At 48.7% G+C, this 144179-nt stretch overlaps 2 protein-coding genes across 2 annotated transcripts; one reads left to right on the top strand and one right to left on the bottom strand.

Annotated features, from left to right (window-relative positions):
* Positions 1-31985: 31985 nt before the first annotated feature.
* Positions 31986-127175, bottom strand: KRTCAP3 (keratinocyte associated protein 3). The gene is made up of 7 exons (XM_086928170.1): positions 127027-127175; positions 85202-85386; positions 73580-73639; positions 39415-39615; positions 37362-37496; positions 36824-36924; positions 31986-34430 (listed from the first exon to the last, which is right to left on the bottom strand). Exons 1-6 carry the CDS (start codon positions 127046-127048, stop codon positions 36832-36834), a joined length of 696 nt encoding a protein of 231 aa, XP_086784296.1. The 5' UTR covers positions 127049-127175; the 3' UTR covers positions 31986-34430; positions 36824-36831.
* A 9598-nt stretch (positions 127176-136773) lies between these two features.
* Positions 136774-137757, top strand: LOC147709649 (uncharacterized). The gene has a single exon (XM_086926062.1). The coding sequence runs from the start codon at positions 136774-136776 to the stop codon at positions 137755-137757; it is 984 nt and encodes a 327-aa protein (XP_086782188.1).
* The last annotated feature ends 6422 nt before the right edge of the window (positions 137758-144179 follow it).

Genomic DNA, 144179 nt, shown 5'->3' with positions numbered 1-144179 from the left:
GTCGCGTACCCACCCCTTTCTTTAGGATAAAGGCAGGAGCGGGGACCCTTCCAAATTAGATCATCTTTGAATCCTGAAACTACTTTCCACGAAAGGAACTCAAGACTTCTTATCAAGATTTCTATCTTGTGACTAAGGAGTAGTCACCCTGCACCCGCAGGCACCATCCAAGAACACTGCGGTTTGCTGCACGTCCTTCCTCCGGAATCCGACTGACCAGCACGACGAGACCCGGCTTCCCTGGCAACTCCGACCTCTACTCACCTCTACAGCTAAGCTGAGAACCGTGGGTGCGACGAGACCTCGAGGGACCGGCCATCTTCACGACTGCACGACTTCTTTCCAGCACGACCGCCGAGGGATCCTCTGGTGAGTGCTTTGGGGTCCGAGAAGCCCCGACCCTGAGCAGCTCCAGTACCGAAGTCCAGCCTCCCAGCATCTCCACGATCTGCGTGGGGCCCTTCTGCTTTTTGCTGCTCACCGCGTTGTTTGGCTACTAGCCCGCTGGCTTGTGGCCTTCCTAACGACGCCCGACGACATCACTGCTGCTGGTCTGGTTGCTCCAGACTGGCCCTTGCTCCCTTCCAAAAGAGGAGCACCCCGGACCCTCCTGGTCCACTCCAGACGCCATTTTGAGTCCACTGCGTGGGCTTGAATTTGCCAAGACTTGTTGCCCCAATCCTGGGTCCAGCGACGTTGACAGCTTCATCCATCGTGGGACAGCTCGCACCTCCATCCTGGTCGCCGACAACGCCTCCTGGTCCGTGAGATCTGCAGAGCACAGCGTCGCCCACTCACCTAGTCGAGGTGACTACCATCCGGTGCCCTCCTGGTGCCACCTGACTACTGGCTAGTAGTCACGAACTTGGTCCCCTCTGCTTTCAGGTGTCATCCATCTTCGATCCAGGCTTGGATCACTCGAACAATCTTCACTCGTCGCCTGCCAGCAACTTCTTTCTTCAGGCTCCTGGTTCGTCTACGAGGATTCCCGACGTCTTTTGAGACCTATGCAGCTGCAGCCCCTGGGCTAGGTAACTTCGGCATTTCGGTGCCCCAGCATAGCCTCACTATCCAAGGGTCAGGATCCACTGTCGTTTTCGATCTACCTAGTCGGGTTCGCCCGAGAACACTAACTTTGTGAGATCTAGCTACCATAGACTTTGTCCCGCATCCCGCGTGAGAGTGCACACTCTGCACCCGAGTCCCCTAGGCCTCCTACTAGTAATCTGAAGGTTCAGTAGCATAGTCCTAGCGATTCCAAAGCCTATTAGTATAGTACTTACCTGCTAGTAATTTCGCATTCCACTTCCATAGTATATGGTTTTTCGTGCCCCTCGGGCATTTGTGTTAATTGTGCAACTTGAAGTATTTTTATAAGAGTTTTGTTGTGTGCTTAGTACCCTGTCCTCATAAAGAGTACAGGGCTGTTGTGATCTAAATAAATACACTGTTTATTTTCATAACACTTGTGTGGTGTCCTTTCACTTGGTGTTCAAGGGGTATATGTGTGGTAAACAGCTGGCTTAACAAGCCCTCTAGAGTTTAGCCCGAAGACTGCTCGTATCCACGCTACTAGGATAGCTGGTCTATAAGGTTGACTTACAACCAATCATCAATAAGGGTTGTTGGACTGATACATAGTGATCACTAGAATAGTGAGCACTGCATATCAGGCCACCTTCTCACACCGCCCTCAATATTCGCCGGGTCCATAATGTCCTGGGTACGCAGCCCTATCTGCAAGAAGATGCGGTAATCCTGTCCTTAGTCGCCACTATGGTGTTCAACTCAATTGAGTGGCCCTATCTTTTGGAGGTCTTAGCGAGGTTTGGCTTTGGCCCACGCTTTCGACAATGGGTGGCTTTGCTCTATACAGACTTGTTAGGCCAAGTTAGGGTGAATAATCACACTTCCTGAACATTTACCTTGCAAAGAGGAACAAGTCAAGGTTGTCCCCTGTCCCCCTTATTATTTGCGTTGACCTTCGAACCACTAGCCCATTGAATACGACGAGATGTGTCTATCAGATGACTGAAATGGAGCGAAGATGTAGAAGACAAAATATCATTCTACGCAGACGATATCGTCCCCTCGGGCCTCCATCAACAGTTTACTTAACGTTTTCACTAACTTTGGCAAATAAGCAGGATACACGATCAACTGGTCCAAATCAGTACTATATGTACTAATCCCCCCCCCCCCTCGTTTGCCCTGAGGGTAAACAACAGAACTAGCTACAACAGGTTTTCAATATCTGGGCGTTTTTATTACCCCCGATCCCAAGGTGTTCTATGGACAAAATCTTTTGTGCCCTCTTAAGCAGCTACAGGATGTCAAACATTGGAGGTCGCTGCCCCTGTCCCTCTTGGGTAGGGCGGCTCTTTTTAAAATGCTAGCATTGCCCCGATTTATATACGTGCTCCAAAACTGCCCATTTGTCGTTGCCAACTATTTTACCACCATAGAGGGGGAACTTCGTATCTTGCTATGGGATGGGAGGGCACCCCGTATTGCCCCACAGAAGCTTACTAAGGGGTAGTATGACGGAGGTATTGCCCTTCCGGACCTATGCCTCTACTACTGGGCCTCACATTTAGTAGCAGTCCACTCCTGGATCTATGGGTCCCCGACAAACCCGGCATTCCACCTAGAAAAGTACCAAACCGGACGGGAGGGATATTTGGGGGCCCTCTACAGTAAGGCTCGTAAGGGCCGATACCTCGATACCTGGGACCTACGTCACAAACAGTAGATATATGGCATAAGGCCAACAAACGTCTGGGTTGGCTGAACACACTCACAAAAGCTACACCATTGTGGTCATCGCAAAAAGTGGGGTCCCTTTGCTTCCAAGCAGGGTTTGATAGATGGGATACCATTGAGATCTCTAACAGGAGACTTGGTCAACAAAGGGAAGATCCTCACCTTCAAGGAGTTACAAACTAAATACACTCTCGCACAAGGAGAGGTCTTCTGATACTTGCAGGTCCAACACGCCATCCTCGCAAACATCCCTGATCTCCCCTCCCTGCCGGACACTGCCCCCACCCCCCCAGAAGACCGATTACTCACCAAACCATTCTTGACCAAAGCAATCAGTCAGTCAGTCAGTCAAAACTCTTTATTTCGATTAATTAAAATCATAAAAGAAACAGCAATACATACATACAAAATAGATAAAAATATATATACAATTAAAATAAACAGGCATATATTTACAGACATTCATGTATATACACTATTTATATTACATAATTCATGGAAAAACAGTTAATACAAAATGTCTCCAAATGGCCTAAAAACTACTATTAAAATACAATTAAAATGAAATTAAAATTTATGATGACCAAAGCAATCTCTTTTTCCGCAGTAACCTAGCCGTCTCCTTTCAGGCCCTTCAGGACCGATGGCAAACAAACCTGGGTTTATTGGAAGATGAGGACTGGCAGACAGCACTAATGTCCCCCAGGGAGACAGTTGTATAAGGCGAAAGCGGTGGTGTAGAGCCATTGGTCCTACATCTCGGGAGTACTCCTGGCCAGGATAGGCAGCCGAAGTGACGCTCTATGTCTCAGGGGATGCGGCCACGACAGTACCTTCTACTATATCCTCTGGGACTGTCCCCTCATAGGCCCTTTATGGGATAAAATTACATAGAAAATGACCGACACACTAGGTAAACACATCTAGTTAACACCGCGAATGAGGATTTTAAATATATGGGACCCTACTGACTTGATAGAGGTAGAACAATAATGGGTGGCACTTGGATACTTATTGGTGAAAAGGATCATAGCGATACATTGGAGATCCAATCGATTGCTGCTAATAATGGGGTGGGTAGCTGAGATGGACAGTTGTATGATCACGGAGAAGGAGGTTTACAAACACAGAGGCTGCCCTAAATAGTGGGATAAAAAATGGGGAGCTTGGAATGCCTACAGAGGGGAAATTTGTACCTCTCCTACAGTAGATATGGCAATGCAACGGACAGATCGTGGTGACCCCTTACATCCTCAGTAACTGTAGTAACAGACAAAATTATGTCCTGTGTAACATTTGATTCACAATGTGATGTAATGGTGATTCTATGCTTTATGTTTAATAAAATATAAAAACATAAAAAATATATACAGCTCTAATCGGTACCAGGGCGCTATATTTGGAACCTGTCAAACAGTAATTCGCTGGAAGATAGATACACGTCTGTTATTTTATAGCGCTTACATGCAGCAAAAATGTAGATATGCGCTGTATGAAATAGAGGCTCCTAATATACAGTTTGCACGTTTCATACCGAGGCTTCTCTTAGGGCAGTTTCTGAAAACACATGTTTGCGGCAAATGATCCGTTCATAAGGATTTTGGGACAGACAATGTTGCAAATTACAGATCTCTACAGAATGCCAAAGGCGGAGCAAACAGGCGCGTGAACAGAAGGCGCTAGCTTTTCCTTACGAGTGAGTCTTCAGATCGGCGTGCTTGCCCTCGGTGTTCTAACCCGAGGGAACCAGTGTACAGTGACCAGACTGCGTCCGAAGCACAGTGGGCTCCAAATAAGGGCGGCAGAGAACCGAGGTGTGTATGCCTGTGGAGGTGGGCATATAATTTTACTGAATTGTAGGGTCTTACAAACTTTGTGTAGCGCACACCTAACTGCATAGAGCTGTGAAGTATTTTATGGTGAACATTTTATTGTAACCGGACCATTTACCGAGCTGGGTTTGCCCAGCTGCCGTCTTTTTTGCTTTTGTATTTTACACTTAGTTCCAACACCTGGAAAACTGGCAGGATCGGCGCTTGGAAAACCAATGAACCTTGTTCAACGCCGCAGTCACGGGGCACAAAGGGTGCGTGCCTTCTGTGTCCCCTGTTCACACTCTGGAGTGCGTGCCCATGCCCGGCTATGTGACCCCCTGGTAGCACAGTGCTACACAGCGTTTCCACAAGAAGGTCTATTAAGAAAATAAAGATCTGCTCTTCCGCTGGCAGAATCACTGCGACGGACATCTGTAAACCATGCTGAAATGGTTTAGAAGCATGCGCTCGCATGTTCCCAGGGAAGCCTCCGGAGTGAAAAAAGCAGGTGGGGGTCAGGGATGAGGAGCGGCTTTCCAAGAATGAAACCTGACCTAAAACAGATGGCAGCCTGCGCGCCGCTGCTGGCTCCCGAGAGCAAAACGTTCTGGGAGTAAACATTTTCCAAAAAGCTGGGACATCCACACGCCTTTGGCCAATTGCATGCTAAAGCCAGACGCAAAGGCCAATAGCGAGTGAGCACCATGCGCACAAGCTTGTTGAAAGGCTGAAGTGATTCCAAAGGCCAATTTCCTAGAGCGGCGCATTTGCGCTGCGCTAGGCACAACCTAAAAAAACATTACCATGTGCTCCTAAACCTTAACCTTTATGGTTATGTGAATGAAAAAAGAAAATGAATTACAATCAGTAATTACAATGAGAAAAATACGTTCTAGTTGTTCTATTGATTTGAGAGTCTAAGACCATCATTGTAAGTGCATTGTCATAAGACAGAGGATACCTTTTCGCTTGATACATAAATATTTAGAGGTCATGTTTCTGTATTCCGGATAGTGTAAATGGAAGAGGAGAACGAGAATAAAGATCAATGATCAAGAGATAACAGAGTAAAATACAGCTTGCATCGTGGTAAAAAACATAAGTCCCGCACCAAGTCAATTACTCAAGTAATATTACACCAGTCCAAGAACCCTACTTTCCTCTGAAATTAATAATCCAAAGATCAGTCAAATTTCTGAAAGAGGTGCAAGTTTGAGTGGAGGAATACATAAGAGTTCCACATTAAACTTACCAGTCAGGGGTACAAATTTCACTCATGAGCAGAAAAGTCTGTTTTTATGCAATGACGAGTCATCCCTGCAGTCTTCTCCAAGTGTATCTGTCAGTGTCTAAGTCATCCGCCATGTTATTTTACAGCATGAGGAGCTGATTCCTAGGTCGCTGTCAAGGGAAGTCAGTAGCAATCGGGTAACATCTTAAGCTAATTCATTATCAAAGGATTAATATAGAGATCCCATATTTAATGTCACATAAGTATTGTATTTTTTTTTTTTTAATCTTTACTTTCCGTTTTCCTACACGGTAATCCAGAAACAATGTTAAGGTGGTACATTGTCAGGCATAGGGACGCATGTCAAATATATTTTACGACATCTGAATCGCAGCATTTGGCAACAGCAGGGCAAAAATCTGGTCAGAGGACATGCTTAAAAATACATTCAATCCGCAATGCATTGACGTGATTTAACTTTGTATATCGTGACATTGACAGCAACGGTACCATATTATATATAATGCAATAAGGGTAATACAAAAGTGCAGTCATAGAATACACCCAGAAATCAGAATCACACGTTCATATTTCAGTCGACCCCTTCCGGCACAATGCCGATTTCTACCTGTGTCTCAGTGTCCCTGCATCTCTCGGCGATATACGCCCTATATGGGCCCCATATGTCTTTAGGGCATGAGGAGCTTGACATTAGCGAAGCTTAGACTTCGCTATTTACGTTACAGTAAGCAAGGCTGCGCAGCCATGCCTTTAATGTTGGAGCTGTTCTAGTAAAAAAACAAGAGCCGCAAACCTTATCTTTTTTTGGAAAGTTGGCCATGAAACCCATGAGTGTGATCTCTGGAGTGGGGATAAGCCACAGGGAGGTCATTTCACCTAATGTAGCATGTACCGGTTCCCAATACAGCTGTAGTTTTGGACACATCCATGTTAAATGGGTGAAGTCTGCTTGGGGGGCGAAGCACTTCAAACAGTGGTGTGGCCTAGAAGGATCTATTTTGTGAGACCAGGCAGGCATGTGATACATTCTGCGTAGGAATTTAAAATGAACGAGTTAAAAGCTTTTTTCCAGTCAGGACGTCTCCAGGGCTACAACTCATCAACGGAAGGAATTTTTAGATTTCCGACCTATGTTGCGATCCATGAATGCTCGCTACGGTCTTATTCTCCAGCCTTTTTGGGGCTCCAATTTAAGAATTTCAATATAAAATATACAGCATATGCGGGTGATATTCTCTTTATATATCCAGGCCTAATACATCTCTACCAGAGTTTTTTTCTCACTATTACATACATATTCTGCAGTTTCAGGATACAAACTTAATATAGATAAATCAGAGGTCCTACCCCATAATAAATATTGCCTTCCAGACATATTTAAAGAATCCGGGTACACTTGGAATTCAAAATGTATTAAATGTTTAGGCATCCTCTACTCCAACAATATTAAAGAATTTATAAAAATGTACCTTAAGGAGATTATGACACAATCACTAGGCTGACAGAGGGTTGGTCCCCTTTATTTCTGTCTTAATGGGGTAGGCTAGTTAAATTATAATGATGTTGCTACCAATTGTACATTTGTGTCTATACTTCCAGTTTCTCTTCCACATACATTTTTGAAAACTATTAATCGTTCTGTGATCCAATTTCTATGGAACAAACGCAAACCTAGAATCTCTTTGGCCCGGCTTCAGCAATCCAAAGATACTGGTGGGGTTAAGTTTCCCAACTTTAGATTATATCATTCGGCCTTCACATTGAAACATATCTGGACTTCCTTTAAGAAACCCATGCAGATCCATCAACAGTTTGGGGGCAACTAGAACATGCACATTTCACACCATTTGCTTTCAAAGAGATGGTTCGCATCACTCAACCCCAAAAGGTGTTTCTTTCTCCAATACTTACTCATTCTATAGCTATTGTTAAACCTTTAATTATCTATTCCAATTCCTTCTCCAAAAATATTTAACAAACCCCAATTTGGTATAATAAAATTAAACAACAGTACTTTTGTGTAAAGAATTGATTAAAAAGGGAATTGTATTACCCCGACTCAAGATAGAGACCGGCAGCACAGGGCGCACCTCCTGAGTAAGGAGATACAAGATGTTCTAACGGATCAGGTGAGGTCACATGCACTCGCCACCCAGCGGGGGGTGTATGACTTGGGTGACCAGGCCAACAAAATGATTGCCTGGTTGGAAAAGAAGGACCGGGACCGTAGCTGGGTGCAGAGGATAGAGCATCCGGATGGGTCGGTTAGCACCACGAGCGTGGCAATAGCGGAGGATTGCGCGAGTTATTACGAGGAGGTCTACCGATCTCACACAACTAGAGGCGCGCAGGAGTGCTGCGACTTCCTGGCCCCCTTACAGCTACCCATACTGGACTCCACAGACAGAGATGCACTAGAAGTGGCTATAACGGTTGGGGAGATAGAGGAGGCCATGGGGGACCTGCAGACGGGAAAGGCTCCAGGACCTAATGGGTTCTCGGCTGAGGCATTTGGGTGTGTGGCTAGCCGCACATGTGTAACATGTTCCTAGAAGCGCGGGAGACGGGGGACTACCGAGAGAATTGCGGGTAGCAACCATTGTTGTGGTCCACAAGCCCGGGAAACCGCAGGAGATATGTAGTTCCTACAGACCTATCTCCCTCCTCAACTATGAAACGAAGGTATTGGGGAAGATCCTGGTCACGCGCCTAGGTGCAGTGATACAGTTGCTGGTCCGCCCGGATCAGTCTGGCTTCATGCCCCATAGAAGCACCCGTCTCAATCTCCGGCGCCTGTTTAGGGTTCTACAGGCGATGGCCACGCGCAACGACATGCCAGCGACGCTGCTCTCTCTCGACGCCCACATGGCCTTTGATATTATTCAATGGTGATACATTTATGCAGTCTTGGAGAAATTGGGCTTTGGAAACAACTTCTGCACCTGGGTGAAACTGCTCTATGCAAAACATTTGGCTAGAGTACTGGTCAATGGAGCTCTCTCGCGTGAATTCAGTTTGGGGCGCAGCACAAGGCAAGGCTGCCCCCTCTCCCCAACCCTCTTTGCCCTTGCGCTGGAACCACTGGTGCATTGGGTACGGGTAGACCCTGAGGTGTGGGGCATAGACCTAGGAGGCGGGTGGGAGGAGCGCATATCTTTATATGCTGATGACATTTTGCTATATACCCAGCGGCCGACTGACTCTATACAAAGACTGATGGTCATGTTGCGTGTGTTCGGGGACTACTCAGGGTACCGCATCAACTGGAGCAAATCCTTGGGCTATGTCCTGGCGGGACCCCAACCACACACGGTGAATGGCTGCGAAGGCCTGGTCTGGCATACTGTCTTCCGATATTTGGCGATATGGGTCTCGCCGTCTGAATCTGAATTCCTCCGCCTCAATGTCTAGGCGCAACTGGACCGCCTCCACAGCGATGTATTGCACTGGAGAACCCTCCCGGTCTCCTTAATGGGCCGGGCTGTTTTATTTAAAATGATGGCCTGCCTCGCCTGCTCTATATCCTGCAGAGCTCCCCCTTCCCGATCCTGGAGGCTGTTTTCAAAACGGTGGAGCCTGAGCAACGTTCCCGGTTATGGGTGGTGGGTGTCCGAGGATTGCCCTTCCAAAAATTGCAGCACGGCCCCTATGAAGGGGGACTGGCGCTTCCAGATATTCGCCTATATTACAGGGCCACTCAGTTAATCAATGTGAATGATTGGGTGTTTGCGCCACAGGATGAACCCGCTTACCGGGTGGATCGTTTGGCCCTGGGTGCGGACACCTATCGGGCGGCTCTGTACTCTAGGACCAGGCATGGACAGTCCTTACCACCGCTAACCGCGGCGGTGGTAGGGGTGTGGAGACGGGCAATGAAGTTGCTTGGGTGGGAGGCGAAGCTAACTGAGCAAACGCCTCTTTGGAAAGGGGACTTTCTCCGAGAGGTTGTGAAACTCCGAGACCTGCGCCAATGGAGCCTAATCGGTAAAGACACACTGGGAGACGTATGGAAGAGGGGGCAATTGGTGGATTTTGTGACCTTGCAGAAGGACTTCCAAATGGGAGATGGTGAATTCTTGCATTACCAACAGTCTAAACACGCCCTACTTACACACATGACACCTGGGGCTCAGCCCCCGGAATACCCCCCGCTAGAGGACAGGCTTCTGTTGGATCCTATGATCGATAAAGCCATCTCACTTACTTACAAGAAACTTATTAATAACATCCCGGACATACTGGGTCCACTGAGGGAAAAGTGGGAGTCGGACCTTGGCTTATTAGAAGACGACGACTGGAGTGAGGCCCTACAGTGTCCTCGTGAGGTGGCAATTCGGGCTAGATTCCGGTTGGTCCAGCTGCGCATCCTCCACAGGTCCTACACCCCGCGAACGGTTCAGTATAGGATGGGGTTTGCGGCCTCACGATTCTGCTTGAGAGGCTGTGGAGAAGAAGGCACCGTCTTCCACATTCTGTGGTACTGCCCTAGAATCAGACCATACTGGATTAGTTTGGTGGACATTATGGTGGAGGTGCTAGTGGAGGTGCCGCTGGAGGCTCGCTGGCATGTTCTGAGAGTGACTGGTGACATAACATGGCCTAAAGGTGACAAAACATGGTTGGCATTGGCAAGCATGGTGGCCAAAAGGAATATTGTTCGCCTTTGGGGAGTGATCTAACACCGACTGTGGAGGAATGGATACGTGATATTGATTGGTGCCAGAGGGCGAGAAGGTGATTTACAGTAGTAGGCGCTGCCCCAAGAAATGGGAAAAGATCTGGCAGGCATGGCGGCGGTATAGAGGAGAATGGATGGACTCCCCGGAGGCCTCCCCAACGGGTTGAGGGTGTTCATTGGCGGGCTCTCCCCATTACATGACGTGTCTTGTATGCCTACGAGTGCTCCCCTTGGTTTTCTGGTCACTGGCCTATGACAATCAGAAACATCTACTGCATGGGGGAGGGGTGGGAGTTGAAGTGTGACGGAGGGTGGGATGGGACTTGGGTCGGGGAGGGGGGATTGGTCAGGTGGTAAGGATGCTTTTGGCACAATTGATTCTTCCAGTTGGGACCGGATCGGGGGACTGACCACTATTGTACAAAGTGCTGAGGGGTTTTAATTGTTTATATCTGTGTAACATGTGACTACCATTGCACTTCCGCTGCTGCTTTGCTTTGTCTTAATGGAGCAGTATTGTTCTAATAAAAAGATTTTTTTTTTAAAAAGGGAATTGCAGTCACAGGACGTTTGCTGTCTAATGGTTGTCTTCCAGGAAAAATACAATATATCCACTTATTATGCCTCTTATTTCCAGTGCCTTAAACCTCTTCTTCTCCTTTATATTTGACAACCACCTGAATGTGCTTTAAGCACACAGCGTCCTTCTTCCCAGTTAGATTTTTCTGCCCAAATGAAGGCCTCTGGCATATATAGATTATTGATTGGTTCTTCTAAGTTTGACACCGTCAAAAACAGAACGAATATGGAAACACATCTTCAGCATGCACTTCCAGCTCATACCTGGAAATTAGGGTAGGCCAAGATCTACCCCTTTTCGTTCAGCAAGCACAACCCAAACATTATATTATTTCTATAACAGATGATATGTAACCCCTATGAGTTTATGTAAATTCAAACTTTCTAATAATCCTAAATGTTGGTCTTGTGCTCATGATAATAGTGATCTCATTCATATGTTTTTGAATGCCCTTTAGTTAATAAGCTTTGGCTTATTGAAATTTGGTCTACAAGAAATCCTTCTGATATCCTACAAGTTTTTTCTGGGGGGCTCATTTTCCCTTTGGAGTTTACAACGTATGGTTGCGAAATGTATTGACTTGATGGTTGCCCTGGCTTTACAAATAATCAGAACTAATTGGAAGGATACTACTAAAATTACTTCTATCCAATGGTGGAATCTGTTATGTCATCATCATAGACTGGATCGACCTCAGGCTACTTCTCTTCCTTTAATGATCAAAAAAAGATTATGGTCACCCCTTACCTCATTCTTTTCCATGCAATCGGCTCAATCCATGTCTAGGGGTTTTAATTAGCACCCCCGCCCCTTAAAGATTAGAATGTTTACTACATTTTCTTTTTTATTACTGCATAGTCGTTACCTGTTCACTCTACAATTTAAATATTGCATTATATCTGGTTTTTCCCCTCCCCCTCTTTTCTCCTCTCTTCCTCTTCTTCTCACCTTTCTATCTTTACTGATTTATTCTTTCTTTCCTTTTAAAAATGATCAAAATGCAGTTTGTTCTCAGCATTATAGGTATATATTTCAATTGAAGTTTTGAGGCTCATCGTTTATTATATGCTATGTTTACTTCTCATGGTTTTTATAAGTTTGATTTTCTCTCTATTTATAAAATGTGTGCATTAGCCCATATTATATTTTTCAATATTTGCATCTATTGACTTAATGATGTTTCTTTTCATTTGTTGTAATTGCTTTTTGTTCTTTAATAAAGCATTTTTTAAACTAAAAATTAGAGAATGAGAAATGTACTGAAAGTAAAAACTGTGGGACTCTATATTTCCAAAGACAACAAGGCAAAAAACAGGCTTGAGACGGCAAACATGCACACACCATTCCAGATTGTAACAGTTTATTCTTTGGTCTAGGTAACTTCATGATGAGAGCAGTATGTGTTTAAACTTTACAGGTGCTGTCCTTTCTTTCCAAGTTTTATAAAGCTGTTTTAGAACATTGCTTCAAAAGGTCTTTGTCCTGTCTTTCCTGGACATTAGTATAGTTTGTGTGCTTGACAATTTTATCTCAAAGATATGCATTAAAGTAAAAACAAGCATTTGCAATGCAATAGGTCTCGCATTATGAAAGCATTATGTTGGTTTTGAAAATAGCTAAATTAATAGCTTTGTCATTTACAATGCCAATAGTTACAACTTTCGCAAATGTGACACCTATAGCATTTGAAATGCAACATGTTTTGTATTTACGTGATTTAGATGTATTGATATTACAAATAACAATGGCTTCTAATTTTTTTTTAATAATATTTAAATAAAAGTGGTTGTAATTTATAATGGCAATAGCTTAAACTTTTGTAAATAACTTGTGAAGATTATGTTCAGTGTATTTTATTGTGATGAAAATCCAAGAAGAGAAGTGAAATATTAACATCATTTTGTGACATTTGTAATAAAGCTTGAAACACTGAGAGAACATATTTAAACCAGTTGTTGAATGGTTGCACAGATTGATGCTGTGGTGGCGCTGAGTGATGCTGCTGTGGCGCTGAGTGATGCAGGGGTGGCGCTGAGTGGCGCTGGGGTGGCGCCGAGTGATAATGTGGTGGTGCTGAGTGATAATGTGGTGGTGCTGAGTGATAATGTGGTGGCCCAAAGTTGAAAAGTAATTCAACTGACTTTAGCCCTAAACTATTACGAGAATGAAGAGGCAAACGAACAACTTCAAAGAAGTGTGCCCCAGCGCAAAAAGGAAAATAACTGACCACAGCCCGATAATTTCAAACGGATATAAGCGGCAGATAAACACGCAAGTCAAGCCAGTGCGCCTAAGCTTAGGGGCATTAATGGAATATAGCCAATAAGATTTCACACGGCACACGCAAACACATAACCAAAAGTGTCATCGTAACAAAAGAAGATTAATTCACTACCCTGAAATCCCCAATCGTGAATCTTTATCGTATTTCATAAAAATGAGTAAACGCATGAGCGCTAACATCGGCGAGAACATTTTCAATTAAGGAATCAAAAAAATGATGAAAGGGAAATTCAGAAAGATATTCTAACTAACTACCGGATAAGTGAACTGAAAAGAAGAGAGTAAAGTACCTTTCTGATGCGGTAAGGAAGTGTAGTCTACGATTAACTACAGCGCAACAAGCTGTTTTATAACGGGAAATCTGAGAGATTATAAAGTGCGATCACACAGTTGTCCAAAAGAGATTAAAGTACATTATATAAGGCAAACCAAGAAGATCAAAATACCTGATCTGTTCCAATACGCTCCAAAATGTGCAGGTAAATGGAATAAATGGAGGGACTTTGAGAGCCGATTAATGAGGCAAAGGGGCTGTAATATATAAACGAGGCCATGTGAACACTTTCATTACCTGTGTTGCGACAGATCAATGGGAATCCCAGGTCCTGAGTGTATTGTCGGTTATTTATTTTTATAAGAAAAGAACTCCGAGGCACCTACATATGATGGTCTGCAATGAAATAACAGAGAAGACTAAGTTATAACTACATTGCCAACGAATGACAATGTTAAAATAAGCGTAGAGAAAGGCGGTTGTTATTGCTCGCCTAATGCCACAAAAAACCTGAAAAGTCGGAAAGCCAACTACACAGTGAGTACGATACAATCGAATGTCGGAATACCCAAAGCGTGTACTACGAATAAAGACCTACATAAGACTCGGTTAAATAAATGGATGATATCAAATTAAACCACAACGGCTGGCAGTTAAAGCCATGTTTAAATATAATTACGGGCCAAGTTACATACTACAGTGACCAAAGCAACAAATGCACTTACAGGGAGCCCTGCGTTGATGGACCTGCCTGGGATCAGCAGCTGAAGATAAACACCAGAGAATGGCAAGTGCGCGATATTTGAACCCGCTCGTATCTCGCGACGTCAGGAAGTAAAACACGCGGAAATCGCGTAACGTAATAAAAACAAGCAGGGGGTGGATGCGGACTTGAAAAGGCTGATGCGCCGACTTACCCTGAGTGGTGGTCCATGTGTCTAATAGAAAGCGAAAAGGGCATGAGCTAAACAAGCAATGGCACCGCGCGGCTGTAAAAGTGAAGCTGCGGGGCAATAAAACATGCTCTTGGCATTGCTGTGGGGGGCGGGGGGGAAGGAGGGGGGCGGGAGCGCATTGGCAAGGGAGCAGCAGCCTTTGATGTGCGAGCAATTGGTAGGGAATGCATGCGAGGTACTCAAGCGCGCGCTGGGGAATCGTCGCGCTTGAGTACCTCACATGCATTGGGGACTATCCTCGCTGGTTTCAAGAGCTGTTTTGCCCACTATAATCTCGCAGAACAACGCATGGGCGTTGGTTCAGTGAGACCTAAAAATGTAAACGAAATATCAACCTTTTCCTAATTGACACATAATCTTTGTTTTCCTCGAAACGTTAGGGAGAAGAGAAATTCCTTTACTCAGAGTAGAAAAGTAGATTGTTGCAGCGGAAATAACTTCGCACAATAGTTCTTGAAAAGTAAAAAATGGATTTCGCAGCAAAGGGAGCATCCTAAAAGTTGAGGAGGCCAGTTAGGCTGCAGAGAGCAACGGTTGGTAGCTCAGGCTAGCTGGGGCTCTTGAGTCTTCCTACTCTCCATTCTGTAGAGTATGAGGCCAAAACAACTGGTAGTGTCTTGGAGTAATCCTGCAATGTCAATATTTGCCAGAAGATTGGTGAACCCAGCTTATCCATTATTAGGGTATCTTTCATAGATTCACATGCCTGAATCATTCCCCGTCGCTGAGGCGGGAGTCCCACAGTATATAAAAAAGCAGTGCCAAAAACAAATTACAGTAGTAGGCCCTATGAGAAAGGCCTGAGGCCTAGATTGTAGTAGCCTATCTACCTCATTATGCTAAAAAGACCAAAGTCTTTATTCCAACCAATCAGCTCACAGCACCCTCTAGAACCCTCTGCAGAGCCAGTTCTCCTCAGATTTTCACTGCACGTCGTGTGAAAGGGAGTCTTCCTATGCCTCTACTCAGTTTTTTCTGTACTTTAGGATGTCTGACAAGAAGGCCCTGTTTAGCCCTTGCAGAACATGCTAATAGAAAAGGGTCCATGTTGATGACCAACAGAAGGACTGCATTTATTGCCTTTATCCAAAACATGAGGCAAAAAATTGTAAGATTTGCTGCACCTTACAGCAGAGTCCTTTTATTGCTCAAATCCTCTTCTACTGATGAAGAGCGAGCTTCGACCTCCAGTAAAAGAGCAAGATCGCAAGAGGATTATCCAAGTGAGGGGGGGGAAACATGTCTAAACCTCCCAATCCACTTCGGGCTCTTCAGAGATCTCCAACTTCTCTCTCTGATGCCCCACCTCTCAAGGAATCTAAAAAGAAAAACGGAGTAAAAGCTGATCTGAAAGAGACACGTTAGTGATAGATTCCTTACCTTAGAATATCCCCAGGCGTCAGACTGGATCCGGAAACTTTTGCGTAGCAGTACCCTTGCACGTCGGTAGACGTAGTCTGCGGCTCCGCTTCAGTCGTGGGCGCCGTGTTGACGTCGGAGTACTTAGACGCCACCTCTGCGTGCTAACGTCCGTTCTTTTTTCCGCGCCAGCAAGCGCAGATCTGGAAAAAGCAGTAACCCTTAGTCAATTTTTGACTAACTTTTTTGGATAATTTTTGATCATTTCTCGAAGTCTTAGGACTCCGATCGGTGCCGTAGGGATGCCTGGTTTCAAGCACCGAGAGGATTGCGACCGCACGATGCCGGTCACGGATCCTCACCACCTGTGCCTAACTTGTCTAGGCATCGACCACGACGACAAGGCCTGCTCCGACTGCCGGGCCCTTTTCGAAAACCAGGCGGGAGCGGGCAGGTTGCGGGCTCAGAGCCACCATAGTTCCGAGAGTCGGCACCACTCCTCCGGGTCGAAGTCGTCGTCAGGTAAGAAGCACAAGAAGTCGAAGAGGCGTCATTGCTCTTCTGACTCCCCCCCGACGCTCACGCGATGCGGCCGGGGGTTCGGGTGACACTGTCCACGCGGCTCCTTCGGAGTCGCGGGCGTCGCGTCCCGCTCCACACCCTCCGGTCCCTGGGCAAGACGCGACGCCGGAGATCGAGCGCTTCCTCATGGCCATGAGGTCTCTCTCCTCCGACGGGCTCTGCGGCACCTTCGGGCCCAGCGGACCCGTCTGGGGCCCCTAGCGGGTCGGGGGCTTCGGCCCCGACGCTGTCGGGTGCTTCGGACCCGGCTCAATGGGGCCCCACAGTCCAGACACCGCCGGCGCCGCAGGGTCAAGCAGTCCCGACGCCACCGGCGCCTTTGGGCCCGGTGGCGCAGGACCCCACAGGACCTGCTTCGGGATCTGGATCGTCGCCGGTGGACCTTACGACCCCCCCGGCGTCGGTCCCTCAGGTGTCGCCTCCGGCGCCGTCCTCGGGCGGCGCCGCCTCCGATGCCTCCTTCGCTCCGGCGCCGCTTTCGACGGCGTTTGGAGATTTTCACTTCTATGAACCGGCTCCATTGATTGAAAATCCTGAGTATCAGGAGATGGGTGATTAGGAGGATTGGGAAGGGTCTGAGGACCCTCTGACCAAAGAGTGTCAGTCTCAAGAGGACTGGACAGGGGAACTTAGGGAGGCCAGTGGCCTGGACACCTCTCCAGACACTGGTTTTGTCTTCCCTCCCACCGTGGCTTCGGAGGAGGGGGCAACCTATAGTGTGGTGTTGGTGAGGGCTGCCAAGGCCTTGAGCGCCCCGCCGCGAGGACTAACCTCCTCACTGAGGTCCTTAAACCGCAGTCAAACTTGGCCGAGCCTATGCTGCCCTTTAATGAGGCCTTGACCGACGTTCTTTTGGGCACTTGGTCCAGGCATGCTACGGGTTCGCCCGTAGATCGGAACGTGGCCAGACGCCACCGCCTGGCCCCGGACGACCGATGTTTCCTGTCCACCCACCCCACCCCGAGAGTCTGGTCATCCAGGCCTCCAATTCTCAGACCGCATTCCCGTCGGCTCCCCCGGACAGGGAATCCAAGAGGTACGAGCAGTACGGAAAGAAGATCCTTTCCTCCCTTAGTCTGGGACTGTGGTCTTCCAACACCGCATGCCTCTTGGGCCGCGACACCCACTCTCTGTGGGAGACTGTTGCGGAAGTGCTGCTAGAGTGTCCGTTGGAGTTATGGGCCAAACTTGGCCAAGCCCTTGTGGAGGGTCGGGATGCAGCCAAATATTCCATCCGGTGTGGGCTGGATACCACCCACTCACTAGGTAGAGCGATGGCAACGACGGTGGCGGTTAGACGCCATGCCTGGTTGAGGTCCGCCAACTTTTCGGCAGATGGCCAAAACACTCTGATGGACATGCAGTTTGATGGCAGTCACCTTTATGGCGACAAGGCAGACCATGCGCTTCAGCGCTTTAAGGACTCCAGGGCTACGGCCAAGTCCTTGGGCCTCTCGGCCACGGGCCAGCAATCGGGTGCCTTTCGCTCCTTTCGTGGCCAAGGAAGGGGCGTCCCCACACGTGCTGCCAGCCACACGCCGCAGACTAACATCCAGCGCGGTGGCGGCCGTGGAAATCGCCGTGGACAACGGCGAGGTCAGTCCACACCTTCCCCCGCAGCATCCGCCTCTAAACCCTCATAGTCTGTGCTTCTCGCCCATGTGACGCCAGTGGGGGGCAGGGTTCGCCATCACCACTCTCACTGGCGCACTGTCACTTCGGACAGGTGGGTGCTGCAGATCGTCCAGAGGGGCTACTCCCTCCCCTTCGAGACGACCCCTCAAACCATGCCACCGCAACACCACCGGGTATCGTGGGATCACTTGCGGCTTCTGCAGGAGGAAGTTTCGGCCCTCTTAGCCAAGGGGGCCATCGAGTGCATTCCTGGCCAAGAAGTAGGACGTGGTTGCTACTCCCACTACTTTCTGGTACCCAAGAAGGGCAAAGGGGGCCTACGCCCTATCTTGGACCTACGGAACGACTGGATGGTAGCGTTGGACTTGCAGGACACTTCTTTCCACATCCCCGTCCTGCCGGCCCACCGGCGTTACCTGCGGTTCACGGTAGGCCACGAGCACTTTCAGTTTACCGTGCTCCCCTTCGGCCTTACCAGCGCCCCACGGGTGTTCACGAAGGTGATGGCGGTGGTCGCAGCTCATCTGCGCAGGTTAGGGGTTTCAGTCTTCCCCTACCTCGACGACTGGTTGTTGAAGGCGGGCTCGCCCCAGACAGTCGACAACCACCTCCAGACGGCAGACCTCTTGCACCAGCTGGGGTTCTCCATCAATGTGCCGAAGTCACACCTGTGTCCTTCTCAGAAGCTCCTTTTCATCAGAGCAGTTCTTGACTTGGCGCAGTTTCGGGTTTACCCACCCGAACAGCGGGTTCGGGATATACAGGCTCCGATTCCAATCTTCCAGCCTTTATCCCGAGTTTCGGTCAGGTTGACGCTGCGGCTTCTGGGGCTGATTGCTTCCTGCATCCTTCTGGTGCATCACGCCCGGTGGCGGATGCAGGCTCTGCAGTGGGACCTGAAGTTTCAGTGGGCCCAGCATCAGGGCAACCTGTCCGACCATGTCCTGATCTCGGAGGGGAATGCGAGACAGCTGCAGTGGTGGCTCACGGACCACGATTGGGTCAGCGGCAGATCCCTCTCCCTTCCCCAACCGGAGCACGTAGTTGTGACTGGGGAGGCCACATGGGAGAGGCGGAGATCAGAGGCCTCTTGTCTCCGGCGGAGTCCCGGCTCCATATCAACCTTTTGGAGCTGCGGGCGACTTGTCTAGCACTGAAGGCATTCCTCCCCTCTGTCCGAGGGAGTGTAGTGCAGGTGTTCACGGACAACACCACCGCCATGTGGTACTGCAACAAACAGGGCGGGGTGGGGTCGTGGACCCTTTGCCAGAAGGCTCTGCGCCTCTGGCAATGGCTGGAACATCAGGGCGTGACTCTGGTGGTTCAACACCTGGCACGTTCTCTGAACGCCAGGGTGGACAAACTCAGCCGCCGGTGCATGATGAATCACGAGTGGCGTCTGAACTCTGACGTGGCACAAGGTCACTTTCTGCAGTGGGGAGAGCCTTGGTTAGATCTATTCGCCACCGAAGAGAACTCGCAATGTCATCAGTTCTGCGTAGTGGAATTTCCAAGGCGGCACTCGCTCGGAGACGCTTTTTGTCACGAGTGGAGTTGCGGTCTGTTGTACGCCTTTCTGCCTATACCACTTCTGCCCAGAGTGCTGAAGAAGATCAGGCGCGACCGGGCACAAGTCATCTTTGTGGCTCCGGACTGGGCACGAAGGTACTGGTATTCCGAGCTACTCAGTAAGTCAGTCAATCCCCCGGTTCGTCTGCCTCTTCAGGAGGACCTTCTGTCGCAGCAGCAGGGGACGGTCCTCCACCCGAACCTGTCCAGTCTCCACCTCCATGCTTGGAGATTGAACGGTGACAGTTGAGGCCATTTGACTTGCCTCCTGAAGTCTGTAACATCATTCTGGCAGCCAGGCATCCCTCCACAAAGTTGGTATACGCCTGCAGGTGGAACAGATTTGTGGCATGGTGCACAGCAAAGGCTGTGGATCCTCTTTCTGCCCCTCTTTCTGAGGTTCTTCTCTTTCTTCTTTCTCTTGCCCAGCAGGGCTCTGCTCTGGGCACTATCAAGGGCTACCTTTCTGCTCTTTCGGCCTTTTTGAGGCTGCCTGATCAACCTTCTTTGTTCAAGTCCCCTATTGTTAATCGATTCCTGAAAGGCATCACGCATACGTACCCTCCTGTGCCCTTTGTGATGCCTCAGTGGGACTTGAACTTGGTTCTTACATTTCTAATGTGCGCTCCCTTAGAGCCGCTTCACAACTGTCCTCTTCGCCTTCTTACTTTGAAGACTGCCTTCCTGGTAGCCACCACCTCTGCCAGGAGAGTGAGTGAGCTCCAGCTCTATCCTGTAAACCTCCTTTCCTTTCAGTCCATCCGGAAAGGTTGTGTTGCGGACAAGGCCCTCTTTCCTACCCAAGGTAGTCACGGCCTTCCACATTGGGCAATCCATCACCTTGCCCACCTTCTTTCCGCCTCCGCATCCCTCGAGAGAGAGGAAGAGAGGCTCCACTGTCTGGACCCAAAACGTGAGCTCTCGTTCTATCTGGACCGCACACGCCAGTTCCGGGTGGATGACCAACTCTTTGTTGGTTACGTGGGCGCTAAGAAGGGGAAAGCGGTGCACAAGCGGACCATCTCGCGGTGGATCATCTTGTGTATCCAGGCGTGTTACTCCTTAGCAAAGAAGGAACCCCCTGTTGGGCTGAGGGCTCATTCCACTCGAGCCACAGCGACTACAACTGCCTTGGGCCGAGGTGTGCCATTGCAGGACATTTGCCAGGCGGCTACGTGGGCCTCGCTGCACACGTTTGCAAGATACTACTGCCTGGACAGTCAAGTCTGGAGGGACGGCTACTTTGGCCGTTCCGTCCTCCAGGACTTTCTGGTGTGATTATTGGTTCGCAGACCCACCACCACGGGGATTGTCTTGCTGGGGTATCTATTCTAAGGTAAGGAATCTATCACTAACGTGTCTCTTTCAGATGCACAAGTTACTACTTGTGTAACGATATATCTGTAAGAGACATTAGTTAGTGATAGATCCCTTACCGACCCACCCATCCTCCCCGTTCTGCGAACCGATATCTAGGGTTAAGTTCATCCCCTTTCAGGGCCCTAGTTTCAAGGCACCAGTGTTGGTTTTTAGCATAGCTCTGAGTTTCTGGCGCAGAAAAGCTGTGTCTAAGAACTGACGTCAGCACGCGGAGGCGGCGTCTAAGTACTCTGACGACGTCATCACGGCGCCGACGACTGACGCGGAGCTGCAGACGACGCCTACCGACGCATAAGGGTACTGCTACGCAAAAGTTTCCGGATCCAGTCTGACGCCTGGGGATATTCTAAGGTAAGGAATCTATCACTACCTAATGTCTCTTACAGATATATTGTTACACAAGTAGTAACTTGTGCTTCTGTCTCCTAAGCTTTTGCTGTGACTACCATCTCGGTTACATCTTCTGCTCCTTCGTCGACAGTGACAATGTCTACCACAGCTATCACCTCTCCTATCCGGTCTACTAGGATCTCTATTGTGGCAAAAAGAACCATCGTCAACAGCCTTGTCATCGAAGAAGCACTCGTCGACGAAGATACCATCGAAAGCCCTGTCGACGAAGAAGCAAAGTCAGTCGACTGTGGTCCCGTCTAGTCCGCCGACGGTGGTTGTCGACGTAGAGTCCATCGGCGGTGGTTATGTCGACGACTAATCAGTCGAGGTCGATTCCGTTGACAATGGTCCAGAAGTCGACGCTTACAACAATCCAGATAACTGCTTCAGCAAAGCCTCCAGCCATATAGACATTTTCTACGCCACTTTCTTCAAACACTTTCCAGTTAATATCGTACCAGAGGCAAGAAGATTCTTATATCTCGCCACTTACGCCCTCTCATCTCTTGGAGACTTATACTCCTGAAGAGGAGGATGATGAGGGAGCTTTTGGGGTGGCTCACCATCCTTCGGAATTGAACATTAAGTGTCAGGATGATGAGGAGGATGATGACTATGCGGAGCATTACTATCAAGAGGACATTATAATGCCTCATCGTACAGAATACCAGAGGCGATCTCGGACTTCAGAGTCCAGCCATCTGCCACCGAGCCTCATTCAGGATTTACAGGCCATGCTGGCAGACTATAGACAACGCTTTCCACCACAGCAGGTCGTTCCTCCACCCCAACCTGCAGTCCCTGCTCCTCAACCTGAAATTCTACCACCTACGTCTCCGGTCACGAAAACTCAACAACCTGATTTGCCTGCACACACCCCGGACACTTCTTCGGATGAAGAAGTAGAGGAAGGAGAGTTACCAGATCCGGATCCGTGGGATGATTATGTTATTCCCATGCCGTCTCCACCAACCCCACAACCTTCAGACTCACCAAATGAAGACATAGGTGGGTTTCATAATCTCATACAGCGAGCTGCGAGTAGATTTCAACTGCCAGTAACAGTGGAACAGACAGAATGTTTTCTTCATAATTTTACGGTATCTAGAGCCATTCCTATTATAGATATCTGGAAGGAAGGCATCAAAGTGATGAGAAGTCCGGCTTCTGTACCTGCTGTGTTACCACGGATTGACAAAAAATATCGAGCTCCTCTCAGTAGCCTTTCATGCCTTACGGGACCCCAGCGGCCGGATTCGATCATTTCACAGGCCGCACAACAGAGATCGAAAAACCCAGCCACCTCCATCACAACACCACCATATAAGGATGGGCGTTGTTTGGACCCTATTGGTAAAAAAATGTCAACCATGGCTGCTGCCTCAATCAGGGCTGCAAATTCTTTGGCGATTATAGGGCGCTATGATTGCCAAATGTGGTCTGACATGGCTGGTCTGATTGACCAAATCCCGGAAGATAAAAGACAGGAGGCTCGCAAGATCTTGATGGATGGGGAACGTGCAGCTGCAGAAACCATTGACTGCGCTTTGGATATTGCAAATACAAACTTTAGACAACTGGCAGGAGCCGCAGTTCTCAGACGTCAGGGCTGGCCAAAGGCTACCACCTTTCGACAAAAAAATCCTGAAGGTCTATGACTCCTTCACCCCCTCCGAGCCAACAATTATGGCAGACCACGATATCATTGTGATGCCTACCCCTCCCTTAACTCGGTTCCTCCCAATCACCCACGAGGATGCATTGAAAGAACTACACAAATGCAAATCAGGTGCTCCTGATGACCCCTGCCCCCCCAAACTGTGGAAAATGATGTCGGATGCCACGGTAGGGCCACTCCTTCACATCTGGAACATGTCCATCGAGACTGGCACGTTCCCCGACCGCTGGAAACATGCCACTCTTCTCCCATTGAAAAAAAAACCCAATGGCGCCCCCGATGATCTGAGCAATCTCCGCCCCATCTCCCTACTAGCAGCCCCAGGAAAAATGCTGGAAAAACTTATCCAACGCCAACTCAATGGTTTCATCGAAAAAAGTGGCATACTACATGAAACACAGTCTGGTTTCAGGGCCGGCTTCAGCACTGAAACTGCCCTCATTGAGGTGGCTGAGTCAATCAGGTGGTCGCTGGATTCAGGAGCATCGGCCATGCTGGTGCTCCTGGATCTATCTGCCGCCTTCGATACTGTGGATCATGGTAGATTGCTGCTCAGATTGAAGGATATTGGCTTAGAGGACAAGGCACTGAGCTGGTTGCACTCCTACCTTACGAACCGCTCTCAGAAAGTAGCTCTGGGCGCTTTTTCCTCTGAACCCAAACGGCTGTGGTGTGGTGTCCCGCAAGGGTCCGCCCTCAGCCCGCTACTTTTCAATGTTTATCTGGCCCCACTTTTTACCTTAATCGCCAAATGGGGGGTCAAGGCGATTTCGTATGCGGATGATACGCAACTAGTCTTCCCATACATTGAGGTGTCAGAAGCAGCGTTCAGCAAAATAAAAGGCTGTCTTAGTGACGTAGCCAGATGGATGAACACTAACAAGCTAAAATTGAATGCTAGCAAAACCGAGGTACTATTCTTTGGGAAAAGTACTCCACCCTCCCCTGACCTCTGGTGGCCCACCGAAATGGGTCCTGCTCCCACCCCTGGCACCAAGGCAAAAAATCTGGGTGTATGGTGGGACGAGACGCTTTCCTTCTCCTCTCACATACAACAAGTCACCTCTAGCTGCCACTTTAAACTCCGCAACCTCCGAAAATTTCTCTCTCTTCTACCAACTGACTGTCATAAATCGGTGGTCCATGCGACAGTCACATCCAGACTGGATTATTCGAACGGCCTCTATCTTGGCCTCCCAAAATATCTGACACAACGCCTGCAGAGCGTGCAGAATGCGGCTGCGAGATTGAGAAGCCAGGAAGGGTTTCCCAGCGGTCTAAGCGCCAGGACGCCTACGGGTAGCAGTGCGCTATATAAATGCCTACACATTTACATTTACATTTACATAAAACACGTGCCTTTTAAACATCATATCTCTCCGCATCTTCACGAGCTGCACTGGCTTCCAGTGACAAGCAGAGTAAAATTCAAGGCGCTCACCCTAGCTTACAGAGCACAAAAAGGGACTTGTCCCAATTATCTGAAACTCCGACTCCCCCGCTACCATCAAGAGAGACACCTGAGATCAAACTCGCAGACCCTACTGGCTGTACCTCGAGCGAGAAGAGCGAGACTCGGAGGTAGATCTTTCTCAGTAGGCACTGCGAAGCTTTGGAACTCCCTCCCCCCTGCCATCCAATCTGCCCCGTCAGAAGCCATCTTTAGGAAACTCCTAAAGACTTGGCTCTTTGGACAGAAAGCCTAGTACCTCTCCCTGCATCCCTCTCTGCTGCTGCGGTTTCTTTTCAGCGCCGGGACACCTCCTCGCGAGGTAGCTGTTCGCGCTTTACAAGAATCAGTATTATTATTTCGGCCCGAGGTCCAACTAAAGATCGTGGATAGGGCCTATGACTGAGAGTCTCTATTTAGGAAACACATAGACGAAGCCCTCCAGGCAATCAAAACGGACACTGATACCGCAAGATCCCTGGGTTCCCTGCAGTACAGGCGGGGATCCTTTAGAGGTAATAGAGGATGTGGATACTCTAGAGGAAGCTATTACCAACAAGGCAAACAATATCAGCCTCAATACCGGCAGAATTGTCAGTCTTCTTACCGCCAGTCTGGAACAGCTAGTTTCTCGCGCCAAGGCAGACGAAAGCGCACAAACAATCAAGGGCGAGATACTCACAGAAAACAGTGAGATAAGTTGGGCGCCAACCTTATTTCCGTCCCTCCCTGTTGGCGCGAAAATATCTGTCTTTCTACAACAGTGGCAACAGATTACATCCGATCAATGGGTGCTAGACCTAGTTCAACATGGTCACATCCTAGAGTTTGTCACCAAACCACCAATGACTCCGCCCGGGGTCCCCCTCCCCCTCATCTTCACTTATTGTTCAAGGAACTTCATTCAATGCTCCTCAAGAACGCTATAGAAAAAGTTCCAGTTCATCAGAGGCGGACAGGCTTCTATTCCAGTTTTTTCCTCATAAAGAAGAAATCAGGGGAATGGCAACCGATCTTGGACCTGCACAATCTCAACAGATATCTCAAGAAGCAGGGTTTTCGCATGGTCACTCTTTCAGAAATTCTAAGTTGCCTGAACGAGGGAGATTTTATGGCTTCTTTGGACATGGAAGACGCATACTTTCACATCCCAATTCACCCAAAACTCAAAAGTATCTCCGTTTCACTGTGGCTGGCGCCCACTATCAGTTCAAAGTACTCACATTTGGCCTCAAGTCGGTTCCAAGGATTTTCACAAAGTTCCTGGCCCCGGTAGCGCAGCACTACGCTCTTCAGGGGTCCAGGTTTTCCCATACTTTGACGACTGGCAAGTCAAAGGTCCATCAAAATGCAAAGTACAGAACGACATAACAGCGTGTCGCAATCTCTTTGCATCCCTAGGTCTCACTGTGAACGAAAACAAATCTCAATTGATTCCGAGAAGAATCCTGCCTTTCCTAGGAGCTCGTCTGGACACAATACAATGCAGAGGATTCTTGTCTCAAGAAAGGCAACTCCGTCTACAGACTTTGGCCATAAAACTGTCAAAAAGTAAGTCACTTTCTGTTCGCCTGTTCGCTTCACTTCTGGGAATGTGTTCTTCGGCCATAAATCTCATCCCACTAGCACGTCTGAAAATGCGGCCTCTGCAGGAGGAGCTACATCTTCAGCGGGAGCAAGCGGCTGGTTCCTTCGAAAACATCATCAAAGTAACCCCATGCATGGTAGATGCTCTTCAATGGTGGACCCAACTACACAATCTGAAACAAGGACTCACATTCTTGCAAACTACACCGGACTTCGTTCTAACGACAGATGCGTCCATGGAGGACTGGGGAGGTCCTCTACAAGACTTGCAAGTGCAGGGCAAATGGTCTCAGAAATACAGACCATGTCACATCAACAGTCTGAAGTTGAGAGCCATCTTTCTATGCTTACACGCGTTCCTTCCCAGAATCGCAGGGTCTTCAGTCCTGGTCCGAACAGACAATACCACCTGCATGTTTTACGTAAACAAGCAGGGAGGAACATGGTCAGCTACGCTCTCAAAGGAGGCTCAGGAGTTATGGGAATGGCTAACGCTTCACAACATAACTCTCAACGCGGAACATGTCAAGGGCCTCCACAATACCCTGGTGGACAAACTCAGCAGATCTTTGTCGGATTGGCCAGAGTGGGAGCTGGACAACACTTAATTGGTTAAGGCAGGGGTCTCCAAACCGGTCCTGGAGGGCCGGATCCATGCCAGATTTTTAAAATAACTACATGTATCTCAATAGGGATATCCAAAAAATCTGGCATGGATCCGGCCCTCCAGGACCGGTTTGGAGACCCCTGGGTTAAGGTGTTCCAGACATGGGGCCAGCCAACGCTGGATTTATTTGCGACCCATCAGAACAAGAAATGCTGGTATTACGCCAGCAGATACCCTCAACAGGGATCAAGAGGGAATGCCCTGTCCATGAGATGGTCAGGGATTTATGCTTACGCCTTTCCTCCGATCCAGTCGATTTCACCAGTGTTGCGCAAAATGAAGCTGGAGAGCTGCAGTCTCCTCCTAATTGCTCCCAGATGGCCTCGTCAGTATTGGTTTCAGGAGCTCATGTTGCTATCACAGGAGCCTCCAATCAAACATCTCCCGGCTCCAACACTACTGTCACGCAGCGGGGGTCAGATACTTCACCCGGACCCTCAATCTCAAATTGCACGCATGGCTCCTAACTTCTTAGAGTTTCAACACCTCCAAATCCCTCAGGATTGCCGGTACATCTTAAAGAAAGCACGAGCCCAGATCACATTAAAGACTTATCGTCTCGAATGGAAGCGATTCTGCTCCTGGTGCACTTCTAACACTTTACACCCTATTGAAGCTCCTGCAGAAAAAAATCCTCCTTATCTTTTACATTTGGCTCGTTCTGGCCTTTCCTTCTCTTCGATAAAGGTCCATCTGGCGGCTCTATCCAGGTTCAGGAAGGTGGCTGACTTTCCTTCACTGTGTTCTTCATCGCTGATGAGGTCTTTTCCGGACTTATCCTCTGGTTAAACCTTCACCACCGGAATGGGAGCTCAACACGGTGCTCTCACAACTGATGAAGCACCCGTTCGAGCCAATTCACAAAGCCGACCTCAAGTACCGGACATGGAAGGTAGCCTTGCTTTTAGCCCTGACATCTGAGCAGAAGAGTAGGAGAAATTTAGGCTTTCACTATCAAAGAACCCTTCTTGCATTTCTCTCAAGAGTATGTCACTCTTCAAACGAATTCAACTTTCATACCCAAAGTGCCTTCTCAGTTCCATCTAAACGAACCAGTGAAATTACGAGTTTACTTTCCAAATCCTACAACCCCGGCGGAAAGAACACTGCATTCTTTGGACATCAAGCGATGTTTGAAGTTTTATCTTCAGAGAACAAAAAACTTCAGGAAATCAGATCAGTTATTTGAGGCTTATGGCCATGCTACACTGGGGAAAGCGGTCACTAAAGCAACAATTTCCAGGTGGATAGCCTCCGCGATCCATTTTTGCCACGTCAAATCTAACAGACCATTACAAAGAACTGTAGCAGCGTCTACAGCATTGTTTGCAGGAGTGACTCTAGAAAATATTTGCCGTACTGCGACATGGAAGAATGTCCACATGTTTACAAAACATTACTGCCTACAATCAGCAAGCCAAGATGATGCGGCAGTTGGTCAAGCGGTTTTACGTCACCTGTTTCCGTAAGAACAAGTTCAGGTAACCAATGTTTTATTCTTCTTATAATGAATCTATGCCTTTCAAAAGATCTGTGGATGTAAAGCTGTACAGGTATTACAGATTACTTGCTTGTTTTGCGTGTTATTACTTTTCCTGTTTAATAGTATATGACTGCTCTTTCGAATCTAGTCATGTTTATCACTAGTAATGTATTTACTTCGCAATTGTTGGTTGTTAAACATATGTTTATGGGAGTGTAACACTAAGTCTCCCACCATCCGCAACAGACTTTTGCCTGGCATACTGCTTGCTACTCTGATTCAGGCGTGTGAATCGTTGAAAGATACCCCAATACTGGATAAGAAAACAAGTTACTTACCTGTAACTTCAGTTATCCGGTATTGGTATCTTTCATAGATTCACATGCACCCACCCTCCTCCCCGGAGTCAGTTCTCTGGTTTTTGGGATACTCATTCCCACTTGTGCTCACGAAAATCTGAGGAGAACTGGCTCTCCAGAGAGGGTTCTAGAGGGTGCTGTGAGCTGATTGGTTGGAACAAAGACTTTGGTCTTTTTAGCATAATGAGGTAGACAGGTTACTACAATCTAGGCTTACTACTGTAATTTGCTTTTGGCACTGCTTTTTTATATAACGTCGGACTCCCGCCTCGGCGACTGGGAAGGATTCAGGCATGTGAATCTATGAAAGATACCAATACTGGATAACTGAAGTTACAGGTAAGTAACTTGTTTTCTTCACTCCTATGACAAGTGGGAAAAAAGATGAGACTCAAATTCCTTTTAAGATTCTACAAGGCTAGTACTGGTCTCCTCAAACTGAGCAATGCCCATCTCCCTCATCTAACCTGCCAAGGGTGTGCCTTGCTGCACATTCTCTGGTCTTGCCCCAATGTTATATCCTACTGAACAAGCATCTGAGGGGAACTTCATGACCATCAGTAATCTACATTTAGTTCCTTAAACCCATGTTGCATGTAATGTCCAATATACCACCAATGTATAATCGCACACAAGCAAGCACGTAGGGTGCTGGCGAAGTCATTAGCAGCAACCAAGTGCACTCTACGATCCAGGAGATGCCCGGCAGTACCCAATCTACTTGAGGTCGAATGCTAACTGCGTCTGCCTAGTCTACAAAGTCAACGAGCAAGCTTTTTTGCTGTTTCTTGACAGACTGAACTGGAACATTAAGATAGGACTGGGAACACTGGAACTATTATAATGCTAAAATGCAAGGGAATTGTTAGCTTCCCTGTTGTTGGGCAATACCCAGTTTCTTAGTAGGATACAATAGGTTATCAAAGAGCTGCAGATGTTGCAAACTGTTTTCCTTTATTTTATAGCAATGTCTATTGTTCAGCTGGGAAGCATAGGATGCACAAAGCTAGCCCATCCTGGGCATCCACTTCTATGGCAACAAACTGTAAAAGGGAAGAGAATACCTGGGACTACCATAGCTGTTGGGTCTGGTCACTAATAATGCTCTACACGTTCTGATGAGCAGTCGCCTAATGTACATGGCTCTTTGTGTGTAAAGTCTACAAGTTGGGAATAAGTAATGTAGGTGATTTGAGGATTGATGGGTAGGAAGGGGACTATGTGCCTTGCTGCACATTCTCTGGTCTTGCCCCAATGTTATATCCTACTGAACAAGCATCTGAGGGGAACTTCATGACCATCAGTAATCTACATTTAGTTCCTTAAACCCATGTTGCATGTAATGTCCAATATACCACCAATGTATAATCGCACACAAGCAAGCACGTAGGGTGCTGGCGAAGTCATTAGCAGCAACCAAGTGCACTCTACGATCCAGGAGATGCCCGGCAGTACCCAATCTACTTTAGGTCGAATGCTAACTGCGTCTGCCTAGTCTACAAAGTCAACGAGCAAGCTTTTTTGCTGTTTCTTGACAGACTGAACTGGAACATTAAGATAGGACTGGGAACACTGGAACTATTATAATGCTAAAATGCAAGGGAATTGTTAGCTTCCCTGTTGTTGGGCAATACCCAGTTTCTTAGTAGGATACAATAGGTTATCAAAGAGCTGCAGATGTTGCAAACTGTTTTCCTTTATTTTATAGCAATGTCTATTGTTCAGCTGGGAAGCATAGGATGCACAAAGCTAGCCCATCCTGGGCATCCACTTCTATGGCAACAAACTGTAAAAGGGAAGAGAATACCTGGGACTACCATAGCTGTTGGGTCTGGTCACTAATAATGCTCTACACGTTCTGATGAGCAGTCGCCTAATGTACATGGCTCTTTGTGTGTAAAGTCTACAAGTTGGGAATAAGTAATGTAGGTGATTTGAGGATTGATGGGTAGGAAGGGGACTATGTCAATTTATGTCCCATTTGTATTGTTTTAGGTTCACTTATGTAGACCTTCATTATTCATGTTGGTTTGATGAATTTCAGAACGCTGGGCTTTTTAGGAGTGGTACTTTCCCAAGAATTGTTCACATATTTTTCTTGTTGGAGAATTTTGCAAAGGAAACTGAAAAGAACCTGAACGTAACAGCACTGGCAAATTTTGAAAGAGGGAGGGGGGGGGGGGGGGCTGGATTTGCTCATAAAGGTTTATTATTCATAACCAATTGTAGCTTTTAAAGGTTTTCTGAAGGGAACCTTGCATATGTATCTTAAACTGCATAATGTAAAACAAAAAGTAGGTTACCGTAAAAAAAAGCATTGTATTTGGCTATAAATGTTTGACATCTCAAGAACATTGAGCCTCAGGCTTTTCCCTACCTTTTAGTGGTAAACAGGAAAGGAGTGGACATTTTCTTTTATTTTATTTTTACTGTGGGTAATGTGTGTTGTAGAATCAAAGATATATTGATTTCACAAAGCAAAACTAAATTCAATAACTAATCGATTTTGAGTCACAACGTCAAACAGGTGGTGTACAGCTGGAGACATGCCAGGTCTGGGGCTTTATAGACTAATGCATCCATTCTAGGGATTTGCTGCTCACCTCCTGACAAGTAACCAGAACATTAATCTTTCTGAGGTCGATCAAGGGGGTACCTTGGAGTGGGGTAACAAACATGTAATTGACCACTTTCATTAAGATACCTCTTTTGGGTGAATATGCACTGTATAATACACCAATTATGTTATGTTCCACTACTTATAACTAACGGTTGGTTAAAGACCTCTGATTTTCATCTGTGCATCTTAATTCAAATCTACAAAGTGTATGAGGTAGGTCCGAAACGATCCGTTCTTTATAATGCAAGTATTCTAGGTCCCACAAATAGCTTCTGAAATAATGTCACCAGTTGATTGAATGATATGAATCAAACAGGCTAATATGGAAGACATGGAGTTGGTGGCTTGTTTGAGGGGACATGCACCATTTATGTGCCTTGCGACAAGTGCTTTGATGAGTAAAGCAATTTAGTGTTTGACTCCTTTGAGAAGACAGATTTGAAAGCGAACAGCAAAAACCCACTGTTTGTCATTTGACAGTTATGTTTGGTGTGAAGAGAATGAGAAAAACCTGGAAAAACCCTGGAGAGGGACACTTTAACGACATAAGCAATGAACACTAAAACACCTACATTCACTTTCGACTAGTGGTGTAAACAGGAAAAACTACAGTACAAAGTACAGTAGAAATAAACATTCTTATTTATTCACTGTTCGTTCTGCAGTAAAAGTAGGGGCTCGCTTTCTCCTGTGAAAACTTGAAGAGTAGCAAGGAGGCGGTTATGGCAGTTAAAACACAAGAAATCTAGGTTTTAGCATTAGCAAATCAGTCACATCAATATAACCATATCATATGATCAGCAACTGCCTACAAGATGTACAACAGCATGTTCCTTCTTCCCTGAATGTAGTATGCAAGATGTTATTGTCAACAGCATCCCAAAGAAACACAAGGAGCAGGCTATGGTCAACGACAGGCAACACAAAAAAAGTGTACACACATGCCTAATGCTCAAGACACACACGTGGTGGGCGTTCAACGAGGAGACCTCACATTGAGGGCATGAGAGAAAGACTTGGCTGGTACACTTCTTCCAGTCCTATGGCCACAGAGAGAAACTACTTCAGCCACGATGCCCGTTCTAGTCACACATGATCATATATGATAGACTAGCTGAAGGTGATCTCAGTGCAGAGGGGTTCTTCGGCAAAGCAAGGCACAAAAGCCACAGATGCTTAGGTAGGTGTTTAGACAAGTTCGTGGCATTTTGGTGGAGCAGAGCCAACTGCGCACATCACTGCTGGCCAGTGTTCAGCCCAGGCCTGTGGACAACATTGGGGTCATGGATAAATACCAAGCTCTATTGTTAAAGGGTTGCTTGATCCTACATAAGGGTGTAAATTCAAACCGATGTCAAGCAAGGACAGTAGAAGGTCATCACTAGGGGGACAACTCTTCCCTTTTTAAAGGATACTCCAAATGGGGCAGCTATTACATAGTGAAGCAGCAGCTTTATCTTGGGATCCATCCATCTTGGTTTGGGCACTGGGCGCCTAAAGCAGGAAACTAGATTTCTATAGTTCACGTTTTGAAATGCAAGTCAAAACAGTGTCGAATTTTAGCACTCGACACTTGCAGCAAAGATCTACTCAAGGGCCTTTTAACAATTCATAAACATACGAGACATTGAGGACTGAAGGATCACAGGGCAAGCTCCACAGTCTCTCACTTCGGGGTGGCTTTCAGGAAGTCCTTAAAAACGTGCATCATAAAATTTAAAAGCAGCAAACTGAATGGCTCAAAACATACTACACACCCATACATTAATCGAAAAATTGGTAATATTTGCACATAATGGATAAGTCACCTCCGTGGACTAGCACAGCGACTTTAACATTCTCCGATTATTATTGTTCAGCCCAATAAAACTGTGCAGCTACTTGAGCTTGAATGTGCTTCATCGCATGCACGCATATTAGCAGAGTCTGGCTCCAAGGTGCTGTAATACAGACTGTGTCAAATACTGTAACTTGGTACTGAATTCATGGATCCTGTGTGCTGTAAGGTTGACCAAACATGTTTCCTGGTGCTGAAATATAATCTCATGACTTAAAATAGGGTTGCAGTAGCAAGGCTTCGAGCTGATGATGTTTCAGTGCAACTGAGAACGGACATGTGATATTTACATCCTCTTGATGTTGAAATGCGATTGCATAGGTACCAGTATTGGACTGGGACCTTAACTGCATTCCTCTTTGTGCTGAAGTGAAACATTAAGTACTTGGCACATGTATGTTGAAATGTGAACACAACTGCATTACTTTGGACTGTTGAAAAGTAAAGAGACCTAGACCGTGGGTGAAATGCTTGGCTCGGCTCCAAGGATCTATGGTGTGGACACAGTGGCTATGTACAGTGGAGGCACGCAGAGTTCGAAAGATCAGACCATTTCGAAGGTACCAGTGTGGTCCAGTACTCTACAGGTCAGGCACAATATAAGAAGCAGACACCACGAGGGCACAAGTGGTGAACTAGTTATACCATGTGTTACAAAACACTTTCATACCCCTAGGGGGCCGGGAGGCGGGTATTCAACAGGGAACCAGGCATATCCACTACAAGAAAAAGAAATTATCAAATAAGTGTACCCTGCTGAAATAACCACAATTGAGCAAATGGTAAATTAATAAGAAAAAACGTTTTTTCTCATTTCCCAAAACTATACATCAGAGCAATAAAGGCACTCGGAAGGAGTAGATCTCACCCAAGGGGAGCATTGGTTGTGGAACAGTCTGTTCGCCAAAGAGTGCATCGCAGGCATGAGTCAGTGGGGGGACCCCACATTGTCAAAGTGGAAGCCGCACCACTGGTCACCACGCCCATAGCCCAACAATACAGTGTGGCTCTGGGTCGAGTAATCCAATGCAGTCTACAGCGGGTAAGTGAACGGAGTGTAATTTTGTGCAGAGACTGCAGCCTGGCACAGTAACTTGATGGGGCCATGTACTCGTCCTGTCTCGGGCACTTCTGTAGTTTCGAGTGATCATCGAACAAGGTACAAGGCATGGTTTTTCCAGAAAGTTCTTCAATATACAGTACAAAGAATGTAGATAGCTGGTGATCCCACCTGAAAGAGGAGGGGAAAATAAAAATTAGGAAATCCAACAAAAAATAAAAAGGGATTTCTGCCTAGCAGCATTTCCTTTTAATTGCGTATTCAAGTAAGTTTACAATTGAAACATGCATTTTTTTTTTACCACCCGAATCTGATTTGTAATTTTTTTTTTAACCAAAGATGAACTGGGTCCACCGTGCAGAAAAGAATCCCACATACACACATGGATAGATACAAGGGTCCCCTCCACATGCCCCCCTGAGAGTGCACCTACAATGTGCATTCCTTTTCTATGCCCACTTCCCTCAATTCTCCAAAGTTACGAATATCCATTTCATGGCCACTTCATGCAACACGCTAGGTGGTTTTCAAAGAACATAGGAAGTACGTTTTATGGTACGATTCATTCACTACAAGCGATACACGGAATAGCACAACAGCAACAAAAACTTTTAAATTCAAGTTCATTACTAACTTCTTGTAGCAAGGGGCCCTCAGACTCATGTGTCTAAGATCTATCTCATTTGCAAACAGTATTCATAGTATGGCTTGAATTCCAATAGGCAACTCCTGGCCAAGCCTGGTGCTAGAATCTATGAAAACAAACAGCACATCCATCTTATTTTCTATATCTTCTTGAAAGTAGACAGACAAGTGCCAATCAAGCAAACTTTGTACAGGGCCTCAAAGTACACCAGAGCAGATGCGCCCCCCCCCCCTTTTACAAAATGCGATATACAGGAGCTCTTCTCTAAACTTGGTCTAAACCAATGCCTTCCAAACTACTCTACACTGTTGTCAGAGCCATCAGTGGCATGAAGGGGCTCACACTAGGAGTCCAGAATGCCATGCTGCCTCTCCCCGGAAAGTGGCAGGTCCAATGTAACTGGTCAGTCCCATTGAACCCATCCCTGCTCAAATCATGCTCCATTTCACACTTAAGGCATTGGCTCCTCCGTGCTGCTGAAGTGAATCACGGGATGCAGCAGTCCCCGGTTCAGAGATTAAAAATCTTGGTGTCTGGCTGGACCCTTCCCTCAACTTCGTTGGCCACACCAAAAGGACGGCGGCGTGCTGCTTCGGCATCCTGCGCAATTTGCGCCCGGCTCTTAAATACTTCGATGCCGCAGCTCGTCAATTGGTGGTGCAAGCAACGGTTTTGGCTCGATTGGACTATGCCAGCTCCCTTTTTATAGGATTAAACCAGGCCGAGTTAACCCATCTCCAAAGAGTGCAGAACGCTGCGGCCAGAGCGATCGTAGGTCTTCCTAGGTTTTGCTCGGCCGGTCCATCTCTGCGAGCCTTGCACTGGTTACCCGTTAGGCAGCGGATTCACTTTAAAGTTTTGTGCCTTTCTTTCAAGATTCTGAAGGGCCTATCGCCTCCCGTACCGCACCAACTTTTGCGCCCGTATATACCGGGCCGCATTCTGCGCTCGCTGGACCAAGAACTAGCGGTAGCCCCTCGGTTTAAACTCAGCCGGGTGGGGGGGTCGCTCTTTTAAGGTGCGGGCAGCCGCACTCTGGAACGCTCTCCCTTTGAAACTTCGGACCCTTGGGGACCTGCTTTCCTTCCGCAAGGCCGCAAAAACCCATTTATTTTCTGAACCTTATTAATTCCTTCACTCCCCAATTTCTTAATAACTGTTTCTGTTCCCCTGTTGTGTTGTGTTCGCCACCTTGTCGGTGCGCCGGGACGCTCCTTCGCTGGAGCAGCCGTGCGCAATACAAATTGCATTAACATAACATTACATAACATAACATGACACCAGAAAGGAAACATGGGAACGAATGACAAACCTGGTCTTTGGTAGACACCAGTCCGCACCGGAGTGACTTCCGCCACACTACCTTTCACACATTCCACAAAGGGAAAAGACGAACTGCTAGGGGCAAGGGTTCTAGCTCCATAGATTGGGGTTTAGACTTCGAAGTTTAGAAACTCCTTTTCCAGGAGACGGAGGAGGAGAGTTGAATGGACAAGATATTGCACTAAGGATCCATACTCAAATGATAGCCTTCTAACATGCAGTCCTCATATGGGTATGCCCCAGGACCCCAAGCTATTATAGGTTAAAGTGGGCCTAGAAGCCGGACACACTCAGGGCTGACTTATAATGTTTCTGGTTCCAGATCAATGAATGATCATACACAGTGGCTCCCAAGTAATGTTTTTAAAGGCAGAAGTACCAGCACACTAAGAGACATAGTATGCAATGACTAATCACTCCTGGACAGTCTGATAATAACAAATGGATGAGAGGCAATGGGGCTGAATGCACAGATGGTCTTGGGCCTTAGCCGGTTAGCGGAAGGTTATGGCAACCATCTTCCTTTATTCTGGAGCAACTACACGCTTCCTTTGGAAAGACCTCTTGTGATGTAGCTGTGAAACAAAGGTCTTACCATTCCAGCTAAGCTCGAACATCTCCAAAGTCCGTGATGAGCTGGTGAGTCTCCTTTCTGCGGTGATCTGAAGTCTCCTTCTCAGCAGCTTCATCCTGTAACTGAGTAAATAAAGAGCTTGTTTACCCTTCTTCCATAACCTGTAAACGACACTGCAAGAAACAAATAATAAAACCAAGGCAGAGCCTTTCCCAAGCTGCCATCTGTTCAAAGTCCACAGATGTGCTCTTAAGAACGACACCCAGTGCAAACTACTGCATATTAAGCAATCCCACATGCCAGGCTGGGCAAATATGTAAATGTTTTCTTGCTTTTATTCATCATCCGCATATACCTCGCTTCCTTGGCCTACTAGAATTACAATACACTACAACCAAAGATAAGACCACAGTGCAAGACGAGTGGCCCCTTTCTGTGATAACCATCACAGGGCACCTACTTTGTGCAGCTGTACAGAGAAAGGACCGCTAATGCCGGTATATGACAGCCGGCCACTGGTGACAAGACCACTAGTTGAGTCGACTTATTTGGTACAAACCCGATCACGGATGTAGTTTTGACCACAGGGTCCAATGCCACGAAGAATAAATGACACCACGCAGCACCTAATGGAGAGCGCAGCTTCAACGGCAGACAAAATCATAGAGGGGAACCAGAGGGCTAGCGTTGTGTCCTGAAAAGAAAAGTCAGAAAGGCAAACATTCAGAAGAATCTTGGTTGGAAAGTCTTTATATTAAACATAACACAATAACCTATTACCAGAGAAACCTATAGCTTGCTGTACACATTCAAATCTGAGAAAGATTGAGGTCAAGAGGCAGATGGTGGTCAAGAGGCAAATTATGGTCTTCAGCTTCCCATATCCACGCATCTTGCTAGGCACTGAGTTTTTCATTTCAATTACACAATTATAATGGTCACACTTTACTTTTCAGAGGTATAAACATTAAGGATGAACACTATAATCTTTTAAACACAGTAATTAAAAACACCCTGTACAAAAAAAATGCTCACCAGGTTTTTGTTTTTAAATAAAATATTTAATTTAAAAAAAAACATGTTCTACCTTTTACATAGTGTTCCTTTGCTTGTCCAGTTTGTCTTGCCTCCACACTCCACATAGGTTTCAAATTAGTACCTCATTTTGCATTTTCACTTAAACTTTTTTTTTTTTATCTGTAAACTGCATCAAGTGCACTCCCACCTCCAGGCCACCCTTAACCTATGAAGAGGCAGGCTGAAAAAGGCAAGGTAGGTTTTCGAACAGGAATGGATGCACAGTGGTTTAAACAACACACATACTCAATGGGAACTTAAAATAAATAATGCATGATTGGAATAAAACAACTAAAATGTCACACTAATAGTCCCCGGAAGGAAAACAAACATGTACTAAGAGGAGCAAAAACACAGAATAAACAATGTTTTACAAAACGTGCAAATTGTTAAAAATCAGCTAACCATTTGAAACCTCTTATAGTCTGCCTCTGTTTAAGACGGAAAAGAAAAACAAGGGAACCCTACTCACGACGGAACAAGGGTGATTAAGTATTTTAAGAAAAACAGTGGCTCCTGTGGAGAAGATACTTAGTACTAGATTTAAAGAAAAGGCGAAATTGTGCATACATTTACAGGGATTAAGGTGAGATGTCAGATAGAAATGAAGCCAGAAACACCGATTACGTTTTTCAATAATTGTATTGAAATTTCAATTTCACAGTAAAAGTGATGTACACATGAAGTATCAGAAATTATTTACAATTGTGAAATGTGTCCCAAGTGAAATTAAGAACCGTAAAACATAGAAATAGCATTTGTGAAACAATATGTGACGGTGTCAATTAAACTTTGCTGTTTGCAAAAGGCGATCACTCTATTTTTCAATACATAACACCTATATGGTGATAGAATGCCAGTTTCAGTAGTTCGCTTTTCTTAAGTGTCGAAGGCGTTTCAACCCAAATATGGATGTAGGGTCTCTTCAGGACCTACAGTATGGGGACATCTGAGTTGCGAATTGCTAGAATATTGGTGCTGTGTGTGAAGAAACGTGTACAGGTGAAAATAAAAATACTCACTAGGAAACCCGGCCGGGTTCCCTACAGAGCATGTGAGTTGCAGCAATTCGGGGGAAGCACAATGGCTTAGTTGCAGTGCTCCCTGTATATGTATGCAAATTTTCGCCTTTTCTCTAAATCTAGTATTAAGTATCTTCTCCACAGGAGCCACTGTTTTTCTTAAAATATCTGTTTAAGACGAGACATACAAGTCTTGCAAAAACCAGCTTACTAGATGTTTAACCTTTTTTTATCCTCTTATTGGTTTTGAACCTTTCCTCGTTTCCAAATACATTTGTAGATATACCACAGAATCGTACATTTCAAGCAAAAAAGGAGAGGCAGTGCGTGACCTTCAATCTCCTGGCTCTGTGGTGAGCAACTAATCATCTCTCAAGTCTGAAAACCACAAAGGCCCAAAACTGCCCCTAAGGCCTAAAACTTCCCCAAAGGCCCCTACAAAAGAGGGCTCTCAAATTAGGTATCATAAATTATGACACAGGTGCCATTGAAGATGCAGGATGGAGAACTCACATAAATGCGCGTGGTATCAAATGGACAGTCGTTGCTCATAACGACTGACCGGAAATGAGCTGGCACAGCAGTTGTGTTGCATCCGGCGATAAGATTCCTCCCTCCGTCTGCGACTGTTAGCGAAATGGCCAATACCAGCCCACAGAAGCAAGCAGCAGACAGCACAGAATTGGCCAGAGAGACTGCAAGCAATACCCAGTGCTGTGGAGTAAAAACAAAGTGATAAAGTGTTCATCAGAAAATAATTTGTCCACACATCTAGGTTAATTATTTGCTAAGTGTGCCCAATATCATGCAGCCCTCACAATAAAATGGAAAACAGGACTAGGACTACACCTCCCAGCTAAGGTATGTTATTTCACAGTCGTTGATGCAATGTATAGCCCAATCCTCCATCAACCTGGTAAAAAAAACACAAACCGCACAGGTGTAAAAACGAAACCAACAACACTACCTCACAGCAACAATTAATTCAACAGAATGTACCAGCCTCAGGTAAGGCATGATATATTTAAACTAGTGTCCGAGACACGTTCATAGCTTAACACATCTACGTTGCATGGAAATCTTAATAAAGAACACATTCCCTGTAATTTCTCTTAAAGGGATCAGCATTCGATTGTGTGCTCATCTTCGGGACAATGTTCCTTTGTAGTATATGGGACAATGCTGCAAGACAACCATGCCAGATCAGGGAGTGCTCGTCCTCCCTTCACTCATGGGAAGCATATTTTTCTCTAACTTAAGTTTTTTGTAGTACCATATAAATGATGAAATCATCCCACTGAGTTTTTTTGTTTTTTTTAAAGTTGCTTCTAGATGACATGGGAGAGTCTGAAAAAACAAATTGGGTTAATGTCACCATTTTAATACTACTATTCCACCAAACTACTGACAAATATAAATAATGCTAGGTATTAAAATCTTTAGTTTAGACAATCAATTGTAATCCAGGAAGCATATGTCCATCCATTAAGAGACCTGTTTCCATGTACTTTATCACATGTATAGTTACTATGTTGAAGATTTGATTTCGAAAGCCCATATGGCTGCAGGTATTCAACGTGTTCCCCTTTTGGGCAGAATGAAATGAACACGATCAGGAAAAAATCCTAAAAAGAATACCCTGAAGGAGGCATTGATATGTTATTTCCCTTGCTCTTTTCAATAGAATTTCTTCATTTCTGAAGCCTTGAAAACATGCAATTACCTTCCCAGAAAGCCGCTCTTATAGATTTCAGAAATAGTGTCTTATGTGCCCTTGTGATTGACAAAACTAAAATATGCATGCCGCCATCTACTGTTTCTTTAATTCACTTCGAGAGAACCTTCTCCGTGGATAAGGTTCTCTGCTATTTCCAGAATAGCAAAGAAACTCATGTTGTACCTCCAAGACCTTTTTCTAGTACTTCTGTTTTGTGCTGCCATTTTATCAAACCCACAAATTTCTTTTGTCAAGTCTTCCAACCTCTGCCTTAACCTTTGCCAGTTCCTTTTTTTAACAGTGCTGACAGATATGTTTTTCTTACTTCACAAAGTATTGAATGTAGCGTTAAAATAGCCCTTCTTTTCTATTTCTTCACCCTCTTCCTTCTTGCTTGAGAGTTAAGCTATTTTATTCCCTTTTAGAACGGTACCCAATCACTCCAATTCTGCTCCTGAAATCTTAATTTAATAGCTGGCCAAATAAGAGTTCACCTCCTTCATCACTAGTTGCATTGTTTACTTTGTTCTGCATGTCTCTTTACTCATGTCCCTCGGCTATTAATTCTTCTTTATAATAAACTGTTCTCATCTGAGGCTTCATTTGTTGAGTGCATGGAGGGTTGATCAGTCGTTATTTCTAGGCCCCTGGGCCTACTGTTATATAGTACAATTTTGGCCGGGATTACTCCAGGACCTTTTGTGCGAAACGGTCCATTCTTCTGGTTTTTACCGCTGCATCCCTCAGCAATCGTCCTGCTGGGAGTAGGGTTTGCTCTTACGCCTCGGTCACCTCTTTGCTTTTCTAGCTCCTCTGATCTTCTCCCATAGCTGGTTCTGGGCAGCCACTGGTCTTACTTTGACTCAGAAAATGCCTTCTCATTTTCAAGCTTTCTGTAACTATCACAACAATTTTCCAATGACTTAAACAGACTACTCAAACCTGTTGCTTTCCAGTGGTACAATATTAGATTCTTTAATGGGCAGGGGTTTGACCTCGATTTTCAATCCTGCTGCATTTATAGAAGCATCTACGTCCTGATTAATAATTCAAGTAGAATGTTTAAAGCGAGTTCCCCGACAAGGGGGGGGGAGGGGTCGGGGAGGGGGGGGTTGTCGTGGCTTGGCCGGCTGCAAGATGGCCGCACTCCGAGTGGGCTCTGCCAGCCAAGCTTCATAATCCGACAAGATACTGCAGGCATTTTCATCATACCTACACTTCGATGTGGTTTCCTGACCCCCGTTTCCCCCCAACCTCCACCCCCTCCCCCCCCCCCACTCCGCATTAGTCTACTTCTGGGGTGACTCCAGCAGGGGCGGAAGCCCCCTTGTTACGGACCTTCTGCCTTTCCGCCTCTCACCCCACTTTGCCATCTATAATTCTGCGGGAGGTTCTACACGCCTAAGGTTGGCCTGAAATTTGCTGGGACCCCGGCAAATTTCCTCCTCTGTCCGGCAACTAAGTGAGGTGTCCCTTTAGCAGGCTACAGTCTGCACTGCTGTACCATCGCTCCTGCTGTCCTTTGCACTCTATACCTTCTTGGGGGCCCCCTCTGCTGCGTGCTTGCCAACCGCCACTGCAGTTGTAAGGTTAATTCCCCACATCCGTTGCATCTATCCTGATACAGAGTCCTCACGTCAGCCCTGCCACACCTCGGCGTTTGCCAGTCAGGGGTTCTACTCATCATGTGGAAGACAGACCCAAAGCAGCCTAACATCGCCTTCGACCTCCGCAGGTCCTCCCGTCAGGACGGCTCCAGTTCTGAGGGTGGAGCCCCTACTGCCACCATGGAGGCGCCCCCCCTCCTGTGAGGACGACCTAAAAGCAATCATGCTGGACATAAAGTAAATGGTTACTGGCATCGCTAGTTAGCTGGACCAACTCTCGGCCCGCCTGGACTCAGTAAAAGCCTGTGTGGACACCCATGACAAACGCCTACTCCATGTTGAGTCCAGGATGTCCGACGTCGAGGACACCGCTACTCAAGATAGTCAAATGGACAAAATCCTAGCGGTTATACGGGTGAAAGATGAGGACTTGGAAGCGCTCTCCCGACAGAGCAATCTCCGTATTACGGGTCTTCCCAAATCAACCAACATTTCCCACATTGAGGACTATGTGGAGAATCTGGCGAAGGAACTGTTCGGCAACGTCCTCTCCTCAGTGATAGTCGTGGAACGTGCACACTGCTCCCTTGGCCCCAGTCCTGGACCCGGGCTGCCCCCACGCTCTATCATCGCAAAACTGCTAAATTACCGGGACCGGGACGCCATTCTTCGTGCGGCACCTGATGGGGGTACCATCATACATCAGGGCAACTCACTCTTTTTATCCGGACTACACCCTCACCGTACAGACGGCCAGACGAGAATTTCTACCTGCCAAGAGAATCCTACAGAAACATGAGGTCTCCTACATCCTGGCCTACCCAGCGAAGTTGAGTCCGCCAGGGCACAAAAACTCTTGTCTTTCCTAACCCTAGGGAGGCCCTGGCGTTTGCTATGAAGCTCGAGAAATCGTCGCGCCCACTGTCATCCAAATCCCTGCCTGAAGATGATCGCCTCAGTGACAATGACTGAAGTGATGTAACCGGATTGATGTTTCTTTTTCAACTATGCCGGTTTCCACTCTAGCTTGGCCAATCTGCTTCACTGCAGGGGAGTATGCCTAGCCCTGCAATGCTCCTACGGGATAATTCCCTATTGTACTGGTGTTCCTCCCCCTCCTAGGTGTGGGTTCCCGGGGTGAGGTGGGTAGAAATCTCAGCCTGTTTGGAGTGTTGGAGTGGGTTTGGGGTCAATCTGCTGCTCCTCTTTGGATGTAGAAGTTGGGGGGTAGACCCGGGGAGGGGGGCTGGGGAGTTCTCATTGCTGTTGTGGAGGGTAGAAATGTTGGGTAGGGGTGGGGGGTATTCGGGGTTTATTTCTCACCTTAAGGGGATGGGGTTTTGTTTGGACATTCTTTGGGCAATTCTCATTGTTTTCTTGTGTTTGGACTGCGACACTGCATTGTGCTCCTTGCCTTCCTATGCCATAAGTCAGCTGATAATATTCTCCTATGTAAGCACTGTTCCTCTAGTCCCTTCCCCCTCCTGTCGGTTGCAATCACCTAGTCTCTGCGTTCTGGGCGTTCCTCCTGTTCACTGGCCTGTTCCACTTTTCTGCTACATATTAACCAAGGCTTTGTCTGTGGATGCTCCCCCCGTTGTCCCGCCAGCTGGCGTCCTCGCCCTAGGCTGCATAATTTGCGCCTGCCCGCTGCGTCTCCCACTCGCGCTGCGTGCTGTAAAAACCATGACACTACGACATGACTGACACAGTCTGCTGGACCTAGATTGTTCGTGGTTTGAATGGCCACCGTAAGTCCAGGCTTATTCACTCTCGCTCACAGCGTCATAGGGTGGACATTTGTCTCTTACAAGAGACTCACCTAATGTCTGGGTCCCTCTCCAGACTCCAGGTGTGTTACTGGGAGGAATCACACTCCTCTTTTTACTCTTCATATGCAAGGGAGGTCTCCATTCTGATACGAAGGGGCCTCCCCTGGCAAACTGCTCAGGCACGAACTGATCCCGATGGCAGATACGTTATCCTCCCTTTTGGCGCATCCCCTGACGATCGCCGTGCTCTATGGTCCAAAATCGGATGACCCAGAGTTTTTAAATCACATATGGCACCTCATCTCCGCTGGCGGCCCGGCAGCCGTCATCTGGAAGGGGGGTGGGGACTTTAACGTTACTCTATCGGCGGCGCTCGACCGTTTGTCCCCATTCTCTCCACCCGCGCGCCACTGCAGCTCTCACGTCCACATTAACTGACAACTCACTTTTCGATGCCTGGCGCCACGTGCGGCCTGATGCCTGAGAGGGAACCTGTGAAACTGGCGCCAGGGGCTGCTGGTCATGCATAGATTTCTGGTTAACCTCCCCAGATGTCCTAATTAGGCTCACCGACGCGACCCACATGGTGCACACTTTTTCAGATCATGCACCGGTTCAGACTCTTTCGCCTCCCCCACTCCCCGCAGCGTGCATTCACTTGCAGACTCCCCCCAAATGCACTCAGAGACGGTCTTCTGTGCGGACATTCACGCTGCCATTACCAATTATTTTGAACTAAACATGGGATCCGTTGACTCTGCTTCGGTACTGTGGGAGTGCTTCAAGACTGTCATTCGGGGAGAGTGCATCTCTAAGCAGGCCAGCGTCCTCCATTCCATCCGCATCACTCTTGCAAAGCTGGAGGCTTAAATAAAGGCTCTGGATGCAGCCCAGGCCGCACACCCCAGGCCTGAGACTCTTGCGCTTATAAGACAAAAAACACACAGAATTTTCTGAAGTGGATAGAGAACTTTCCGTTTTGGGCAGAGATGGCCGGGCTCATCGCTTCAGCGAAGGGGACCGTCCTGGCAGAACTTTAGCTAACCTCTTATGCCCTCCTCGTGCTGCTTCCTATATTACGGCTCGCAGCAACAGGGGTTCGGCTGGGACCACCTCCCCGGAGGAGATTAAGTCCCACTTTCTGGACTTTTATTCACAGCTTTATTCTGCTGGTTTACCCCCGGTCACGCGAGACTTTTGAACAATACTTCAAGACTATTTCGTTGGTCTGGCTTGAGGATTACCATCGGGAATTTTTAGATGTGCCATTCACTAGGGAGGAAATACTCGCCGTCATTGGTGGCTTGTCCAGGGACAAGGGCCCTGGCCTCGATGGTCTTCCGCCCTCCTTTTACAAAACATATGCTGATCTCTTAGAACCACACTTGGCGTGTATGTATAATGAATCCTTTGATAATGGCCTCTTCCCTCAGACTCTTCGTGAGGCTATGATAACACTGCTCCTCAAACCCGAGAAGCCAGCCGACTGCCACGATTCCTATCGCCCCCTCTCTTTAATTAATACTGACAATAAAATTTTTGCTAAATTGATCTCTGCCCGCATTCTGCTCCTCATGCCCCTCATTGCCCTTCCGGACCAATCTGGTTTTATTCCCGGCAGAGCTACCTCACCCAACCTCCGTACAATCTTTTCAGTTCTACACCAGATTAATCCCAGCCTCCCCGCAGTGGCTGCCCTGCTGGACGCTGCAAAGGCGTTTGACACGCTTGAATGACACTTTTAATTCTATCTACTACCGCGCATGGTCTTCAGCAATATATTTATACGTAAGCGAATGCTCCTTTACACCAGCCCCTCGGCTTGCCTCCACATCAACGGACTGATCTCTGACCCCATTAGTATTGAACGCAGCACCCGGCAGGGGAGCCCACTGTCACGCATGCTTTTCGCTATTGCGATGGAGCCCCTTGCTGCCAGAGTTCGGCAGCACCACACCCAAAAGGGAATTGGGTTTTCAGCCCGATCACTCCTCGTCTCAATGTACGCGGATGAAGTAACATTGTATGTCCGCCATCCCCAGGAAAATCCTAGCCCCTTGTCTGGGAAATCATACGCTTTGGCGGACTGTATGGCATTCAGGTAAATTGGAGCAAGTCTGTGGTGTTCCCTCTGACTGATGCCACTAGGCTATTCACGAAGGATTTTCCTTTTTGTGTAGGCCTCTGGTCCCACCTGCTATCTGGGCATCTGGCGGAGTAGGGATCTGGACGAACCCTGGAGATCCAATTTCAGGCGTGCGGTGGATTGGCTGAAGTCCAAGATTCCGTCTTGGAGTCGTCCTCCGTTATCTCTTGCTGGCTGGATCGCCATTGCCTTGATGGTGGTTCTGCCGGAATTCCTTTATATGTTCTTGAACATCTCTTTTCTTCTTACTGCTCATTTTTTCCGCAAATTGTGTTCCTTAATCATTTCACTCGTCTGGGCAGGCAAACCACCAAGAGTTGCGTATGAAATTCTCACTCTCCCTATGTCTGTCGGTGGTATGGGCGCTCCTGATTTCAAGATTTATGCCTTATGCGCCCAGGCCAGCTTTCTGCACTTTTGGGTCCATCCCACTCCTTATCAGCCACACGAGGCCGTTGAGACGGATATTGCATCCCCCTGGCCGCTGGACACAGCATAATTTGCTCCGGCGGTATGCCCGCGGGCAGAGGTGAACACGGTTGAGACACTGCGCTGGGCCTGGTCTGGCCTGCGCCGGCTCTCCAATCTTCCCTTACTCTCTGCTAACGCTCTGCCAATAGTGCATCACTCTGATATTTTTTTTTTTTTTTTTTTTAAATTATATTTTTATTGCAGAGTTATAAACAGCAGGAAAAAGCAAACAGCCAGTGCACTTGTGGGCTCCCCCCATCCAATGACAGTTCACAGTTGTACACAGCCATTCAGCCCGCATCCCGGGGGCCGGGCGGCATATCAGATCGCTCGAGAGGAACACAACACAGTGTACGTCCCATTGGGACCCTGGCGGAAGGTCGTTTTACGTATCTGCTTTTACCCCCCCACCCGCAACAACATTCCCGTCAGCCATCTCCGTGGAATCAACGTAATTGCCCCCGTCGGGGCCTACTCTAGGCTATTCGGGCCTCCGTGCCAGGCCGTCCCACCCAAACAGTCTGCCCGCCACTCAATACCCCCTGTCCCAGTAGTTCCAAGGCCTCCACCAGCAACCCTCCAATGGCTTCCGGCCCTCCCCAAGCCCCTCCACAACTAACCCCCCCAACGCCCCCCCCCCCCCTGGCAACTGCTAAGGTGTGTGCTTCGCTCTACTAAACTGGATGGTTCCACTACAGTGCGTAGTGAGATTCTTCTGTGTTCGCCCCGCGGTGTCCAGCGGCTTAGGTCTCGCCGTCCTCATCCTCAACCAAAGCATCACGCAGAGCCTGTACCACTAACTCCCAAGCACGCGCCGCATCCAGAGCTTTCTCATTCCCCAACTTCACTGCTTGCTTCATCCGGAGCACGCTCTCGCAGTCAGACCATCGCAGCAACTCATTCTTCCATCTACGCAGTGAGGGAACCCCCCCTGGCCTTCCAGTGCCACGATATTTCCCTTTGAGCCAATATCAGACCCAAATCTATGAATTTACTCGTCACCTTGGTGTGCTTAGTATGCGGGAACCAGAGCAATAGACACGCCGCCATGTCGAAGTCTACCTCCCTGTCAGTCACTTCGTTCAGGAGTTCCCCTACCTCCGCCCAATAAGTTCCCAGTTGTGGACACCCCCAAAACAAGTGGTCCATGTCCGCCCCAGGGGACGAGCACCGGGGGCAACAGGCATCCGGCACCCGAAAGTGCCGCTGTAGTTTCTCTGGAGTTAAATAGGCCCTATGGAGCACATAAAAATGGACCTGCTGAAAGCGCGCGTTCCTGGTGCCCTTCCACGTGCGTCGCAGGATATGGCCCCATGCCGTATCCGGTATGGGCCGGCCAACGCTCCCCTCCCATTTAGCTTTGAGCCCATGGAGTGGTTCCAGCCCTTCGTTCAGCATCCTATTATGGAGGCACGTCACAGCTTTGAATGTACCAGCTGCCATCACCACATATTGGCATGCCATAGTCGTCGCGGGCTCCAGGAGCCCCTCTTTCCAGTGCTTTTGCATGGCAGCCACTACAGCCGCGTGTAGTAGGAAGCCCCCCTCAGGCAGTCCGAACTGGTCCCGGAGCACGTCGAACGGCGCCAACGCCCCATCTATATACAAGTCACCCACCACCTGCAACCCCGCGTCCTCCCAGTCCATCAACGGGGACCAATCCCCTCCGTGCGGCAAAGCCGTCAACATCCCGATCGGGATCTCCGGGGCATAAGGCCGCGATGCCCTCGCTCTCCGAAGGCTCCTCTGCCAGCACAGCCGGAGCGTCCGCTCCTCCATGGTGAGGGCCCGTAACTCGAGCCGCTGCTGCATAATGATGTACGACAGCACGTGGCGCTGTATCCCCCGACCCCGGTCTTCCTCCGGCCCCCGGAACACCCTGGCTACGTTCTGCGTAAGGACCTGCAACTGCGCTGCTAGATAATACAGCTCAAGGTCGGGCACGGCCATGCCCCCCTCCATCTTGGGGCGAAGTAGCGTGCTCAAGGCTATTCTGCGACGGCCATGCCCCCACAGAAAGCCAATAATCAGTGACCGCAGTTCCCTAAACACCCCCTGGGGAATCCAGACAGGTAGCGTTCGGAAATAATAAAGGAAGCGGGGGAGCGCCACCATTTTCAGCAATGCTATCCTGCCCAGGACTGTCAGCGGGAGGGTCGACCAGAAAGACAAGCTACCCCGCAGTGACCGGACACAACGGCCAATGTTACCCTCCAAAAGGTCAGCAGCCGAGTGGTAAATGCGGACACCCAAGTAGGTGATGCACGAGGGTTCCCATGTTACACCCAAGTCGCTGCTAGGGGCTGGCGATCCCGCTCTCAGCGGAAACACGCAGGTCTTTGCCCAATTGACCTTAAGGCCCGACAGTCGGCCGAACTCGGACAGCAGATCCATCGCTCCAACCAGTGCCCCCGAAGCGTCAGCTAGGTACAGGAGCAGGTCATCTGCATAGAGCGATATATAATGCCATTGCCCATCACTCACTATTCCCGCGTATCGGTCGCCTGACCTCGCATGGACCGCCAAGGGTTCCATCGCCAGGGCAAACAACAGAGGGGAGAGAGAGCATCCCTGTCGTGTTCCCCTGCCCACCGGATACGCGGCAGATACCAAGCCGCCCAATCGAACTCTCGCCGTCGCCGAGGCATACAAGACCCTCGTCCACCTTCGAAACCCATCGCCCATGCCGAACCGCTCCAGCACCCCATCCAAGAAAGGCCATTCCAAACTGTCGAAGGCCTTCTCGACATCCACGGACAGAACCGCCGGCGTTCCCTCCCCATCCAAGATGGCGTCCATTATTCCCACCAGGCGGCGGATATTCATCGCCGTGCTCCTCGTGGGTATAAACCCGGCTTGATCCCTGTGCACCAGGCCCGTCATGTGCGGGGCCAATCTAGTGGCCAGGATGCGACTCAGGATCTTATAGTCCACCGTCAGCATGGACAGCGGGCGATAAGACCTCACGTCCGCGGCATCCCGGCCAGGCTTGAGGAGTGGTACTATCAAGGCCTCCCGCATGGAGCCCGGCAATGCCCCCTTCTCGAAGGCCTCCGCATACACCACCAGCAGCCTGGGCGCCAGAGCGTCTACATAGTGCTGATAGAACTCGACTGGGAGTCCGTCCACCCCGGGCGTCTTGTTACGGGCCATATGTTTGATAGCCACTCGAATTTCCGTAAGCGTGATCGGGCTACCCAGGTCCTTCGCGTCGTCCTCGTCCAAGACCGGAAGCGGCCTCTCCCCCAGGTACTCCACGATGTCCTGAACCCCCACTCCCAACTGACTCCGGTACAATTCCTCATAGTAACCCCTAAAGCGGTCCAATACAGCCGCCTGGGAGTACACCATCTCTCCCTGCGCGTTAGTAATGCTGAGGATCGGGCAACCCCTAAGTTCCGGGCTAGCTAGTCTGGCTAAGAGGGTACCCACCTTGTCCCTTTCTGCGTGTGCCCTGATGATGTACTGCCTATAGTCATAACATCTCAAACGTTCCGTCTCCGTGGCTACCACTTCCTTCGCCTCCAATAACTGGGCTTGTAAACCTGGCCTAGTTGGCCTGCGGCGCTCCAAGTCCCTCAAAGTTTCCTCCGCTTTCATTAAGTCATTCAGCACAGTCGTTCGAGCATTCGAGAACCTGCCCAAGCACACCCCTCTCACCACCACTTTCATTGCATCCCATTCAGTAGACCTACTCGTCGCCGTTCCTTCATTCACACCGAAATAACTATCAATGCCCTGCCGGACCGCATCGTCGAACACAGAATCCTCTAGCGTCTCCGGACGAAGCCGCCATGTTGGTATTACTGAGCGCTCCCTCTGCCATTGAATATGCACCAACAGGGGGTTATGATCTGATATCGTCCTAGCAAGGTACTCAGCATGGGTAATCAATGGGGCTAGGGAGCTCCCGCAAAGCACCGAATCAATCCTGACATGTAAATCATGGAGAGCGGAATAAAAGGAGTAATCCCTGGTTCCCCTGTGCCTCTCCCTCCAGACATCCAGCAACCCCCATCGTTCTTGCCAGTCCTTCCTGTGCGCGGCCAGCCTGCGCACAGGAGAGTCTACCAGGGGGGGATGGGACCTATCCAGAGCCACATCGGTAATCGAGTTGAAGTCCCCCCCTAGCACTATCGGACCCGCCAGGAAAGAGGCCAAGGACCCCGAGAGGCTATCAAAGTATCGGCCTTGGTCAGTGTTCGGTGCATAAACACAACAGAAAACCACATCCCGTCCATACAATCTCCCCTCCACCGCTACAAACCTGCCATCCGGATCTATTACCTGATTCAGCACTTGAAAGGGTATCCCCGCCCTCACCCAGATCAAGACCCCCCTGGCATACGCTGAGTAAGTGGTGCCAAAGACCTGGCCCCGCCATCTTTTCTGCAAGGCAGCGCACTCTTTTTTGGTGAGGTGAGTCTCCTGGAGCATAGCTATCTGAACCCCCCTGCGTACCAGGTATGCATGTACTTTGTGACGTTTCACCATAGTCCGCAGCCCCCGGACATTCCACGTTAGGCATTTCAAATTAGGTAATGTCCCCATTCCAATTCCGTACAGTCCGAGTCAAACCACAACGGTCCATGACCCCCCCAGTGCAGTTGCCCCCCCCCAAACAACCCCAAAACTGAAACATTCCCCAAACCCCACTCCCCAGGACAGAGCACACGAACCCAATGGCCGCCCCCATCCAAACCTTGATCCAACTTTTCGCACACTTACCCTGTGGTCTCCACCACAGTCGACCTTAAGGGCCTAGGGGGGGTGAGTCGCCGCCGACCCCAGCTAGCGGAGCCCGCGTCCCGCCCTTCATCCCCTCCGATACACTCAGCTCCCCCACCCGGCAACCCGCCCTCCAGCAACAGGATATCACCCTACCATGAAGTCCCGATCTAGTCCCAAGTCCATCTCAGCCGCAGAAAATAGTATCCGAAGTCTGTGGGGTCACCGTCGGCCCCTTCTGGCTCTCTGCCTCCGACAGCTCCTCTCCTGTTCTGCTGCCTTCTCCTCCCGAGTCCGTTTCGGCCCGTTCACTGTTCTGTTGCGACCCTGTAATGGCCGCCGTCGCCGCGAGTGCATCCCTCTTCTCCGCCGCCATTTGAGCCTCCCGCTTCTCCCGCTGGCGCCTGTTGCGGGACCTGATGCGTTGTGACTGCCGCACCCGGGGCTGCTTGGGCTGGTCTCGCCGACTTTGGTGCGTCCTATCCGTCCCTGCTCTGTACGACTCAAGCCATTGCCAAACTTCGTCCGGAGTCTGGAAAAAGTGTGTGGTGCCATCCATGATGATCCGCAGCTTGGCCGGGTAGAGCAAGGAGTACTGAATGCCTTCCTCCCTGAGCTCCTTCTTCACAGCAAGGAACGATGCCCTGTCCTTCTGGACCGCCTGCGTGTAGTCCGGAAAGATCGTTACCTTGCTGTTCTCCACCTCATAAGGGCCCGACATCCTGGCCCGCTGGATGAGGAGGTCTCGGTCCTTGTAGTGGAGGAGCCGCACCACCATTGGTCGGGGGGGGCGGCCAAGCCCCGGCGGGCGAGCGGGCACCCGGTGAGCCCGCTCCAGAGTGAAAAATGGAGTAAGCCCCTCCGGTGCCACCACAGTGCGGAACCAGTTCTCCATGTAGGCCACCGCATCCCCCCCTCAATCCGTTCCGGCAGGCCTACGACCCGCACGTTGTTCCGCCTATTGCGGCCTTCGGCATCCTCCGCCCTCCGCTCTAGAGTGTCCAGTCGGGCCAAAATGTCTGTAATCCTGTGCTCCGCGGTCACCACCGATGGCTTCAGGTCCAGCAACAGTTGGTCATGATCCTTGACCCGATCCGCCAGCTTCGCGTGATCCGCGCGTAGCAGCCCCAGGCCCGTGGCCACTTGGGCAATGTCATTGTGCAACGCCTCCTTAGTGGAGGTGATCGCCTCAAGGATGGCATCCAAGCGCCGGTTCAACCGCTGTTCCTGGTCAAGCTCCGGGGAGGGACGCTCATTCAGCTGGGTCGATGTCGCCGCTTCCCCCTCGCGGCTCCCGGGCTTCGGCCCTCCGATCGCCGCCATGTCAGGGCGCTGCGTCACAAGTCCGGCCACCTGTACTGCAGGTTCCCCCGAGGGTCCGTGCCGGTCACCGGGCACCGGGCAGTGCTATGTCACCGCCAATGGTCTCAGGAGCAATGACCAGGCGGACGAGCTCCGTTCCGTCACCCCCACTGGGCCTGTGGGGGGAGGATGAGTCGTAGGGCGGTGGTCGACGAGAACCCCTGATCTCCTGGGTAAATCGGGCAGCGTCCCCCGGTCTCAGGGCTTCGCGCCGCCAATCCCAGTGCGTTGGGCAGCCGAATGCAGGGTCCCTCACTGCTCGGCGACAGCCGGACTCAGGGCTGAAGTTCGGGACCGTCCGACCTCCTCGCCGCCATTTTCTTCACACCCCGGACTACACCTCGGCCGCCTCTTCCTCGATCTCCTCGGGGCCAGCAGTCCCCCAGCGATTCACCGCTTACGTCCAGCTGTCCCCTTACACTTCAGAGGGCAGGAACGTCGTCTCCGGGTCGCCTAGGGTCCCGAAAAACAGGAGAATTAGCGGGATTCCGCGCGGAGCTGCGAGCTCACGCCGCCATCCCGATCGGCGTCCAAGCCACGCCCCCCAGTGCATCACTCTGATATCCCCACACTCCAGCCTTCCGGCATGACTAGGCATGCGTTGTGCCTGGGCTTGCGGACAGTGGCAGACTTATATCCAGGGAACACGTTTTACTCTCTTCCTGATCCTTCGGGCCTGCTGGACACGCTTTTATTTTACCCGTTGCATGCCATCTGTCGGGAGCTGCACTCTACATTCCCTCAGCCCCCGTTAACAATGCCGGCTCTTGATTTGATATACACATCTCCGACCCCATACAAAATAGTCACCAAAATATATGCCTTCACTCTGACGTCCACCTCCATCACTACTGATCGGGCGCGCGGACCCTGGCATGGACATTGCAGCAATATAGGCAGTCAGCCTGCGCAATCAGACGAAAAAACGGTCCCCAAATTACCGACTATGTCTGATACACTAAGTATTTACAGAGACTTTACCGTACTCTTGCCCAGCTCCACAAACTCAGTCTCATACCCAGCGACACTTGCATGCGCTGCGCTGCCCCGGCCGCGGACTTTGCGCATTTGGCATGGTTATGCCCTAAGGTGTCTGAGTTTTGGCAAGCTGTATGTTCCGCTATCTCTGAAATTACTAGCACGACGGTGCAACCTAACCCCCCCCCCCCCCCCCCCCGTGCCTAATGGGCTTTGTCAAATTCTGTCCAGATGCTTCTCGCTGCCTGATTGCAATGCTGCTGGTTTTTGCCAGGCGCAGGGTGGCCATATGCGGGGGCCGTGGACCTGCACCCAGGGTTGAGAGCTGGCTGGAGGACGCCTCTAGGTGTCAGATCTTGCTATCTGAATTCTGGGATTTCTTACCCGTGAGGTCCCATCCTGCTGACATATGGGGACCCTAGGTGACTTACCTCTATTCCCATGCCCATTCCAGTGGTGCTGCCTCTCCCGCGCTCCCCGACGGCACCCCGCCTGCGGCGGCCGCCAGTGCTGGTCAGTAATTGCCTTCCCTCCCTTCTTTTTCCCCCCAGACCGCAGCACTCGCTACTGGCGCTGCAGCTGCGTTTTTGACCCCCTTTGGTGGAGGGACTCACTGTGTGACATTATTGTATTTACAGTACCACAACAAACTTGTTTCTTGTAGGTAGGAGTTGCAGTTGCTTTACATTTCTGATGCTTGACTTGCAACTTACTGTGTAATCTGATCTGATAAGTTTCACAATGTAATGTGTCTGCTTTGAATTTCCTCAATAAAGGTTATGAAAAATCAATAACAAAAAAAGAGAAAGTGAGTTCTCCGTCAATGAAGATCACCAAACCACACCCCCTCCCCCCCCCCTCAACAGGAGGACTGGATGGTGGCGATGGTCCATACAGCAACCCATGAGCGAGTTATATATAGCATGCAAGATCAAGAGGCGATGTTTACACAAACATGGGCCCCATTTTTTGCAGAGCCCCCACAGTCACAGTGAGGCCTTGCCGCTTTCCTACCGTCATGTCCTTCCCTTACCCCCGCTCAACACTTTTTTCTTCCTTTTCGCTTTCCTTTTTTCTCCGCAGTCCATAACCCTCCTCCTCCTTCCATATTCCACAGGCAAGGGGCCCAGCACTCATACCCCTCCCTCCCTCTGCATGTCATGGTCAATGACTCTGACACACTTAAAATTCAGCATATTCACCTCTTCCCCCAAAGGGACATCATCCCGACAGGCACCCACTGCGAATATTATCAATCCAGACTGCACCACCTTCTGAAAACCTCCTTCCCCAGCCAAACTACTTTCCACGTACCGCCCCTCTTTAATTTGTTACCGATGGCAGAGATGCACGTAACCCCCCCATTTCGGATACACTGCAGAGGCCCTTTACCCCTCCCTATCCCACCACATACCCATCAATTAATCTCCCTAACCGCTACCAAATGTAGAATGGGTCGCAATTTCAGAAAGGGCTTCCAATACTCGACCCCTGATCACAGTATATGACAAATAATATTGGAACTCAACCCTGCACAACCAATGCGGATTCTGTATGCTGTACTCCCTCTCCACAGTGTTAAGCATCTCCCCTCTTCATCCCCCTCTTCCCATCGCAGTACAGATGTGCCTATTATGACGCAATTCATGTGGTTGTACGATATTATGCGTCATTCACAGTTGTGTTTTTCTTCGAATCTCAATAAATAATTGCGAAACAAAAAGTGAGTTGTTTTCAGATCAGAACTAACCCATCCCTTTTACCATTAGCCCCCCCCCCCCTTTTAATTTTTTTGAAAGAAAAGTGGTTGACTGCTCCAGTCTCTAGCAGATGACCAGAGGTCAGAGAGATCTGGAGGTTGCCCCCATTGTAAGGGAAAAGGAACCAGGTTGGTTAGTAATAAATAAAAATTCAACATGAAATGTAATCCATGTTATTCATCAATACGGTATTGGCTGTGCTTCTGCACATTTCACATTGTTTCTATACTCATCCTCAACCCCTCCTTACTGGTAATTTGCTCTTTTTTTAAGAGGCCTCTGATAGCGTACAGCCCCTTATCCTCCATTATATCCCTTCCTCGCCATTTTCCCTAAATCTTCAGGAGGGTATTCAGCATTTTCCCTATTTCCCCATAGTACCTTTATTTTGGCTTGGTAAGAGTTTCAGATTTTGAAGGTGGCGCAGCTTCCTTTGCCCTCTGCATGTATGTGGGATTGTTCCCCTGCCCGGAGTGCTCACTTGGTGTGTATTTGGTAGTGTAAGGAATCGGTTGAGGGGTGGAGTGAAGGGAAGGGAAATAAGTACCCACATGAAGTTATATTCATAATCCTGGTCAGGGTAAATCACTAAGGTCACTACATCAACCTGAGCCCAACCCCCTGGCACAGAGCGGACAGGTTTAAATTAATCAATGAGTAAAGAAATTATGCAAGACGAAACCAGTAAAAAGGTTTAAATACCATGCATTTTAAAAAATGTATTTAAAAAACAAACAAAAAAAATCGATTTTAGAAAAGGAGTAAATTTAATAAACAAAATGACAAAAAACCAATTAAGTTTTAGGTAGAACTAACAGCAGGAAACACAGTGTCAATGATAGACAATGGTTGCAGTAGGACAGGACCTAGGCACAAATGGATTCTGACCGCAATGGAGCAAGGGTCGGATACATTAACTAGCTTAGCTTTATTCAAGGATTCAACCTTTTGACTTTAGTCCTCTATGTTCCAATCCACCTCTCCACCACAGGAGTACACTTTAGAGCCCCCCTCATATGTTGTAAAGACCTCAGGGTATACATAAAAGTGATGGATAGAATGCAAGAATTAATTGGCAACCCAGTCCATTGTTATTTTGCACACCATCCCACCTCAGCTTGAACCAGGCCATACGAGAATCAGACTAGACCCTGCTGCAATTTGAACAGACCAGCCAGAACTACCAGGCCAGGTTCTACCGGAACATAAGCAACATAGGACCGGTATCATCCGAGGCCATCAATCGTATCAAAACCCTATGATGTGTCCACTGATGCAGAGATAGCTTCGCACCAGGTTATGGCAAGAAGGCCTGTAAGACTGTCGTTCTGTCCCAGACTCCATTCTTATGCAGAGAGTGGATACAGAGCCAATTCCAAGAGGACAGGAGCTGAGCACAGCTGATGGGTAGTTTCCTTTTGAGGGAACACACTCCTCTCAAGTCTTTCAGCTGTACTGTAAACAGGTATACAGTGCGCTGAATCCAAGTAAACTTTAGAGGCAAGTTAGCTACTCCATGCTCTCATAATGTAGCACATAGTAGTAGTCATTAGGGTGATCAGTTGCCAGAAACATTCTAGTCATGTTTGAAATGTTCCTATTATTCTCAAGGTTGGTGATATGCATTAGTGCTGTTCCAATTATATTCTGTGTGGTTACTACTCGTGTACTGACAGGATAAGCCTGTTGAAATAAACACTTAAATAGGTGTCTTTTCTTAGTGCAGTACTTGTGTGTGATAGACTAAAGAACAAAACTGGGTTTGAAATACCACTGCGTCCCTGATCCTTTTGAGGAACTGCTCGTAGCCTAGAGAGCTGGACATCACACCAGCAAGCATGTCAAGTGGGGTGTGTGGAGCTAAAACAACCTGGACTTTTACGCTCAAGCATTGGTGTGCTGAACTAAGTTCAGGCACCAATAAGTGGGAATGCCAAACAGTGTAGAACCTGGCTAGAGTCCTAGTTTACGCATGTAAGATAGAGCCCTCTTTTGGCATGTTTGCCCCCACTTTTTGCTGAACTGCTGATGTACTTTGACTGAATGTGCCCTGGATTCCTACCAAACAGGTACCCAGGGCCTATATTCTTTCCCTAAAACTGCTTTAAAAACAAAACCCAATTGGCCCTCTCTGGCCACAGGTCAGCCCCTGGTAAATGGGCCGACCAGGGAAGGCCTCCAAGGGATGCAGCACTTATTGTGCTGCATCCCTTGGAGGCCTTCCCTGAGGAAGGCCTCCAAGGGATGCAGCTCCTTGGAGGCTGTGTACCTTTACACACTCACAAAACCACTGAGTCACTCACTCCCCCCTTGCAGGCTACGTGTTTTGGTGCAAAACAAAGTGACGAGTCGACATGGCATACATCCATCCATGTGTACCGTGCCTACACCCACTGCCCCGGCATAGATCAGCCACCCCTTTAGATGGGTGCACTATATCAGTGGTGAGGGCACAGGTGCAGGAGCACTGAACCCCTACAGTGTTTAAGCCAATTCTTAAACATTGTAAGTGCAGTAATGCCCTTAAGGGTTTGTCATTATGAACTCCACTGTACCATAATGGCTTTACTGAAAACTGGCAAGTTTGGTAACAAATTTCTTAGCACATTAAACCCACACTGATGCCAGTATGGGATTTAATGAAAAATGCACACAGAGGGCATCTTAGAGATGCCCCTGAAAAGTGACCCAACACTAGTGTCCAGGCTGAGTGGCTGCTCACCAGCTGTCAACACCAGACATGTTTCTGGACCCTTGGGTCGAGAGACTCCTGCTCTCGGGGGTCTGAAACCATGCACATCCTGGGACGAGGTGCCAAGCCTTCACCCCCACGATGGGCAGGGTCCACTAATGGGAAGCTTCAAAGGCCTGCCGCCTTTTTGAGCTTCCCCAGGCCTTTTGCTGCTTCCAGCAACTGGTTCCCACCAGTTCTGACTCCCACTTTGGGCGGGCGAACCAAGTGATGAATGGAGGTGTGCACACATTTGCCCGCCTCACCCCTCAGGTGGAGGAGGGGAGGTGAAGCACAACTCAGTCTCGTCCATCTTGCAGATGGGGGGGGGACTCAGCCAACTAGAGTGAGGCATATGCCTCCCACTGGAGGGTGTCATAATAGGGGGTGTAACCACCCCAAGGAAGGGACCCATTGGTTCCAACCTTTACTTACCTGTAACTCCCCTAAATCTAGTATTTAGGGGCACCCCTGAACCTTGCCTCCTCAGACAAGAAACGACCAAGAAAAAAAGAAGAAGGGCCGAACAGCTGTGCTAAAGCTAAGAAGAGGAGGGGACCCACTAACTTGGCCCCAGCCAACTTCCCCCAGGTGGCCTACTGGCCTGTCCCCACCTCAAACCTATAGAAGCGAAACTGCGGTGTGCCCTGCACCCAGCAACCTCAAGAACCCTGAGGAACTGCCCTGCCTTCCAAAGAAAAGACTGTCTCCAGTGAACACTGGATTTGTTCACCAACAGGATCTTGCTCCGGCTGAATCCGCGAGTCTGCACCAGTTGCCCACGTCCCAAGTGGTCTTATACCACGAGGTGGTCTCCCCAGCAATTCTGACCCAAGATCTGGTGATTTCTGACCTGCCTTGAATCTCCCAGCAAAACCTGCAGCCTCTTTCTGGAGGATCCCCCGCGACCGGAGCTGGTAAGAGAAACCAGACACCTACAGACACCCCTGCACCTGAAGCCTCACAGCCTTGGGTGGCCCAACCGACAGTGTCCCAGCATCCCCATGCATCCCAACAGGTGGTCAACTCCGGAAGATCTTTGTCCCAGAGCCAGCAGTCTCTGTTGAAACAGGAGAATCCCCATTGAAATCAACAGGGCACCGATGTCAAACCAGCACCCTGCGCCCAGCCGACCCTGCGGGTGCACTTACTGCTATACAGGATCCCCCTTTGCCCTGAGCCTAACACGAGGAGCTTTGCTCCCACAACCAAGTGGCCTGCTCCTCAGCAGCCACCAACCAGAGGCCCTCTATCCCCCATTGGATAACACTGGGCCTCAGCACTCTGCACCCAGCTGCCCTAATGCCGCGGAGGGTGTAAACAAGAGTGCATCCTTGACCATGGGGGAACCCTCGTTCTTACCCCAGAAACTCAACCCCATAGACTGAGTACTTACCTGGTAACCGTTAACTTCATTTCTCTCTATAGGAACCTATTGACTGTTTTTCTCAGAAAAATGTTGCAAGTGTGGAGTTGATTTGTATGGAAACCTGAAAAATGACAATTGTGCAAAAGTGATTTTATTTACCTTTTCTAGAAATGTTCCAGTGTGATATCTAGGTATATCACACTGAGTAGAAAAAGTTAACTAAAAGGTAATCTGTACAGTAATTTCAATACCTTGACTTACCTGTATTTCAAACTACTGCATTTGAACTTACATTCACTTGTAAACACTGCATAAAATTATTTATTTTACTTACCTGTGCCAGGCTTGGCTCTAGAAATAAAATAACTTCATATTTTTATACAAACCAAATCGGTCTGAGTTTAGTCTTTGAGCGTGTGACATCATTTGCTGATTGAGTGTGTCCAACAAATGCTTATAATGCTGATAAAGCCTCGCTGCTCGCCCATACTACAACAAATAGAGTAAGGTGCTATCTAACTTTACCTGTGCCTACCATTGGGGTTCCACTGGACTCTGTGCACACTATACCTCATTTTGGTATAGTATATGAAGAGCCAGCTTCCTACAACACAATACCCGGAACCTCAGGGGAGGCACTGAGAGAATCACAAGGTGGCAGGCAGAGACCAACAGGAAAGTCCAGTTGGTGTAGGGTCATAAACCAAGTCCGGCCTCTCCCTGTACCAGTTGTGCCTCGAGGTCCCGGCATTCCTAGTCTCTCTCCCAATTTTTCCCCACCACATGAGAGATCGACTGACCCCATATCACTTCTTATCGGCATCCCACGAGACCACCCCAGATCTCACTGACCCCTTGTTTTTTATTTTTTACAAAATAGTAAATGGTCGCTGCAGTCAAGAAAAAAACCCTAATGTTCCAATCCGTGAGGTCCGACGGGTTAAGTGTCCAACCCGCTCTACGACCCATCCCAGGGACGAGGCAGACAGTATGGGGTGTGGTCTGAAATGCCCCACTGCAAATAGTGTGACCTTCCACCAGCTACGTTGATGTTACGGAACCAGGAGAAAGCCTAGTTGGTACACCGATCTCATGGCGGTTAGGATGATGTGCCCTTCAGAGGTCAGATCAAAGAAGTAGGTCAGCCAGGCCATGGAACCGATGAATGTCTCCCATTGCATGTCCGATCTGGGTGGGTGCACCTCTGTGTAATCTTGTCCTGGTCACCCTGTGCCAGCAAATTGAGCCACCCCCTAACCCAAGGAGTGAGAGAGCATCCGGTACAGCCACCAATCAGTCTCCCATACTTGCCAGCCACTCTGTTTGCAGCCGCGGCGGGGAGACACCACTACACAGCCATCAGAAGCAGCCATTCAAAGTACCTGAAGCAGCTGCCCGGCAACCTCCTGGTGTCGACCAAGTCTGAGGGATGTGAAATGGGATGGTTTTATAGAACAAGACCCAAACCCCCTGGAGCCTTGAGTAAACACCGCATGCACATATCCATCTGGTACTCCCCCCTGTTGAAAAATCCACATCTGCAACAGTACAATGTCGGGATCGCGCCGGGATAAGAAGTATGTCACTATACCGCTCTTCAAACTGCTACCTAACCCGTTAACATTTCAGGAAAGGACTCCGAGGCAACTACCCTCCAGAAAGCCGGGGCTTGGGCTCTCTACCATGTGCCCCACTTGTGCCCATATAGCACCCATTTGTTACAGCAACAATCTCAAGAACCTCTGCCTGGCTGAGCCACCTCCCCCCACTACAACCATGTACGATAAGCCTAACACTACCCACCTCCCCAATGCTCAAGGCATGTCACCCGCCATACTTATTCGTTGTCCCAGTCTGCCTGCATGAAACAGTACCAAAGTCAATGAGGGGCAGATCACTGGCATGCAGAACCTCAGCACTTCCACAGGCAACCAAGTCTGCTACCATGAGGGTGATCAACAGCAGTCTTTCATTTTCTCCCTCACTCAGGGAGGAAGCCGCACCATCCGTGGAATCCTTATCCGGACTCTGGGCCTGATTAAGTTGAATTTAAGTCACCAAATAGGCCACTGCATAATCGGCCTGCAATTTAGTGGGGGGAAGATCGAGGGTTATGTCTTTGCTCCTGCTGCTGTCACTGGGATCCCAGGGCTCATCAGGGGGTGCCCTTTAGACTCCAACCAGTCCCACACTGCCGTGGCAGACTTGAAAAAAATGCGACCCCTCCCCATCCATGATGCACAACTTTGCTGGGAACATTAGCGCATACTTGATGTTGAGCTGCTGCTTCACCACCAAAAACTACTCCCGCAGTTTCCATATCTTCGTGGTATAGTCAACATAAATGACTTCAACAGGCACCTCTGGCCCATATCAATCTCCCGGTTGCACCGCCGCCTCACTGGGTCTCCCTCACTGCAACTAACCCACACAGCAAGCCAACATCTTGGCTCCACAGCTGCTGACCCAGTCTTGCTAACTGGCCAGAGAGGCCAGTCTCTGAACCTGCTAAGGCAATGGAGTGTTCCCAGGTGTCAAGGCCCCACACTTGGCCTTCAGGGCCCCAGAATCAGCAGGATAAGTGTCTCTGTGGGCAGGCCGGCACGCCAGTGCACTCGACTGAATCAATGCACGCTCCTTAATCAAGTTTCTTGATGTAGCAGTATAATAAAGTGATTTGATTTTTATAGAGCGGGAAGTCTGCCTATGGGTGTCTTGGCACTGCCATCTGCGTAAAGGTGAGAGCTGCCTAAAATCTGTCCGACAAGGGAAGAGTAAATAGCCAGGTTTTAATGAGTTTTCTGAAAATAAGGAAGTTGGGCTGATTACTCAGATACCCTGGCATTTTATTCCAGAAACGAGATGTAGCACGGGAGAACTTCTATCACCCTAAGAGGCTTTGTGAATTAATGGAATGGACACTTTCCTAGCTAAGACTGATCAAATCGATTTATTAGAGATGTACCAGGAGATTTTAATCTTAAGAAAAGCAGGGCCAGAGTGATTAGGCTTTTAGTCGGCTATGCAGAGCGCTTTGAAGGCTACTCTTTCATAGCCTTAGAGACTCGTTCACATTTCTTAATATTTTTAAGAAGTCTGACTGTAGCATCAACATAAAGGGCATTGCAATAGTCCAACTTTGAACATGCAGGAGAAGTGACCACAGGTTTCTGCATGTCAAAGTATGTGAAGTGGTGATTGGTCATTGCCCCATAACCGCAAATTATTCCACAAGCGATTTTGGTCGAACTTGTCAAATGTGATACTGTAGTCTCTATAGCAGACATGTAATGCATACTTACTGCCTTCTGAACTAATCGTGTCAACGTTATTCATTATTGAACAGCAACCCCGGAAGCCTGTTTGATTTAATGGTATCAAGTTCTTTTCTTTTACCCATGTCTCAAGCGTGCTGAGTAAATATTTAACAAAGATTTTACAATTGCAATCCAGAAGGGCGATGAGTCAATAGTTTTTCGGGTCATTTCTCACACCCTTTTTATAAAATGGATGTATGATACCAGCTTTCCAAGACGGTGCTATAATCCTGGAAGTCAAAATTTTGCAAAATAGCTCACTTAATAATGTACTCCAAAGTCTCGGATCACATCTCAGAATATCTATCGGCAGTCCGTGTAGGCCAGGTGCTCAGGTCAGTCAACTTTTTACAATGAGGTGGAAAATATCTTCTTCATTTACTGAAAATGTTTTCAAGAAGGAAACTGGTTCCTTTGATGTTTTGCTGTCAGATGAATATATGGCTTTGACACGAGATCCCCATTTCTCGCTTGGAATGTAGTAATCATTTGCCTTCATGGTACTACCTAGGCCATGTCCTACCAAGGACTATAATCTTTGATGACTGAGTTTACTGTATTCACAAGTTTGGTCCAGACTTATTCTTGTTGACCCCTTTTAATGTCAATCATATTTTGCTTATACTGTTGCTTGGCGTTTTTAATCAATGTGCCATGCTCAGACAAGCTCAGGCATTTTAGGAGATGCCTCAGAGCTCTATGATGGTTACAATTTTCTGTTTCAATGGGCCGATTTAGAGTCTTTTTGCTTAGTTACTAGTTTACTTTCTTTTGCATTTATAGGGATATTTACAAAAATAAATGTGTACCAGTACAACAAAATACTCTATAAAGGGCGGAGAGAGTCGTAAAAAAGGGAAAAATAGGGAGCGAGAAAAAGGCATTCCTGGCCTACAGAATTGATGACAACCATGGTGGTCATGCTTATACAAGAGAAATAAAAATAGGCCTTCCTGCGATCCTAATCAATCAAGAAACCAATCAAGAAATTTGAATAGCGCGCTACTCACCCGGAGGGTCTCCAGGCGCTTGGGGGAGAGGGGTCCGCTACTGCTCGAACAACCAGGTCTTAAGTTGCTTCCTGAAGGAGAGGTGGTCTTGGGTAAGACGGAGGTCTTGGCTGCCAGGTAGGAGAAGGATCTTCCCCCCCATGGTGGCTCTTCGAATGCGTGGAACGGCGGCCAGGGCGTGGCTGGTCGATCGTAGCTGGCGGGTGGGAGTGTAGAAGGTCAGGTGGTTTTTGAGATAAATGGGGCCCAGGTCGTGGAGGGCTTTGTGTGTGTGGGTGAGGGGACGGAACGTTATTCTCTTGCTGACGGGGAGCCAGTGCAGGTCTCTCAGGTGTCCGGAGATGTGGCTGTGTCGGGGGATGTCCAGTGTGAGTTGTGCGGAGGCGTTCTGGATGCGTTTGAGTCTTTTCTGCAGTTTGGCTGTGGTTCCGGTGTAGAGGGTGTTTCCGTAGTCCAGTCGGCTGGTGACGAGTGCCTGGGTGACTGTCTTCCTGGTTTCGGTGGGGATCCAACGGAAGATCTTTTGGAGCATGCGTAGGATGTTGAAACACGATGATGAGACGGCGTTGACTTGTCTGGTCATCGAGAGGGAGGAGTCCAGGATGAAGCCCAGGTTGCGTGCATGGTCCGTTGGTTTGGGTGCGCTGCCCAGGGCAGGGGGCCACCAGGAGTCGTCTCAGGCAGAGGGTGATGATCCCAGGATGAGGACTTCCGTCTTGTCTGAGTTCAGTTTCAGGCGGCTGTTCTTCATCCACTCGGCTATGTCTTTCATCCCTTCGTGTAGGTTGGTTCTGGTGGTGGCGGGGTCGTTGGTGATGGAGAGGATCAGCTGGGTGTCGTCGGCGTAGGAGATGATGTTGAGGTTGTGTTGGCGTGCGATGGCCGTGAGGGGGCTCAAGACGTTGAAGAGGGTGGGGCTGAGTGATGATCCCTGTGGTATGCCGCAGATGACTTCGGTGGCCTCGGATATGAACGGGGGGGGTGTGGAAAATAAGAAAAATTGATGTACATAAGCGACGTTCATTTCCCTTTTCCCGCTCCTCTCCCTGTAAGCATCATGAATATCGTGAAATATTGACCGCATCACTCTGTCAGTAAAAGCCCGCACCCATATGTACATGACAGCCATTTTAGGCACCCTGGCCCTTTTTCCTGCTCATTAGAATCACCGGCTTCCCTTCTGTGCGTATCTGGACCTCTCTCTCTCTCTCTCTCTCTCTCACATGCAGGGATTATGAAACCCTCTCCCTCTGCGCGACCCTGCCCTGAAAGGCAACCCTCCTGCTTGACCCACGCAGACCCCCCATTCCCTCTTGAAGAGGCATCCTTCGCCTTAACTGACATAGCCCTCCCCAGCTGCACCCGACTGCCCCCGCTCTCTCATGTACGGGTCATAAGATCTCTCCCTCTCTATGCGACTCTGTCCCTGTGTCCACCCTGGCTCCCCCTCCCTTCTCCTCACACGAGCAAGTCATAAACCTTCTTCTTCCGCAAGACCCTGTCCTTGGGAGTCACGGCCGCGCCGGACCAGCGCCTCCTCTCCTTTCATGAATAAACCCCTCTGTTAGTAAACCCTCCCTCCGCGATTGACTGTCCACACATGTCTGAGGTAATCTCCTAAGCCAGGAGATACTGTTTACTGCTTATTGTATGGATTCACCCCTCTTCAAAGGACCCACTATTGATCCTGACCACCCCACCCCCCCTGGGCCATGATCAGGCACACGCATCCTAAAAGTGGCGGAACACTCAGCTGCATGATTACCCTCCCCTCTTATCAGCAGGTCAAGGGTCCCTATTGTGAACATATGTGGGGTAGGATTGACACGAGGATTATGGGGATGTCTTTTCCGTGTTGCACAATGTCATGATTGTAAACGCTACAATGTTCTGTAAGGTATAAAAGACGATCTCTCAGCTCACTTGTTAGAGCACCTCCCGATGACACCTTGTTTCGTGTCTGAAATGACAGGCTCTCCTCATGAGAAATAAACTCTGTTCTTGTGATTCCTGGCGATGGCGGGGTCGTTGGTGATGGAGAGGATCAGCTGGGTGTCGTCGGCGTAGGAGATGATGTTGAGGTTGTGTTGGCGTGCGATGGCCGTGAGGGGGCTCAAGACGTTGAAGAGGGTGGGGCTGAGTGATGATCCCTGTGGTATGCCGCAGATGACTTCGGTGGCCTCGGATATGAACGGGGGGGGGGGGGAGGCGGACTCTCTGGGTTCTTCCGGCGAGGAACGAGATGATCCACTCTAGTGCCTTCTCTTGGATTCCGACGTTGCTGAGGCGTTGTACTAGGGTGCGGTGGCAGACAGTATTGAACGCTGCGGATAGGTCCAGGAGGATAAGGGCCGCTGTTTCCCCGTTGTCGAGCAGGGTTCGGATGTCGTCAGTGACTGCGATGAGGGCGGTCTCGGTGCTGTGGTTGGCTCGGATCAGAAAAGGGGGTGGTGATGGACAGAGTTTCTGAATTAAGCAGAATACTCCTACCCAGTCAACAGATCAGGGCTTGATCCATCACCGTTTTTTAGCTCACTGCACCATCCCAGCTCAGAACCTGGCTACATGCAAATTAGTCTGTCCCTGTCCCAGTGCATCATGGGAACAGGGCAAACCAAACTACCAAGCTAATTCTTTCACTGGGAAGGAAACAAGCTTCCGGGGACCAGTTTCTGGCATTACAGCCGTCATCGGCCCGGCTTGCTTGAATCCTGATGGTGCAATGAGCAAGGGACTCACATCTGAGTATACCCTTCCAAGCTTAGGGTGGACAAAACGATTCAGAAAAGGGGGTGGTGATGGACAGAGTTTCTGAATTAAGCAGAATACTCCTACCCAGTTAACAGATCAGGGCTTGATCCATCACCGTTTTTTAGCTCACTGCACCATCCCAGCTAAGAACCTGGCTACATGCAAATTAGTCTATCCTTGTCCCAGTGCATCATGGGAACAGGGCAAACCAAACTACCAAGCCAATTCTTTCACTGGGAAGGAAACAAGCTTCCGGAGACTGGTTTCTGGCATTACAGCCGTCATCGGCCCGACTTGCTTGAATCCTGATGGTGCAATGAGCAAGGGACTCACATCTGAGTATACCCTTCCACGCTTAGGGTGGACAAAACGATTCAGAAAAGGGGGTGGTGATGGACAGAGTTTCTGAATTAAGCAGAATACTCCTACCCAGTCAACAGATCAGGGCTTGATCCATCACCGTTTTTTAGCTCACTGCACCATCCCAGCTCAGAACCTGGCTACATGCAAATTAGTCTGTCCCTGTCCCAGTGCATCCGAGGTTGTCCAGCAGGGTGGTGGTGGTGTCATCGTTGTTCTCCAGGTGGAAGTTGAGGTCCCCTAGGAGGATGTAGTCAGCGGAGAGGAGGGCGTGTGGGCTGATGAAGTCTGTGATGTCTTCGCTGAATTGTGTGCGGGGTCCTGGGGATCTGTAGATGAGGGTGCCTCTGAGTGTGATCTTGGGGTCGGTGTGTATCTGGAAGTGAAGATGTTCGGCGGCTGTGAGGGTGTCGTCTGAGTTGGTCGTGATGCGGATGGTGTTCTTGTGGACGATGGCGATGCCTCCTCCTGTCTGGTTGACGCGGTCTCTCCGGGTGATCTTGTATCCGTCCGGGATGGCGATGGCGATGGCGATGTCGGGCACTGAGGAGGTGTTCATCCAGGTTTCCGTGAGGAAGGCGACGTCTGGAGATGTGGTGTCGAGCAGGTTCCATAGTTCCACGGCGTGTCTGTGGACGGAGCGGGTGTTTTGCGCAGGATGCACTTCAGGTGGTTGCTGTTGGTGCTCGGCTTGGCGGGTGCGGTGCCGGTCCGGATGCAGGAGAACTTGTAGGATTGGCAGGTGAAGGGTCCGTGGGTGCGTCCTGGGGTGGCTCGGTGGCAGCCGGGGATCCGGCCGGTGTTTAGTGCGTTGAGGGTGGCGGCGTCGTACGTCCGGCGGGTGGTATGGCATCTGCGGGGATCAGGCGCTGGGCGCGGGCCAGGCGCGGACGGGCGCAGAGTGGCTTGCCTTTGGCGCGCCTTCGGCGCACAATCGGGGGGGGGGACGGAGCAAGGGAGGAGCAGCTGGGAGGCGGGGAGGGGTGGCGAGTGGAGAGGGGAGCGGATCGGTGATGCTGGAGGGAACGGGGGTGGGGCCGCGGGGGAGCTGCGGCGGGGGGCGGGTGGAGGGGCACAACAGTTGGCGAGAACACAAGAATACAATTTACTGGCACAACATACAATGCGGGCAAAACATACAAATTACTGTCACAACAGGGCAGATACAATACGGTTTAAGGCGAGATCAGGGGCACAACAGAGGCACAACGGGCAGCGGCGGCAGCAAGCGGAGACCGGGCACACCAAGGATGGGCCACGCTGCGGGTGGAGCGACCGGCTCTGACCAGGTCAGAGCCTGGATGTTATTGGTACTGCATCAATTGTTAAAAAGGGGGTAGTTATGCTTTTAACATTCTAGCTTACTGGAGCTGCAAGATGTATGTCGCAGGTTATAAGATCATCATGAGGGACAAGACTGTCTGAACTAGATCGTGCGGATATATTAACTATCAAACGCACTGAAATGCATAATGTACTGAACAGGATATACTACTATGTACTGAGCACGATAAGTTAACTTGTACAACAGATAGAATTACATTTTGGCTTAATCTTTGTGCAGGATACTGTACTACTTGTAAAAATCAATGAAATTGGTTTACATTTTTTTCCCTGCAAGTGATTAGAATTGTTTACATAATGGAGACTGATTAAAATCGCCGTTCAGAATTAATGAAAATGTGGCTTTCATATTTCTTAATTTTTTCAAAAGGCATTAAGTAGAGGCATGTAGAGACCTGGATTAGCACCTACTGAAGGGGGAAAAGTGTAGATTCACAATTGTAGACCAATTCTTATTCTCTTTTAGTTGATCTATTAAGATACTGAGAGAATTAGAATAAATGTTTTAGCTTTTATCATAAGGTTATTATTCGTGGGTGTGATTAAACCTCCACTACGGTGTCCTGATCAATTTGTCTATGACAGATTTTCATAGGTCGAAAAATTAGGTAGATAAATAAGGTACAGTTTTCCACGATTGTTGCAAACAGATAACTTGAAACTTTGAAATACAGTCAAGTAAACTACTATTCACAGTCTTTAAATGTCTCAATGCCCTGCTATATTACATGAGCATAATAAAAAGTCATTGGGTGGTGGTGACGATTTGCTAGGAGCAGTGTACAGGGACCACAGAGACTCGTCTCACACAGTTTGAGGCGGATGGCACGACTGCTGTAGAATTCTGATGAACAGTCGATGGAGACCCTTAAATTCTCAATTAAGTTTTGGTGTATTAGGCTTGTACCTATACCGCACTGATACGCTTAAACAGCAATCTAGAAATCTTCGATTGGTAGGACTCTACTCGGCAGGTGTAGATTAGTTTGGACAGATTTCTTACATTTGATTATGGGATGAGAACATGTTTCTAGGTGAGCAATAAAAACTAAATATAGGAATTGTATTCTGTGAAACATACAACAATGCAGTCTGTTTGAGCCGCTTAAGTATCTTCTCAAGAGCCTCATAAGAGGATTTTTTCTCTAAAAGGATTCACAAGCGACACTAGGATTCACAAAAGGCACTTTGCACATCTAAGAAGCTCTAAACTGGGTAATGTGGGCTTCAGTTCCAGAAATCAAGAAGAAGAAAGTCCAATCACAGCTCTTTTATCCCGCATGGGTCAGCAGGCGTGGGAATCAGAAGAGATCTTCAAAAAAATGTGAAGACCAATAAATGCTTACTGAGGAGTAATTGAGCGAGATTTGCGTTGAAATTTGATTTTGCTCATTTAAGCCCAATGAAAAAATGCAAATGTTAAGTTTCTACATAGTGTTTGATACCAGCATTAAGCCTACGCCCCTTTGCAGGAGAGCAGACACACCACTTGACCTCAAGCCAAACGACAGCCAGTATCCTAATGCTTAAAGATCAGGCACCATAAATTAAAGAACACTCTGCTGTTCAATCTCATTTTGATGTACATCATCCACTGTTTGGAATAAACTGTAAAATGACCCTAGGGAGACAGGCAGTCTGGTACAATTTTCAGAAGTTGTAAAATGCCCTGCATGAAAATCTCCTTGAGGCTAATTTTTCTTTTCATTCTGGCAGTTGTCCTGCATTTACAACTGGCAACAGCAAATATATAAGTAATAAAATACAATGCCAAAAGCAGGACTAGACAGACTACCCACACTAGGCACGGACAACTTTAAACAAATGGACTACAGACTTCAAGTCTCAGGGATTTTCTATCCAAAAAGCCCTAAAGCAGTCACTAAATCACTTAAATGTCCATTCAACCTTATGCCACAAAGCCCTTTGTAGAGCAAAGGCCGGCTGTTAAACTCTAAGTGTTATCAAACTTACTGCACAAAAGCGTAGATCAGAAAAAGCAACAAAACACACCCAGTAGAGATAACAAGCGCACATTAGTCAAGCATTTCCCTGGCAACTCTGATCTAAACAGGCTTAATCATGGTACTCCAAGCACACTTGTTTAGCAAGCAAAAAAGGGAGGTAGGGCATGGGGCCGATTCAAAATAAATAAAATATACACACCCACTGAATGGCGATGTATTCTTTTAGATTTCTTATATTTATGCAGTGCACGTTAGGCCACAGGCCTCTGAGCACTCAACAAAAATACTAAACTGAAAAGAAAAAATTAATATGCGGAGTAAGATAACAAATTTGTGTAATCCACCATGGATACAACTAAGGCATAATTACATCAGCACTAGCACTACCAATTAAGCCAGTTTATTGAAGCATAAGGATGTCGTCATGCGTTATAAATAAAATAGAAAAAAAACTGAATTGAATTCGATTTCTGGCTATCTACTGAATCAAACCTAGGGAATAGAGAAAGTGTTCAATAAAAGCCACATTTTGGTACACCATTATTTAACCAGCTACTTCTCAAAACTCCTTGCCTCCACCCTCTTCAGTTATTTCATTTATTACGTAAGATGTTGGCGATTACAACAGATACAGCATATAATGAACTGATATGGTCTTAAAGCTAATTTAATAGCAAACAGCAGAAAGAGTGTGTCTTTCTGCTTTATGCACCAAACCATTTCTCACAATAGCTGAAAGGAAGAATGAAAAGGGTCGGACTCAGATGGTTATGTACATCCTTGCACCATGGGGTAACTCCTAACCGCTTCTTTTCCCCAACCATTTGGATTGATTGTTGGTCATCCATGATCAATACATGCGAAAAGGATGAACCAAATGAACACTAACCGCATAGGGGATGGTGTGGCCTGAAATAAAGAAAAAAAAGGCAACAACAGATTGCTATTCGGACTATGAAAGCTATTCTGACCACCAGAACTAACTAAAAAACAGATGACCAGAGGATCAGTAGCAGATACATAGTGGGATGTAAACTTAGGCGAAAAAAAAGAGGAAAATGGATTGATACGGCACCAAGTACTCCTACTTTTAGCCACTGTACATGAACATGAGGTGGTCTTACTATACTTCTGTAAGCACCTATTCTTCTGTGCTCGAGCCCATCTATAAACCTACCAAAGCCATCAATACTTCAGAAAATGGGAAGCAAACCTAAGTGTACACAGTAAGATGTGCTCCCAATCACATGAGGAATCATTATATAGCAAGATCATATCAACAAATCTTATTTAGCATTTAATTCTAGGATCTTAAAGATGCAAACTTATTACATAAACACATACAATATAAGTGTATCAATTAAAGAAATCAACACAGGCATTTCACTTCAAACATTAGCACTATCAACCTACATTTCCACCATACACAAATAGTTACTAGGGTACACATCTTCAAAAGTGCTCATGTGCCACCAATGAAAACCTGGACAATACACAGGAAAACTATCTATAGTTTCAACCAAATCAAATTTTGCCCCTGGGTTAACCTCCAAAAATACTGCTCCAGATAAGCATCAGCAGCTTCTTTCCAAGATCTCTGAGGAGAGAGAGGGAACAATGTACATCTTATCCATGGGTGGGCAGTCGCACAAATCTGGAAAGCCCGACTGGAGCAATACATGCAATAATTAACTGATTGCAACTTGCTTTACACCCTCCACACCCCCAAACTATCTTCAGGCTCTGGGACTGAGTGAAGTCAAAACCTACCTACAGGTCAGCTGGGAGGACATCACGGCAAGCAAAGCCAGATACTACATTAACACCATCAATGAAGCATCCAAGACAAGCAGAACACTCTTCAAGATCATCATGCAGTGTTAACCCCAACACGACCAGTGCTATCAACCTCTTCAGTGAATTCTCAAAAAGCCACCTCTAATCAATGCTCTTGAGGGTGAAACTCAGACCCCTGGGGAGCAACCGGACCTTCTTTGTGTACACATAGATTTGGAGAGCAACAATATACTTTTAGCTTGTGGAATGGATTGTAATCTTTCAAAAGGAAGCTTCAGAAGTATGAGACTATGAATAGTTCAGTGAAAGGTCTGTTCAACCAGTTATTAAACTGGTAAATTTTCTTGTAGGAAGGTCTGGCCGTTGTTAATCATCAATATATCCCTTTCCCATGATAACCTCCAAGAGCTCTTCAAAACTGACCAGATCCTTATACTGTTGAAGAAACCCACCCAAGAACCCAATGGCATGTCCCCAGTCATTTCCACCCTTCACATGGAACAGAGACAGCCACATCAGAATTCTCCAATACACCACGGGCACACAACTCTACCTGAAACTATCCTTGTTTTTTGACACCCTGAGGACTCCAGCACAGCTTCCACTCAATTCAGATCCAGATGTCCAGCACCTACATAAAGCTCAATCCATTCAACACCTAATTCCTCCTACTTGGCAATAGTTGGCCCAAAACTGCTTCAACGGCACGCATTCTGAATGAATGAGCCACAACTATCAACCAACCCCTAGTCATGCATCTTAAACACACCCTCCCCCCCCCCCTCAGGGAGTACATCGCCAAGAAGACCAAGCCATCATAGCAAAGTACCAACACTTCCTCTTGAAAAAAGTAAATCTTCTATCCCTGTAAGCGGCATCAGAAATGCGATGCAGTCTAGCATCAAAATAGAGGCAACTCCTTGCTCCATTGCCTTTTTGACACCACAATGACCCTGCGAAAGGCAAAAAATGCCATATCAATAGAATGAAGAAATTCAAAAACAGCAACCTCAGCCTGAGGGAACTCCACTGGCTCCTCTTACATACCCGCATTATCTGCTAAATCAGCTGCACTATCAACATTGCTTCAGAGTATCTGGCTCACAAACTAACCACCTACATGCATTGACATAGACAGTCAGGACATTGTCAGGCAGGAGGGAAAAAAAGGCAATAAATAAAGAAAAAGGTCTTCATCTATGCATGCTGGTTTTAAAACATCCTCAGCCATCAGAAATGCTCTCCTCTTCAATGAACACTGCAGCCCAACACCTCAAAGTCTGGCCACAATTGTGGATAGCATTATAAGCCACTGACCCTTTAAATCGCTCTGTTGCCATTGGGTAGATTAGCTCTCAAAAAAATACCCACATAAATTCAGATACATACATTGCACACTTCTCAAGATTTGCATATGGGAGGATAATAGAAACAATCTCCAAGAAACAAGATCACCTAATGACTAATTAATCACAAGGGAAACAGACTTACCATTCTAGCGCTGGGAAGGTTGCGGGACATCAGGATGGCTCCGATGCCAGTAGCAATGCTCTAGGTCAAACAAAACAAAACAAAACAAATGACCACCAAAGTGGGAAAAAGTTAACAAAATCCTCCAAATTAACTAGACAGTGGCAATGGTTTAGTGGTGGCACTGAATATTTCAATACAGGCTGACTGAGACCATATTCCCAATGGCATAATTTGTCAAAGTGCAGTAAAACAATGTTCCGCCATTAAGATGAAGTGTGAATAAAATACAACATGCTGTACATTTATATACAATGAAGTTATGTATGCCAGAAAAAGTGGTTAGAGGGAAAAATCTAGAAATAAATTGGCAAAGTTCACTAAACCGCTGCCCTTCATCACATGAGATACTGGTCCAGTAGTAGTTGTTATCCCATTATGGCCAGAATCCATGAAGCCACTCCTACATGTGCGGTCCTTAATGGCAGGGCATTAGAATGCACCCTAAGAAGGAACATAAATCTGTAAAACAACATTGAGCAGGTCTACCTCTTGTTGCGCTTTTCACCTGGAAAAACACAGCACAACTAGGTCAGTTTAGGGGATGTCTTTGCATCACGTGGATTGTTATTCTTTTCTGATCATTTACTGGAATGGGCTAATGATAATGGAAGCCCAAGTTGTACTCGGAGAGGTAGGGTGACTATAAACTATTCACTGGGAACAATACACCCTTCACCCTTGGGAAAGCATTGATACAGAAGTGTCTACAGCAGTTCTTTGAACATTCACCCATCTTATGAATGTTATCTAAGCTTGCCAGGTTGTAGTTAAGGGATTTCTTTAGCTACCAGAACTGCCTAGGTATTAGTGCAAGATGATGAATGTATGTAGATGTACTGTGTTCCCGCTCACCTATGGGCAAGATGCCTTATTTCTTATTATTAGGGTTAAAATGTCATATCGGCACACTGGGGAAAGAAGCTCCCTACTTTCACAGTATGCTGAATACTGCCAGTCCTGAGAGGTTTTTAATAGAATGCTAAACTGTTGGGAAAGAGATGCCCCTGCAGGGTATATGGGAGTGTACCCCTGCCTGCCCATGAAACTGCCATCCTCACTGTTATTTCAGTACTAGTGTCACATTAAGCTAGTGTAAGCACAGGGGCTGTTCCACTACCTAGAAGAGTGCATAAACAGTCCTCGTAGTGCGCACTGTATAATTGTCCATGCCATGTGTGTGTGTGTGTGTGTGTGTGTGTATATATATCACAAAGCGGTGGTGTCAGCATTCTGCGTTTTGTGAATCTGTAAAGCAACCATATTATTTTAGGTCTCGCCCTTGAGACAACTTTAGCTGTCTCGCCAGAACTACTGTTTCTCAAAACAATCGTACATAATGAGGAGCTTTTGGTTAATGCACTTCATCCACTGCCATTCACATTTTGCTTTCACCCACAGCATACGGTCTGAGGCGATGGTTCAACCAACTTTACTCTTTAGCTGCATTCACTTTGAGAGGCAGCACAAAGCCCATCCTCATTGTTCACACCTACATAAAAGTAATTACTTTATTTACAGTCATGAAGCTGTTCTAAAGTGTTCATTTCTATTTTATTTTTTATGTTAACTTTAAATACGGACTTCGTTAGCCTGAACTTCTTTTTAAATTTGTTATAACGTGCTTAAGTGACACTCACTATCTCCTCCCCCTGGCTGGGTGGCCTAGGCAGGAACACTACTACACATCCCACATGTTACGACCATGGACGGACTGTGGCAATCGCGGAGGCAGAGTCATTATTCGAGGATGGCCAGCTCAGACCATTACAACGGTTGTCCGAAGAATATGATCTCTCAGGGGGCCAGTTCCTACTCCATCGCCAGCTCCTCGCACACTATCGCCCACACTGCAACCTCTCGACAGGGGAACCACTTACACACTCAGTCATACATGCAATTTTACATATGGGGCGGGGCGACACCTGGTTACATGGCTCTAGAAGGCCATCAGGGAACTCAAAAATGTGCCACTAGAGGCTCTCCGACCTACTTGGGAAGAGGAACTAGGCCGCTCCTTACACGAGAAGGAATGGGACAGGGCCCTTGAATACCCCAAGGTGTCCAGAAATGCACGCTTTAAAAACATATAATTCGACTCGAGACAGAGATCACCGAGCTGGAGCGTGATCTGGAATTGGGCGTCACCCGAGAGAAGATGCATGTTATGCGCCTTAAACAGCTTGACTACAGGGCCTTGGTTACGGATGCCGCGAAAGTTATGGGCAGGGAGCAGCAGGGTCGATTGTATGATGTTGGGGATAAAGCTGGCAAACTGATAGCATGGTTAGATAAAAAAGAGAGGGCTAGTCGTGTGGTTCCTGTGATTGAGAGAGTGAATGGTATGCGTGTGACTGAACCCGAGGAGATCGTCCAGAGTTTTGCTGAACATCTCCGGGAAGTGTATTCCCCGTATCTGATAGGCCGGAGGAAGACTCCAATTTATTGTTACGCGACATTGCATTGCCCAGCTTATCTGATTCTGATAGAGAGTTGCTAGATGCCGTAATAACCGTGGATGAGGTGGCTCTCGCTATCCGCTCTATTCGTTCGGGAAAGGCATTGGGCCCTAATGGTCTCCCCATTGAACTCTATAAACTGCGCCCGATAAAATTGCGCCATATCTTCGTGACATGTTCTTGGAATCGCGAGATAGTGGCTCCCTTCCCCGTGATCAGCGTCTTGCGACCATAGTGGTGATTCATAAGGAAGGGAAGCCAAGGGACCGCTGCGCCTCGTATAGGCCTATATCACTCCTTGATGCGGAACCCAAGATTCTTGCTAAGTTGTTAGCCAATCGTGTAATAAAGGTGATTAGTGACTTGATTCATGCAGACCAGTCCGGTTTCATACCGCATCGGAATACGGCCCTGAATCTGCGACGTTTGCATGGTGTTCTCGCAAGGACTTAGTCATTGCGTGAGCCGGCCATCTTGGCCTCTTTGGATGCCACGATGGCTTTTGATACGTTGGAGTGGCCGTATTTGTGGGCTGTACTTGCCAAGTTCGGTTTTGGTCCTGGCTTCATTGGCTGGGTCAGGCTCCTCTATGAAGACCCGTTGGCGCAGGTGGTGGTGAATGGTCGGGTCTCTGAGCCCTTCGTTCTCAGAAGGGGCACAAGACAGGGTTGTCCATTATCTCCGCTCTTATTTGCTCTTGCTCTTGAGCCCCTTGCTGCCTGGATTAGATGGGAACCGTCGATGAAGGGTATTCAGTGGGCCCCAGACCTCGAGGATCGTATTTCGCTTTACGCGGACGATATATTGTTGTACCTGACTTCACCCCGGAAGTCGTTAATTGTTTTGTTTGATGTCCTCACCTCCTTTGGTAGGAACTCAGGTCTAGTCATTAATTGGACTAAGTCTTACCTATGCGTCCTCTCGGGAGATGTACCTCTTTTGCCGCTTGATTGTCCCATCCAGGTTACACAGACGGGTTTTAAGTATCTCGGGATTTATGTATCGTTGAACCCGGCTGCCCGATATGAACAGAATTTGCTCCCGCCGCTAACCCGGCTGTAGCTGGATGTGGTGCGCTGGCGCAAGCTTGTGCTTTCGCCGCTCGGCCGAGCAGCGCTCTTTAAGATGATGTTGTTGCCACGCTTTCTGTATGCTCTTCAGAACACCTTTGATGTAATTCCCGCAAGTTATTTTCGGACTATTGAGGGTCTCCAGAGGAAATTGATCTGGGAGGGGCGTTCGCGCATCGCCCTCGCCAAGTTGACGCTTCCATGGTATGACGGTGGTATCGCTCTCCATGACATCAAACGGTATTACTGGGCGTCTCAATTGGGGGCCATTAATCATGGCATGTATGGTCCCGGATTGAACCCTGTGTTTGCCATGGACAGGTGGCTGTTGCCGGTGGGCGATTATTATAGAGCGCTTTATTCTAGCTCTCCGGCCCACAGAGATTGCTGTACGGGTTTGGCACTGCGCAAACAATGCTACGGGATGGAAGGATTGACTGACCCGTGCGACCCCGCTTTTTGCTTCCGAGAAGCTGGGTAACTTGAGGAAAACAAAAGGATTTGAGAAATGGGATATGATCAGGATCAGTAAGGTAGGTGACCTCTGGGTAAAAGGCAAGTTTAAAACCTTTGAGGAATTGAGGGCTGAGTTCAACCTTAGTGACAGGGAATATTTTCGATATGCTCAGGTCCGCCATGCCTTGCATTCGGTTTCTACTGAGAGTGCGGAAATTCCGGAGTCCTCTCCGCTTGAGGATAGAATACTGGATGGTTATGTGCCAGATAGTACTATCTCTTTGATCTATAAAAAGCTGATCAATGGTAGGACTGACCTGTTGGTGCTCCTCCGGGAGGTATGGACCCGAGACGGTCTTGAATTGGACGATGAGGATTGGCAGTCTGCGATCTCTTCTCCCAAGGAGGTCGCGATTCCGGCCCGTCTCCGGTTTGTGCAACTTAAAATCCTGCATAGAGTCTATGTGACTGGCCCACGCTTGATTAGAATAGGTTATTCAGAAGATGGTCTTTGTAAGCGTGGTTGTGGGCTGTTCGGGAGGTTTCTACATATAATTTGGGAGTGCTTTTTGGACTGGGATACACAATAAGATGAAGGAGGCTACTGGTATTGATCTGCTGCCCGAGGCTAGACGTTGTCTCCTGAATGTTTGGGAACCAACTGACTATAATGTTGCACAGACGCAGTGGGCAACCCTGGGAAATATGGTGGCTAAAAGAGACATAGCCCAGTTGTGGGGTTCCCAGAGGCAACCCACGGTCGAGGCTTGGATGGAAAACATGGATTGGTGCATGTTTAGGGAGAAAACGGTCTATGTGGTACGGGGGCGACCCAGGAAATGGGGTAAGATATGGGGTCATTGGAACACTTACCGGGGAGATCTTTGCACTCCTCCTCTTATGGATGTCCCTGAAGTTCCACTTTCTCCCTGACCTGCCATTCCTCGTAATGTAACATATATATATATATATATATATATATATATATATATATATATATATATAAAAAAAATCGGTTTTGAACTCGTTTCTCCCCTGCTCCCATCCCCTAATATGATTTGTACACCTTATTGTATGGTATTTTTTATTCCTCCTTCCGGATTCGGACTGATATCCTATTGTATTGTGTTTATTGCCTTGTTTGTTTTTATTTTCAATAAAAAGATTTACACAAAAAAAAAAAACACATAATTCTATGTTCTGCACCGGGCCTACTTGATGCTGGCGCGTCTCCAACGCTTTTATCCAGATAGGCAGTTTTCGTGTCCCAGATGTCAATTACATGCGGCAGACTTCCATCACATGTTCTGGAGCTGCCCCACATTACATTCATATTGGCAACACATACATACTTCCCTCAGAGCACTCACTGGGCTCACGTTCGTGGGCACTTGGGACGCCTGTGCACTGGGCCTTTACCAGAGAAAAAAGCAACACAAGGTACCCCTTAGGTTCGCCTCCCTAGCTATTTTATTAGCAAAGCGAAACATAGCCATGCACTGGCGATCCCCTACAGGCCCCCCGGTCGAGGCTTGGGTGGGCGCAGTGAAGAAATGGGCGTTGGCGGAGGAAGAAATATGGAAGAGGAGGTTAAGGGGATACGTAAACACCCCATATCCATGGATTAGGCCATCCTATTACATCAATTCACACAACCAACGGCCCAAGCCGACCCAATAGGAGTTCATCACAAATCACGCTATTGCAGGGGTACACTGCACGATATACACGCAGCTAACTAACTGACAGCAATGCCTAACTAACCGCCTTCAGGATGAGCCACCTGCTTGCCCCTAGGCCGTACACAGGTCCCATCCTATACCCTTGTTGCCCTTCCATACTGCGCTAATACAGGAGTACACGCTGCCCGTTAGTTACATCCGCTCTTAGTACCCTGCATACCATGAACCCCTACCCCCAGTTTTTTCTCCCAGTTACATTCAGCCTGTCCTCATTGGAAGACTTTCATGGCGGCTGGACACTCACTTGGTAATGGCATGATCACTGATGTACTCCGAGATATACGCTAGGAGTTATTACACGCAAATGTGATCCAATATACCATGCCACTGTTAAAGTAAAATGTCAATAAAAACAAATTACAAAAAAAAAATGACACTAACTATAATACTGTAGCTGTCTGCGATACTTGTTTAGGTGGAAGAATAATAATAATAACAAAGCATTACGCAAATAAAAGGCTTATTTAAAAACACCACTAGCACAACAGTCTCGCCAGTGAATGTTTTTTAAATTTAAATAGGTCATGTCAAGTATAGGTGGCCAGATAAGTAGCAGTTTGTTTTCATTTTGTATTTCATATGCTAGCAATAAACAAAATGCTGGCATATGCAATATGTAGGAGCCTGGGAAGCAAGACCAGTTGGCTTTGCAAATCATTTTTTTCTGTTAGTGAGTGTGGTCTATAAAGTTCCCATTTTCGGTGAAACCCAGAATTTGGCACTGGCATCCCATGTGCATTTTTAGGTGCAGTATGTGAAGCATATATGGTAGTAGTCAAGTCAAAATACCTTTATTCGATTTGACACAGCAAATCATAAAAGTACAATAAAAACAATTCAATTGTGATGTTATCATTTAAAATCAGATCCATTACAAAAATAATGTTATTAACGAGAATGAAGCACATCCGCAAAAAAACACGATCAGTAGCAAACTTTAAAATGATCTAAAAATTGCAATTACAATAAAAGCTGGTTTTGCTTGTTTGAAATCCCGAGGCAGAAAAAGGGGTCGAATATACTTCTATTGTAAGCTGGCCCCTTTGGGACAAATAAGAGTAAGATGTACAGTGCCTAGTGAAGCAGCCATGTCGTACGAGCAAGGTGGAGAATCCGAGGGTTTATATTGCCCGCTAATAGTTGTAGGAACAGATTTAGTCGGAAAAACGTTAAAAGTCTTCTGAAGATCCAACGTTAAATATAATTCTATCTTGCTCAGAGATTTCACCGTAGCATAATGGGTGCACAGACTTTTGGACAATTAACGTTTAGCCCTTTTTTCCTGCATATTTTCCCTAAAAATACTCCTTTGCCCAGACAATGTCTGATTTGGAAATCAACTCTGGGTCAGTAAAAAGTTGCGATTTGCCCAGTTCTCCCAGCACGGTTTTTATATAATTCAGCCATGGTATGTTATGACAGTGATCCAGGCCTAAGCAGTCTCTTAAAATCTTCCTGTTAAACTCGAAGTTGCTTTTTAGCCCTACTGAAAACCACAGAAATAAGGGGTGAGTCCTATATAATCTGCAATAAAGCAAGCACCTAATTCATCATGAACAATCTCGGAGGGTACACTATGGGGAATCCTCATTATTCTTCTAGCATTGATGCTGTGTGCTACCGATCTCCTCAGGGGGTCCCAGTTCATTTTTTTGTCCAAAAGAATGCCCAGGTAACAAAATGTCTTTGGAATTTGACATTTTTCCGGCCTAGCGTCATCGTATAAGATTTAGAGTAATACATTTTCAGTCCCAGATATTCCATTATTTGGTTCTAATAAAAGCTGCAAACCATTCACTGTGCACACTATGAGGACAGTATTGTCTGCATACAGTAAGGATGGGAGCAATGGGTTTCCTACCCTCGGTAGGTCTTTACAATGACCTCCTAAAAACTGGTCTAGCCGGTTAATATAAAAGAATAAAAAGCTACTGAGCCAATATGCAGCCTTGCCTGACCCCTCTACCCAGGTGAAAAGGTGTAGAGCATTTTCTATTTGGCCGAAATCTGACTGATGCTTCTTGTCCTGTGTACAAATCATGCAAGAAGGCTACAAGAGAATCATCCAGCCCCATATACCCCAGCACAGCCCACAGTTTAGATGTAGCCAGTGTCGAACGCTGTGCTGAGGTCTATGAAGGCCAAATGGACGCTTCCCATTCTAGCTACCGTCTATTTGGCGATTAGTAGATAAAAGGTGGTCCCCTTCACATACCAGGTCACTTGGAAGCACACTATCCAAAAAGAAACTCAGACCCCTACTCAGCCAATAAAGATTTTACCCCTGCTACATTCCAATTGAGTACTTCCAAGTTATTCTTAAGAGTCTCCATAGGAGCCAGTCCACCCAAGGGGCCTCTTTTATGCTGACTTCTGATCTCACACTATCGCCAGCGTCCACATATATATGTAGAGAACCAGCCTCCACCCAATTGAGCAAGTCTATATCTGCTAAAACATCAAATCAATTATATGTAGGGATCCAAAATGAGCCAACATAGCCAATATTTGTCCCTATTGAAGCGCTTAACACCCCTTTCCCTGGTTGATTATGAACCTGAGCAGGAACCCAAGCAGCTCGGGATTTGGTTTATAAAAATAGCCCAAGGGCAATAATACAATACTACTAGGTTCAAGCGGAGTCCTCATGTGCCCAAAAAGCAATCTTTTAGCCAGATATGGTGAGTTAAAGTTAATAATAATACAATCCCCTTGTCGCTCGAGAGATCAAGTGCCAATCCAACCCACCCTCCTTGTCAGCAAAATATTGTTGGCTAATGTGGGTGTGAAATTTCTGTGACGACCTAGCCAGTTTGCATTCTTATTGAGCAACTGTTTGAGAGTCTCCTTTTGACCCTTCCTCAGGCCGTGAAATCCTGCAAGGATTATTACAAATGGGCAGGAGGCAAGACTTTTACCAGCAGTTTTTCCATTTGGACCCCCCCCCCCCGATATTTACTCCAGTTCCTCACACCTGTGCCGTGTTAGGTGGTCGCCCCTCAAGCTGGGCACTGCAGTGAACTGCTGCAATGCCCCAGGGGCTGAGTAAGTCAACATGGGTATTAGGGCGTAGGCCTTGGCATAGGGGTGGGCAAATGACAGGAGGGATGCTCGGATAAGTTAAAACGTTGCAAGCTTTGAGACCCAGCCGTCTCTGTAGCAGCCAAAGCTGAGGTGCAAGAATCCCGTTCAGATGCATCCCTTCATTTCATCCTGTCCAGTAATGCATGGTCTATGACATCCAGTTGTGAGAGTATTGCGAACAAGTCCATCTGTAGAAGCTCCATACATTTGGTTAAATCCTTGCCCGCCAAAAATCTGGTCCCCCTTGGCCGCTTCATTCCCAGCTGACACGGTTGGGTCAGCCTAGATTATAGTTTCTGGTATTGCAGAGGCAGCAATCTGTTGCACCATGTGCTGGGTGTCCTTTTTGCTGGCTTTGGGTCTAGTTAAACTTTTGGTACGTTTTGCCTCCCTTCGAGGGGGCGGTGAGGTGTCAGTGTGAGTTCGATGCTGGGGCTGATAAGTCTATGTTTGCTATGGGGGAACCTGGATTGGTTGATCTAAAATATTCAATGGCCGAGCAGAAGAGCTAGGAGAGGCAGGGGATTTGGTTTTGGAGCTGGGCCCAGCCACTGCAGTGAGGGAATGCCTCCTTTGTGTATGATCCATTTAATTACTGATGGCGGTCATGGTACGCTGAATCATTCTGTCGAATGAGGTAGGAACAGTGGGAGGTGTTGCAGTGCTCAGGCCATCGCCCAATTACCTCTTACCCTTTGCGGTTTAACACCAAAACTCGCTTAAACCGTATCAAAATCACGAGCCTTGAAAGCGAGAGGCCCGCAAAGCAAGAGGCCTCTTCTAGGCTCTGATGGGCACGACCTTGGCCCAGGCTTTGCCGGCACTGCAGAGTCCGTTGGTGCTTATGCAGTGTCAGCGCCTGGCCCCTTCCACAGTGTCAAGGTGAATGCTGAGGGACAGAGTCCCACCCCAACAGGGCTGCAACCAAACACCATCAGGCAAGTAAGTCTTGCATGCCTCAGATGGCATGGTATGAATATCCTGCGCTGCTGGAGTCCTATGGTGTTTATGTCGTATCAGCACCTGGCCCCTCCTACACTGTTAGGGTGAATGCTGGGGGACAGACACAAACAGACACCATCAGGCAAGTAATCGCTGTGGGCCTCAGACGGTATATGGTAGTATACTTCTGTGTTGCAAGAGTCCGAGTACAGATGCCCCTTGGATCCATACTGCACATCCCTAGTTTAGCCTGAAACTAGATGGAAGAATAAGGACAGCTTCCCAGGGTGTGTAAGTCTATTGCCTGCATTCTTGTGACCGGAGGGCGGAGACCCACACACTAAAGTAAATTATAACAGACAGGAATTTCCTTACAAATTCAATGAGGGTCTTATTTTCATCCTCCTCAGCAGAGCCATTTGTTAGATGTTAGGGGTGGACTTGCAGTTTCTGTTGTTCAAGTTCAGGAAGTTCAGAGTCAGGGCCTGCCATTTCATCTCTCTCTAATTATTGCTTCAGTAAGCTGATGACAGCCAGTTGCAGAGATCTCACACGTCATTGCATTGTGCACCTATTTTAGATACTCCTGCTTGAGTCAGCCCCATAGTCCCCTGCTATGAGAGCTGTTACTTTGCATACAGGTCCTGTCTGAAGTGCAGCTTGAAAATGGCATCTAAAAGAGAACCAAACTGCAGTTTGAGACAGTGGATCCTGGCAATTTAGACACCCCCCCTGTAGTGTCTGGCTTCTGTGGTTTCAGGGACAACACCAACACTTGTCACAAGGTTTGCCTGCTTGCCCTTTAGTTCCACATACCCAATGAAGAACTGGCTTAACCCTCATCCTGTGCCGATCAAACTACCTGTAGGTTTAGCACTCTGGCTCACCACCCAATCCTCTGATCAAAGTACTGAATCCCAACAATTGTGTTAGCTCTTGCAGGTGATTGATGTTCCCTGTCATCTGACTCAGCACCACCCGACTTAGGGACAGTATAGTATGTAATGGAATAAAGAGGGTCAAGGTTAATTGTATGTAGGACACCTAAAGATTTACCAGGTCACTAGGGCCTTTTTGAAGGCAAGGAGGCAAACTCGATCCTATAAAACAAAAACAATATATGTAGATAAAATGGAAGTTTATTTAGCCTAGCCATAGAGTTTTGTTTGTGTTTAAAATTATCACAGCAGATCCAAAGTGTACATGCTCACCTTCCAGCAACACTAGTAGCAGATGCATAAATGTTTTGTAAAGACAATCTCTCTGGCAGTAACTGCTTGGCTACAAAGTGTATTTTTAAAAAGTGTTATTTAAAAGAAGAACAATAGTCAAAGGTTGTAATAAAGTCTGTCTCGGCTCAGAAATGAAGCCTGAAAAGAGATAGTTAAGTGCCATTTACAGCTGGGAAGTAATAAGAGCTCATATTAACAGCTAGGGTTTCCAGAGGGCAGTCTGATAGAGAGTCAACCATCTCAAATTCACTTTGACAGTCCATGACGACCACAACTACAGTATACATGCACATTATAACACATTATTTGTGCAGAAAAGTCCAAAACACCCACACACACACACTACTAGGGCAGCCAGGTTGGTCCATTCAGTCAGTTTTCTTTAAAATCTAATGTCACCCTACAGTTAAGAGCTGAAGTCCAAGATCTTCTCTAGGGTAACCTTTTCCAAGTTTATCATCCATATTGTTTATGTCCTTAATGATAAGCACCATGTATCCCCTCAGAAGCCATTGCTTTTCAGTCTGCACACACACTATGTTCCTGCAATGCAAGAACATTGAATCTTACCACCACTGTAAGTACCCCAAGCACCTACCAGCAGTCCGGAAATCACAGAGATAATGTTGGCTGTAGTGTACTCCGAGGTCACCCTCTTCTCAGGGTTCGCCACGTGTCGCAAAACAGTACCATGGACTATGGCACCAAGAATGAAGTTTATGTGCCCAACAAAAATGAGAGCGATGCCAGCTCTCATCAACTGCCGTGGGCCCTTCACCAAATCTGCAACCAAGAAAAACATTACTTTTAAACAAGGTGGCATGAGCTACCAAAAGCCTAAAAATTACTTCACCCATGTGACGACAATATAAAGTATTGACTTTTAATCTGCAAAAACTGGTTTCAAGAAAATAATGAGCAGTTAACACACAACCCCTGTACTGTGAATTAGGAACACAGATTGGAATACAGTGGAAACCATACTGCTTTAGTAATTTGACACCACATATGTGATATTTGACATATGCAGTGTACAATGAGTGTGATCCACATGTCAAGAAATCAAGTCCCTGCTAATATTTACCATCACTTCACGGAGCGTTATCTATGGATAGTTTTTAGGTCTTGCCTAGCTTTGCTGTGCACATGCACAGCTCGCTAGGCGATATTTATTGCAGAAGAGTACTTTTCACAAAAGGGGTTTAAGCCCTGCCCCTCTTTTCCATTGGTGGGTGTCGCCGTTTATGCTAAACGGTGGCCGGCCATTGGAAAAGAGCTAGCTTTGGCTTTTTGTGCCATCCCACTTGGACTGCATCGCCTACTTTCCTTCTGTTGTAAGAGATTTCCTATCTTTATGAGGCCATGTGTTTGAAACACATGGCCCCATAAAGACAAGAAATCGCTTACGACAGAAGGAAGCAGGCCGCGTGTTTATTTTTGCATCGTGCTTTCACTTTAAAGTGAAAGCGCAATGCAAAAATAAACAGCAGCTGACTGGCGAGCGCTTTTTATTTTTTGTGCGTTCTTGCCTTGTATTTACCCTCAACTTGCTCTTAATCCTCGTTTGACAACCCCAGCTGAAATGAGCCCGATTTGTGGAACAGCGTATTTATCAATCCCAGATTAAGCTCCTGCCAATTTAACGATATGGGAATGAGGCATCTACATGGGTAATAGCGCGCTTGCAATGGTCTGCACGCCAGTTATATCCAGGCCGCTAACATATAATATCGGCATTTACAAATAAAAGATAGGAACTGCTTTTCCTTCAACATTTTCTGAGCCGGAGATGAACTCTCAGCTCTGTTCTACTAAGAGGAATACTCGGTTGTTGGGCGGCAAAGAAGAAAACAGCAATAAAATGTCCTGCTATCAGCAAACAACGTCTACTTTCATGTGGACATAAAAAGAATAGGTGTGAAATTAACTACAGGCAGACATGTGTGGCACTGACAAAACTGTCAGACAGCTGTTGGAGCAGAGGCGATCCGTATATGGCAACAGCCAGTGCGCACCAATCAGAGCAGTCATTGAGAGAGCAACCTTGAGCGGGATGCTGCAGGCCATGGAGGTCTGCGCCTGACACCTTGAAAGGGATGTTTTTGCTTGTCCTCGGAGTTCCTTGTCCAAATAGTTTTTATAACAGGCATTTTTTTTCCAGTAACATTCTGCTGTTTGTTGTATTGGCAAGACTCTGCGACCCCCGCCGTTTATTCTGGAATGCCAAACAACATCAGGGAGATTGACAGTGTACCTTCGAGGAAATGTTTTCATTTGGAGCACACCCTTAGAATTCCAACCCATGGAGAGCTGTGAATTATTCAAAGTATTTTTTTCCCCAAAGTGGTTGCAAATGTTTTTGAGTGCGTTGATCGGCTTGATGATGCCTATTTCTTAAAGATAAATGAAAAAGACATCTGGCCTAATTTAGTGGTGGGCAGTCAAGGAGAATCCGCACAGACAAGACATATGTCTCACATCCAGTGGTACACTGTAGGATTTCCTGCTATGGCTGTTTTCTCTGCCCTCATGTCAGTGTGCTCTGCTTATCTACTTCTACTTTACTCTTCATTATCATTTAAGAGAAAAACGTTTTCCAAGAAGGTCACTTGCCCGTTTGGTTTTGCCATCCTAAATGAGACCCTTTTAAGGGAACATTTGACACCTTCAAGTGTACCATTAAATGCAGAACGCCTCTATGGTACTGGAAGGAGCCATCCTTTCCCTTTGCAGTCTAGAAGAAAGCTTGACAGGCCTTCAAAGCAACCGGGTTTGACCGGCTGGTGGCCGAGATTTGTGTGTCACAACTTGCTATAACTGCTCTACATTCACCTTTTAAACATTTTATGAATTTTAACCGTACATAAATTAAGGGGCATATTTACGAGTCCTGTTGCATCGAGCTCGTGTACTGTTTTTCATTGGTCTGCGATGAAAGATAAAGGGGCCGGCACCTAACTTGCTACCCAGTGTTAATTCCTGCTTCATGACTGCTGTCGGATTTTAGCGTCATTGTAGCGCGAAAGTGAGTACTAAATTCTGTTCTTGCAGAGATTGGCAAATTATGAACATTCCCAGTGGGCGGGGCCTAAACAGCCACTAAGTAGGGGATGGTAATAATTTCTATATATTTTGCATCACTTCTGAATTTCAGTGATGCAAAAATATAAGACTCACGTCCAGGGCACCCCAAGTGGTCGCAGGGGGTCACATATCCACTTCACGGTACGTGACTGAGTTCATAGCGCGTGAGCAGCATTTTAATATGGGGAGAGGATGTAGTCTGTCGGCTAGACTGCCAACTTTGGTCCTGGAAACCAAGGTTCGAGCATCAGGGTCGCATCCACATCTTGTGATTCTGGGGAAATCACTTAATCTCCCCATGCCTGAATGTGTCCTTGTGTAACTAAACCGGTGCTCATGTAAAGCGCTCCAATAACTTCGGGTCGAGTTCGCGCTATATATCTGCATTAAAAAAAAAAATAATAGCTTCTCTGTTTCACACCTATGTATCAATGTATGCCTTCTTCCACAGGCTTCGAGGACAGTCTACTCTGGTTAAGTTCTCATTTTGCACCCTTTAGTTTGCAACAGGACTTGAACGAAGGGAGGAACGAGGAGGCTTTATCAGCTTGGGGAGGGAGGGGGTGAGGGGGAGATTTAACAACCTTAAAGTTAAAACCGCACAAGGCATGGTGGAAAAAGCTGCATTCATGCGTGTTAATTTCTGTTTGTTGGTGGTGCATTTGAAGTCATGTTGGGTTTGGGTCATGTAAGCGTGCATTTATGCTGTGTTGCCAGAAGAAAGAGGTACACTTGCTTTTTTAAACTCCTGTGAGCAGAAAGGCACATACTACCCTGTTGGTCTCCTTTCGGGGTTCCCAAGTTTATTATTCAAAATACAGTGGCGTGAAATGTAGGCCCGACTGCTAGTATAAAACTGCTTCTGTGGATTGTATACAGGACCAATGTTTTGGAGAGTACAAGGCTTGTCAAAGGATGTTGCTATCAAGGATTAAGTGAAGTTTCGCATCACGAAGAGGGGCGGATTGTGCAATGTAAGGATCTAATGTTGCAACTGTGATAGAATGTCCACTAAGCCTTTCTTCATTCCAAGACATAAAATACACAATATGACTTGTTTCATGTGCAGCTGCCTCATAAAAAGCTGAAAGAGGCACTTTCACTTTGGTGTGGGTGCTGAATTCTCTTTGCAGATAGTCGCGTTTCTTCTGTCTGTATCCTGCCACTTTAATGCAGGTTTCTTCTTCAAGGGATGGCTTTGTTTTCTCCTAGCTTCCGAGGGATTCTCTTCTCAAATCAAAGTGTTTGGCTTTGCATACAATCTTGTTTTTAGAAGTTGCCTATTCTGGGAGCTTCACAAACTGGGCATGATGCTTCAGTTGTATCTATGTACGAATGTATATGTACGCATGCATACATGTATGTCCCTTGTTTGTATAAATGTATGTATTAGTGTATGCACGCATGCATGTATATTAGTATATGCCCATATATGCATGCATATCTTTAAATATGTAAATAGACATTATGTACTCATGTATGCATCTATATCTACTTATGTGCATGTATATGTTTGCATGGAGCATTTGCAATCATAATTTATGTAGAGCAAACTTGTGGTAAGCACAGAACATTGCAAAAGCGAATATTGGCAATTTTTCTAAACAACTCCCCCAAAAAATATGGGTAAAAACATTGTCATTCACAACACAAATCTCGCATTTGCGAGATTTTGAGCGAACTGCTGCATTGCAAATGCTTGTTCTAGTTGCAGACCATAATATCTGCACAAACAATTTAGTCCCACAATCTTCCAGGTGATTGATATCAGGGAGATTTTCATTTATCACTGGGTCCGTCTGCTACCTTGTCACGGAGGGTCTAGTATCACTTGTACTAGAAGTGGCTTTAAGGTCAAAAATGAATCAATTAATTTGTGCGAATTTACACCCAAACAGAAAGCATGTGTTACATAAAATGCCCATTAAAAAAATATGGACCGTTCTCCACAACCGTACAAGAAATACCTTTCTATTCTGAAAAAAACAGCTTATTGCCAAAAGAAAGGAATGTGTATGGCTCAGCTGCAGCATCTTCAATAGCATTGCAGAATGATGAGGCCTACCCTGTGCTTCCCTGATCTGAACCAGACTGGCTAAACAAAAAAGGCCCTTGGCAATGATCCATCTGTACCTGCACTGCATATGGAGAGTTTTGTGAGGGGCAGGATTTGGAAGATGAGTGGAAAAGTGAGGCAGGTGATGAAAGGTGTGAGGTTGTACAATTAATCACAATGGGTAATGCAGAATCTAATTGAGCATGGCAATGTGCACTTTATGGTTTAAATCTTTTATTAAGTTTCCACAAAAAGCAATACAATATGACCTCCTTTTGTCGAGGATGTGTGGTGCAATAAGCATCAATACAATGACAATGAATAAGCTTAGTGCTGGAAGGGGTAGGTCGGCTATGTCTGGCACTAATAGCACCCAAAAACAAAACAGGCCCTCTCCCCTCCCCGCCCCCCATCCACAAAGCAAAAGGGTAACCCCGTTTACAAAAGGGAAATCAATGAGTGAGAGTAACATCAGTGTGTGGTTTCTGTTTGCGCTTGGGTGCCTTCTGATCCGGAATTGGGGTGTCTGCCAATCGGAGAAGGCGCAAATACCGAGGGCAGCTTAGTTCGCGTGCGAGGAGCGTCAAGAATGGCCTACACAGCTCCAGGAACTCGCCCCCCGCCCAGCTTGAACCAGGGATAGCTTCTCCATTCCGAGCACCATCCACAGCCTATGCAACCAGCCCGTGTGTGGGGGGGGCTTGTGGTGTCCTACAGTGCGCTAGGAGGTTCTGCATAGCCGCCCCCACTGCAATGGCGATCAGGCGGCCCCTTTGCAACTTCAAAGGGTACACCAGGGCATTCGGCAAACAGCAGGATGTAAGCAGGGAATCGGGGCAGTTGGGTGTCTAAATGTGAGTCTATTTCATCCAATATCGTGTCCCAGTAGCCCCGTATGTGGTTCCAGCTCCAAAGCAGATGTTCTAGTGTGCCCTACTCCCCACATCCTCTCCAGCAGCGATCAATGATGTGGGGGTCAAATCGATGCAGGCGTTCCGGCATGAGATACCAGTAGGTGACCACTTTAGTCAGGGTTTCAGTCTGTGATAAATGCCTCCCAACTCTATGTGTGAGGGCCCTCTCCAGTTCACGCTCCCACCGGCATCTGCCAGCATTGTATGTGTGAGTATTCGTGAGGAGGAGATATTGATACAGGTCAGAGATCAATTTCTTCTCGGAGGTGCGTGTGACTAGCCATTTCTCGTAGGGGGTTAGGTGTCGTTGTGCTCCAGGGCGCACTTCAGGGTGGAGCGCCCAATGACGTACCTGTAGATAGTATAGCCTGCTTTCCTCCGGGATGCCATAGTCTTCCTTTATCTGTGGAAATGAGAGGATCCCGCTAAGATTAAAGAGATGTCCCAGGGCCTTGCAGGGGGACTGCCTCCAGCCCGCCAAGGCCTTCGGGTCTAGTCCCGGGGTGAAGTCGGGGTTGGCAAAGAGCGGCGTCGGAGGGGAACGATGTCAACTCGTGCCTAGTGGCGACCCTGTCCCATACCTCCATTACCGTGCCTGTTATCTGGGACGCGTAAAGGTTGGGCGGCCGATGACGCCTGGGAAGAAAAGGGATCCCCTGAAGGGGCATGCCTGCTACTGCTTGGTTCTGGAATAGCCAGATCTTTCTGGATTCCAGTTGATACCACTCCACTAAGCTTCGGAGTTGCGTGGCGTTAAAATAAAGTTGGAGATCGGGCACGCCCACCCCACCATGGCCAGGTGGGAGGACCGCGATATCATGTCTAAAGCGTTGACGGCGTCTCTGCCAAATGAAGCGTGCCAGATCTGATTGTGTGTGTTGGATCCAGCCTTTCGGTGGCCGTAGAGGGAGGGTCTGGAACAGATATATAGTATCTGCGGCAGAAGGGTCATTTTCGTGGCTGCTATCCTCCCAAGCCATGAGAGGGAATGGCGCTTCCATCGCCTGAGTTCGTTGCGGAGCTGTGTGCGGAGTCTGGTATGGCAGGAATGGTGTGACCCAGAAGGACTCAGATAGGGGACTGCGGTCCAGGACCATCGTATCTCATGTTCACTTTGAACCTCTGCCAACGTCTCCGGGGACAGGGACACATTAAGGGCATTCGATTTGTCTGCATTGATTTTGAACCCGGAGGCGAGTGCAAAGGCATGGAGTTAGATGAAAAGCGCACGGAGGGATTGGACCGGATCGGTGAGAGAAAGTAAGACATCGTCCGCGCAAAGGCTGATTTTGTGGACGTCCCCTCTGAACGGAATGCCCTTAACAAGGGCGTGCTGCTGGATCCGCTGCGCAAGCGGTTCCATGTAGTTTGCGAATAAGACCGGGGAGAGGGGACATCCTTGCCGGGTCCCCCTGCCTATCGGGAAGCGGGAGGTGGTGTGCCCATTGACGCGGACAGTGGCCGTGGGTAGCCCGTAGCAATTTAAGATGCGAATACAGAGGGCGTCTCCCAGACCAAAATAGCGTAGGGCCTGTTCCAGGTAGGGCCAGTGCACCCTATCAAAGGCCTTCTCGGCATCGATAGTAAGGAGCATGCAATCTGGCCGCGTCCGTGATCCCGCTTCAATGAGGTGGAGGACCCTCCTAGTGTTGTCACTGGTCTGCCGCTGCGGTATGAAGCCTGCCTGGTTCAGCTCCACCAGCTGCTGCATGTAAGGCGCAAGCCGGTTCGCTAAGATTCCGGTGTACAGTTTGAAATCAATATTCAATAGCGAGATCGGCCGGTATGAGCCTGAGCAGGTCTTATCCCCGCCAGATTTCGGTATGACCGAAATGGCGGCCTCTAGAAGGTCTGCAGGAATCGCGCCCGGCTGGGCGAAGGAATTAAAAAGGTCACGTAGGAGGGGTGCCACCTGGTGACAGAACGTCTTGTAGAAGAGCGCGGGGTACCCATCAGGGCCTGGGGATTTCCCCAGTTTCAAGCGTGAGATCGCCGACACCACCTCTTCCAGGCCTATGGGCCGATCCAGAAACTCCGCCTGTGCTGGGTTCAAGGACGGTAGATGCGCCCCGTGTAAGTACGACTGACTCGCCTGTAGGTCGAGAGTGTCGCCTGCATATAGGGATTTATAGAAGGCCCCGAAGGTCTCCGCTATTGCAGCGTCATCTGCGACCACTTCTCCCTGGTCCGTTTGTATAGCCTGTACCCCTTGCCTCTGGGGTTGTTCGCGCAGCTTGTTTGCCAGCAGTCGTCTGCACTTGCCCCCCCCCCCCTGCGTAATAAGGGAGACGGAGGGCCGCATACTCTGCAGCACCCTGATCTATCGCAACCAGCATCTTCCGCTCGGTGCATAGTTGACGCCAGGCCCGCGCCGCCCCCGTGCGTTGGTGCATTTGCTCCAGTTCTGTCACGCGTTGCATTATTTCAGCCCTTTTCTGCGCCCTCAAGCGATTGTTGGCGATGGAGATAAATTTGTCTCGTAGGACTGCTTTAAGGGCCACCCACTGAGTGGCCCTTGTAGTGTCTGTGTTGCTATTGTGTGTCTGGAAGTCTGTAATGGCGGTTTTGATGCAATCTATTGTTGACTGGGTCGGAAGAAGGTTCACCCGAAGACGTCAGTGTCGCTGCGGGGTCGATGCAGCTGGGAAGAGGAACGTGGCCACCATCGGCGAATGGTCGGATAGTGAAGCTGGTAATATTTCTACCTCTCGCGCGCGTGGGATCATCGCCGCGGCGCATAAGAAGTAGTCGAGCCTGGCGTAGGATTTGTGGGCCCCATAGTGGTAGGTATAAGCTGTGCTGCGTGGGTGAAAGTGTCGCCACAAGTCTGTGAGGCCTAGATCTTGAAAGTATGCATGTCTGGATTTGGAGAGGGCCCCCACCTGGCCTGACCTGTGGCAGGAGCGGTCAGACGTGTTATGGAAGACGAGGTTGAGGTCGCCCCAGAGTAGTAGATGTCGTTCAGTGTTGGCTGTAGCTGCCGCCTACCCTGTCTGGAGGAAGGGCTCCTGTCTCTCGCTAGGCGCATGAATGGAGCCCACCAGTAGTGTCAGTCCCGCTATCAGAAAGCGAGGATTCAGAAGTCGCACTTTTATCTCTGCCTCCCGCTGTAGGACCCTGCCTGTAAAGGCTTTGGATACCAGTATTGCCACCCCAGCGACCTTTTTCTTGGGAGAGGACGAGAAGAGTTGCGTGGGAATGGCTCGTGTTTTAAGTCTGTGCTGATCCTTGGGCAACAAGTGAGTCTCCTGGAGGAGGCAAATATTAGTCGAGGAATGCTCCAGAAGGGAGAGGACCGCTCGGCGCTTGATTGAGTTGTTGAGCCCGCTTACATTAAGGGAGAGGATTTTAAGATTGTGGAGTGCCATAGAGCGTCAGGGTGTAGTCCAAAGCACTGTGTAGTGGGTGGGAACAAAACAAAAAGGTTGAAAAAGTGGACAAAGGGAGGCCCCACCCCCCCAGAACAACCTTCCTGGCCACCCCCCGTCCCCCCTCCCTCCCTCCAACAGACCCTCCACTCCCCAAACCCCCCGGTCCCCTTCCCACCCAGAACCCTGAACATCAACCTCCAACCCCCCCCCCCCCCCCCCCATCACCCCCCACCCCTAACAACCCCCTTGCGGTGCCCCAACCAACGAACATTGTCCCAGTCCTGCGTCCCTGAAGTGCAGGCCTGTGGTGGATTACCTGTGTGGACGTCCAGCCACATCGCTCCCCGTTGGCCCCCCCCAACACGCTCCCCGGGCTTGCGAAATGACTGATGCGATTGGTAACTCCCCCCGGAGGTACTTCAGTCTGCAGTAGTGGTGTCTTTGGCCACCGCATGGATGGCATTGTCCATCTCTGTCTTGATGGTGTGCGCGTCGGGACGCGAGTTAGCTCCCGGCGACAGTCGATTACCAATTTGCTGCCAGCCATCCCTAGATGTCCGCCTAGAGGGTCTCGGTGCTGCACCCTCCTCGGGATGGGTAATGTTCAGGAGCGTGCAAGTCTCTTGGAGGGAGCGGATCTGGTGCAGGGCGCCGTTCCACCGGAAAATCAGGCGAAACTGGTATCCCCAAGCATATGGAATCTCCTTGGACATCAAGAAATCCATCGCCAGCTTGAAGGCCGTGCGTTTTTGGAGCATGATCGCTGACAAGTCTTGAAATAGGGCCACCGGGTGACCCCAAAACCGCAAGGGCTGCTGTCGACGTGCCTCTGTGAGGATACGTTCCTTGAGGGGATAATCTGGAAGAAAGGCCAATATGTCCGGTGGCGGCGCCGCCGCTCGTCTTAAGTCCCACTCTGTGTGCCCTGTCAATCCTGATGGCAAAGTCCGCCGGTTCCCCTAGGATTTCTCGGAACGGGGCCTGTAGATACCCCGTGATGTCTGCACCTTCCTCGGTTGATGGGACTCCCCGTACCCGAATGTTGTTCCGCCGAGACCTGTTTTCCAAATCTTCGGCGTGGGCTTGGAGATCTACTTCTTGTTCCTTCAGGCGTATGACCTCTTGCTGCAGTTGTTCCACTTCTTCATCTCTAGCACGTCCCAAGTCTTCGATAGTGGACACCCTTTCACCGAGCCCGTCAACTTCTCTTCTGATCTCCCTGACTTCCCCCGCGACCTCCTGCTTCAAGGTATGAAAGTCCTCACAAAGCGAATGGAATAGGGATTCCAGGAAGGACTTGGTAATGGGCGCCGCCTCGTCTGGTTGGAGTTTAGACGTTCCCGAGGAAGACAGACCCTTGTCCACTTTCAGTTGTCCTTTGCCCAACATTTCAGGGAGGGTACGGTCTCCCCTTTTCCCTCTTTGGCCCGCCATTTTGTGTCTTGTGGTGGGGATTGAGGCACCGCGACCTTCCTGATGCGGCCGGGGCTCCTCTCCCCGTGGTCTCCTCAGTGGCCGCCGCACCAGACCCTAGGGGGCGGGGGGAGAGCGCGACACGGAACCCTTTTCAGTCGGGCAACCTGTTTCCGGTCAGCCGTGGTATACGTGGGGATGGATTGGGAGAGGGCCTCTCAAGTTCCCTTCTTGTGTCCGGTACCTGAGGGCGCAGGGGCCCCCATGTGGCTCTAGCCTAGCCGATCAAGCGCCTCTCACCTTCTTCCTGGGTGCCCTGTGTCTCCTCAGGCTCGTGGCGTTGCCCATGCAGTGCGGTGACCCCTCACAGCCGCGGGGTGGGGGGGACTGATGATCTCGTGGGGGCCCCTGTCCACCCGTGTGTTCACCTGCCAAGGTGCTCGCGGGCCGAGGCCTAGGTAGCACCCCTGTCCCCGGCTTGGTCGACCTCCGTTGTGCCGCTGTAGCGCTGACGCTGGGTGGGGCCAATTGCTTCCCCTCTGGTGTGGGTGCCACAGTCTTTTAGCCGGTAATCCGCGCCAACGCGCCGCGGTGTAGACTCAGTGGGCGGGGCTCAAAGCTCCCGGGCTCGGGCCGGATCCCCGGCCTCGATTTCTCTGTTCTCTGCCTGATGCGCCGCCGGGTGCAGGGGAGTCTCCGCACAGGCCACTGTGGAGTGCGGGGGCGCCCGGTCGGGCTCCTCTGTGCGCCTGGGCTCGGCGGGGGCCGCGCTGTGTCTTTGCGTAGGCCGCACCCCGGACCGAGGTGCGGCGCCTCCACTCACCGGGCACCTGCAGTTTCTGGGTCGATTCGCCGGGCCCCTCTCTCAGCAGCACCACCGGGGGCCGCCACAGCACCCCTTATGACTGCGACGGCAATCGCGTGTCTCGGCGCCCCTCCGTGCCCTGCCTGTGCTGCGGTCTCGGGGCCCGCCGGAACTCGCCTTCGCTTCTCACGTCAGGCCGCTGCAGTCCCACCAGCTCGGAGTCAGCAGAACCGGCTCATGGAACGGCGGGGGTAAGTCTCTCTGTTCTCCCGCCCCCGTTGCAGCTCTGTGGGAGGGAAGATGCGTGATATTAGGTGGCCCGGGGAGACTTACATCGGAGGAGCTCACAAAGTATGCGACTCCTCATTCCGCCATCCTGGCCACGCCGCAATGTGCACTTTAGATAAATACGCTATGCTGGTTTCCATGTGTCTAGTATCTGAAAATGTGTATCATCAAGCCAGTTTAGTTCATGCTGTCACAGCAATGTCAGATTTACAGATCTTGTAACGTGGAAGTGCTGCATCTTGCACATACAACACAATGTGAGAATTGTGCCAACTATTCATTACATTCTGACAGTTTTTAAAATGGATTTAGGGCTTCATACCGTCGACGAGGAGACGAAGCACTCCAATTTGCATCCTCCTACCAATGATCAATTCTAGGGATGCCACTGAGACATATTTCAAAACAGAGCAGTAAATGTTGCTGGGCAGAAGTATGAGGTGCAGAGAGAGTGAAAATGGATGCAGTTGCCACTTTCAAGTTTAAATCACATTCCTGATAAAACTACAGAAATGTTAAGCATTCATGTTACGATCCAATGCACATCCACAACTACCAGACAAGTGCGCAGAAACTGCAACAGCATCACTGAGGACTGGAACATCGCTCTCAACAACCACTGACCCACACACAGCAACAGCCTCCACAAAGCCATCAACAGCAACAACTGGATCACTGTCTGCGCACACTCCTTGACCCCCTTCCTCCCGCAAACACAATACAACAAGACCAGCTGGTACATAGGAGAATTCAAACTGAAGAAACACCACTGCAAACAACGGGTCCGCAAATGGATAATGAGCCAGAACAATGCAGAGAGGAGCAAATTTAAATCTGCTCTGAGATGCAACCACCAAATGATCTATAACACCAAATGAGCCGCTCTGGTGGATTGCATCGATGCAAGCACCAAAAGATTCAAAGAAATCTTTGCCATTGTGAAGCTTGCACCTTGCCATTGACCGCCTCTAACTTGCTCACTCCCTCGCTGGACCTCTGCAAGAACTGCTCATTCTTCAGCAACAAAATCACTGCCACCACATGGTCTGTCATCACCCAAGAAGAAACAGCCACTATCATGAAGTATATCCACTCTAGGGCCCCATCAGTCCCCTTCCACCCCCTCCCCCCATTCTGAATGCCTCCAACTCTTCTGCGACCTTCCCAGATGCTTGGAAACAAGAAACTGTCCTCCCATTTCTGAAGAAACCCTCTGGCACTAGCCAACTACAGCCCCATCTCCCCTCCTACTATTCCTGGCCACAGCCTTAGAGAAAACAATCATTAAAAGACACCCTGCCGAATACCACAACAAACGCCAACTCCATGACACTACTCACATTGGTTTTAGACACAACTACAGCATGAAAACTGCCCTCATTGCTGCCACAGATGTAGGGTTACCAGGCGTCAAGGATTTCCCTGGACAGTCTCAATTTTACGAGTACTGTTCCAGTGTGCAGATGCTTTTCTTAATTTTAAACGAATGTCCCAGTTTTTGGGTCAAGGCCAAGACAACCTGTAAAGAAGAAGTGAAAGGTGTGCGCTCTTTAAGTAATTTGTCTGTTTCAGGCAGCGCAGGAGGAGATCGGCTGAATGAATGCTGCAGCAGAGGGAGACAGATTGCGGCTGGGGGGGTCTCATAGCAAAGGTGATGCCATAGCTAATGTTATGTAAGCATAGCTTGTAAAATGTGTGGCTATATTCAGGGCCACTAGAATTATGCAATTGTGCAGCCGCTGGCGCTTTTTTTCGTAAGTATAGATTTGCCATGTTTGCCACATAAGTCATCATCTGCAGGTTATAACAACATTTCTAGTTCAAATGTTACTAAACATTCAGCAACACGTGTTGCAGCGTAGGGGAAGGCCCTTTGCAAACCTGCATTGGTCACCTTTGTTGCTTATTGCCATATTTGGGTGTTAAACTCGTACTACTGAGGTACAACCAGTGCCCAGACAGTGTTATAAAAAGGTACAAAATAAATAATGAAGTGTTAAGATCACAAAATGTGCAGCATTATGTGCCTTTTGTTGTCACAATTTACTCAACTCTGCTGCATAATTTGTTCCTCTCCTGCGCATAATTCCAGTGGCCCTGGCTATATTATTTAAGCACACACACATGCACCCCACTATGCAAAAATCAGGCCAGTCAGTAAGACTAAACAGACTCTGGTCCTACTTTTATGTCCGGCTTGTCCAGTTTTCTTCTTCTCAAAATCTGATCACCCAACAGATGACATCCGCATGTCACTAAAGAGAAGACTTGGCGACCCTCATTCTCCTGGACACCTGCACGGCATCTGACAGTCCCCAACCCCATCCAACGACTACATGACATCGGAATGCACAGACACGCACCCAGGTGGATCTGCTCCCGCCTGAATGGAAGTACCCAGTCAGCCTGGCATCGTAAACCTCAGACACTCACAACCTCATCTGTGGAGTTCTGCAAGGATCCTACATAAGCCTGACCCTCTTCAAAACATACATGATCACTCTAGCCAGCATCATCCGATCTCACAATATCAGCGTGCGCTCTTAAGCCAACACAGGTCATTCCATCCCTCATGGACAACATGCCCAGTACTCAGTTCAAGTTAAAAAAAATTGACCACTGGATCAAGACCAACTGTCTAAACTGAACACCAACCAGACCAAAATTGTGATCTTCGGGAAGAGCATATCACCGTTGGACTTCACATGGTGGTCAACAGAGCTAGGAACAACACCCACCACTGTGCCAAGAACCTGGGGCTCATCATGGACAGCAAACTCAATATGACAACGTAAGTCAGTGCCATCACCCCCTCAGTATTCCATACCCTGAAGATACTATGGAAGATTTTCAAATGGCTCCCAATCAGCACCCAGAAAACCGTCACACACTACCTGGTCACAATCAAGCTAGCGTACTAAAACACCCTCTATGGAGGGGGATCAATGAGAAAACTCAATACGGTTGCAGACCACTCAGAACTCAGCAGCCAGAATCACCCTCAACCTCCCACACCGCACTCGCATCACACCTGGAGGAGCTCAACTGTCTCCCAGTTAACGAATGGGCATAATTCAAAATCCTCCCCCACACTTTGAAGACACCAACACCGGTCCAGCATACTAAACATTCCATGGACATCTGGGATCTGCTATCCTCCACCCTGCCCCATATCGGGTTCCTGACCGAGACATGGACCAAGCCCCATTCCAATCCTGCCATTACACTCCCAGAGGGCTACCACATTCAGAGACAAGACAGACCCCTCAAAGCAGGAGGAGGACTAGCAATAATATACAAAGACCCCATTAAATTCTCCATTATTGGTCAACAATGCAGTGACACCATGGATATACTAATCTTCAGAGCAGACATATATCCTCAACACTGCTGGAAGGGTGCCCTGGTATATCGACCTCCTGGGCCCCTATCCAACTTCCCTTCCCAACTATTGGAACTAATCTCTCCCTATGTGATTTCCACCAAAAACTTCTTACTTTTGGGAGACTTTAATGTGCATGGGGAAAATCCTGGAAACAAAGAAGCTGCAACTATTAACTGACCTTACTTCACTTGATTTAAGTAAAGTTAATACTGATCCCACCGAACAGGCCGGACAGGTTAGACCTAATTCTAACTAATTCTCCCAATATTATCTATAAAACCACCAAGCCCCTGGAGTGGTCAGACCATTCAATGATAGACTTCACCATCAGAGGCCGACATGGAGGTGCTGGCCCCAAAACTAAATCTATCTGGAAATACAGACAGTGGCACAAAATCACACCACAATCCTTTCAGGAATCTTTCATCCCACCGCCCTATATGGAATCCGATAGCACAGAGAAATGATTATCTTCCCTAAATACTAATCTTTTAGCCGCTATAGATCATTTAGCTCCTTTAAAGCCCCAATCAAACTCCTGCAAAAGCACTCGCGCACCATGGTACTCCCCCTCCCTTAGTACTGAAAAATGCCTTTGCAAAAATTTAGAACGTATTTGGCGCCTCTCACACAACCCACTAGTTAAAAAACGATTTAAAAAGTACATTAGCGGCTTATCATAAAAACTTGGAATCAGCTCGCAAACTACATATTGCTCAACAGATCGATAAAGCAGAAAACTCCTCTCGCACTCTGTTCCAGATACTAAAATCATTCACCAACCCAAGAGCATGTAATACTGAAGAAGCTCCATCCCAAAGTCTCTGCGACAACATCGCGAACCACCTTTCTCAAAAAATAGAAAAAATATACCAAAAAAAATCACCTCCGGGGGGCGTGGCCAAGACGTGATCGGACGCTCCTTACCGGAGCTCCCGCCGACAGCCTGCTTTAGCACTGGCCCTGGGTCCCAAATAGCGATCAGCAGCGGCCAGTTTTAGTGGGTGCACCCACGAGGCAACGGGGAGCAGCAGGAAAAGGGTGGCTGGCGAGCGGGGGAGGAACGATGCGGCTGGTGAGACGGCAGCGGAGGCAGGTGTGACCCGCGGAGGACACTGCCCTGCGGTGGCCGCCTGACCTGGTGGCTGCCCGAGTGACGGGCCGGAGGCAACGACGAGAGCGGTGTACCGCGAGGTGGAGATCGGCGGGCGGCTTGCGGCCAGCCGCCAGACCTTGGCCGCGGAGGAGACGGCAATCCTGCTGCCCGCCATCTTGTAAGTGCGGAAAGCTGCTAATTGAGAGGCCCCGGGAAAGCTCCGGGGCAGCGGCGACAGCTCCATCCAGCGGTCTGGCTGCTGGGAAGCGGATCGCGGCGGCTGCCCAGCACGTTGGGAGACACCGGAGGCAGAGCAGACACTCCAGTGGCGGGACGGAGGTGAGCCATCATTTTGCAACGAAGCAGGGCAGAGGTCTCCACGGAGCTAGGCCTCGGCATCGGGAGGGCTGGCAGAGACGCAGGGTGGCCCGGACTGACACCCGTCGCGGCCCCTTGGTGGCGGAGAGTGCCTAACAGGCGGCAGGAGCGAGGGGAGCCCTGAGGGACACGGGAAGGAGCTAGACGCAACTCGGCGGCCGTGGAGCCTGAGACACCTGGATTCCCCCGCCGGGGGGTTACCGGCAGCACGGACCCGCAGGAGATACCCCGGCGGTAAAGCAGGGAGCAGTGGTTGGTCTCCCCAGACCCTCGTGGGGAGGGAAAGACGCCTGGACCGAGTGGGATCAAGGCCACCGGTGGACATCCAGGGCAGACTAGAGAGCGGCAGGGAGCGCGGACGCCGGGAGATACAAGGGCACGTGCAGAGGCCCAGAGGAGCATAGGAGCTGGGCAACGGAGAGGATTCTCTCGGGTGCCCTAGACAGTACATCGCGTGAACCCACGCCTGGGCCTTGAGCCCCTACAGCGAAGCAGGACTGGCCCCCTCTGCAGCCGGTGGCGTGACCCGAAGAGTTTCCCTTGCGGGTGGGTGGCTGTAGATCTCTCGGAGAGACGGCGATTGGGAGGGTGCAGGATAAGGGCCGCAGCATCTGGTGGGCCCGGGCGAACACGGCCCTTACGGAGTCTGGTGTCACTGGAGCCCAGGGATGTCCACCACGAGGGTGAGGAAGGAAAAAACAGTCAAAGACCTTTGCGCTAAGGCCCAGACAGCGCAACAGGCCAAGGACATGGTAGCCACTGCAGCACCGACAACGTCGGAACAGACGGAGGGCTCTGAACCGATCACTAAAGCGTTCCTGGAGTCGCTCTTTACCACTCTGCGGGGGGACATACATGCCCTGCAATAAGAGTTCGCGGAGGAAATCAAGGACGTCCGCAGAGATGTAGACGGCATAGGAGAACGGGTGGCGGACCTGGAGACTAAGAGCGATTCCAGGGATACAGAAATGGAGGTGTTCCAGCAGGAGATAGTCCGGATTCACGATCAGCAAGTGGATCTCCAGTCACATGTGGAAGCTTTGGAGAATTGCTCCCGTCGCCATAATATCCGTATCCGGGGTGTAACGATGACCGAGGACACCAGGGACCTCTTTGGCTTCACCGGAGCGCTGTTTCGCCACATCCTGGGATGCCCAACAGAATCAGAAATAAGGATTGACCGCGCACATAGGGTGGGTCCCCAGCGCGCCAACTCGGTCCAACCACCGGACATTCTTGCTTGTGTGCAGGACTTTCGCACTAAAGAGGAGATATTGTTGAAGGCGCAACAGAAGCACCCTCTGTCCTTTCAGGGGCAGTCCCCTGTCCTATTCCAAGATTTGTCAGCCCTTACCCTGCAGAAGCGACGCTGCTTTAAACCCGTCACGACTTACCTTCAGCAGCAGAACATCTCCTACAGCTGAGGCCATCCCGTTTGATTTTCAAAAAAGATAACAAACTGCATCAACTCTGGTCTCTGACGGAAGCATGTTGATTACTGGGTCTCGAGCTGCCAGTTGAAACAGAAGAGGCGAAGGGGCCTACAACAGAGACAGATGATGGTAGCCCACGGTGGCGACAACAGTCCAGAAGACGTCTGGTACGGAAGCTGCCAGCAGCAGAGATCAAAGATGGCCAGAGGGCTGCGGTGGAGGCAGTATCATTGGGTGCCGAGGTGTCTCATCCCAGTTGACTTTGAGGATAGCTAATTCTGGAGGGGCCTTCTATGTTTCATGTAGTATGCTGTCGGGGGGGGGGGGGGGAGGGTACTCTTCGATCTGACAGACTACCCAAATGTTGCCTTCTACCACTCATGTCTGGATGATGGACAATGTTGTTGACTATATCCTTTTTGTTGGGGGGGGATTTTCTTATTGCTAAAATGCGGGTACTTGGTGGTTGGTTCAAGGTCCACGAAGGAGTATGTGTGTGTGACGGGCTGTGGCAAGTGGCGAACGACTGCTGGAGTGTAGATATTTCCTGACAAAGAGACACAGAGACTCCGGGGTTGCTGATTGATTATGCCTGCGACTGAACTGCGTCTGCTTACCTTGAATGTCCGGGGCCTAAACAACCCCGTGAAGCGGCGGGCAGTCCTCCCTTTCCTGGAGAATTCAAAGGGCGATTTTGTCTACTTCAGGAAACACACCTGATGGCCAAGGACTGCTTCAGGATGAAGTCGCGCTGCTTCCCGCTCCAATTCTTCTCCTCGGGTCCCAATAAGACTGTAGGGGCGGCGGTTTTGTTGGCCCAACACTTTGGGGGGAGGGTTGGGAGGAAGGTGGCGGAAACACAAGGCAGATTGCTCTCCTACAGCTTTTCCTTGGGGGATTCCTCCTTCACTGTTAGCTCAGTCTATGCACCCAATGAAGGCCAGGAGAAGTTTTTTCATCAGGCACTTACTGAGGGAGCGGCTGCACCAGACAGGCATGTTTGTTGGGACAACCTATTGGATAGGTCAGGTCAGCGCACCTTGCAGGCGTTTACCTTATCCCGAGAGGGGCTGGCTAGATTGGAGGAGGTGAGGTTGGTTGACTTCTGGTGCAGCTTTCACCCGGGAGCCCGGGACTACTCCTATTATTCCAATGCCCATAAAACCTATGCGAGATTAGATTATTTTCTATCCTCCACATCACTCAGAGCACTGGCGTCAGAGGTAGAGTTCGGGGCTGCGGCGCTCTCAGACCACGTACCGTTATCGGTGGTGTTCTCCCTCCCACCTGTGACTAGAGCTGCGCGTTGCTGGAGACTGCGAGATACATTGCTGCACTGTAAGGACAATGTGGAGAAAAATCAGTGGGGCTATCAAGGACTACCTATCACATAATCACACTGCAGACACATCTCTGGCTACACATTGCCAAAGCCGTTCTTCGCGGGGAATTTATAGCGATCTCAGCAGCGGAAAATTCAGAGAGGGCGCGCAAACGCGAGGAATTGGCGTCACGGACGAGGGAGCTAGAGCAGATGCACCAGAAGACAGGGTGTGGAGACAACTCCGCCAAGTACGACAACAATTGGCGGCCTTGGATCAGGACAGGGCAGAATTTGCGGCGCTGAGGACACGGCACATGTACTACACCGGGGGAGACAGGTGCGGGCGCCTGTTGGGTCGAGCGCTCCGGAAAATCCAACAACGGCATATGGTACAGGAGATCGCCACAAGGGACGGGGTACGTGCCACCGACAACAGTGATATAGCGAAGGCTTTCAGTGACTTTTATACTTTACTCTATGCAAGGCTGGATCTCGCAGACGGTGAGGCCTTTCTGGAGTCGGTCTCCCTCCCGGCCCTGTCGAAGGACCAAGCGGAACAGCTGGATGGTAAAATTCGACCTGAAGAGGTAATTTCTGCGATCTCACGCCTTAAGTTGGCCAAGGCCCGGACGGGTTCACGGCCATTTTCTACAAAACTTTCTGCCCCCAGGTAGCACCATTACTGACAGCTTTATTTAATTAATTTGAGGAACCCGGAACGATCCCGCGGGACCTACTAGATGCCACCATCTCGGTCATCCCCAAACCAGGGAAAGACATCACACAATGTGGGGCGTATCGCCCCATATCTCTCCTTAATGTCGATCTCAAAATTTACACTGGCATCCTGGCTGCACGGTTGGCTCCACTTATGCAGGGGCTGATAGAGCCAGATCAAGCGGGATTTATCCCAGAGCGCCAAACAGTTGACAACACCAAGAGGGCTCTACATCTGATAGAGAAGGCCACACGCACCAACGGGGAATACATGATACTCGGGATCGATGCAGAAAAAGCATTTGACCGGGTCCACTGGCCATATTTGGAACGAGTCCTGATAAAAGCAGGGATGGGGGTGAAATTCAGAACTTGGGTGCTGAACTGTTACACCTTCCCCACGGCGACGGTGAGGGTCAACGGATGCTCCTCGCCACGCTTTCCCATTGAACGAGGGACGCGGCAGGGGTGTCCACTGTCGCCTCTGTTGTTCGCGCTCTATATGGAGCCGTTGGCACAGGCATTGAGGACAGACCCAAGGGTACAGGGGATTAAGTTTGGCGCGTTTGTACGAACAATAAGTTTATATGCGGACGATGTCCTTCTGTCACTAGGCTCCCCCAAGGCCTCACTGCTGGAATGTGTGGAGATCCTGGAGGCTTTTGCTGGAGCAGCAGGCTTCAAAGTTAATATGTTGAAAACGGAGGCTCTAGATCTCTCGCTCGATGGGCAGACGCGAGCCGACTTGCAGGCTCATTTCCCCTTCCGGTGGGCGTCGGAGGCTATCCCATACTTGGGAATCCAGTTGGCGGACACCCTGCCAGGCACGGTGTGTATCAACTATGCCAGGTTGCGTCAGACGCTTCGCACAGAGCTCGGCAGATGGAGGCATCTTCCTCTGTCCTGGCTCGGCAGGGTTGCCGCCATTAAAATGACCATTTTGCCGCTGTATGTCTTCGGGCTATTCCGCTCCGTCCCCGGAGGGATGGATCAGACAAACACAGTCAGAACTCGCCCAATTCATTTGGAATGGCAAACGCCCGAGAATGAAGCTCAGACTGGCCATGCTGCCGCCGGAAAAGGGGGGGCCTGGGTCTCCCAGATCTGCGGCTCTACTATCAGGCGGTCCACCTCCGGACCTTGGTGGAATGAAGCAGGTGGGAGTCAGAAAAACATTGGCTCTTCCAAGACCAGGCATTTCCTTCCCCACTTACACTGCTGGTAGAAAACCCAGATTTCGGGCCGGGACGAGATACTCAGGCCTTCGCCAGGTGGCGTCCGGCAGGGTGCAGATACCTGTTCCACTTGTACACAAGAGAAGGGATAGCCCCCTTTGAGCATATACGGCTGGAGTATGGTCTGCCGGAGACGGAGCGGCTCCTTTATCTGCAAGGGCGACATTGGGCACTCAATGCTCAGGTACGGACAGAGGCAGGTCGGGAGCTTAGCCCTTATGAATATTGACTAATCACGCGGACAACGGACAAACGGCTCATCTCAGACCTATATCGCATGTTGATAGAGCGGTTCGCTCGTGTATAATCCAAGCAGGGCCCGTTGGGAGAGGGATTTAGGTTGGGCGCTCAGTAACAAAGAATGGGAGGGCATCTTCGATCAAGCGAGACACTCAGCTTACCATATGGGACTGACAGACACATTTACCAAACTAGTGACATACTGGTATTACACACCGGAGAGGTTGCACGAAATGGACCCCATGAAGGATGCCACCTGCTGATGGGGCTGTGGCGAACAGGGTATGTTAGTACACCTGTTGTGGAAATGCGCCCAGAACCGGGGATATTGGAAACTGGTTCTGGACGAGGTAGATGCACACTTTGATACAGAAATCCCAAGGTTCGCTGCTATGTCCTGCTGGCTCTACCGAATGCTCTGACCTACCCGTTGAAATCACGTAGGGGTAGACTGATGGCTATCGCCCTGGGCTCTGCAGTTCAAAACGTTCTTTCTGGCGCACCATGCACATTCCCACATTCCAGGGCTGGTTGTTTCGCCTTTGGTCAGTGCTCGGCATGGAAAAATTGTCCTTAATTAAACTTGGGGAAGGGTCCAAGTACGCAGAATTGTGGCAGCCGTTCCTGTCCCTGTTGGCTACAGAATTCAGAGAGGTGACATGTCCCCGGTATCTGCGTTTGCTACGCTTGTCACAGGTTAATCCTTGAGATGGTCTGGTGTGGATGGATGTTGGCATGTATGTGGATTTTGGACATGGAACGGGGGAGGTGGGTGGGTACGTAGGGGGGCAGACGGGGGTGCTGGGGGCAGAGGGCTGGGTCAGGGTATTGTTTTTTCTTCTGGTTGCAGACTCGGCTCTATAGTTCTTCCGGGAGGGGGAGGGCCTTGCAGGTCTCTGGGGCTGTTTAACCATAGCTGTCCTAGCATTCTCATGCCTCTACTGTTGTATTGCATATTCTTGATCCGCAGAGTATTTTTGTTTATGTGCAAGCTGCTTTTTCAATAAAAAGATTTAATACTAAAAAAAATCACCTCCGTCTCCGCTCGCCAGTCTGACCCACACATAGATTCACCACCTATCGCAGTTGATTCCCTCACCTTAGAAGTCTTCCCTACTCTCACTATTACTGAAGTAGACTCCCTCCTAAAAACGGTCAAATCTGGGTCCCCATTAGATCCTCTACCTGCTCTCTGCCACTTTGTCTAATACTCTTGCCAGGCCTATATGCTCAATCCTCAACAGCTCTATGAAAGAAGGCACCATTCCAACATATAAACAAACTTCTTTCTAAGTTCATTGACTCCACTAACCGCCTCGACCAATCACAGTCTGGCACAGTACGGAGACGACACTGGTGGAAGTTACAGATAACATTCGAATGGCTACGGATAGTGGTCGGGCAGTACTTTTGGTTCTGCTCGACCTGTCTGCAACCTTCGACACCATATCCCACCAGGTCTTGCTCAAACACCTTGAGGATATAGGTATCCGGGGTAAAGCCTTGAGCTGGTTGACTGACTTCTTAACCAACAGGACACAAACTATCAACCGCGATTCCTACCGTTCCCAGACCACCTCAGTCACCAAGGGGGTTCCACAGGGCTCTTGTTTGAGCCCAACGTTGTTCAACATCTATGTCACCCCCCTGGCAGGGCTACTGAGGAAACTAGGCTTCATTCCAATCTCATACGCCGATGACACGCAACTCATCCTCTCTTTTGACAAATCAAATCCACATATACAGGGCATCTTCTCTGAAGGGATGAAAGGCATCTCACAGTGGATGATGGACAATTTCCTCCAATTGAACACTGAAAAATCCGAGATCATGTTGCTCGACGAAGCAAAATTGAGATAGTCCCCAATTGGTGGCCAGGGGAATTAGGACCAGCCCCGCCCCCAAAGCAGACAGTGAGAAACCTGGGAATGTGAGTTGATCAGGAACTAACATAAGAGGAACACGTAAACATCACATCCAGGACTTGCTTCCATACTCTTGGCATCCACCAAGAGGATTTTCCCTTGCTACCATCAGCAACCCAAAAAACTCTAATCCAGGCACTGATTATCAGTCGCCTGGATTATTGCAATGCTCTGCTGATCTCTGCTAAAGAAAAATCCCTAAACAAACTTCAGTTAGCGTGATACGGCCTGCCTCTACACCAGTGGTTCCCAAACTGTGCGCCGCGGCACCCTGGTGCCCCATTATCAGTAGCCAGGGTCGCCGCGCACGATGTGGGAAAGATAGCGCCTGACCGCGTTAGGCCCCCTGTGCAGCGATGTCAGAAGTGCAGAACACCAGAGTAATAGTGTGCTATGAAAATCACATGATCACACGCACACTCATGCATGAATAAACACACAAACACCGCGCACAGGCTTCATTTCTAACAAGCCAAGCCTCATTTTCTTTCTTTTCGTACATGGGGAGACTGGAATCAATCAGGAGTCAAAAACATTATGAATTGCCTCGCTGCTATTATTGAAGTCGACACATCTCATCTGAGCAGAAGAAGTATTATATAATTCTGTTTTATGTGAAGGGCCTTCAATGTTGTATGTAGACCAGTAAAAGTAATTGTCAGGCGTGCGAATGAAAAAATTGTACTGCGTGTATTTGGGATATGTCACAAAATAAAAAGATGCATGCAAGAAAGATTCTAGACTAGAGAAAACGATATAGAGCAGAGATAAAAGGTAAGAAAACGGAGGAAAGACACAGAAATAGAATGAAGGCGGGAGCTTGAAATGAGGGGGAAACGACAGAAAAAGTGCAAGAAAGAGTGGAGGAAAGACAGAGGACACAGGAGAGTGAAAGGGGGAGATTGAGATGAGGGGGAAACGACAAAGTGCAAGAAAGAGTGGAGAAAAGGCACAGGAGAGTGAAAGGGGGAGATTGGCATGAGGGGAGGAAAGACACAGAAGGAGAGTGAAGTGGGAGCTTGAAATGAGGGGGAAACGAAAAAAGTGCAAGAAAGAGTGGAGGAATGACAGGACACAGGAGAGTGAAAGGGGGAGATTGAGATGAGGGTAAAAAACTGAGGAAAGACACAGGAGGAGAGTGAAGGAGGGAGCATGAATTGAGGGAGAAATTATAGAAAAAGTGCAAGAAAGAGTGGAAGGAGGACACAGGAGTGTGAAAGGGGGAGTTTGACATGAGGGGGGAAACAACAAAGTGGAGGAAAGACCCAGAAGGAGAGTGAAGGGGGGGGAGATAGAAGCAAGAAAAAAAACGAGTGAAAAAGTGAGAGAAACAGCGGAGCAAGAGAATGGAGACAGAGGTCCACTGGACCACCAGGGATGAAGCGCAGGTGAAACCTGCAGGTGGAGGAGGGTCTCCAACACCAACACTCAAGAGTGCAGGGGCTTGGGTGGGGAAAGACCTCACTTAATGGTGGAGCTGGGAGGGAGAGCAATTTTACTGACAATGAGTTAGTGGTCATATCCCCACATCTGTAGCATCCACCGATGCCCCTCGGCTTTTGCATTTAATTGTTACAACTAGCAGCCAGACTCGCCTTTCATGTGTGAAAGTTTGAAAATGATTAGACCAGTGGGCTCTGCCAATATTTATCAGTCTTTGGCATGGTCCAGAAGGTAAAATTCTAATCCTAAATAAAACAAGCATTTACAATGCAATGGTTTTGCCTTTGTTAAAGTTTGAGCTATTGGCAATGCTCTTGACATTATTTTTATATATGTTTTTTTTTAACAAATAAATGGCATGGTCATTTGCAATGCCACTAGCTTTATCTTTCGCAAATGACACCCACAAACACCTACAGAGAGCCCCCCCAACACACACCCACACAGAGCCCCCCCACACACTGCGAGCCCCCCCACACACTGCGAGCCCCCACATACACTGCGAGCCCCCCACACACACTGCGAGCCCCCCACACACTGAAAGCCCCTCCCCCACACACTGAAAGCCCCTCCCCCACACACTGAAAGCCCCTCCCCCACACACTGAGAGCCACCCTCCCCCGCCCACACACACAGAGCCCCCCCGCCCACACACACAGAGAGCCCCCCCCCCTGTCTGGCAATGTACATCAGGCCCTCAGAGTTCTATACAGCTCTGGAGAGAGTTATTCTGCAACTGTTCATTATAAAGAATATATTCGTTCCCAACTATACATTAAAACAGAGGTCTTCAAACTTTTGGATGCTGAGACCCCCCCTGTAAACATTTTCAGGCGTAAAGACCCCCTCCTGACAAAAATTTCGAAACCCTGTGTGGGTGACAAGACTACCCAAGTGACTGCATGGTGAGCGATGCAACAGTGTGAGAGTAGGGTAAAAGGAGTGACTAGAGGGTGAGTGAGGTGACCATATGAATTTGGGTTTGGCTGTAAGTGCAGAGTGGGACGAATTAATGCATGGTTAGTGATGGCCTTGTTTAAGTGAGCTACAGATTGAGCAGTGAGGGGGGGGGACAGGTGAGTGAAGTGTCACATGAGTGCAGGGTGAGTAGTGTGCTCATTTGACTGCAGGGTGAGGTAAAGGGTGAACAGTGCAAGCACATGGTTAGTGAAGAGTGATCACTGTGAGAACAGGATGAGCGGGTGAATGTTGTGAGTGCATTGTGATCACTGTGAGTGCATTGTGATCACGGAGTTCAGGGTGAGCGTGTGATCGGTGTGAGTGCATGGTGATCAGTGGGAGTGCACGGTGATCAGTGTGAGTGCAGGGTGAGCGGGTGAATGGTGTGAGTGCATGGTGATCAGCGTGAGTGCATTGTGATTGCTGTGAGTGCATTGTGATCAGTGTGAGTGTATTGTGATCAGTGTGAGTGTATTGTGATCAGTGTGAGTGCAGGGTGAGCGGGTGAATGTTGTGAGTGAATGGTGATCAGTGTGAGTGAATGGTGATCAGTGTGAGTGCATTGTGATCGCTGTGAGTGCAGGGTGAGCGTGAAAGTGAAGGCGAGAATGAGGAGTGAGTTGTCTGAATGCAGGGTGTATTCACAGAAACTTGAAGCGTAGGATTTCAAATATAAGTTAAACTATTGATATAATGGCATTAATCAGGGATCGAGGGTGGAGGAAATAAATAATGTGCTGATACAGCTCATTATTTTGATGGCCCAGAAATAAGCAGTCACCTAAAGCTGTATTTTTAGCACTTATCTGTGAATACTTAGAAGAGCAAATATAAATAGAAAGCACTTTTAATTGTGTTCTAGGGCTACCTCAATGATCCATGACCGATAATTAAAGAGAACAAAGACAGAAAAGTCACATAGCTAATTAATACATACTTTTTTATTTATAACTCTATTTAGTGTCAAGAGCAGGTCTCTGCTGGCTCTTTCAACAACACATGGCAGGCATTTTTCTTTTGGCTACCCAACTTTATATTTCTTTTCATTAAATGCATTCTCACACTACAGCAGTAAGTATGAAAATACAAATGTAAGGAATAGGCAGAGTGGGGCCCAGGGGGTACTGGAACCATTAAAAAAACTAAGCCTAGGTAACCAGTAAACAAAAGCCATGTAAATATGCAAATGGTCTTTAAAGACCTGTGAAAAGCTCAGGCGGCTGGAGATAAGACTCCAGACACCTCCCAGCCAGCCCGCAGTAGCGCGAACTGCACTGCAGCAGCCCGGGCTGAGAGACACTACGGGGAAGGAGGGGGGGCTGAAGCTATGGGCCTCGGCAGAAGTGTGAAGGGAATGCGCGACCCCCTTCCTATCACTCCACGGCCCCCCTGGGAGTCGCGCCCCACAGTTTGAAGACCCCTGCAATAAAATGATATTGCAAGATACCTGCAGTTCCAAGACCTTTTTAAGTAACCCGCTTTCGGACTCTTTCCTCTAGAAGGTCACAATGCTCCTTGGTGACTTGAATTGCTCATATTACAAATGTTATGGGGGACAATATAGCTCATACAAGCCACTCTCAGATGGACGCAGGCAGCTGCTTAGAAACTTCTTTAAACAACATACACAGTGAGGTCAAGGTCCTAGAATGCGAGTGCACGTATTGTTGTAAGACATCAATAAGGCACATGAGGATGACACACAGAAGCATGCATAGGCACAATCTTGCACAGTGACTTCACTAGATTGAAAAACAGTTGGAAGGCCAGAGGTGGAGGTGACCAAAATGGCCGCTCCCACCACCCCTCCCCCATGTCCGAGCAGGTCGAGACCCCCAAAAATGGCCGCACAGGCAAATGACCCTCGTGGCCAGCAATGGCGGCCCCACAAGATGGCCACTATCCGCTGATGACGGACCGGGGCACCCCATGCGGACCTCCCTAGCAGCCTGAGATGCACAGGGTCCCCGGGAAGGACAAGCAGGCGCCTACCTGGCACAACTGTCCATACCCGATAGGGTAGAGGAGGAGGAAAGGTGACCGCCCTCTGAAACGGGTGCCGGTCGTGAAACATGAAAGCCCCCCGCAAAATAAAGTCTGCCAGGCCTTGCCAGCAAGCCTACATGCCCCCTCCCACTTTCTGTAGGATTTGCAGCGCGGCAGCCCTCACTACACCGGAGCCCGAAATGTTCGTTAGCAAAAGATAGCGTTGGCATGACACTGAACGGCAGTTCGGGTTACCACATCAAAGTCAACCGAAGCAGCGCCAGTGCCCCCTCCCCCCGAACTACAGATAAAGGCAGATGAACTACCGCGGAAAACAGGATTAAAAGAGCAACCACAATGGAAATGAAGAAACATTCCTACATTCCCCTAAGAGACCCGCCCCACAATCGAGACCCGTTATCCCACACATCCAGCTGGCAACCCACGCCCGCATCATCGATAACCAATAGGAAAAAAAACTACCTTAGCCACAACAAAATTCCCAACGGATGGGATACATCACAGAGACAAACAACATTACTGATAATTACCGCCCCCCAACCCGGTGCCCAGAGCCCCAACCCCCACAGTAACATACAAAAAGCAGGCCTAAGCAAGATTACGAAAATCCCCCCATAGAGACCCGCCCCGCAAAAGGGAGAAAATAGGACACCTTAGAGCCCAATACTGTCCCCTAGTAAATACACAAGCTAACGCTCCACCCCACACTCCCGCCCCTCCAATAGAGAAAATGCGTCACAATGAGACTGTAAACTAAAGCAGATCTAGGATCAAAGAACGGAAACTGCGTGACCCCTATAACCGCCCGCAAGCTAATCCCAAGAGAAAAACCTACCACATCAGAACAAACAATAAATCCCCAGAAAGAAATGGAATCCCTCGGCAAACAAAGGAAAAGACAAAATATAAATAACTCTGGTACACAGCCCCCAAGCAACACAACAGCGCTCTAGACAGCGAGCCACAAGGCCCGAAGAAAACCCCGGGCAGGGATCGAGCGGGAGGGGGGTCACTCACCTCCAGACCTGGGCACCAACATCGAGGGCAGCAAGGAACAAAAGAGGAGACCCGACACGAGGAAACATTTAAAACAAGCATTTACAATGCAATGGTTTTGCCTTTGTTAAAGTTAGAGCTATTGGTATTGCTCTTGACACTCTGAAGCTCCACTCTGCATTCTGAAGCTCCACTCTGCACTCTGAAGCTCCACTCTGAAGCTCCACTCTGAAGCTCCACTCTGAAGCTCCACTCTGAAGCTCCACTCTGAAGCTCCACTCTGAAGCTCCACTCTGAAGCTCTACTCTGCACTCTGAAGCTCCACCCTGAAGCTCCACTCTGCACTCTGAAGCTCCACTCTGAAGTTCCACTCTGAAGTTCCACTCTGAAGCTCTACTCTGCACTCTGAAGCTCCACCCTGAAGCTCCACTCTGAAGCTCCACCTCATATCTCTTTCATGAACCACCATACATGTCCTGCCCATTTATTTCACTCATGCATGGGTTTTTTTAATCCCTGCTTTCTCCCTTTGTCAGCGTTTTACCGTCATTTTCTTTATCAGTCTTCACCCCGTTTCTCTCTCTTATTTTGGATGGAGGCTGGTGTTAAAACAATAATAAGTGCGGGTTTTCAAATACGAGCGCTGGTGGACCCCTGCAACCAGCTCAGCTGCTCAAAGTAAGCACGGTATAATCTTCATGCCTCCTACTTTCCCTGCAGCCAACCATCTCCTCGGATGACGGGCTGCCGGCGATACCTCCCTGCAGCTTGGTTTGACCTTCATGCCCTTTCCCGGCGGGTGCCCTCAATCCCGGACCAGATTCGGGGGCGTTCCCGGCGTCGCGTGACGTCGGCAAAAGCCAAAGAATCTCGGGAACGCCCCCGTGTCTGGTCCGGCATTGACGGACAGGCCCCTCGTCCAATGGCTAGGCTCCATTTATGGAGCCAGCCAATGAATGACGAGGGCCGACCCAAACCCACACACAGTACTCATTAGGTTTTTGCCTGCGCAAAAAAGATGCGCAGAGCGCATCTTTTTCGCGAGGCAAAACCTAAAAAGCAGCGCGTCCCGAGCAGGAAGGTAGGTGCCGGCAATGCCGGACCAGATTCAGGGGCAATCCCGAGAATTGGCTTTCGGCTGACGTAGCCAAAAATTCTCGGGAACGCCCCCGAATCTGGCCCTGCATTGACGGACAAACGTGTCTTCCAATGGCTAGCCTCCATTTATGGAGCTAGCCAATGGAAGACGGGGGCGGATTCCTAGCCCCATACTATACTCATTAGGTTTTCGCCTGCGCGAAAAAGCTGCGCAGTGCGCAGCTTTCGCCAGGCAAAACCTAAAAAGGAAACTTGCTGCATTGAGGATAGAAAAACAACAAGCATTTACAATGCAATGGTTTCGCCTTTGGAAAAGTTAGAGCTATTGTCATTGTAAATGACAATTTGTATTTATGTGTTGGTTTTGAAAACCGATAAATAAATAAATGGCATTATTATTTACATTGCCATTAGCCTCTGCAGTCACTCAGCAGTCCCTAGCACTCCATAGCACCCCTAGTCACTCAGCAGTCCCTAGCACTCCATAGCACCCCTAGTCACTCAGCAGTCACTAGCACTCCATAGCACCCCTAGTCACTCTGCACTCCCTAGCACTCCATAGCACCCCTAGTCACTCTGCACTCCCTAGCACTCCATAGCACCCCTAGTCACTCTGCACTCCCTAGTCACTCTGCACTCCCTAGTCACTCTGCACTCCCTAGTCACTCTGCACTCCCTAGTCACTCTGCACTCCCTAGTCACTCTGCACTCCCTAGTCACTCTGCACTCCCTAGTCACTCTGCACTCCCTAGTCACTCTGCACTCCCTAGTCACTCTGCACTCCCTAGTCACTCTGCACTCCCTAGTCACTCTGCACTCCCTAGTCACTCTGCACTCCCTAGTCACTCTGCACTCCCTAGTCACTCTGCAGTCACTCTGCACTCCCTAGTCACTCTGCACTCCCTAGTCACTCTGCAGTCACTCTGCACTCCCTAGTCACTCTGCAGTCACTCTGCACTCCCTAGTCACTCTGCAGTCACTCTGCACTCCCTAGTCACTCTGCAGTCACTCTGCACTCCCTAGTCACTCTGCAGTCACTCTGCACTCCCTAGTCACTCTGCAGTCACTCTGCACTCCCTAGTCACTCTGCAGTCACTCTGCACTCCCTAGTCACTCTGCAGTCACTCTGCACTCCCTAGTCACTCTGCAGTCACTCTGCACTCCCTAGTCACTCTGCAGTCACTCTGCACTCCCTAGTCACTCTGCACTCCCTAGTCACACTGCAGTCACTCTGCACTCCCTAGTCACTCTGCAGTCACTCTGCACTCCCTAGTCACTCTGCAGTCACTCTGCACTCCCTAGTCACTCTGCAGTCACTCTGCACTCCCTAGTCACTCTGCAGTCACTCTGCACTCCCTAGCACTCTGCAGTCACTCTGCACTCCCTAGCACTCTGCAGTCACTCTGCACTCCCTAGCACACCCTAGCACTATGCACTCCCTAGTCACTCGGCACTCCCTAGCTCTCCCTAGCACTGCCTAGTCACTCTCACTCCCTAGCACTCATTATTTGCATATTGAGGGCTTCAATATAAAAGATGGTTCCCACTCCTGGCAAAATGTTGTCCCGGGCATATTGATTGGAATTCTTAGCGTATTGATGGTTCCCACCTTTGGTATTGGTGGCCATGGTATACAGGTGGAAATGCTTTGCATAATGTGAGAATCAATTTCATGATGGCAACCGCTGGCAAATGCCACCTCTGACATATTGATGTCAATTTTTGAAATATTGGTTTCCACCACTGAATGATGTTGCTCAACATAGTATAGTGGTGGCCAAGGTATAACCGTGGCAATTACTTGCTTCTTGTTGTTGGCACACATGGCATCAGGATTCCCACCCTTGGTCTAATGTTGATCCAAGCATGATGATTCTTGGCATATTGTAGACCTCCATGGCATGAGATAGTGATAGATGGCATTCATGTGTGGAAGTGATGCATGTGAGTATGTGATGAAAATGACAAATTGAAGTTTGATTGTCAAATGTGTATTTACGAAAAATGAAAAGATATTTGTGGCAAAACAGGTTTTATTTTATTTTTTCTTAATAAGCTTTTGTCATTTTGTTTGCTCTTTTCAAAAAGAAAATGTGTATTTGATAGCAACATATGGCTATTTTCAAAAATTGAGCAGCTGATGTTTGGGGATAAGATGATTGCTTTTTAACATGTCTGTTAGCCAGTTGGTTGAGTAAGAATCAGTAACACTCTGTATTGCTTGGGCCAGGGAGACACCCAATTTGGATCCCGCACCCACCAACTCAGCTGAGTCACTGACAATACTGAATATCTCTAATTTGGATTCATCACACAGGTTGTGTTTATTCAAAACATTATTATCGAAAATCAGCTCTTAGCAAACAATACAATATCTGTACAAGATTTAAACAAAAAAAATTAATATTGCATCTTAAATCCTATACCAAACACAACACTGCAGTATTTACACCTAAAGCGCCTCTACAGGAACAGAAAGTCACTAGCTCCCTCTCATTGCTATATGCCTAAGTCTGTTTACAGTATTCTAGCCCAGCTGTGTGCAGCGCCCACGTGCACAGCTGTCTCGTGTCACAGGATGCACTCCTGTCTCAGGTCCATAGGCCTTTTCTACCACAGCTGCACCTCTCCTCCCACACAGGGCCCGCATTTTAAAACAGCACACTGGTTGCATGCATCACTTTGTGGATGTTTGCACTGCCTGCACAACTGCATGGATTGGTTCCTGCACCTCTACTTCCTCGCAGGGCCTCCATTTAAAACGAAACACTGGTTGCATCAAGGGATATTGTTCCAGCCCAGCGGCAGCACCACCAGGCCCAGACTCATTCCCCAGGAGCGGGAGCTGCTCTTAAAAGGCCACAGCTGCACATTTTTCCAGGATCATTGAACATGTACACTTTTCTGTTACGCTGATTTCTTTTTTTTTTTACACCAGACACCGTGCACTAGCAACGTTCGAGTCATGGTCGGATAACAACATTCCTCAAGGAAATAAGTGATGTGAAGCTGGGTTCTAACAACAAAATCTACCGGACTTGCACTAAGAGCTGCGCATACTACCGATCAAACAGTGTAACTGCACACGAGCCAAGAGAAAGGACGCAAGGAAGATTTATTTAAAATAATACATATAAAGAAACCGAACATTTGAATTGGTCACTAATTAATTAATTTTATACATTCACGTCTCTTCCCCACTTTAATCTCTTGGGGTCCCGGATCAACTGAAATTTAGGCAGAAACTTCTAATTCCCAGTACACTCCCGCAACCTGAAGAACCAGGCAAGAAAATGTAAAATCTTCTATGTTGATTAAACGACTGAATTTTAGCAATTGCAAATTTTAGTGAGTTTGTATACCTTGTATTACCTTGTTGATTAAGTTGGATAAAGTGTAAGAAAATTTAAAAATAAGCAAGAACCCGATGGTGAACACCCGTTTTAGCCAGAAATAAAAGTTGGTTGCCTACTCAATTTTATGTTTTCCATAATGAAACGTCCCTCGTGGTACTTTAGCTCGGGAGATTCTAGGTAACCAGATGTATGGTTCAAAAACGTAGTGCATGTCAACTTGATAAAGTAGAACACATTTATAACTGGTCAACACATGGTATAGCAATTCAAGAGATACAGTGCTGATATCCGGGGCTTTCATTAAGCAACCAATGCATTAATTATAGAAGTAATGTCACTTCACCTGCGGCCAGAGAAAATAGGGAGCAGAGAGCTTGGCTCTTACATTACGGCATACACACTGTTCCATGCCCATCGTCTCATCACCTTCTTATGGGTGTAAACAATCCTTCCCGTGCAGCCATGCATATTCAATATATAATAAACACTGCCACTAACACGATTTAAGTAGCGCTACAAGCAAGATTTTGCTGTTATGACGAGCAGTGAAAAACGTATTATTGTCAAGAAATTAATTCGCGCCCCTTTTATCAAGCAAGAAAAAGAGGAAACGTTGGGAGGAAGAATGTTGTATCCCATAGGTATTATCGAGGGTAAAGGTTTGAATTTTCGTAATGCGTCACAACACCCAAGGGCAAAGCTTACACTATGCAGAATAACTGCTGAGTCACCCATAACCTCCTGGTAAGTCTAAACATTGACCTACAGTTTACAAATAGATCCTTGAGTTTGAGTTTGAGTTTAAAAGTTCTTGTTAAGCGCACGTATACCAGCGGCTTCTTGGCGCTGTAGCTAACGGGGACTGAGGTTAGAAGTGGGGAGGTCAAAGCAGGCAGTTAGTCGAAGGATTTGGTAAAGAGATGGGTTTTGAGGCTTTTGCGGAATTGTGAATAGAGGGGGATGGAACGAAGTTCAAGGGGAAGGGAGTTCCAGAGGGTAGGGGCGAGAACAGCAAATTTAGATCCACCCCACTTCTTTCTCCGGAAGCGTGGGATGGTAAGGAGGGAATGGGTGGAGGATCGTAGAGCCCTGGTGGGAACATAAGGGACGATCTCAGAGGAGATGAAAGCTGCCGCCGAACTAGAGCGGGCCAGGAAAGTAATGCATGAGAGCTTGAATTGAATTCTAGCTCGCACGGGGAGCCAGTGCAGTGATTTCAAAAGAGGGGTAGAGTGGTGGAATTTAGGGAGGTTGAAGGCCAGGTGGGCCGCCTGGTTCTGTATTTGTTGGAGGCGGCGCAGGCTGTATGCAGGGATGCCGGCATACAGGGCGTTCCCGTAGTCCAGGCGGGACACCACCATGGCCAAAATGATGAGTTTAAGTGCGGAGAAAGTGAAGAATCGGGACACCCTACGAATAGTACGTAGAGAGAGAAAGGAGGAAGATACCACAGAGCTAACCTGGGAGTGAAGGGTGAGTTGAGAGTTAAGTTTTATGCCTAAGGTTTTGACTGAGGGAGAGGGAACAGGAGAGGGACCAAGAGAAGGGGGCCAGAAGAGAGGGGACCAGGGGCTGGATGAACCACCCGTCAACACCAGTTCTGTTTTATCAGGGTTGAGTTTAAGGTGGTTGTGGTTCATCCAGTCCCTGATATGAAGCATAACAGTTTGAAAGTTAAGTGTAGCAGGGGGAGAAGAGAGATTGAAGACCAGCTGGAGGTCATCCGCATAATTAAATACGGTGACCTCCATCTGTTGAAGAGAGAAGATAAGAGGGGCAATATACAGATTAAATAGGAGGGGAGAGAGAGAGGAACCCTGGGGAACCCCGCACTGAACTCTTCGGGTGTCCGCTGTGTAGTCACCCAGGCGAACAGCCTGGGTGCGGTCACTCAAGAAGGAGGACAACCAGACCAGGGCACTACCCCCGATCCCCGCCGCCGCGATACGGGAAAGTAAGGTGTTGTGGTCCACCGTATCGAAAGCGGCTGAGAGATCGAGGAGCACAAGCGCCTGGTGCTGATTGGTGTCCATACCCTCCCTGAGGGTGTCAAGGACCGACATGACAACAGACTCCGTGGAGTGTGCGGGGCGAAAACCGGCTTGACGGGGGGCAAGGACACCGTGTTTCTCCACGAAGGAACTCAGAGCGCAGGTTACATGGCGCTCGAGCACCTTAGCCAGGAAAGGTAGGAGGGAGATGGGGCGGAAATTGGCCGGGACAGAAGGATCTGCCCCTGGTTTCTTCAGAATGGGCACAATGACCGCGGATTTCATGGAGTTGGGAACTATGCCTCGAGAGAGGGAGCTGTTGAGGAGGTGAAGGGGAGGGTCTGGGCACGAAACAAAAACGTGGCGGAGAATGTGAGCAGGACAGGGATCGAGCGGAGAGCCGGATTTGATCAGTGGCACAACAGAGGTCAGACATTCCCGAGTGATAGGGGGAAAGGAGATTAGTGCACCTTTTGGGGGAGGACATTGAGGATCGACAAAAGATGGGGAGGGAGGGGGAATGTTGGCCTTAATGGTGGTAATTTTATGAATAAAATAATCATTGAGAGAGAGACAGAGATCTTCGGATGGGGCTGGTTTGAGAGTCGTTCTGTCCGAGAACGCCAGGTTGTGGACGATGGAAAAAATCTCTTTGGACTGATTCTCTGCTGCTAGGATTTTCGAAGAGAAGTAGGATGTTTTGGCCGCCAGGATGGCTTTTTTATACTGGCTTAAGATGTTGGCGTATTCCAGTTTCAAAATGGGGCAATAATTTCTTCTCCAGGCCCGCTCTGCGCGGCGGACAGTTAATTTGATGGTTTTAAGGTCATGATTAAACCACCGATTGGCGTCTTTGTCGCGTTTGGAGGTGATACGTTTGAGCGGGGCAACAGAGTCGCAGCTGTGAGTGAGCCATTGATTTATGGAATTGACCTGGGAAGCAGTGGTGAGACCCTGGAGAGCGGGAAGAGAATTAGTCAGGAGGGAGGAGAAATTTTCAAGATTGACACGACTCCATGATCGGACCCAGGTGTTTTTGGGTCGGAGGGGCTTAGCTGGGGGGAAAATGGAAAGGAGAAAGGAGATCAAGTGATGATCAGACCAAGGGCAAGGGGAGATAGAAAGTGATTCCACAGGGCAGTTCAGGGACCAGATCTGGTCAAGCCGATGACCTTTAGTGTGGGTGGGGGAGTGAACATGGGATGTAAAGTTGAGAGAGTAAAGGGTTTCGGAGAATTCCTTTGATGAAGGACATTCGGCAGGATCGGAAGGCCAGAAATTAAAGTCGCCAAGGAGTAGGATAGAGGAATTGTTGACGGTAATAGTGGCCAGGACCTCCAGAAAGTCGGGGAGGAACTGTAGGGGGGACTGGGGGGGACGGTAAGTGAGGAAGCAGGTTAGGGGGGAGAAGTGGAGAGTGTGCGGATCACTAGGAATTCAGTGGTAGCAATGGTAGGTAGGGATAGGATTTGGAAGGGGAGATCGGTACGTGCGACGACCGCCACGCCGCCCCCGGCTCTACCAGATGGACGATCAGCCCTAAGGGCGTAGTAGGAAGCCGGTAAGGTGGAAAGAAGTGCGGGGAGGGAGTCGTCGCAGAACCAGGTCTCAGTTAAGAAAAGGAGATCGGGGGTGTGAAGGTCCAGCAGGACCGAAAGCTCGTGCGCATGGGCGACCGCCGATCGGGTGTTGAGGTAGATAGCTGTGAGGTTTTTAGGGGTAAGGGGAGTAGCAGTTCCACAGTTAGTGGGAGAAGACGGGACTGTGGGAGGGGGGAAAGGAAGAGGGGTAGGGGGGGCTATACCAAGAGTGATGATGAGGGAGCTGGTTGTGGCCGAGATGGGCCAGGGACCCTGGTAACTACGTAGTAGGTCCGGGGTGTAGGTGATAAGTGGGGCATAGTGGAGCGCCCCTAGTCCCGGCCAGTCGCGGACGGGCGCAGACGGGCTTGCCTTAGGCGCGCCTTCGGCGCGCCCGCTGCGCTTCCTACCAAGACACATGTTTTATAGCAGCTAGACAGGAAGTGGGGGGGGGCGTGGCCAACCGAGGGGCGTGTATCAATCACGCGCCGCGCCCTCGAGGATGGCTACCCAGGACCAGAGTCGTTGCAGCGTGAAGCGCTGTTCAAGAAGTGCAGGTAAGTGGGGGGTGATCAAAGCAAAGTATTAGAGCAAATTTTAAAAGGGTTTTTAAAAAAAACGCGTTTTTCTCGCTCCCGGCTTCCGCCTCAGGAGTCCTAGCGTTAGTGAGACGCCTAGCGTTGGCGAGCTCTATTTATGTCATCAGCGAGGGGGCGTGGCCAACCGAGGGGGCGTGTATCAATCACACGCCGCGCCCTCGAGGATGGCTACCCAGGACCAGAGTCGTTGCAGCGTGAAGCGCTGTTCAAGAAGTGCAGGTAAGTGGGGGGTGATCAAAGCAAAGTATTAGAGCAAATTTTAAAAAGGGTTTTTAAAAAAAACGCGTTTTTCTCGCTCCCGGCTTCCGCCTCAGGAGTCCTAGCGTTAGTGAGACGCCTAGCGTTGGCGAGCTCTATTTATGTCATCAGCGAGGGGGCGTGGCCAACCGAGGGGGCGTGTATCAATCACGCGCCGCGCCCTCGAGGATGGCTACCCAGGACCAGAGTCGTTGCAGCGTGAAGCGCTGTTCAAGAAGTGCAGGTAAGTGGGGGGTGATCAAAGCAAAGTATTAGAGCAAATTTTAAAAAAAACGCGTTTTTCTCGCTCCCGGCTTCCGCCTCAGGAGTCCTAGCGTTAGTGAGACGCCTAGCGTTGGCGAGCTCTATTTATGTCATCAGCGAGGGGGCATGGCCAACCGAGGGGGCGTGTATCAATCACGCGCCGCGCCCTCGAGGATGGCTACCCAGGACCAGAGTCGTTGCAGCGTGAAGCGCTGTTCAAGAAGTGCAGGTAAGTGGGGGGTGATCAAAGCAAAGTATTAGAGCAAATTTTAAAAAGGGTTTTTAAAAAAAACTCGTTTTTCTCGCTCCCGGCTTCCGCCTCAGGAGTCCTAGCGTCCTTGCAGGCGGCGCTGAACACCCTAGGCTGTTGAATGGATGAAAATGTGCAAATGGTCTTGGACTACCCCCCCCCCCCCCAGCCCCAAAAATAGGGCGTGCCCCTGTTTTAACACTATACTTAAGACTCAGAGCGAACTGATTATGGCTTGATTTAACGAGGATCACACAATGGGCGATACCAAGGGATAGTATATACACATCCTGGGTAAGCTTATTATATTCCCTAATGGTTATATCAAAATGATGTAAATCTCTTTAAAGCCCACAGAAGGTTTCCACACACACAATTATCCATATGTAACCATGTTCAGTAGATCGACCATGTTCCCTGTTTTCGGCCCATACCATCTACTGTAATCAATACTTTTGTTTACTTGGGCTACAATGGAAGAAGGTGCAGCGCAGTTAGTTACTCGGATCACTAAAAACCGCTGACCTTGGCAGTTCGGTCATTTTCAGAGAAAGTTCCCCCTCGGTGGCTGACTGGTGAATCACACAACGCCATCGCTTTATCGCAACCAGAACTGTGTGGGGGTGACTGGTGAAATGCCAGACACATCAATTACCCCTTCCGAAAACTAACAATGCGTCAGGTCTAGCAAAACCGAGTTCATCCTACATGAGGATGGGGGTCTCAATACCAGTTCCCTATAAAGTGTCCATTTTGTGAGTAATTTATTGGGCTCCAATAAAATAAATTAAAAAAGACCCTTAAATAAGTGTAACCAAACCAGAGAGGGGGGGGGGGGGTTGAAAAGAATACGCTAGTTTGCAATATAGATAGAGTGCTATCTATACAAAAATGAAGAAAAAAGTAATTTGTAACCAGTGGTGAAAATGTATACGGCAAAATAAGTAAAACAACGGGATATATATTTTATAAACAATAACAAAACAGTACTGGCTTAAAAAAAAAAAAAACACAAAAAACGAGAAAGCTGGAAGTGTCTATAGAAGCGAGTGTTTGTATCAGATAGGGAAGCCTCACAGCAGGAGGATGCCGCTGCCCTGGGCCAGTCACTCCCACCCCCAGGCCAGGCACAAAGGAAGAGCCGAGAGAGGAAGGGGGGCGGGAGAAAACCTAGCACGAGAAGAGGGGCTCCTAGGGCACCCCGAGACAGCCCCAGCTCGGCGACTCCACTGAAACAAATCCGTGCAGTATAAAATACAGAGTTTCTACGGATTACTTTTAAGGTAACAGGGATGCCCCCCACAGTAACCCATTCCCAAAAACATCAGGAATTTAACACCCCCGCGTCTTTATCAAAACACATGGACTGTACCACAGAGAGGATCCCTTTTCACGGTACCGGAATCTCACCATATGCATTTCAACTCGACTCACGCCATTTTCTAAACAAGCACCTACGAGGACACGGGGGGGGGGGCGGGAGAGGACACGGGCGGCGGGAGGGGGGCGGGAGAGGACACGAACGGCGGAAGAGGACACTGACGGCGGGAGGGGGCGGGAGAGGACGAGGGGGGCGGGAGAGGACACGAACGGCGGGAGAGGACACGGACGGCGGGAGAGGACACGGACGGCGGGAAACGTGCACAGGACAGCGAGGGGAGGGGGGACGGCGGGAGGAGGGACACGGAGGAAGGCAGGACAGCAGCAAGCATGGCCCGGCCGGACCAGATTCGGGGGCGTTCCCGGCTTTTGGCTGACGTAGCCAAAAATTCTCGGGAACGCCCCCGAATCTGGTCCGGCCATGACGGACGCCTCTGTTCCAATGGCTAGCCTCCATTTATGGAGCTAGCCAATGAAACAGAGGGCGGATTCCAGAGCCACATACTGTAACTCAATAGATTTCTCCTGCGCAAAAGCTGCTTGCGCAGCTTTTTTGCAGCCGAAACCTAAAAAGGATTGCTTGGACGACAAAATGCATATATGAAGTACATATTATTAATCTGTGTGCTGTGGAGAATTAAAATGATCCCTCCTACATTCCAGGCACAAACTCCATAATAAAAGGTGAAATGCTAATGGCATGAGGTGGGAAAGTGAGCTCTGGGTGGGCCACCATGTCAAGTCAACCCAACAAATACGTGAACCACTGCAGTATTTGAGTACATCCAGTATCTCACCCTCCCTAATGTGCATCTATAAAAAAAAAATGTGTGTTTACTTTTGAAATTAATAAAGTGCTGTAGATGTGCACCCCAGGTCTTGCCAATATGCTACTAGTCACCTTTAATTTAAAGAAAAGGTGAAAAATCATCTGCCCAATGTTCCAAAATTTGCAATGCGACGCTCTTCGGGTACTACTGGATGCGATTACAACACCTCTGAGAATGACTAATGGTCTGCTGGTAGTTTGTGAATAGCTAGCTAGCAGCTGCTATCCTTTTTATCCCCAATACCTTAATTGCATCCCAATTAATTTAAGGAAGCCAACAGGAAGTATTCCCGAGGTTTTGCTTACATTCCCCCGACCCACCGGTAAAAAAATGGTGGGGAGCCACAGCCAATTGCCAATTAGGTCAAGGGAGCAACGGGTTAAAAAAGTTTTGGAACCTCTGCTCTACACATAAGAGACTCTTCCTCACTTTTAATAAATCCTGCAAGAAGCACCCCCTACACCCACCGACCATACACAAAACCTTGGGGGTCATCCTCGACTCCACACTCTCCATGATGAAGCAGGTCAACGCCATCTCCTCCTCCTGCTTCAACACCCTCTGCATGCTTCGCAGGATCTTCAAGTGGATCCCCCACCGGAACTAGAAGGATGGTCACCCAGAACCTCTTCAGCAGTAGACTGGACTACGGCAACACACTCTACACAGAAGCCCCGGCCAAACTCCTGAAACAGCTCCAACACATCCAGAACGCCTCTGCATGCCTGATCCTCGACATCCCCCGCCGCAGCCCCATCACACCCCACCTGGGAGACCTCCACTGACTCCCTATCAACAAGAGGATAACCTTAAAGCTCCTCCCCCAAGCACACAAGGCACTCCACGATACCGGCCCTGCGTACCTCAACAGCCGACTCAGCCTCTACACCCCCGCCCGCCAGCTCCGCAGACCGCGCCCTCGCCACCCTCCCCCGCATCCGAAGAGTTACCATCGGCAGCAGATCATTCTCCCACCTCGCCGCTAAGACGTGGAACACCATACCCTTCAGTCTACGGCAGACCAAAGAACCCCTAACCTTCAGGAGACTCCTCAAGACCTGGCTCTTCGAACAGTAGCAGAGTTTCCCAACCAGTGCCTTGAGACCCTCACGGGTATGTAGTGCGCTTTACAAATCCTATGATTGATTGATTGATGACCTGGCTTTTTGAGTAGTCTCACTAGGCCCTATGTGTGGCAAGACTCACACCTGTTCAACCCCAAGATACCCTCCTGGGTGATAGTGTGCTCTACAAATCTACACAATGCGGCACTGGGTCAGACTTCTTCATCTGGAGTTGTCACCATTCACACTTAAGTACAACTGCAGGGTCAGCCCCATAGCATGAAACTGATCACCCTCAAAATCAATTATGTTGAAAAACGTATGCACTAATTAAAATTTCAGAGAATAAAGTTGTCATAAGAGTTGCAATTGAAAATTTATGAAATAATACCTGCAAATAATTTTAATCTAACTTTCCACCTCCCCATCAGCGCAATTTACAGCAAGAGGCTCTTTTTAAATGCCTACCCAGCGAACCATTGACCACTAAAAGTTAGAGATTGTTTAGCACCGGGAATTCTGGGACTATATTATGTTAATGAGGCATTCAATAGATGCGACCACCAAGCAGTCGCACAGATCCTCGGGTTTGCCTCACAGCTCCGTCTAGTACTGTCCAGACGCGGACCACAGGCTCCCCCAGTCCCCCCGGCCGCTGGCATGGCTCGCCCCCACTCCCACCGAGGGCTACCGGTTTCACTCACCGAACCCGCACGCCGCCGCCATGTTGAAAACACTTCGGTCTACACTCTACAGACGGTAACCTCCGCGCGCATCACCTGCGCGTGGCCCCGCCTCCAGTGACGTCACCAGCTACCTGCAACCGTAGCACCGCCTCCACAATAACGTCACTGCGAGGCGGTCGCAGCCTTTCTCCTTTGAGACTGCGCTTGACCAATGGTTGTCCGGAGGCGTCCATGCTGGGGTCAGGCAATATGACCCTTGTTCATGAGGGAGATAGAGGGGCCCTCTGCTTCTTCATCCCACCCACTCGCTTAACTTCACAACATGCTGGCAGCGCCTTTACCATTCTGATCCTAACCTGGGTACCTGCTTTGAATGTCAATTGCACCTGCTGTTGCAGTGGCGGATTTGCTGGTGATGTTGCTGGCAATTGAAATGAGGGACATTCAATTCATGGTTTGTAGGTGGGACCTTGAAATTATGTGATAGTGCGGCTGCGACGTTTTTCACCTAATTATGGATCTGCCCCCTTTGCTACATATTCCTTTATCTGATGCATAATCTGCTAATTTTAACAAAAAAAAGTTTGTTTCTAGGTCCAACCGTTCAAAACAAAGCTAGTAAAAACATAGCAACAAGTGTTCCAGCCTAGTGGAAGGCCATTTACAAAGTTTAACTGGTCTTATTTCTGTTGCTTATTGTATTGTATTGCAATTGCATTTATTTAGCACTTACTACCCCTGATGAGGCGTCAAAGTGCTTTTCGGCGAGTAGCATGATACTCCGGAACCCATAAAGGATTAGTGGTGAATTAGTATAGTGAAATATGACAGTATTTTGAGCGGTGGATATGCTAGTCTATTATTTGGATTGAGGAGGATTTGTGGAGGGATAGAAGATGGAAAAGGTTGGCATTTCTATAGTGCTTGCTACACCTGATGGAGTGTTGAAGCACTTTTCGGTAAGTACTCTACTCGGGAACCCAAACAGGATTACTGGGAATTAGTATATGGAAATATACAATTAATTTGGGGGTGGACATGTTAGTTTGTTATTTGGATTAAAAAGGAATAGTGGAGGGCTAAAAGAGGGAAGAGTCTAGAAAGGTTTTTTTTTATTTCTGAGTTTATAGTCGTAGGAGGGGTTATTGGGATGAGTAAAGGGGGGTGGTTTGGAGCTAGTATTAGGAAATATGAAATTAATATGAGTGGTGGACATGTTAGTCTGTTATTTGGATTGAAAATGAATAGTGGAGGGATAGAAAAGGGAAGGTTCTAGAATTGTTTTTGTTATTGGAGTTCATAGCAGTAGGAGGGGGTTGGGATAAATAGATGGAAGGTGGGTTTAGAAAGGCTTGTTTGGGAGATCTGAATAGTAATAGAGCTATGAGATGAAGCAAGGAGGGGTAGAAGAGGGAAGAGTCTACACAGGGTTATTTTGGGGATCATAGTGGTGGTATGAGGTTTGAGATGAGTTAGAGAGTTGAGGTAGAGGATATATTAAGAGTGGTATAGGGTGAGAAATATGGTAGTGCATTGGATATGCTGAATTAGAAGCAATGTAGATTAAAGATGCATTTAATTAGCTGCGGCTTTCAAGTGTTGATGTACTTTTAAGTAATTTATTTGTTTTTATTGTTTAGAATTCAATAGTGAAGCAATTGTAGATAAATATCTATGATAAAAGTTTACTTATTTATGCGGTCACTTATATATATATGTTAAAAACATAGAATAATATAACTATAAGTAATATGTACATTTGTTAACAGAACTAACGAATATCTATATTCTTAAAAACAAATTATGATTCACAATTATAAAAGCAATACACATTTGTAGGTACATAGGTATAGTCCAAATAAATGCTTATTTACAGAGGGAAATGCTGTATATTTATGTTTGTGAATGATAGTTATGAGGAAGAGCCAATTCTTGAGTACTTTTCTGAAGATAAGGTGGTTATCTGTAGATCTTACGTTGGGAGGGTAAGGAGTTCCATAGGTTGGCTGTTTGAACAGAGAAGGATGTGTACCCTTTTTTTTCCCTTGTGCGTTGGGATTTTGAGGTGAGGTGCTACTCTAGAATGGAGGTTCCTTTGTTGAATGTATTTGGTGATTTTAATCCTGGTGAAGAGCAGTCCTGTTCCATGTATCACTTTGTGGGTGATACAAAGCAGTTTGAACGTGGATCTTCGGGTATTCAGTAACAATGCAGGGCTTTCAAGGCAGGGGAGATGTGGGCTTGCAGCTTTATATGTAAGCGTAGTCTGGCAGCCGAGTTCTGAATCCGTTGTAGTCTTTTCATAGTCATTCAAGGTAATTGAGTTTGGACAGAACAAGAGAGATAGTAGTCAAGGAAATCTCAGATAGGGGAAGATTTGTCACAGAGTTTTATAGTAACAAAGCTTGATCTTGCTAGTTTGTCCACTTGGGCATTCATTGATAGCTTGGAGTCCATGGTCATTCCGAGGTTTCTTTCTTACTTCGATACTTTAGGCGGTGCTCCGAGATCATCAGGCCTGGCGGCGAGTGTGTCATAATTTTTCCAATCACCACACGTATTTACATCTTAGGAGCATTCAATGTGAGATGGCTCCACATCATCCATTGATCTACGGCTCTGAGGCAACTGAAAATTGGTGAGTTTACAATGTCTTTGGGGCATTCCAGCTGAAGGAGTATTTGCATGTCATCTACATAGTTATAGCACCTGAGGTGATATTGATTGATCAGTGTCGGTAATGACTTCATGTAGATGTTGAGCAGCATGGGTGAGACGATAGAGCTTTGAGGGAGCCCTGCTATTGTGAAGTACGGTTTGGAGGAGAAAGGAGGAGTATGGATGACTTTAGTTCTGTTGTGACAGTAGGATGTGAGCCAGTCTAGAGCAGTCCCTCTATGCCAGCTTTGTATCAGAGTATTATGGTCAACCGTGTCGGAGGCAGCCGAGAGGTACAAGAGAAGTAGTGCAACAATCCTGTTACTGGACGGAATCCCATTTGGAAGTCTGAAAGTATGGCATTATCTTCAATAAATTGTGACATCTGGACGAATGTGTTCTTTCTATCAGTTTGCCCATGAAAGGTCCACTTTTAATCGATCTGTAGTCGTCGGGGTTTTGCGGGTTCAGGTTTGTTTTCTTTAGTAATGGGCTCATGTATGACTTTTTATGTTCTTCTTGAAATATTCCGGTAGTTAAGTAGTTGTTGATGATTCTTCTTACTGGTGTGGCAGCAGAGGTTGTTAGAAGAATTGTCTTGAAGATTTGTGGTGGACATGAGTCAGAAGGTCTGCCGTCAAGCCTGCTTGATTTGACCAGATCCATAACTTCATTGTGTGAAATTTGTCGGAAGTAACAGAGAGGCTGGGTTAGAGTATTCTTGAATTGTTGTTTTGGAAAAGGGTTGGCACTTTTTCTTTGTTTTAAATATGAGTCCAACATGTCTGCTTTGGCTGTGTAATGATCTGCCAGTTTGTCTGTGAAATTTTTAGTAATGGGATGAGTTTCTCCTAGGCAATTTGGTTTACGAAATTCCGTGAGCATTTTATAGAATTCTTTATTTGCACATTTAGCATTTTGAATTCTGTCTGAATAGTACCATTTCTTAGCTTTTTTGATAGCTGACTTGTATAATCTGTTAAATTTCTGTAGGCGAAGTTTGTCTTGATTGGTGTTTGTTTTGAGCCAGACATGTTGCAGCTGTCTGATTTGTTGTTTTATCTCTGTATTTCTCCAAGGTGCTCGTTTACTTTTGTTCTATTGTGTCGTTTTTAGTGGTATTAGGATATCAAAGCTTCCTGTAGCCACTCATATAGTTTTTGAACAGAATATATTGTGTCTAGATCTGTGCTGGTGGTTTGTTGTTTTTCTAAGTGTTCCAAATTGAGTTTGTTCCACAGTTGATAGGTGGATGCACGTAGGTGGATTTAGGTGCGTTGCTTTGTGTTGTTTTATGTTGGAAAGCAAGCAAATGGTGGTCTGACCATGTGACTGGAGTCATTGTTTGAAAGGTAACTAGTTCTGTATTTGCAACAATTACATCTAGTATGTGTCCAGCGATGGGTGTGGGTTTTTAGACGATCTGATGCACGTTCAGTGTGTCTAGGCCAGTAATGATTGTTTTTGGATGGGGCATATTGGGGTTGTCAAACCAAATGTTGAAGTCACCCAGAATGCATAGGTTGGAGTGTAGTGTTATCAGGCTTGAAACCGTGTCTAGAAGTGGGTCTTGGAATGTTTCATTGGTAGGTGGAGGTCTGTAAAGGAGCAGGAAGTTAAAGGAGGAAGATGTTGTCGGATTACATCTGGTGAAAAGAACCTCAAAACCTTGCTTGGAGATGTCGTCAGCTTTAGAGATGTGTAATAGTTGCATGGACACAACAGTTAGCCACCTTCTCTTTTGGATATACAATTTTGGGTGATAGTTTGATAGCCTAGAGGAACGGCTTCATGCAGGACTGGAGCCATATCATCTCCCAACCATGACTCAGTTATGAAGAGTATGTCAGGTTTTGTGTCAGTGAAAAGATCGTAGATGTGAAGTTTATTTTTAGAGAGCGATCAAGCATCTATTACTAGACAGTTTAGAGAATGTGCTTTGGTGATAGTGTGACTTTGTTTTGTAGTAGAGCAATCTGTATTTTGTTGGCTTGTAGCAGGCGTTTCCTTAGCGTTGGTATTAGCTGTATGAGGATGACACAAGTGTAGCTGTTCTTTATCGTGTTCCTCGTCCAGCAGGCTAAGAAGGCATTTTGTTGGTTCTGTGTGTGTAGGTGGTGGATACAGTGTTTGAGAGTGAATTGGTGAGCTGTTTTGTTTTTGTTGTGTGACCATGTTGCGCAGTAGACATGGGGAAGCATAGGTTTGAGTAGTGGCATGTTGTTTATTTTGTTTGCTTCTGTTTAGGGCGGAAGGTATATAAATTAGGGGTGGTGGTGCAGCATGTGGGTCATGCAGTAAGGTTTTAAATTGTCAGTTGGATGAGAGGCAGTTGAAAGAGAGTTGCTGTGTTGCTGTATATGTGTTAGGTGTGGGGGAAGAGAGAAAGCTTGGCATTTGAGTTTGTTCATGGTGTGTATCATTTATGTAGTCTGGAAGGTGGGTGGATGTTTGTAGTTTGTGATGGAAAGTATTATGAGGTGTTGTGCGTGAGAGATTTCATTGTGCTGGTGTGTGTGTTATGTTTATTTTTTGAGTAGCAGTGAAAGGAGGTGCTGGTGTAATTGTTTTCTGAGAAGGATTTGTTTGTAGCTTATTGTTTGTGAGTGGAAGTTGTAAGGTAAAGGGGTGGTGATGTGTTTGTTAGTAGAGTGTATGCAGTGTGTAAGAGGAGATGAACTAGAGTTAAGAGTGTGTAAGATTTGATTGCTGGAAGAGGTAATATGTGTGGTGCAGTGGAGTGTAAGTGTTGTGCAGTTGTGTTATTGTGGTAGAAAGAAGAGGAGGGTGTTGGTGGCTGAAAAAATGGAAGGATAAGTATAGGTTTCATGGTGCCAGAAAGGGAGTTAGGAGTAATTAGAGTAGGGAGTGTGTGTCTGGATGGAATACAGTTAATCATGTTGTGGAATTGGGTTGTGTTATTGATGAGTGGATTGGTTAGTGTTATAGAATAGAGTTGTGTATTGTTTGTATATGATGGTGCAAATGTGTGGGAGCTGGGATAGAAGGGTGTATAGATGAGGTTTTTGGGGTTGTTTTTAAGTGGGTGCTGAGACACTGAAATGTGTGTAGCATTTGTTTGTAGTAAATGAGTATAGTACATGTGCTGTGAGTGTGTTAATCTGGTTCTGGATGGGGTAGGGTGGGTGCTGGTCTATTAAAAAATTGGGCAGCATTCCTGGCACTAGTCCTGACCAGTCTTGGACAAACTCAAACAGGCAATTGCCCTTGTCCTCACTGCCACTTAACCTCGATGTCCAGGCTGAGACGCACTGAACCTGGCCTTAAATAGCCCTAGTAATCAGGTGACCCCTTCAGCCAATGGGAACCCTGTTTGTGTGTTAAACTGGTAAGCGTAATGTATGCCGAGACAGTGTTAACAAGTGTAAAAAGAACAAAATAATGAAGTTATACTCTCAGAAAATATGCTTCATTGCGCCACATAATTTGCCTTTTTTGCCACATCATTTGGCCCTTTCCTGCCGCATAATTCCAGTGGCACTGTTTATAGGGCAAATACCGAGAACAGAGTCATAACTTAAGGTATAAATAATTACATGTTAACATTTCCATTTCTAAAGAAAATTAATCATGCACGATATCTGAAATGTTTGCTTTTGCCATTCTAAAATAACCTTCCTTCCAATACGTCTAGAATATGGATTTAATTTATTTACCTTTATTTTTACAGTTTTATATGGCGTGAATAGTGCTTTAAATGGGCTGGTACTCACAGGTTCTGAGCACCAGTGTTTTTTTTATTTTAAAGGGACAGGACCTACACTTCTCTGCAGGGGTGTAATACTATTGATGGGGCAGGACCAGCACTTCTCAGTTGCAAACTGGTTCTCGGGGATAGTATGTACCTGCACTTGTGTATTTGCATCTGAAGCTCTTTGCATGAACTTCGCCCACAGGCATCATAGTGCTTTACATGAGAACAAAAAACAAGAATACAGATAAGTCATCTTAAAATAAGATATAAACAACAAATCAAACAGACAGATCCATCAGTTCGTGTTAGGGTTGAAACCATGTCATAGCAGCTTAGACTGGATAAGTTAGAAAGGAGAAATGATCATAGCTTCATTCAAAGTGTCTCCCAAATAGAAAGATTCTGAGACTTCTAACTGCAGATTCTTCACCATAGAATATACCTGAGGCATCAGACTGGATCAGGAAAATCTTGAGCAGTACCTCTGCGCGCCAGCGTTTGGTTCTGTCAGCTATCTCAGCGTTGTTTGTGTCAGAAGTCACATCACAGTGCCCATATAGGTGTCATCCTGGTTCAATGAAATCAGTTCCTTTCCTTTTGCGCCAACAACACGGATCCTGAGAACTAATTAAGTCATTTTTTTACCACATTTTCCAACTATTTCTCAAGAGCTTTTTTGAGGTTTGCTCGAGTATGCTAGGGATATGTATCCCAACAACAACACAGGGTTTAAACCGTATGCAGAATGTCACAGACAGACGTCTGTGTCTGACCCACACTTGGTTCGCCTTTATTCCAATAGGTATAATGGTTTGCCTCTGGTTCCTGGGGGCGAACCACGACTCCAAAGCCTGCTCTGAATGCAAGTCCATGAATCTGAAAGCGATACGCAAGCAGACGCTGAAGCTCCTGGTGGCACGGCAGAAGAGGGCTCTGCAACAATCCTGGTCCCGAGGGAAATTGCGAGCCATTCCCATGTACAAACGTCTTCACAGTCCTCTTCCTAGGAAGAACAAGTCTAGGAAGCACATGAAGTCAAACTTTTCTTCAGATTCACCACCACAACACCATGCTCCTAGATCCCGCTTCTACACTCCACCTGTGAAGCTGGTGTCTGGGCCTGCTCAGTGCTATCCCAAGTTCTCTGCAGCCAGAGTAACACCATCCCAATTTAAAGAATTTATAAAGCCATACACACCATCTTTGGTCCATTGACTCCCTTTGACACGCCTTTGGCCCCATGGAGCCGAGATGTGCCCCTGCTAGGTTACCACCAGCAGATTCACCCTTACCCCAACCGGGGCCTCTGGATCTGCCCCTGGAGCAGGAGCAATGTCATCACTGTTGCCTTCTTACCTCCCGGATCCTTCCATTCCGTCTCCATCCACAACCCCTATGGCTCTGTTTGATGATTAAACCATTATTCCTGACTCCAAACCCGTGCTGTCCCAGTACTGTCAGACATCGATTCAGTTTCCATTTAGGTCCTACCTACAGCTGGACTTACTGCCCCTAAATCAACCATTACTTCCTGAAGAGGGAGATGAAGAGAAAGGGTTTGGTCCGCTAGAAGAGGACCCTGAAGCAGCAGAAAACTAGTATGAGGAACTGGGTGCTGCCAGTGACCTGGATTTCTCACCGGACTCTGGTATACTTTCCTCTCCTGTATCGGAACAAGGCCATGATGTGCAGAGAGGCAGATATCCTTGACCTTCTGTTGCCTGCTGTTGAGGTCAAGACCAATGTTTTGATGGAGGTGCTTCACCCACAAGCGGGTTCTGCTGAACCGCTGCTGCTCTTTAACAAAGCCCTCGCTGACATTCTCCTGTGGGCTGAACATTGCACAGGAGCTCCTGTGTATCACATGATTGTCCGATGCCATCACCCTGCCCCTGGAGAACCACTCTTCCTTCCCCAGCACCCCTTTCCTAGCATCCTGGTTGGGTGGGCTTCAACATCAAAGATAATCCAAATGCTCTCCCTTCTACCCGACAGGACAGGGAACCCAAGAGCCTGGACACTCTCGGGAAGTATATTTTCTCTTCCTGTGCCTCACCTTGTGGTCAGTGATCACCGCATGACTCGTAGGCCTATATTACCATGTGTTTTGGGGCTTGGGTGCACAGTTGCTTCCCAAGAGGGTCGGACTATCCTCAGCCAAGCCTTAGTAGATGGTCGGGAGTCCGCAAAGTTTGCCATCAGGAATCGTCTGGATATCACATTCTCCAGAGGAACCCATGAACATCTGAAGCATCATCCTTACCCACCAGCACAGCAACCTGCTCAGACCTTTCCTGGGCAGGGCCACAGATCCAAAAGGGGACACTGAGGGGGCGTGGCCAGGCGCCTGCGAAGATGGCCGCCAAATTCCCGAGCTCCGCCGGGACCGCGGCTGTCCCTGTAAATCCGGCCTGAAATCCTGACCGGGGCGCCCACCAATCGGCGCCCTGGCTCCCTGCACAACGGAGCAACTGCGGTGTGGAGGAATCGGAGTCTAAACATCTGTGGCGGCTGAGTCGCGGGCCGTTTCTCTACCGCGGCGGACCCGGGACCTGTGGCTGGGAGCTCCGAGGCCAGGGGCCGCTGAAATCGAGGTTCCGGCTTGGGGCCTGACGTTGCTGCTCAGCCGGAATAGGGCAGAAAATCCGGCGGGCCTGAGACTGCGGTGGAGCCCTGGCCGCGTTGCCGCGGAGCGCCCGGCGGACCCAGTGCTGTGCGGTCCGGAGGGGGGCATGCGGGCCACCCGGGGGGCACTGGTGGGGACCCGGAAGGCACTAATTCAAGCCTACAGGTCGTACCTGGACATAGAGACACAAAGCCGGCGAAACGACCGGCGAGGCAGACGGGACCCGCGGGGGCGCTGGGGACATTGCGGGGGGCCCACGACCCGGCACCACCCATAAGAAGCCCTGCAGTGTGGGTGCTGAAGCGGACTGGCAGCGCTGAAGGCTGGTGGCCTGGCCGTCGTGGTGCCACAGGGAGGCGGGGTCCCTGTGAACCCGAACTGAATTGGCTGCCAACTGACCCCAGTGACTTGGAGCCAGAAGAGGTGCTGTGGGCCAGGAGACGTGTGGGGCCCTGGTGGAAGCGGCGCAGGCATCCGGGCTCAGTGTTCTAAAGCTAGACCCAAGGTGAGACACCCACGGGGGCAGCAGAGGCCTGCACATATCGATAACTTCTAAGGGCAGTGCCACCTGGGGGCAGGGCGTGGACGCCCTTGAACACAGCTGTCAGGCTGGGGATCGGAGGCGGTGTACAGACCGCGGTGCGGAATTGAGCCCTCCCTAAGATCTAATAGTCACGGATCGTACGAGGGGGTGCTTGCGTCCCGGAGGGCTCCTCTGACGGCGGTTGACTCAGTGGTCGGACTGCAGGGGCGCTGCCTTTACACGATGCGACCCAAAGGGGGATCTACCACCCAAACAAACAAATTGGACAAATATGCGGTGCCGCTGAGTCAGGCACAGATGGGTGCAGCGGCCGGGTGCCAGACGGAGCCTTCCCTAACTTCCATCATGGCCGCTATCCAGACGTTAGGCACTAACCTTGAGTCTAAAATGGATAAGATCTCAATCGAAGTGAACCTGCTTTACACCGACCTGGGCAAGACCACGGAACACTCCAAATCCAACGCCAAGGACATACTAGAGCTGAAGACCTCTGAGAAAAAACTTGAAAGCCGGATCAATGAACTTGTTCACCAGCACCGACAAATGGCCCTGCGGCTCGAGGATCAGGAAGGGAGGGCCCGAAGGAGTAACATCCGCGTGGTAGGTGTGCCGGAAGGAACGGAGGGGAAAAGTGTGGAACTGTTCCTAGAGGGCCTTATCCTCAATCACCTGAAGCCTAAAAGACTGTCCAAGATCTTCACAATTGAACGGGCCCACCGGGCACCGGTCCCTAAACCTAAACCGGGGGCCCCACCCAGGACGATAATTGCGAAAATATTGAATTACAGAGATCGCGACCCCATCCTACAGGTGGCCAGGCAACAGGGCGATCTGCTATTTGAAGGAGCCACCATCCGCTTCTTTCCTGATTTCACACTGCAGGTCCAGCAGGAAAGGCGCTCATTCCTAGGAGTAAAGGCGGCGCTCCGGGACCGGGGCATCAAATACATGATGTTCTTCCCTGCCAAACTAAAGGTAATCCAAGGGGGAAAATCCCACTTCTTCACATCACCAGCGGCGGTCCAGGAGTGGCTCGATACGGTGGCGCCGACGGACCAGGAGCGGCAAGAACACGGCAACTGGAGAGAAAATCAGGCCCAGTTGCCTGGGTCTGCTACGGAGGGGGAGGCCTGGAGTCAGAGGTCTTGGTGCTCCATGTCGGCGAGCCCCCGGGGGGACCCAATCCGAGACACAGCTGATCATTGAGGACCTGGACTGCGGCTCCATGCCCTGCTGAACTGTAAAGTATTGTGTGATTGTGATGTTTACACCCTTTCCTTAATGCAGGGGGGGAGGGAATTCGAATCCGCCCAAATGACTCTGTGACTCTATTGCTGGACTCTAAGCGCTCCAAGGCTGCATGTTCTTCCAGTTTTGGGACAGCACCGGGACGGCGGCCGGAGTTGGGGCCGGCTCACGTTCTCCCTTACAGAGTTTCCTCGGGGGGGGGGGGGAGGGGGGGAAGTTACCTCACTCCGGAGTTAGGGTTGGGCGATAGGCGCTCTGCTAATTGGGGCAGTTGGTAGTTCGAAACCTACAGAGCAGGGAGTAGGGTGTTTATTGGAGGAAAAGATGAGTTCAGGTCGGTTGGGGAGTGGGGTTGGGGTGGGGTTGTCAGGACAGAGGGAGGATGGGGTGGGAGGGGGGAGAAGTTGAGGGAAGTTGGGGAGGGTGGGGGAAAGTTTGAATGGTCACACTCGAAGGGCTCTAAGGGGACTCAGGGGCGCGCAGGGGCACAGGAGGCAGAGTTGAAAGTGAAACGTGGACATGACTAAGAAATGGGACAAGATCCTCAAGTTATTGAGCTGGAACATTAATGGGCTGGGGGACAAGCTTACACGCACCACTGTACTCCAATTCGTGAAGCGCCACCTGTGAGAAGTTGGCCCGATATGCAGCGTTCGCTATTCTAGCGACCGCTATGTATCGTTCCAAACGACCCTTATGGTGATTGGTTGTAAGTCAACCTTAGACCAGCTATCCTAGTAGCGTGGATACGAGCAGTCTTCGGGCTAAACTCTAGAGGGCGTGTTAAGCCAGCTGTTATACCATCACATACCCCTTGAACCCCAAGTGAAAGGACACCACACAAGTGTTATGAAAATAAACAGAATATTTATTAAGAATCACAACAGCCCTGGACTCTTTATGAGGACAGGGTACTAAGCACAAACCAAAACTCTTAGGAAAATACTTCAAGTGCACAATTAAAACAAGTGTCCGAGGACACTGAAAGTTTAGTGGTCTCGGGCGGACCCGATAAGGCAAGTCGGAAGCGGGGGACTCGGGACCCTAGAGTAAGGAGGCTATGCAGGCACCGAAATGCCGAAGTTACCTAGCCACGAGGGCTGCGGCTGCACAAGTCTTACAGGCGTCGGGGTCTTCGCTGACGAGCTAGGAGCCGGAAGAAAAGGAGTTGCTGGCCGGCGACCAGTGATGAAAAGTTCGTAGAGATCCAAGCCTGGATCAGAGATCGTTGATACCTGAAAGCAGAGGGAACCAAGTTCGTACTACTAGCCAGTAGTCAGAGGGTACCAGGAAGGCACCGGTTGGCCGTCACCTCGACTAGGTGAGTGGGCGACGCTAGGCTCTTCAGTCTCACGGACCAGGAGGCGTTGTCGGCGACCAGGATGGAGGTGCGAGCTGTCCCACGAAGGTTGATGCTGTCGGCGTCGCTGGGCCCAGGATTGGGGCAACAAGCCTTGGCAGATTTCAGGGCCACGTGGTGGGCCTAAAATGGCGTCTTGAGTGGACCAGGAGGGTCCGGGGTGCTTCTCTCAAAGATGGAAGCAAAGGCCAGTCTGGAGCAACCAGACCAGCAGCGTTGGTTGTCGGATGTCGTCAAAGAAGGGCACAAGCCAGCGGCTAGTGACCAGACAACGTGCTGAGCGGCGAGCAGAAGGGCCCCACGCAGATCGTGGAGATGCTGGGAGACTGCACTTCGGTGCTGGAGCAGCTCAGGGTCGGGGCTTCTCGGACCCCAGAGCACTCACCAGAGAATTACTTCGATGGTCGTGCTGATTAAGAAAGCGTGCAGGTTTTGATGATGGCCGGTCCCTCGAGGTCTCGTCGCACCCACAGATCACAGCTGAGCTGATGACGTGGGTAGAGGTCAGAGGTGCCAGGGAAGCCGGTTCTCGTCGAGCTGGGCCGTCGGATTCCTGAGGAAGGACTTGCAGCAAACCGCAGAGTTCTTAGATGGTGCCTGCGGATGCAGGGTGACTACTCCTTAGTCACAAGGGAGAAATCTTGAGAAGAGTCTCGAATGTCCTTTCGTAGAAAGTAGTTCTTGATTCAAAGATGATCTAATTTGGAAGGGTCCCCGCTCCGGCCTTTATCCTAAAGAAAGGGGTGGGTACATGACTAGGTCCTGCCCTAAGGGTGGGACCAGGAAGGGGGGTAGTTACACCCCTCTCCCCTGCCGGACTTTCCTCAGGCCAGGGGCTGGCGCCCCTGGAACTGGTTCTGACCGGCAGATGCGTAGTGAGCACCGGGGTGCCACTCCGCAGTCACCTTCTCGCAAAGCCCTACCTACCCAGAATACACAAACCCTGTCTGGGACGGTGCGAACACCGCCCTTGACAGGAAACCCTTTGTCCAAGCTCTCCTCGCTGGAAGGACTCCCAGCAGCAGGAGGTCAGACTCGTGTCTGTGGTGGCAGCATCCATTTCGTGGAGCTGAGGCTTTAGTTAACTTTAACCGGGGTTCACAGTTACCTACATGTCGTGTCCCTCTAGAAGGGCGGAATGCTAACCTCGTCGCCAGAATTGGTGAGGGGGCAGTATCCCGATTCGTATGACACCTTACTCAACATGTCTTGATAACGCGATACCGAAGTTACCGATATGGTACGCGTTATCATGGAACAGCCATTGGGTCTTGGTTCCGCAAGCTGCAACCGGGCTCGGCTCGGGCCAGAACCCAATTCACACGATTCCAAGCACTCTGCCTTCAGGATTGTCAAGGCCTGCCATAGGAGTGACTGATAGGAACTCGGGTGTCCATTGTACGGTTAGATATAGGGCTACTATACCTAAAGCAACGAGCGGGTACGCTACGTTGCCACAGCTGTCGTGCAGCCAGTTGTGTCAGATTTAGATGGCCCTCCAGGGGTGGCATAATACATGCTTCAGCCCCTGGTAGGCCCTGGGTTCACCGATGCCCTGAGTTACAGGGTCCGACAGGGTGGCCCAGTTCCAATTGGAAATGTACCTAAGGTACATGGAATCCATTTTAGAGAGAGAGCAGGGGGCCTGGGGTCCTGATTGGCAGGGCCCCAGGTCAACTAAGTCGGAAAACCAGCAAAACACCAGGCAAAAAGTCGGGGGTAACCATAGTCAGGTATCTACCTTCCTACACCACCTGCCTGATGTTGTAATGCTACAGGAGACTCATATGCTGGGCAACACTTGCCACGCCCTAAACAGGTACGGTTACACTCTAACGGTTCACTCGGGATTTACCACGGGGTCCAGAGGTGTGGGTATCCTTCTTAGACGCACTGCCACTGACCCACAGGGCCGCTTTGCCACGCTCTCAGGGAAATGGGAGGGGCGCAGGTTAACTCTTGTATCCGTCTATGTCCCACCTGGTCTCCAGTCGCAGGCATTCACCGACCTTGGAACTCTCCTCCTGTCCCTCCCGGATGGACAGCTGTTTATAGGAGGGGAGTTTAACGCAGTGGTATCTGGGGCTTTGGACAGGCATCCGCCTAGAGATACGCCTAAGGGACAGAGATGGCTGGGGGAATTCCTGGAAACATTTGGCCTCACGGATTTATGGCGTCTAGCGCACCCTGCGGACACACAGTACACTTTCTTCTCGGGGCCACACCACTCTTTCTCTCGCCTGGATCATATCCTCACTCCCATGCACCAAGACACAGAGGTACTCGCAGCAACCCATCTGGCACGAGGTATCTCTGACCACTCGCCAGTTCTGGTTCATATTACAGTAGGAATTAGGCGGGAGGGGTGCGTTGCGCCTATTAATGCTTGGTACCTACACAACGAGGACCTCCGTAAGGCATTGACTCTCTCTATCGCCATTTATTTCGACACCAACGATGGTTCGGTGGACTCAGCGATCACTCTTTGGGAGGCCTTCAAAATGGTCCTCAGAGGAGAGGCCCTATCGGCACTCGCCGGTCACCGTAAAGAGAGGGAAGCGCAGCTGGTCAAAATCGAGGCTGAACTTGGAGGAGTTGGTATGCACTGAGGGTACACCCGAGGCGCGCCACAGGTTGTCCTTGAAAACCGCGGAATACCAGGCGATGGTCACGGAGGCTGTGAAAAAGATGGTGGCCACTATGGATGATAAAATATATGACCAGGGTGATAAGGCGGGAAAGCTCCTGGCGTGGCTCGACAAAAAGCAAGTAGAGTAGTGGCGGAGATCCAAGCAATGGGTGGCACAGTAATCACTGAGCCACAAGACATAGTCAAATAATTCGCCCGTCACTTCCAGACAGTTTACAGTAAGGGATCTGACCGCTCGGAGGATGACTCGATCGCCCTATTAGCGGATCTGAGGATGCCGGCCCTCTCTGACATAGAGCGCGAACTCTTGGAAGCACCGCTCACAACGGCGGAAGTGGAACAAGCTATCGGGGACCTCTGTCCTGGTAGAGCGCTGGGTCCCAACGGCCTACCGATTGAGCTCTACAAGCTCAAGCCGGATGGCATCAGCCCCTATCTTAAACGAATGTTCGACGAGAGTAGATCCAAGGGAGTGCTACCCCGTGACCAAAGACTAGCAACAATTGTCGCGATTCCTAAGGAAGGTAAGCCCAGGGAGCTGTGCGCCTCCTACAGGCCCATATCCCTGTTAAATGCGGAGCCAAGATACTAGCGAAGATATTGGCCAATAGACTCCAACTGGTCCTCGCCACATTGGTCCACCCGGACCAATCTGGGTTTATGCCCCACTGCAACACGGCACTCAATCTCTGCCGTCTCAAAGGGGTGCTGGGGAGATGTCACACACTAAGCGAAGACGCAGTAGTAGTATCGCTGGATGCCACAATGGCCTTCGATACCCTCGAATGGCCGTACATGATGGCGGTCCTCCGCAAACTGGGTTTCGGCCCAAGTTTCATTTCATGGGTGCGACTCCCCTATTCGGAACCGCTTGCACAGGTGGTTGTAAATAATAAGGTCGCAGAGGCCTTTAGCCTAGGGAGGGGGACGCGCCAGGGGTGTCCGCTCTCACCCCTTCTATTTGCCCTATTCCTTGAGCCGTTGGCCACCTGGATTAGACAGGACGTTGCACTGAAGGGCATCCGGTGGGCAGATTGTTGGGAAGACAGGATCTCGCTATACGCCGATGATATCCTCCTCTACCTCACACGACCCCGTAGATCGTTGATCGTAGCTCTTGACATCTTCACTAATTTTGGGAAGAACTCCGGATATAGTATTAACTGGAGTAAGTCTCTCCTGTACGTCCTCCAAGGTAGTACCCCTATACCCCCACGGGACTGTCCCATCAAGATAGTCACGAGGGCTTCACATATTTGGGCATCTTTATGTCCAAAGACAAGGCTGCAATGTATGACAGATGACAGGAACTTACTTCCGCCCCTTCAGAGGCTTAAGCGCAACTCCACCGCATGGCAGAGGCTCCCGGTCTCCCTGCTGGGCTGGGCGGCGCTATTTAAAATGATGGCGGTGCCTCAGTTCTTGTATGCCCTCCAGAACTACCCCAATCTTGTTCCGTCTTCCTATTTCATGGGCATAGAGGCGGCGCAGAGGAACCTACTGTGGTCCGGAGCACCACGAATTGCCCTGCAAAAATTAACTCTGGGTTGGTACGATGGGGGGATAGCCCTACCTGACATCCGCAGGTACTACTGGGCAGCGCATCTTCCGGCGATTAACCAGGGTACCTATTGCGACTGTAACGACCCGGGGTATGGAATGGACAGGTGGCTCCTGCCTAGGGGAAACTACGAAGCCGTGCTCTACTCACGGCCAGTCAAATACGATCTCAAGGGGCCGACACTCCACTCTGTGCAACTTTGGCACATTGCTCAGCGGAAGATGGGCTGGCATAACGTGCTCACATTGGCTACCCCGTTATGGGTGTCTGAGCGACTTGGCCCCTTGTGTTGCACTCGGGGGTTCCGAAATTGGGACCTCATACGCATTTCCCGGATCGGTGACTTATGGGACAAAGACGGGGTTAAATCCTTTTTGTCCCTACAAACTGCATTTGAGCTCACAAGCACAGAGTACTTTCGATACCTTCAAGTCCGTCATTCATTGCAAAAGAACATCCCACGCGGTACGCTGCCCCCATCAGCCTCCCCCCTGGAGGATAGATTGTTGGATGGGCATTTGCCAGAACATGCAATCTCACTAACATATAAAAAACTGATAAATAACCTCCAGGACTTACTTCAGGGCCTCAAAGGGAGGTGGGAGGCTGATGGTCTGGAAATTGACGAAGAGGAGTGGAAATGTGCGTTAGCCTCCCCTAGGGAGGTTGCTATCTCATCCAGGCTACGGCTCATTCAACTAAAGATTTTACGCAGAGTATACATCTCCATCACCAGACTGAAGGGAATGGGCAGGATTGACGATGACGGGTGTAGAAGGGGGTGCGGGAGGGTTGGCTTCTTTTCCACA

The sequence above is a fragment of the Lissotriton vulgaris genome, chromosome 6 (assembly GCF_964263255.1).
Source record: "Lissotriton vulgaris chromosome 6, aLisVul1.2, whole genome shotgun sequence".
In the NCBI taxonomy this organism is placed as follows: domain Eukaryota; kingdom Metazoa; phylum Chordata; class Amphibia; order Caudata; family Salamandridae; genus Lissotriton; species Lissotriton vulgaris.
This window is presented reverse-complemented; position numbering and strand designations above follow the sequence as displayed.

Coding starts and splice junctions, on each gene's coding strand:
- LOC147709649 (XM_086926062.1), top strand. CDS start 136,774: ATGCGACCCAAAGGGGGATCTACCACCCAAACAAACAAATTGGACAAA.
- KRTCAP3 (XM_086928170.1), bottom strand. CDS start 127,048: ATGGCGGCGGCGTGCGGGTTCG. Junction 85,387..127,026: donor GGCGGCGGCGTGCGGGTTCG/GTGAGTGAAACC, acceptor TCTTGGTTGCAG/ATTTGGTGAAGGGCCCACGG. Junction 73,640..85,201: donor CTGTGATTTCCGGACTGCTG/GTAGGTGCTTGG, acceptor TGTTTGACCTAG/AGCATTGCTACTGGCATCGG.